Source organism: Ursus americanus, chromosome 14 (genome assembly GCF_024610735.1).
Source record: "Ursus americanus isolate L20-20 chromosome 14, mUrsAme1.1.p, whole genome shotgun sequence".
Taxonomy (NCBI): Eukaryota; Metazoa; Chordata; class Mammalia; order Carnivora; family Ursidae; genus Ursus; species Ursus americanus.
Window position 1 is genome coordinate 4,175,647 of NC_142140.1, and position 142,723 is coordinate 4,318,369.

Below are 142,723 nucleotides of genomic sequence, written 5' to 3' on the forward strand. Positions count from 1 at the left end.
GACTCCCACAATGGGTGTAGAGATTACTAAAATAAAGAAACAAACTAAAAAAATTTTTTAAAAACAATTCTAATATATTTAGTCCTAAATTTGTAGCTGTTGGATCATTACATATAGTGCCTCCTAAATCAGTGTAAGGTAAGCATAACAATTCTCATTTACATGAAAAATAGGTATCAAGATAAATGGGAAATATAAAGTATCCTATATGATTTTTATGTACTTGGAGAAAAGCTGAAAAATCACATTAGAGTATTTGAAGAATCAAAAGAGGAGTGGCTCTTTTTGTTTATGCAAATGTTATTCAAATATTCTTCTCCTGCCCTAGACAGTGTAATAGATCACTAAGTGTTTTAATGAATACAGACCCTTTATCAGATTACTTGGAATGCACATACCTGAAAATAGAGGACAATTTTTACATGAGACAGTCACACGGTTCTACAGCAGAGGGCAGTAAGATATCCGACAATGTCACTTGAGAGAAAACATCATGGGAATAAATCATGGTGGACCAGTGTTGTGCTACCGAAATTAGTTGACAGGAAGTGAACCCAAATCTTCAAGGGTAAACACTCTATGAATACAAAAACCTTAGCTAATATAATCTTGAACAACTCTTAACATTTTTTTCCAAAAACTTTATAGCATGAAAACTAGAAAGGAAGACAAAAGATTCAACCATTTCAAAGAGGGCTTTAAGTGAGAAAATTAAAACAGTCAGAAAAATAAATGTTTACATACCTAGTTAGACTAAATATGGATCACTGAGACTGTAGTTATTTTAAAAAGTACCATAAACCATCAAGTAGCTATAGGTGGTACGGACTAACTCAGACTATGACAAGAACCACCTCATAGGTCTGCTCTTGCTTCCCCTGATCAGAAATATGAAAATCTTGCATTATCTCAGATAAGGATATGGTTAAACTATTCTGTACTTACCAACATGTATCAAAATGAATAGATTTGGGGTGCCTGGGCGGCTCAGTCGGTTAAGCATCTGCCTTCAGTTCAGGTCATGATCTCCAGGTCCTAGGATCGAGCCCCACATCAGGCTTCCTGCTCAGGTGCGAGTCTGCTTCTTTCTTTCTCTCTCTCTCTCTCTCCCTCTGCCCCTCCCCACCTCTTGCTCTCTCTCTCTCTCTCTAATAAGTAAATAAAATCTTTATTAAAAAATGAATAGGTTTGACAGTAAGAGCATACCTCCATATAATTTAATTAACTAAGCATATCATGTATGCCATGAATATTCATTTGGAAGCCAGTGAATTCATTTATCTTAAGAGAAATTATCTGTCACTCAATAATTAAACAATTATTTTCCTTCCCAAAATTATTTTAAGAACATGGTTATTTGTTTCTCGGTCCTAATTAGCACAAAAGGACTGATGGTGAGTGACGTAGCCATCGGCCACAAGAATCCGTACGTGAAGATGAACCGGGTCATTGTACCACACCATTCTTGAGAAGGAGACAATGCAATCCAAAAAGTACATGACCACAAAGAAACCCATGAGCAACAGAATGGTTTTGGTGGCACCTTTTCCCAGGGATGCTTTTGAAGAAAGGTTGGTGCTATAAAGATGCTGAGTCTGCCTTAGCATCTTATGTCTATACAAGAGAATTACCATGTACCCACATGCGAGGGCCATGAGCCCTATAAAGACGACATCCTGGAAGGTGAACAGTGTGAAAAATATTTGCCTGAGGAGGTAATCTTGGGGCCAAAGAGAACAGGATTCAGTTACAAACAGAAGATGGGCAGAGGTCACATTAGGAGTAGAAACAGTGGATATTATGAAGCAACTACTAACAAACATATTGTAGACCCATAGGGGAAAAAAAAAAGAACACTGGCTCTGATGTGAGGATTTATGTTTGAACTTTGCCGAACAGGGGCTTCTGGGGCTGAGGATGATGGCCTGGAGGACACTTCGCAGGCAGGTGGCACAAATGGAGAGGTCCCTCATCAACTTACGCAAGTAGATAAATGATTTACAATTGAAGTCATTCCAAAACCTTGGAGACCCCAAAATGTCTGTAGCCACAAAACCCACTGTTATCAGCATCACTGTATGAATTAAGGCCAACTGAATGATAGGTCAGTGGGCTTTGGCTTGTTTTTAAGAAGTAATGTGAGGATGTGGATGAGAAGAAGGACATTATTGGCTGAGATCCTAATGCCAGCTTCCAAGAAAAAGACATTTTTTATGGCAATAACATCATGAAATTTGTTGTTTTCACCCATATTTATGGGGAAAAGAAGTATATGGTAAATAACTGAAGAGAAAAACAAGAAAAATGATCTTTCTCACAAATCATTACCTTCATCAATCTCAAGCAACACTACTGCTGTCATCACAATAAGTGGGTTAATCCTGATGATTCCTTTTTCCCTGTCAATACTCAAGTTCACCATCATACCATCCTGGAAGCCATCCCCACCCTCTCCCACCATGGAAAGTCCCACCACTTCCCAGTCATGCCTGGATTATGTATGTCATCACTGGGTTTCCACAGTGCAAGAGTTTTCCTCTACATTAAAAGTTGCAATAAATATACCTTGGATAATTGAATTTAAATTACAAAAAGAACAAACCTTAGAATAACATGCAAGTAAGAAACAAAACAAAAAAATAATAAAAGTTGTCATAAAACTGAATGGGAAGAAATCAGAGAGGAAGACAAACCATGAGAGACTCTTGACTTCGGGAAATAAACTGAGGTTTGTGAAAGGAAGGTGGGTAGGGGGATGGGGTAATTGGGGGATGGGCATTAAGGAGGGCATGTGATATGGTGAGCACTGGGTATTATACATAACTAATGAATCACTGAACATTACATCAAAACCTAATGACGTACTATATGTTGGCTAATTGAATTTGAATTAAAAAAATTAAAGTTGCCATATTTTGTGGAAAGCATTTCTTTATTTTTACCTTATTTTTCAGTTTTTCTAGGAGCAGGGACAATATCTTGTGTCTGCATCATCTTGATCAAGTACTGAATACATAATAAGAGCTCTACAATTTTGGGTGAATTTGAAGGATGATTGCAGAAAAGTGGAAATATGACCCTCCCAAAGAGTATCAACCGGATAGCCTACCACATAGTTGTTATCTCAGTGCTATCTCTATTCTGCCGTTTTTTTATTGCCAAACGATTATTCTTAATACATAACAGACCAAATGCTGATAAGTGTGGGTTCTGATGTCAGACTGCTTCCATGTCCATCCTTGATCTGCAAGTTACTAAAAGTGTATCTTGAGCAGTCAACACTTCTGAGCCCCATTTACCTCCTCTGTAAAAATGGAAAATCCTGTTACCTTCACCTTAGAGATGTTATGAATATAAAAAAGATTTAAATACCAAGCATGGGAGCATTTCTGGCACATAATAATCCCCATAAAAATATTAACTATTATTTTTATGATTGTGTAGTTCTTTGTACATATGACATGAGATTATTAACTCAGTTCTCTTAAGGATTTCTTAAAATTGTCCCTGCCAAAAGGAGAGAGGAGACGTAACTACCAAAATAGTAAATTCATTTAACAACCTCTGTTCACAGGTTCTGATGACATTTTAAGTCTTTTCACTGAGTCCCCAAAGATAATTATATAGCTTACAGATTTCAATTCTCGTGCAAGAAAAAAAAAAAACTAGTTTGAGCAGAGTCAAATTCCTGATCATTAGCTGGAATGCATTCAAAATTTCTTTTCTCTCCATTCTTGGCCATGTGGTACCATGTGGTAAATATAACCACAATTTAACTAGATTTTGAGTCATTTCTTTTTAAGGTTTTAATTAGAAAATAGGTATCCATCCCCACCCTGAAAGACAGTTCTCCTAGATGTCCAAGATTTCATGCCTCCTTCAAGTGAGCAATAATATTTCTCTAAAGTCATGGGGCTCATGAGTAAAATTTTACTAGAAAATTTTGTGAGAAACTACACATGGACTATTTCCCTGTGGAATGCAGCTATGTGCCTTAATTCAAGCCTTATAAATAGGAGGTACATAACATTGTGAAATGGGTCCAGATACTTTCTTGCATATTTGTCATCTGAAAACCAAGAATGTAAGGCTAACTTTTCACAGCTACTTAGAGCATTGTGGTTGGTTCTACAAGGTAAATGATTAAGGGGAATCAGAAATGTTAAGAAGCCATGAACATGGGATAACACTTATGAACTGAGGCCCAGGTAGATACTTGATTTGAAACATTTGGAAAATTTGGATTTTCTAAAATGAAAATCGCATAGTAGCATTAGAAATAGTTAACCTAGGGGTGCCTGGGTGGCTCAGTTGGCTAAGCGCGTGACTCTTGATTTCGGCTCAGCTCGTGATCTTAACTGATTGGGTCACCCAGGCGCCCCTGAGCTAAATAAATGCTGGGTCCTCTCTTAGCCATGCCTCATGATGCCAACCATCTAAATTGCACACCCTGGATGACAGCATAAAAACTCTGCCATCTGCAAGATGATCTAAGAGACCTTCCTCACATAAGGCACTGAGGCATGGTTGATAGTGGGATGGTACCTAACTTGCCTAATCTAACAAGCAAAAAATCTCATTTTATACCCTGGAGAAAACAAGCTGCACTTAGGGAGACTAGAGGTTCTGAGTATAATGAGATAGATCACAGAGATTATTAACTCCGTTCTCTTAAGGATTTGTGGAGATGCCACATTGTGAAAGAGGAGAGAAAGACTTCATGAGCAAGTTAGGAAAAACAAAACATAATGGAATAAGAAATGTCAAATGGAAATGGGAGCATTCATTTTGAAAATTCACTACCAGGAGCTCTTCTAGTTAATAGTGAAGGCTGGGGTACCCCAGGCAACTAGTAACACACAATTAAGATTCCCTTTTATACTCTGACCAAGGAAATATTTGCTTTAGACATTGTGTCATCCTGCAATTACCTGTATCATGGATAATCATGTCATACATATATCATTAAATGGACCATGAACTAGTGAAGGTTGCTAAAGTCAATGCACTGGAGCCAATGGTTGGAAGAGAAGTGGAGAGTGTTATGGAAGGAGGAAACCCCTTCCCAGAGCCCAGTGCAAGTTTGGGCATCTATGGCCTTGTAGGTGGGACAGATTACAGGGTGAAGGGAAGGGAAGAAGGGTGATCTGTTTTCTCATCTGCAACAAGAACATGATAATGCATACCTCTTAGGTTGAGGTGAAGTGTAAATGATAAGATTTATATCCAGCACTTGGCAGTGTGCCTTAGATACAAAAAGAGCATACTTTGATTTGTCCTTATCATATGGATCAACTTCACCATCATTGTCATCACCATCATCATTTTCCATAAATTAAAGTAAAAAAGAAACAAAAAGAATCTGGACGGTGATATTGATCACGCACCATGGGCATGGGTTTGGGCTGTGGATATTTGGGCAACACGCTCAACCAATTCTAGCTGAAAAACCAATGAGAACCGTGGAGAAACAACTCACAGTAAGGAAAGGTAAAATCATAGCCAGCTGGATGCCAGTGCTGTGACACTGTTCACTGTTTCACTAAGATATTTGTGAAATGGGCAAGCTCCAGGAGAATGAAGAAGGAAAACATGAAGAACACCAGGGCAATGGATGGTAGCTATTCTTCAGCACCTAGTGAGAATTATCCATTGTTTGAAAATTGAATGTATAAGACCACTCACAGTACTCACTGGCACACAGCAAATTTATAGTGCCAGGACTTTTAAATCTATTTTGAGAAAAATCAGAAGAAAAAGTGTTTTTCCAAAGTATTGAAACCAGAGACCCTTGAGTGCTTCATCACACTCGACTGTCAGTCCTGGCAAGTCCTGTATGTGAATTCGTTGTCTAGTCAACCCAATAATGAAACAAGAGCCAAGACTGGCTTTCTTGCTTTATAAATAGCTTTTACTTTATTTTTTAATACCATTCTTTTTTTCTTAGTAAGGAGAGAGTATAATTGATTCATATTTATCTGTTCACCATAAGTGCATAAGATATAGGCTGGGAAAAATATTCTAAAACCTGCACACAGATATCAGAGCCAGAGGTGGTTCACCTGGTCCTAAATTCTGCCCCCAACTAAATGGGTTCTGGCACATCCATTGTCAGTGAAAAGGGAAAGGCTATCTTACAATGAATAATATACAAAAAAATAATAGAAATACTCTTTTTCCTTGCCAGTTTCCATGAGATTATATTCTTATGTCCTAGGTGCCAGGCAGAAAAATCACTCGCTTTGTTTTATTTTTAGTGCAACTACAGATCATTGTCACTGTCCTCTTTAAAAATTTCTTATTAGAAGCTTAAGTGCTGACATCATTAATGTGAAATTTTTGAAATTAAAGCTCCGACAAGAAAGGTCTTCATGAGAAAATACTTTTAGATATTTTTGGAATGTAGGATTAAACTCCTTTTTAAGATGATTTTATGGGGAAAAAACCCTCATTTCTTTGTAAACCGAAGTTGTTTGTATTAATTTATTTTTTAATTACACAAAGTACTAAAAAGTACTTTAAAATTAATAGTTCTAATTATTTTTTGAAGATGAAACAAGCAATACTGAGTAATTTCTTTTTTTAATTTAAATTCAATTAGCCAACTGATAGTGTATCATTAGTTTCAGGTGTAGTATTCAATAAATTATAAGTTGTGTATAACACCCAGTGCTCATCACATCACGTGCCCTCCTTAATGCCCATCACTGAGTATATTTCATTAGAACTTGGGAGTTAAAACTTATTCTTAGACTATGGAATCTGGGAAACAAACTGAGGGTTTCAGAGGGGAAGGGGTGGGGGATTGAGATAGGCCGGTGATGGGTATTAAAGAGGGCATGTATTGCGTGGAGCACTGGGTGTTACACGCAAACAATGAATCATGGAACACTACATCAAAAACTAATGATGTACTGTATGCTGACTGACATAAAATAATAAAAAATTAAAAAAAACACTTATTATCCAATCTGATGAATATGAGTGTGAATACAAATTATAAAGTTTTAGTCTAAATAACTAGACAATATAACATGTACTTAAGAATGAAATTCATTTTATTCAGAGAAATGAATAGGAACCTAAAATTAATTATTTCACATAAAAAAATCAACTAATTTATTTTATTTTATTTATTTATTTATCAGAGAGAGAGAGCACAAGTGCAGGGGGGCAGCAGGCAGAAAGAGAGGGAGAACCAGGCTCCCCAATGTGGGACTTGATCCCAGGACCCTAGATCATGACCTGAGCCAAAGGTGGACGCTTAACTGACTGAGCCACCCAGGGGTCCCAAAAATCAACTAATTTTTAAGAAAATTTCCCATTGCACGGTAGAGAAAACAAGCCTCTGAGCTGTGGGAGATGGTTAGAGTTGGATGGCTCATCGGAAGCTACCAAAAACTTCACTATTAGACCCAATTTGCCTGCTTCTACCACCTATCTAGAACTCTGCCCACACACTGATTCTAAGTCTGGGGAACAAAGAGGAACTTACCCGGATGGATGTGTAGGGCGATCTGTGCTCGCCAGAAGAACCTGCACAGTTCAAAGGTAAGGATGTCATTAGCTCATCTCTCCGCAGGCCTGTAATTTTAGTGTCTGTAGAAAGGTGACAGGGACAGGCTGGGGAGGACATAGCCACTGGGTCCCCAATGGGAGCATTTTACCTGTCTCTTAAGTTTACTTGATTCTCTCCTGGAAAATAACAATCTGGGAAGAGCTGAGCTGAAAACTTTCTGAGTTCCCTTGCTACATCTGCATGAGGATATCAGAAGGGTCACAATCATGGTAGAAGTTACTAAGTTCTCTATTTCGATCCTAAAATCAAATGAGTACAATCCTATTTCAGACTTTGTAACGCCACCATACTGGAGTGAGAGATTCCTGGAGCATGATGTGAGCTCAGTGTGGCTCTGTCTTCTCTCTATAGTGTGTGATGGGCACCCTCATCCCTAGGTCGATTCTCAGATGGAGCACGTGGTTTCCAAGTATTATTAGTCATGTATTCCATGATTCACAAGCTCACATGTTCAAGCTCTCTTTCAGTTAAATAAGATTTAAAATATTCCTTACTGACATAGGTGAAGGCAGAAAAATCCATTTGAAACCAATTTCTTTTCATTTTCCAGGAGTCCTTAGAGTGGCCCTGAATCTGATATAAATATGCACCCCAAGCATACTGATGCCCCCAGGTCCTTTCTGAGATAGGATGCAGATGTGTGCAAAGAGCTGGGAACCTTCTGCATTCCTTGCCTGAGGTACTGGGAAATCCAATCCTTGAGCCCTCCAGGGCAGCAAATGAGAAATAGATCATAATGGACCAGTGTGGTGCTGACCAAAAGACACTGTCAATATTCAGAACATTTCCATCACCACAGTGATCCCTCATGTTGCCATTTTATAGCCAAATTCACTTACCTTCCTCCCTCTGCACACTCCTTAACCTTGGGAATCACTAATCTGTTCTCCATTTCTCAAATTTTGTCATTTCAAAAGTATTACATAAAGGGACTCATATAGTATGTCACCTTTTTAGATTGGCTTTCTTCACTCAGCATAATTTTCCAGAGATGCATTCAGGCCATCTGTGTGTCAATAGATCATTCTTTTTCATTGCTGAGCAGTATTCCAAAGCATGAATGTACCACAGTTTGTTTCACTCTCCATCTTTTAAATCATGTCTTGTTTGCTTCCGGCTTGGGCCTATTGCAAATAAATGTGCTATAAACACTTGGGTATAGGTTTTTCTGTGAAGCTATTTTCATTTCACTGTGATGAATGACCATGAGTGCAATTTCTGGGTCTATGGTAGTTTGTTATTGTATGTTTAATTTTTTTATAAAACTGCCAAACTGGGGCACCTGGGTGGCTCAGTCAATTAAGCATCTGCCTTCAGCTCAGGTTGTGATCTCGGGGTCCTGGGATCGAGCCCCATGTAGGGCTCTCGTCCCAGTGGGGAACCTGCTTCTCCCTTTCCCTCTACCCCTCCACCCCCACCCCACTTGTGCGCTCTCTCTCTCTCTCTCTCATCTCTCTCTCTCTCTCAAATAAATAACTAAAACCTAAAAAAAGCCCTGCCAAACTGTTTTTCAAGAGTGGCTATAACATTTTATACTCCACCAGTAATGTATGAGTGATTCAGTTTTTCTGCATCCTCATGAGCTTCTGGTATTTCTAGTATTATTTAGTTTAAACACTGTGAAATATGTGTAATAAATCTCATTGTGCTTTTAATTACCATTTTCCAAATAGCCAGTGATGATGGCCATCTTTTCATGTGCTTATTTGCCATCTGTATCCTCTGCAGTGAAATGTCTTTTCATGTCTTTTGTCCATTTTCAATTTGAGTTTTTAATTTTTTTTTCTGTTTTTAGAGTTTGTTTATATATTCTAAATATCAGTCCTTTGTTGGATTAGTAGTTTGAAAATATCTTCCCACTCTTTAGCTTGTCTTTTAATCCTCTTATCTTTCACAGAGCAAAAGGGTTTTTTTTTCTTTTTTTTTTCTTTTTTTAACTTTGGAAAAATATAAATTTTTTTTTGTTTTTTTTTTCTCATTTCATGGCTTGCTTTATTTATTTATTTATTTATTTATTTATTTATTTATTTTTATTATAATATTTTTTATTATATTATGTTAGTCACCATACAGTACATCCCTGGTTTTTGATGTAAAGTTCGATGATTCATTAGTTGCGTATAACACCCAGTGCACCATGCAATACATGCCCTCCTTACTACTCATCACCAGCCTATCCCATTCCCCCACCCCCTCCCCTCTGAAGCCCTCAGTTTGTTACTCAGAGTCCATAGTCTCTCATGCTTCATTCCCCCTTCTGATTACCCCCCCTTTCTTTATCCCTTTCTTCTCCTACCGATCTTCCTAGTTCTTATGTTCCATAGATGAGAGAAATCATATGATAATTGTCTTTCTCTGCTTGACTTATTTCACTTAGCATTATCTCCTCCAGTGCTGTCCATGTTGCAGCAAATTGAGAAATCATTGAGAAATCATTCTTTTTGATAGCTGAGTAATATTCCATTGTACATATGGACCACATCTTCTTAATCCAGTCATCTGTTGAAGGGCATCTCGGCTCCTTCCACGATTTGGCTATTGTGGACAATGCTGCTATGAACATTGGGGTGCATAGGGCCCTTCTCTTCACTACATCTGTATCTTTGGGGTAAATACCCAGTAGTGCAATGGCTGGGTCATAGGGTAGCTCAATTTTTAACTTTTTTTTTTTTTAAGATTATTTATTTATTTATTTATTTGACAGAGAGAGACAGCCAGTGAGAGAGGAAACACAAGCGTGTCGGGGGGGGGGAGAGGAAGAAGCAGGCTTCCAGCGGAGGAGCCTGATGTGGGGCTCGATCCCAGATCGCCGGGATCACGCCCTGAGCCGAAGGCAGACGCTTAACGACTGAGCCACCCAGGCGCCCCATCAATTTTTAACTTTTTAAGGGACCTCCACACTGTTTTCCAGAGTGGCTGTACCAACTTGCATTCCCACCAACAATGTAGGAGGGATCCCCTTTCTCCACATCCTCTCCAACAATTGTTGTTTCTTGCCTTGTCAATTTTTGCCATTCTCACTGGCATGAGGTGGTATCCTAGTGTGGTTTTGATTTGAATTTCCCTGATGGCTAATGATTTTTTTTTTAAAGATTTTTTTTTTATTTATTTATGTGACAGAGAGACAGCCAGCGAGAGAGGGAACACAGCAGGGGGAGTGGGAGAGGAAGAAGCAGGCTCATAGCGGAAGAGCCTGATGTGGGACTCGATCCCGGATCACCAGGATCACCAGGATCACGCCCTGAGCCGAAGGCAGACGCTTTAACGACTGCGCTACCCAGGCGCCCCTGATGGCTAATGATTTTGAACATTTTTTCATGTGTCTGTTAGCCATTTGTATGTCTTCATTGGAAAAGTGTCTGTTCATATCTTCTGCCATTTTATGATTTGTTTGTTTCTTGTGTATTGAGTTTGAGAAGTTCTTTGTAGATCTTGGATACCAGTCTTCTATCTGTAGTGTCATTTGCAAATATATTCTCCCATTCCATGGGCTGCCTCTTAGTTTTTTTGACTGTTTCCTTGGCTGTGCAGAAGCTTTTTATCTTGATGAAGTCCCACAGGTTCATTTTATCTTTTGTTTCTCTTGCCTTTGGAGATGTGTCATGAAAAAGGTTGCTGTGGCCGATGTTGTAGAGGTTGCTGCCTATGTTCTCCTCTAGGATTTTGATGGATTCCTGTCTCACATCGAGGTCTTCATCCATTTGGAGTTTATCTTTGTGTATGGTGTGAGAGAGTGGTCAAGTTTCATTCTTTTGCATGTAGCTGTCTAATTTTCCCAGCACCATTTATTGAAGAGACTATCTTTTTTCCACTGAATGTTTTTTCCTGCTTTATCAAAGATTAGCTGCCCAAAGAGCCGAGGGTCCATTTCTGGGTTCTCTATTCTGTTCCATTGGTCTATGTGTCTGTTTTTGGAAAAATACAAATTAAAAATTTCCATTTTAACCATTTTTAAGTGTACAATTCAGTGGCATTATATTCATAATATTGTGCAATTATCACCACTATTTATTTCCAAAATTTTTCCTTACCCCAACAGAAATTCTGTACCCAATAAGCAATCACTCCCCACCCCCTCTCTTCACAGGCCCTAGTAACCTCTAGCATACTGGCTGTATCAGTTTTATTTGTTCCAAATATTCCATATAAGTGGATTCATACAGTACCTCTCCTTTTGTGTCTGGCTAATTTAACTTAGCGTAATATTTTCAAGTTCATCCATGTATCAGAACTTTATTCCTTTTTATGGTTCAATAGTATTCCATTGTGCAGTTTATACATACAACAGAATATTATGTATGCATTCATCTGTTCATGGATTCTTGGGTTGTTTTCGCCTGTTGGCTATCATAAAAAATGATGCAATGACAATTCATATACATGTATCTGTTTGAGTTTGTTTTCAATTCTTTATATTTTGGGGTCTGTATCTAGGAGCAGAACTTCTGGGTCATATGGTAGTTCTATGTTTATTTTTTTGAGGAATCACCAAACGATTTCCTTCAGCAGTTGCACCAATTTACATTCCCACCAGCAATAAGAAGTTCCAGTTTCCTGTTTCCTCACCAACACTTGTTCCTTTTTTTTTTTATAGCCATCCTCGTAGGTTTACAGTGTGTCTTATTGTGGTTTTGATTTGCATTTCTCTTAATGACTAAAGAGATTGTGATGGTAAATCTTATGTGTCAACTTGACTAGGTACAGTGACCAGATATTTGTTCAAACATTATTCTGGATGTTTCTGTGAGTGGGGTTTTGGATGGGATTTACATTGAAATCAGTGGACTTTTAAAAATTTATTTAAACTAAATTAGCCAACATATAGTACATCTTTAGTTTTTGATGTAGTGTAGTAGTTGTGTAACACCCAGTGCTCCTCACATCACGTGCCCTCCTTAATACCCATCACCCAGTTACCCCATCCTCCTATCCACCTCCCTTTCCACAAACCTCAGTTTGTTTCCCAGAGTCAAGAGTCTCTCATGGTTTGTCTCCTTCTCTGATTTCTTCCCATTCAGTTTTCCTTCCCTTCCCCTATGGTCCTCTGTGCTATTCCTTATATTCCACATGTGAGTGAAACTATATGATAATTGTCTTCCTCTGACTTATTTCACTCAGCATAATCCCCTCCAGTTCTACCCATGTCGATGCAAATGGTAGGTATTCATCCTTTCTGATGGCTGAGTAATATTCCATTGTATATATGAATCACATCTTCTTTATCCATTCATCTATTGAAGGACATCTTGGCTCCTTCCACAGTTTGGGTATTGTGGACATTGCTGCTATGAACATTGGGGTGCACATGGCTCTTCTTTTCACTACATCCATATCTTTGGGGTAAATACCCAGTAGTGCAATTGCTGGGTCATAAGGTAGATCTATTTTCAACGTTTTGAGGAACCTCCATACTGTTTTCCAGAGTAGCTGTACCAACTTGCATTCCCACTAACAGAGATAAGTTCTTAATAGATTTTGGATACTAACTTACCTTTATCAGATATGTCTGCAAATATCTTCTCCCATTTCATAGGCTGCCTTTTAGTTTTGTTGATTGCTTCCTTTGCTGTACAAAAGCTTTTTATCTTGATGAAGTCCCAATAGTTCTTTTTTGCTTTTGTTTCTCTTGCCTCTGGTGACATGTCTAATAAGAGCTTGCTATGGCTGAGGTCAAAGAGGTTTCTACCTATATTCTCCTCTAGGATTCTGATGGTTTCTTTTCTCACATTTTGGTCTTTAATCCATTTTGAATTTATTTTTGTGTACAGTGTAACAAAGTGGTCCAGTTTCATTCATCTGCATGTGGCTGTCCAGTTTTCCCAACACCTTTTGTTGAAGACACTGTCTTTTTTCTATTGGTTATTCTTCCCTGCTTTGTTGAAGATTAGTTGACCATATAGCTCTGGGTCCATTTCTGAGTTCTCTATTCTGTTCCCTTCATCTGTGTGTCTGTTTTTGTTATAGTACCATACTGTGTTGATGACTACAGCCTTATAATATAGCCTGAAATCCAGAGTTGAATCCAGAATTGTGATGCCTCCAGTTTTGTTTTTCTTTTTTAGAATTGGTTTGGCTATTTGGGGCCTTTTATGGTTCCATACAAATTTTAGGATTGTTTGTTCTAGTTTTGTGAAAAATGCTGGTGGTATTTTGATAGGGATTGCATTAAATGTGTAGATTGCTTTGGGCAGTATAGACATTTTAACAATATTTGTTCTTCCAATCCATGAGCTTTTCCATTTCTTTGTTTCATCTTCAATTTCTTTCGTAAGTGTTCTATAGTTTTTAGAGTACAGATCTTTTACCTCTTTAATTAGATTTATTCCTACATATCTTATTGTTTTTGATGCAATTGCAAATGGGATCATTCCTTGATTTCTTTTTCTGCTGCTTCATTATTGGTGTATAGAAATGCAACAGATTTCTGCACATTGATTTTATATCCTGTAACTTTGCTGAATTCCTGTATCAGTTCTAGCAATTTTTGCTGGAGTCTTTGGGTTTTCTACATGGTGTATCATGTCATCTGCAAATAGTGAAAATTTGACTTCTTCCTTACCAATTTAGATGCCTTTCATTTCTTTTTGTTGTCTGATTGCTGAGGCTAAAACTTCCAGTACTATGTTAAATAGTAATGGTGAGAGTAGACATCCTTGTCTTGTTCCTGACTGTAGGGAAAAGGCTCTCAGTTTTTCTCCATTGAGGATACTAGCTGTGAGTCTTTTGTAAATGGCCTTTTTGGTGTTGAAGTATGTTCCATCTATCCCTACTTTGTTGAGGGTTTTTATCAAGAAAGGATGCTGTATTTTGTCAAATGGTTTTCCTGTGTCTATTGACAGGATCGTATGGTTCCTATCCCTTCTTTTATTAATGTAGGGTATCATGTTGATTGATTTGCAAATGTTGAACCACCCCTGCAGCCCCAGAATAAATCCCACTTGATCATGGTGAATAATTCTTTTAATGTACTGTTGAATTCAATTTGCTAGTATTTTATTGAGAATTTTTGCATCCATGTTCATCAGGGATATTGGCCCATAATTCTCCTTTTTAGTGGGGTCTTTGTCTGGTTTTGGAGTAATGCTAGCTTAGTAGAATGAGTTTGGAAGTTTTCTTTCGATTTCTATTTTTTTGGAACAGTTTGAGAAGAATAGGTATTAGCTCTTCTTTAAATGTCTGGTAGAATTCCCCTGGGAAGCCATCTGGCCCTGGACTTCTGTTTGTTGGGAGATTATTGATTACTAAATCAATTTCTTTGCTGGTTATGGGTCTCTTCAAATTTTCTCTTTCTTCCTGTTTCAGCTTTGGTAGTTTGTAAGTTTCTAGGAATTTATCCATTTCTTCCAGGTTGCCCAGTTTGTTGGCATATAATTTTTCATAGTATTCTCTTATAATTGTTTCTATTTCTGTGGTGTTGGTTGTGATTGCTCCTCTTTCATTCATGATTTTACCTATTTGGATCCTTTCTCTTTTCTTTTTGCTAAGTCTGGGCTAGAGGCTTATCAATTTTATTAATTCTTGCAAAGAACAAGCTCTTAGTTTCATTAATTTGTTCTATTGGTTTTTTTCTTTCTATATCATTTATTTGTGCTCTAATCTTTATTATTTCCCTTCTTTTGCTTTAGGCTTTATTTGCTGTTCCTTTTCCAGCTCCTTTAGGTGCAAGGTTAGGTTGCATATTTGAGACTTTTCTTGCTTCTTTAAGTAGGGCTGTATTGCTATATACTCCCCTTTTAGGACTGTCTTTGCTGCATCCCAAAGGTTTTGGACTGTCCTGCTTTCATTTTCATTTGCTTCCATGTATTTTTAAATTTCTTCTTTGATTTCCTGGTTAACCATTAATTCTTTAGTAGGATGCTCTTTAACCTCCCTGTATCTGAGGTCTTTCCAAATTTTTTCTTGTGGTTGACTTCAAGTTTCATAGCATCGTGGTCTGAAAATATGCATGGTATGATCTCGATCTTTTTGTACTTGTTGAGGGCCGATTTGTGACTAGTATGTGATCTATTCTGGAAGATGTCCCATATGCACTCAAAAAGAATGTGTATTCTGTTGCTTTAGGATGAAATGTTCTGCATATATCTATTAAGTCCATCCAGTGTGTCATTCAGAGCCAATGTTTCCTTGTTGATTTTCTGCTTAGATTATCTGTCTATTGCTGTAAGTAAGGTGTTAAAGTCCTCTACCTTTATTGTATTATTATCAATGAGTTTCTTCACGTTAATTATTAATTGATTTATATATTTGGGTGCTCCCAAGTTGGGGGCATAAACATTTGCAATTGTTTGATCTTCTTGATGGATAGACCCTTTAATTATGACATAATACCCTTCTTCATCTCTTGTTACAGTCTTTGTTTTAAAATCTAGGTTGTCTGATGTAAGTATGGCTACTCCAGCTTTCTTTTGATGTCCATTAGCACGATAGATGGTTCTCCACCCCCTCACTTTCAATCTGCAGGTGCCTTTAGGTCTAAAATGATCCTCTTGTGGGCAGCATATAGATGGATCTTGGGTTTTTTAATCCATTCTTATACCCTATGTCTTTTGATTGGAACATTTATTCCCTTTACATTTGGGGTAATTATTGAAAGATTTGAATTTAGTGCCATTGTGTTACCTATCAAGTAGGTGTTTTATGGTGATGTTCTCTGGTCCTTTCTAGTCTTGGCTGCTTTTGACTTTTTTTTTTTTCTCCTCAAAGAGATCCCCTTAAAATTTCTTGCAGGGCTGGTTTAATGGTCACAAACTCCTTTAGTTTTTGTTTGGGAAATTCTTTTATCTCTCCTATTCTGAATGACAGGGTTACTGCATAAAGTATTCTTGGCTGCATATTTTTCCCATTCAGCACGTTGAATATATCCTGCCACTTTCTTCTGGCCTGCCAAGTTTCTGTGGACAGATCTGCTAAGTTTCTGTGGACAGGTCTGCTGTGAACCTGATCTGTCTTCCTTTTTAGGTTAATGACTTTTTTTTCCCTTGCGGCTTTCAGGATTCTTTCCTTATCTGTGTATTTTGTGAATTTGACCTGTTATGTGTTGGTGATGGTTGGCTTTTGTTGAATTTAATGGGAGTTCTCTGTGCTTCTTGGATTTTGATTTCTGTGTCCTTCCCCAGATTAGGGAAGTTTTCAGCTAAAATTTGTTCAAATAAACCTTCTGCTCCTTTTACCCTCTCTTGATCTTCTGGGACTCCTATGATATGAATGTTATTACATTTTAAGAAGTCGCTAAGTTTCCTAAGTCTACCTTCTTGATCCATTATCTTTCTTTTCCTCTTCTTTTCAGCTTCATTATTTTCTATAATTTTATCTCTAAATTACTGATTCACTCCTCTACTCCATCCATCTCATGTTTATGGCCTCCATTTGTGTTTGCACAAAGTATTTTAAATTTTGGCCAGACTAGATTTTAGTTCTTTTATCTTTTCAGTAAGGGATACTCTAGTGTTTTCTATGCTTTTTTCAAGCCCAGATAGTATCCTTATAGTCATTGTTTTAAATTCTAGTTCAGACATCTTACTTATATCTGTATTTATTAAATCCCTGGCTGTGAGTTCTACTTGCTGTTCTTTCTTTTGGGGTGAATTTCTCTGCCTTGTCATTTTGTCCCGAAAAGAAAGGAATAAAGAAAAAACAAAAAAGTCCAAAAAATTAGATCATAGGTGTGTTTTTGTCTGTTTGTTAAAAGAATCAAGATGTCAAAAGAAAAAAGGAATAAAAACCAGGAAAGAAATAAAATAAAATGAAAATAAATAGAAAAATAAAGGAATACATATGATAAATATAAATAAAAATTTTAAAAATTAATAATAAAAGTAAAAGAAGGAATTGAAAAAATAAATGAAATAATAATAATAATAAAGAAAGAATAAAAGTAAAAAGAAGCTAGATCCTGTTTCCCCCAGATCTGGAGCTTTGCAGCACTCTATGATCAGAAGACTTGGTGCAGGCAAATTGTTTGTGTCAGTTTTCTGTGGGAGGGGCCTGCTGCACTGATTCTCAGCTGACTTGTTTCAGGGGAAAGGTACCTCCAGGGCGCAGATGGAGCAGGGCTAGATGTAAGTGGCTCTGGCCTGGCCTCCACGAGGTGGTGAGGTGGCTCAGTTTTGCTCCCCGAAGGCTTTCAGTGCTGATGGACGTGGCAAATTTGGCTGTGCTCCTCTCTCTAGCCCCCCACTCTTCAGTGAGCCCTCACAGAAGAGCAATCAGTCACCCTTCTTGTGACTTCAGTTTCCATCTGCACCCTGTGTTCACCCTGCTTTTATATCTCAGCTTTTATATCCAAGCTTTTATATCTCAGGTGCATGACTGAGTTTCAAAACTCCAAATTTTAGGAACTCCCATGGCGCAGATCCCTGCTGTTCCATAGGAGGAGATACATGCTTTTGCCATTTGCTGGCGGGTCCCAGGAAAGCAGTCCCACAACCACACAGCAGTTTGCAGTTTATGGCAAAACAGAGCAGAAAGCTGGTACCAAGACCCACAGTTCTCAGCTGGCTTCCCCACTCCTATGCCCGAGAATAATGCAGCACTTAGGCACCACTGGTTCTGCTCGCAACCCAGGAGATCCTCAGACCACCATGTCACTCCTGGGATTCCACCCCGCTTCACTACCTGTGCACCTTTAAACCAGGCACGTCCCCCACAGTAGCAGACTTCTAAAAGTTCAGATTTTGCACTCTGCTGCTTATAATACTTTGTAGTAACCTCCATAAGCAGGCTCCCTTCCTGCCACCTTATCCACAGCTATATCTCCTCCAAGAAAACTCTCCGTACTTCCTACCTTCCTAAAGGCGGTCACTTTTCTACTTGTATACTTGCATTTTCTGTTCTCTCAGACCTCTGATTGATTTCTTGGGTATTTAGAATGATTTGATAATTATCTAGCTGTGTTTGAGGGACAAGACAAGCTTAGGGTCCCCCTATTCCTCTGCCATCTTAACCACCAGTGTCCTGATGATGGATTTTAAATACTTGGTTTTCCTAGAAATTGACCCCTTCATTCACTTGTTATGAGAATGTGTATGTAACCTATTCCCTTCCACTATCTGCTGAGATACAAAAGAATTGCAGGTTGTATAACGAAAACCCCACTTTATTCTTTGCTACAAAAACATCTCAAGATCCAACGTTTAGGGTTCTAGTTAAATTTAGCACTGTATTTGTGACAGAACTCCTCCTGTTTTCCCATCTCCTGAGTCTACAGTACCATTTTCTGCCCTTCTACTTCACAGAACACATATCAATGCCTTGGGGTAGTAAATTCCAGTAGCAAGGAAGACTACTTGCTCCACCTCTCATTAGAGTTAGCTTCATTTGTGACTCTCTGTCTCTTCTTAATATAACCCAAAGGTGTCTCTTTCTCTCTTCTTAATATAAAGATATAAGAGCTTGACAGTCAAAGAAAAGCATCACACTTCCTAAAGACATAAGCATTCCTCTTCTCCTAGTCACATGGCATTTGTATATTCACAGAGGGTATATTTGGCCTCCCTTAACTGTGCCAAGTTGTTTCTCTGTATTTCTCTCAGTGGTTTTGGCATTGATTTCATGAGCATTATGTCAAGGGCATGGATTCTTATTACCCTGGGTTCCATTAGAAATGTATATTGATAAAATTATGGGGCGCCTGAGTGGCTCAGTTGGTTAAGCATCTGCCTTTGGCTCAGGTCATGATCTTGGGGTTCTGGGATTGAGCCCTGCGTCAGGCTCCCTGCTCAGAGGGGTGTCTGCTCCTCCATCTCCCCCTTCTCATTCCCCCTCTGCTTCTGCTCTCTCTCTCTGTCAAATAAACAAATAAATAAATAAAATCTTTTTTAAAAAGAAATGTATATTGATAAAATTAGATGGCTATACTAGATCTTTAGAATCACTTATTCCACCATTCTTACTGTTCACATGGAAATTCTGAGGGGAAATATATGTATGTTACATACATACATATGTATGTTACATATACATATATCCAGGCGCCCCTGGACCACAACTTCTTAATCCAGTCATCTGTTGAAGGGCATCTCGGTTTAAACAGAGGCCATCTGGATCTGGAGTACAAACTACTAAATTCTTCATAATTTTGCACTTCTATAAATAAACAGTGAGAATGGTCCTGTTGGGATTTGCTTACTTGGAAGATTCTTATTTCTCCTTGTCCACAATTTACATCAACAGGCTTTAGTGAATAATTGTTATGTAAGCATCAGTGTTCCAGATGCTGTGAATCCAAAGGTAAATAAGACAGAATCTCTGCCTTTGAGGAATTTGCAGGAGAGATAGAAAAGTAAAAAGAAGGGGCGCCTGGGTAGCGCAGTCGTTAAAGCGTCTGCCTTCGGCTCAGGGCGTGATCCTGGCGATCCGGGATCGAGTCCCACATCAGGCTCTTCCGCTATGAGCCTGCTTCTTCCTCTCCCACTCCCCCTGCTGTGTTCCCTCTCTCGCTGGCTGTCTCTCTGTCACATAAATAAATAAAATCTTTAAAAAAAAAAAAAAAGTAAAGTAAAAAGAAAAACTCCCATTATATAATGTGTGCTGTAAAGGAGACTGTAAGTACTATAGGCCCACAGAGAAGGGTGTGATGTTAGTGCCACCGTGAGGTGAAGGGGAGATACACAAAAATGATTTCCTTGGAGGCATGAGTCAGTTGAAACTCAAATGAAACTCAAATGCTGAATAAGGGCAAGTCATATTTATGTAGAATTATTATGGTTAAAATGATGATTCTAGAGATCAGAAAGGATGATGTGATGATTCATAGGATAATGAAAACACTACTGTTGTCAGAATCTCTTATTTTTCTTTCCAGAAATAACATTGTTTGCTTTAACATTCACATGAAAATGAACAAATGTTCCAGTTATGTTGTCATTAGAAAATGCCTTTTATCTTTATGCCGGTATAGGGATCTCAGAAAACACCTCACTTCTTTCCCCCTACATTTCAGTTTTCCTTGTGGGATCTAAGCCCAAGCTCACTGACCTGACCATTACCCACTTAGCTATAATCCTTATAATGATACTCTTCACCATGGGGTGCTTGTCTAGAGACATCTGGGGACATGGGATATCCAAAGCAGCTTCAAATGTGGAGTGATTGTCTTCCTTAACAAGGTACTGAGGGAACTCTCTATTTGTAACCACCTGCCTCTTGAGTGTGCTTCAGGCCATCACCATCAGCCCCAGCAGCTCCCGGTTGGCTCAATTCAAACTTAAATCTCCAAATCCTATCCTGTGTTTATTTCTCTTCTTATGGGTCCTGAACATATCCACCTGTAGCAACTTGTTCCTCTGTACTATGGCCACACCCAATGAGACCCAGGCTAGTCTTTTGTTCCTCACTGAGCACTATTCCTTTTTGCCCCTGAACTAAACAGGGGCCTGTTTTTCACACTGATGGCTTTCAGAGATGTCTTTTTCATAAGTCTTATGCTCCTGTCAAGTGGATACATGATAATTCTCTTGAGCAGATATAGACAGCAGTCATAGCATCTTCATGACAAGAGTCTCTCTCCAAGAAGCCCCCCAGAAAAAAGGGCTACTCAGACAATAGTGCTGTTGATGAATTGTTTTGTGATCCTATATTGTGTGGACTTCATCATTTCATTTTCCACGGGCAAGACATGGACAAATGACCCAATTTTGCTATGTATCTACATGCTCACGGCCAATGGCCATGGCACAGTCAGTCCTTCGGTGCTGATCAGTGGTGAGAAACAAATAACAAAAATTATGCAAACCATGTAGGGGAGGAAAGGTCAGTGTTTAACAAAACAGCAATAGAAATATTTTAAGAGAAATATGTTTCCACTCTCATTAGAGCAATCTTATGTTTCACAGAATTTTCTCTCTGAAAAAAATGATTAAATATGGTATTACAAATTTTCTGTTGTAACATGGTAATCTTAATATATATGTGGCTAAAAAGTACATTACAGATAATTTGGGCAGTCTTTTTTTTAGAATTATGCTGTCTTTATGAAAATTCTTTTTAGGAAAGATTGTTTCTTTATCTTTTTCTTTTTAGGAAAATTCCCTCCACTCTTGGTGGTTTTAATTTCTTGTATTAAAGTATTCTGTATTTTCACTAAAATGTATCTACATGTGGATATCCTTTCTATATTGAGATTGTTATGTGTCTTATTAAGCCTCAATCCATGTAAGTGATTATCCTTCCTGGGAAGTTCTAAGTCTTTATCACTTCAAATACTTGTTCTCCTTTTCCCCAGTATTTGTGAAGTTCCAAATTCAGTGTGTCTTAAACCTTATTATTTTATTTTCTATATTCCTTAATCTTTTTCATATTTTCTATCATATTTTCCATATGTTCTGTGAACTACATCCTGAATAATCTCTTCAGTCTAATACTCTAGTTCACTAATTCTCTCTTCAGCTGTGTTTAATCTGCTATTTCACACATCCATTAATAGTGTATTATATTTATTTTATTTTTTTCCCTAAGAGTTAGTTTCATTTGTTTTTTTAATATACTGATACTGTTTTATAATTATGTATTTTCTTCATATTTTATTAATTTCTGTATGTATGCCTTTTAAAAAATGTTTTACTCCACTTAATAAACACTATCTGATATCCATGGAAATATAATTCCACTTTAGTTTTTGAGGGCAGTTCTTAGCATTTAAAAATTTTAAATTATAGTTTCATATTTGGCAAATTTTAAATCATAGAGAAACTAAACATCCTAGATGAGATGTATTTATCCAGCAGGGATTTGCATTTTCTTCCTCTTATTATATGGCACAAGTCTGGGGAATTTTCTTTTGTTTCGATTTTCCTGGACTCCACACACATGGGGATAAATCTGAACTCCAAGCCAACATGAAAGCAAGATTTTGTTCCCCAAAAGAAGCCAACAAAGTGGCAGAGTAATTTCATTGTTAAATTCCCTTACCAGATTTTCCTAACTCACATTTTTGTTAACAACATCAATCCTTATGAACACAGACTTTATGTAGGAGTCCTGTTCCTCCTTTCTGCCTTGTGTGGATTCATGACATTGTCTCTTGTCTGTGTATAGCTGTTAAGATCCCCATTTCTAGGTTCAATACATAACTTAAGAGGAACCCCAGTTTCTCAGTTTCAGATCCCTCTTCATATCAGTCCCCTGAGGATTTTCCACACTTTTGTAAACTATGCATTTTTTTAAAAGGTTGCTTTATACATGGCTTATAACATATTAGTACTGGAAAGTTCTTCTGTGTTTCTAGTCTGTTGTGTTACCAGAAGAACCACTACATGTAAATGAAAGAAAAACCTTTTAGACTAACTATATTATACTTTGTTAGGCCATAGTGTTTCATGAGAAATACCAATTTTGTGATGTCCTTACAAATGCTTCAGAAAAATTCCAAAGGATCTCTGTTTCCATTTTTACCTTTTAATTTGAGAAATGGTATGTTAAAGAATAATAATTATTATGTTAAATAGAAATAACCCTATTAAAACCACCACACGGCTTATTAAAAAATGGGAGTCTATTCATATATTTGAAGCCCTTGTGCATCTTTTCTAAATGCATTGAACCAAAAATCAAACAAAAAATAAAAAACTTCTCCCAAATGAATTGCTATCTTGATTATTGCAATTATTTTCCTTGCTTTTCATTTTAAAGTTGTTGCCATATATGTATATGAATATATCATTAAGGTATGTAGTTCCCGGAGTGCTTGGGTGGCTCAGTCAGTTAAGCATCTTTCTTTGGCTCAGGTCATGATCCCTGCCGTTCCCCCTGCTTGTACTCTCTCTCTCTCTGTCAAATAAATAAATAAAATCTTTTTTAAAAAGATACATAGTTCCTTTCATAGATTATATATGTAGATAATTCTTGATGAAGTCCCAATAGTTTATTTTTGCTTTTGTTTCCCTTGCTTCTGGAGATGTATCTAGTAAGAAGTTGCTGCAACCGAGGTCAAAGAGGTTGCTGCCTGTGTTCTCTTCTAGGATTTTGATGTTTTCCTGCCTCAAATTTAGGTCTTTCATCCATTTTGAGTTTATTTTTCTGTATGGTATAAGAAAGTGGTCCAGTTTTATTCTTTTGTATATTTCTTCCCAGTTTTCCCAACACCATTTGTTGAAGAGACTGTCTTTTTTCCACTGGATATTCTTTCTGACTTTGCCAAAGATTAGTTGACTATATAGTTGTGGGTCCATTTCTGGGTTTTCTATTCTGTTCCACTGATCTATACATCTGTTTTTGCCAGTACCATACTGTCTTGATCATTAGAGCTTTGAATGTAGCTTGAAGTCCAGAATTGCAATGCTCCAGCTTTGCTCTTCTTTTTCAAGATTGCTGTAGATAATTCTATATTCATTCCTGGTGACTTGGTTCCTATGCTAAGCCTTCTGTTTTGAGAATATCCTTGATGCATGAAGCTGTAGTTCATCAGCATTTCCATGGAATGGCATCGCATGAATATAAGAAAATGTCTTTATCCAATCTTCTGACTATGTGCATGGAACAAGACTCCTCTGAATATTACTCTAGATGTTTCCTGGTCACATGTGTAACATTTTCTCTAGGATGCATACCATTGAGAGAATTTGCTTATTCCTAAATTATGCCTGTGTTTATTTATATTAGTTTATCCTAAATTGTTTTCCAAATGGTTCTATAATTTAACTCCTACACTTGGCAGTGTGTAAGGGTTTTCATTCTAGCCAACACTATGGTCAAAGTTTTAAAATTTCTCCAATCTGGTGAGTTTGAAATTATATCTTATTTTTGATTTTGTATTTCCTTGATTAATAATGAGGATAAAAATATTCTCAAATGCCCATTAAATATTCTTGTTTCTTTCTCTCTGAATAGTCTGTTCATATGTTTTGCCCATTTTCCCACTGGGTTATTTGTAGTTTTATTATTAGGGGTCCATTTGATATTCTGTATATTAATCATTTGCCAATTATTGTGTTTTTTACCCTGTTCATCGTATATTTTTCCAACTTTTAAGCTTTTTATTTTATAAAATATGGGATATAAACTGAAACGGGTTAGTATAATATCAGTTATGTTTGTCCTCATTACCCTGCTTCAAAAATATCAATTCATGGCCAATTTAATTTCATTTATAGCCACCACTCTCCCATCTTATGCTGAAACAAACATCATTAATAAATTATCAGTAAAAAGTCAATGTTTCTATTAAATATAGGAATTTTCCCTTTTAAACATAATCACAGCACCATTGTCACACCCAAAAATTTAACGTTGATTAGATATATCATCAAATATCAAATGGTCATATTTTCTGTATTGTGTTATATATTTCCAGTTTGTTTGAATCTGGTCCAAGTAAAGTACCTATATTGTGATTGATTGATATGCCTTTTAAAACGGTGTCCATACATCCCAAGAGAATAGTCTGAGACAGTTTTGGTTTTTATCATTTAGTTTGTTTCCTAGCACTATCCAAAGTGACAAAAAAGTTATTTTTGTATTATGAATTCAGAGGCTTAAACATATTTAATGTGTTTCAAAATATTACATTTATTATCCTTACTGATGATCAAACTATCCCGTGTTTGGTATATAGAAGTCTATTCTTTTGGCTTCTGGATCCTTTGATCCTCATAGTATTTGATAGCATAGCATCCACATTTCTTTGTATAAGGAGTTCCAAGTTCATCTGCCTTTTCTGCTCCAGACTTGAAGTCAGCCATTTCACCAAGAGGTTCTGGGCCCATTTAGTAAAAATGCTTTGTACAGGCGACAAACTGGGTGCTAGAGAAATTCATTGCTCTTGGGTTTGTAATTTTTTCTGGGCATTCTTTATAAAAAACTAAAAAATATTTTATTAAAAAATACATATGAGTTTACACTGATAATTCAAGTTCAAATTAGAACTAAGGGTTTTCAGGGGCGCCTGGGTGGCTCAGTCATTCTGGGATCAAGCCCCGCATCAGGCTCCCTGCTCCGCTGGGAGCCTGCTTCTTCCTCTCCCACTCCCCCTGCTTGTGTTCCCTCTCTCGCTGGCTGTCTCTCTGTCAAATAAATAAATAAAATCTTTAAAAAAAAAAAAAGAACTAAGGGTTTTCACTATGTTTTATCAATTTTATATATTTGTTTCTTTCTGATATTATACCATCCTTTCTGCTTTTGTTTCTATTTCAGATTTTGTATAATAAAATGTTTAAAAGTTGGAAAAAGATCATAAATGGTAAACAACAACAAGAAGTTGCAAACCAGGTGAAGGTATCTGTAGGACATATAATGGACCAAGAATTAATACTTCTCTCAATTTCCAAAATTCCTAATTCTCAAAGGCATGAACATCATTTCTCATTTGCATTATCTCACATGACAATCTTATCCATTTACAGTATGACCTTGGACTAATTAATTACTTCACGAAATCAGAAAGGCAAGGAAGAGATTTTCTACCTTTCTGGTTTCACTATGAGATTTCTAGAGGGGCTCTTACCTGTAGTCAGCCTATTCATGTGTGAGAAGCCCTGAGCCATGTCACCTTACTTTGGATTATTTCCCTGGGCTTCATGACTTGATCTTATATTTTGCAGAACCTGATAACTCATCTGTTTCCCTGCATTTCTTCCTTACGTCCGTACTCATTCTAAATATATGCCGTCAACTTCAAATTAATTTGTAATACATATACAAAAAAACTTCACATATTTAATGTATACAGTGTGATGGGTCTGAACATATGCACACACCTGTGGAACCAGGATTAATTTGTGAGCAAAACACATGCAGTCACTGCCTGCATAAAGCTTACGGCCTAATAGGGGAGACAGACATTAATAAAATACTCCCACAAATAAATGTAAAAGATAAATATGGTGAATGCCATGAAGTACAGATGTAATATTTGAAGGACAGAATATGTCAAAGGTATCATAGGGATTTGGAGCGATGCCCTCTGAGGACTAGAGAGCGGGTAGAAGCGCAGAATGCACATCCCAGAAAGCACGCAGCTCATGCAGACACAGGATCTACAGGTAGATGATTTGCAGAGAGAACCATAGCCATTTTTTAGGAATTAAAAGTAAGTCAGAGAGTACAGTAGATCTCTGCAGGTGAAAAGTACCTCAATTACTCACTGCAAAACCAGCCTTCCCCCTCGCTCACTCCACGTAATTCCGCAGAGTGGGCTCCACCAATGAATTCACGAGGAAGACCTCTAAAAAGGTCAAAGCCGGAAAGTTTATCTCGTCTACACTGACTGATGCATAGATAACCACGGGAACCATCATGAGCCTATCAGGGAAATGAACTTTGTGTTAGGTTCCAAAAATGACATTATTCTTTCTACCAGATGTGCATAGGAGTTGATCCTGCTGCCCGTGTCTGAAGCCAGATTCTAAAGCCAATACAGAGGCACCAAGACCTCCAAACCCACCAAGCCCGAGGCTGCAAAAACAGGAAACAAAAATTCTTCAAGTGGATTACTACGTGTAATGATAAAACGACCTACCTCTTGCCTCAGGTTTCCAGATCTGCGCCCTCTGGCTTTGAGGTAAGCAGCTCCATTTACTGAACATACAACACTGTGTGCAGCAGCGTCCCAAACCCACAAGGGTTTGCATGTTCACAAATGGTTGTGCAGGGAGATCTGTGGGCAGGGACGTCAAATCCATACTCAGATTAGGTCTACCCCAGCGAGTCAGGTATCACCTTCCTTCCCCACCCCCTGCCATGATAGAAGAGGTCCAATACAGTCAACACGTCACCATGGAATATTTCCATCTCGAGGACTCAGCATCAGCCTCTACGGTTGGAAGGTTGGGTGCACAGCAGAGGTGGTAGCCAGATAGCCTTGGTGAGCGGAATGTCCCGGGGTTCACTCCGCGCAGAGCCGTCTCTGCCGCCGCGGCCATTTTGTGCGTGGTCACAGTGAATACGGAGGAAGCCGGGCAAGAAGCTGAATGGTATCCATGGGATCATGATGATGGAGAATCCCCTCTGCCGTGGCTGCCTCTGGTGGGCATTTGTGTGCTGATGACCATCTTCATATCCTACCTACCCTGTGGGATTGATGCTCATACCACCCCCCACCTCCACTGCTGAGACCTGCCGGTCACCAATTTTCCAAGACTGTTTTTTCCAAGGCCTTGATCAGCAAAGGCAAACTCTTAGGCACTGCTGACAAATCACTGTAGATCTATGCCTCAGGCCATTTTTTCTTCCCTACAGGGTGTCCAACCAGATGCACCCCGAGTTCTGTCTACTAGGAATGTTTCTTTATACCACTCAAATCTCAGAGACCATCTCTGTGTGAAATTGTAGAATTACAACTGACCACTGCCAGCTGGTGCTGACAAATCATGGAAATCTCTCTGTAAATCAGGCCCTGGCATGTTCCCTGTACTCTTGGCTGGTCGTAGGGAACCCCCCCCCCCCATGAGACTGTAGGTGTGAACTGAGGGAGGGAAGGTAAAGCAGAGGAGAGAGAACCAAGATCGTCTGAGTTCCCAGTCCATGAACTTTACTTGTGTTTTCAGAACGGCTTTGGCCCAAACTTGCATATGCCGAAATCAACTTATATTTATTTGACATGCGTTTTTGTGGTTCAGTGGGTCACATTATACCCAATTCAGAAGAAGTTCAGTTCACTTGTTGTCCCATGACCAGGTGTCTAGTCTCTTGCAGTGTTCACAGAAAGTGGGAGCAACTTTTAAAACAGAGAGTAGTGGACACAGAAAAGGAGAAAGGCACAACCTTACTCCTTATGGTCAGCATTGATTCCACTGTAGGTTTTCCCAGCAGAACCCTCCAGCCATCGGTCTGCCACAAGCACCTCTGATACAGTTAGTTTTGCTGGGGCTTTAGGACCAAGAACCAGAGCAACTCGTTCCTGTTGCAGAGACCTTTCTTGTTCTGAGTCCCATTCCAAACTGGGAGCCTTATGGATTAGATTACCTCGTAAATGGATCAGCACTGCATGTCCCAAAGTAAAATATGTTGCCTCCAAAATCCTGAGACACTCACCATTATGTCTCTTTCTTTGTTGTGGATAGTACAATATGCAGCAACTTTTCTTTCACTTTCCTGTGAATATCCCCATGTGCTCCAGAATTTTGGACTCAGGAACTCCAACTATTTGACAATGCTACTGAACTTTAATTTCTCTCCCACCTTCCGGCACACTTCATTGTCTTATTAGGACAGTTATCTAGAGTGCTTCCTAATGCCCAATCAGCAGATCCCATCAGCATGGCATCATGAACCAGCATGATGATCCAGTGCATATGAAGACGAACAAGCCCCCCCCCCCAGACTTTATTATAATACAGAGGAGGGGGATGGGTATAGCACTAGGACGAGAGAGTCAAGGTAATTTTGTCCTTGCCTCATAAATGCAGACTTTTCTTATTTTATTATCGGTGGGAATGGGAAATAAAGCACATGGCTGGATCCATCCCCCATGTGCCCCACACCACAGCTGCGTCCGCTCCACTGGCCGTCACCTGTGCTCGAGCCCCACCTAGGTGCCTAGAATCACAGTTACAAATCATCACCACGCGATTATATTTACAGTAACCTTTGGTCATTCTCCATCACCTGGGGTCAAGCCGTCGAGTAGTCCCTGATCGGCAGCATGGTGGCTCACAGGGCCACAGGGATCACTTACGTAGCTGCGAGGCTGGCTCGTGACACTTCCACAGTCAACCAGAAAGGATGCAACAAGCCCAAATGGGAGGTACGTGTTGTCAGGGCCCCACGCACTTGGTTCCGTAGGACGGCATGGAAACGGAGGGGCCACGTGTCAAATAGCACAGGTGGTGGTTTGCTCTGCCACCCGAGAGCCAGCTCTAAAGTCCAGCCAAGTCATTTTCAGGTTCACATGGAAGCAGGAGAGCTGTTTCTGACTAGAGTTTTTCTTCTTGTTGAAAAAATGTCCTTTAGAATTTTTAAATTTTCAACAAGGCTCTATGTAAGTACTAAGATTTCATATATTTGCAAATATTCTTGTGCCTTTTTTCCCCCCAATAGTTTTAATTGTATGTAGATTCTATTGGGAGCTACCAATTACTATGACCCCTCTGCATTTTGGGGACATTTACTCACTTTATTTTATTACTCATCTATTTTGCTGATGAGAGATCCACTGTCATTTTTACTGTTACTGATTTTTTGAGAAGTTGTCTCTTTCCCTTGTAGATATTTAAGATTTTTTTTCTTTATTCTTGATTTATCAGTAGCTTCTCTACTTGTATGCAGCCTCTACCTGAGGCCAAAAAAAAAAAAAAAAATCTGTGCTGCATTCTGGTAAAGAAGCTCCCCAAATCCTATAATTTGTGGGATTTTGCAAAGGTCCCATTATGTGGGCACAATGGATTAAACCACTGGCCACTGGTGATGAGACTAGTTTAAACTTGATCTCAACTTTTGAAGAATTTTTCCTTTCAATGACCTTTTTATATTTCTAAGTGTTCCATTTTTTCGTATCTACTTGTATTTATTTCTGCTTGTTTTTTAAAGTTTTTGTTTAAATTCCTGTTAATGTACAGTGTAATATTAGTTTCAGATATAAAATGTAGCGATTCAGCAATTCTGTATATTACTTAGTGCTGATCAGAAGTGTCCTCTTAATCCCCGTCACCTGTTTCACCCATCCCCGCTCCCCTCTGGTGACTCTCAGTTTGTTCTCCGTAGTTAGGAGTCTGTTTCTTGGTTTGCTTCTCTCTCTATCGCTCTCTCTCTCTCTCTCTCTCTCTCTCTCTCTCTCGTTTATGGCAGCACTATCTACAACAGCCAAATGAAGGAAACAGCCCAGGTGTCCATTGACTGATGAATGGATAAAGATGTGGTACGTGTATTTACAATGGAATATTATGCTGCTTGTTTTTTGTTTTTTTTCTTTCCTGGGATAAAATATTTTTTTTTTAAAGATTTTATTTATTTATTTGACAGAGATAGAGACAGCCAGCGAGAGAGGGAACACAAGCAAGGGGAGTGGGAGAGGAAGAAGCAGGCTCATAACGGAGGAGCCTGATGTGGGGCTCGATCCCGTAACGCCGGAATCACGCCCTGAGCCGAAGGCAGACGCTTAACCGCTGTGCCACCCAGGCGCCCCTGGGATAAAATATTTTTTTAAAAAGTTTTATTGATGTATAACTGATACACTGTGAATGTATCTAAAGGATGCAGTTGGATGAGTTTTGACATATGTTTGCACCCACGACACCATCACCACAATTAAAACAATATATCATCACCTGCAAAAGTTTCCTGAATTCCCTCTTCCCTCCTGGTCCAACCCTATCCCCAGGCAGCCACCGATCTGTTTTCTTTCTTCTTTAAAGATTTTATTTATTTATTTGAAAGAGATGGAGATAGATGGCCGGGGGGGGGGGGGGGGGAGGAGGAAGAGGAGGAGGAGAGGGAGAGAGACAACAGACTCTCCATGCTGAGTGTGGAGCCCAACATGGGCTCAATCCCATGACTCTGAGATCATGATCTGAGCCAAAATCAACTGACTGAGCCACCCAGGTACCCCTGATCTGTTTTCTATCATTTATGTTTGCACTTTGTAGAATTTTTATAGAAATGGAAGCACACAGAATGTACTTTTTATCTGGCTTCCTTAATTGATTCATCCATGTTGTATCAACATTTCACTTTTTATTGCTGAGTATTCCATTGTATGAATATACCATAATTTGTTTAACCATTCATCTGTTAATGGACTTTTTAGTAGTTTCCAGCTTTTTGTTATTGCAAACAAAGCTACTGTGAACACTCATGCACAAGTTTTTGTGTGGACATATGCTTTTATTTCTCTTGGATAAATAGGTAGGTGTGAAATGCCTGGGTCATATGGTGGGTGTATATTTAAACTTTCTAAAAACTGCTAAACGTTTTCCCCCAAAATGGTTGTTCCATTTTGTACTTCTAGCATTTGTTCTTGATTCCTTTCTCCCCGTATTTGGGATTTCAATTTTTAAAAAATTGAGGTGAAATTCCCATAACATACAATTGTCTTAAAGTGTACAACGTGGTGTTTAGTGCATTCACAATGTTGTGCGACCACCACCTCTCCAGTTTCAAAACTTTTTCATCACCCCCAAATATCTCATACCCATTAAGTAATCACTTCCAGTTCCTCCCTACTCCCTGGCAACCAGTAATCTGCTTTCTGTTGCTTTGGATTTGGCTATTCTAGAAATTTCATATAAATGGGACTCACATCATATGTGACCCTTTGTGTCTGGCTTCTCTCACTTGGCATGTTGTTGAAGTTTATCCAACTTGTAGTATGTATCAGTACAGAATTCCTTCTGATGATTGAATATATTCCATGTATGTACATGTCACAGTTTGTTTATCCATTTATCCACTGATGGATATTTAGGTAGTTTCCACCTTTTGTTTACAGTAAAGAGCGCTGCTATGAACATTAATGAACAAGTGACTCAATAACCGTTTTCAAGTTGGGGGGAATATACCTCAGGAAATTGTGGGATAATATGCTCCTTCTGTGTTTAACTTCTTGAAGAAACTCCAAGGTTGCTATGTTTCCATATGCTTACCAACACTTATTTTCCTGTTTGTTTGTCTTAATAATAGCCATCCTAATGGGTGTGAGGTGCTTATCTCATTGTGGTTTTGATTTGCATTTCCCTAATGACCAATCATGTTGAGCACCTTTTCATGTTGGCCATTTGCATATCTTTAGAGAAATATCTATAGGGCCATTATTTTAGACAGCAGTAATCTGGCTATGAGCCTCCACTGGCTTGAGGCTTAAACATTCTTGCTTAGCATATGCTTTTTAACTTTCTATTATGGAAAATTTCAAACAGATATGAAATTAGAGTGATTCAATTAATAGTTATACCCCTTGTAGTATAAGCCCTGACAATGTTGGGTTTTCTTTCCTGCCTGGTTGAAGCTTTGATTGCCTAGGCATCCACTTCAAAGATGGCAATCTCGAATAAACACATTGCCAGCCACACCGTAAGCAGCCAGGCTGTACTCGCCCCTGCCCCAAGCTCCTTAGTTGTAGGGATCCTAGTTGGTTCCTATTAACTGACCACTTAGGCCACTTGCTTTTTCTCTTCCAGCACTTTAAATTCCCACTCTTACGATTTAAATACACCAATAAAATTTGAGCCCATGAAACCCTAGGCCCCACCCTCAACCCCAATAAAATCATAAACCCAGGCCTGCTCATTCACTCTCTCCCTTTCTTCTCCTCCCCAACTTCCCCCCAACCTCACCGTGTGGCACATGTAATTTCAGGTCCTGTAATAAACTTTCTTCTTCAGTTTCTTGATGGTGACTGCTGCAGGGGATCTTGTAAACATATAATTATATAAGAAGCATAAGGGCTGGTCCAGTCACAGTACTGATTGATAAGCTGCACACGGCACCAAACAGCTCTACTCTGTTTTCTTAATGCCTGATTTTGATGAACGATGTGCTCTTTTTCTCTCCTCTTTGGTGAATTAGAGGGAAAGTCTGTCTACTTACATCACACTAACAAGTGATTTCTACAAATGCTATTCTGGGCCTACAGCAGCAGATCTTGAAAGTTATGTGTGAAATTATCTGATGCATGTGATTTTTCTTTGGATCTTACAGGTGAATGAGAAGGCTTTTATGTTTATATAAGGGCTACTTTCTAATAGTTTGGGCTACTAAAATGTTATTATTTTAATAACATTTACGGGTCACCAAATTGTTAAGTTAAAATCTGTACGGTCATAGAACTTGATGAGAACAAAAATGAGAGCGGAACAATGTTCTGCTAAGAAGCCTGGCTGATACGCTGCACCAGCCTGCACTGCAAAATAACAAAACACAGACAGAAAACACTGTGTGTAGGTAGCTGGTGCAAATCACTGTCATTCTGAGTCGTGGCTTCCATCTTGCTCTCACTTGCTCTCACGGAAGCCGCCTCCATGTTATGAGCTGCCCTGAGCACAGGCCTATATTGACCGGGAACTGAGGGAGGACTCTGGCAAATAGGCCATGAGGAACTGAGGGCCTCAGCCCAACCACCCACAAGGGACTTTTGGCCAAAACCACCTGAGTCATTTTGGAAGGCCTGTCAAGCTTTGAGATGATCACAACCCTGGCTGACACCTCGATCACAGCCTCATGAGACCCTGAGCCACGGACCAAGGTAAGCTGTGCCCAGACCTCTGACCGGCACAAGCGGTGAGATAATAAATGTTTGGTTCAAGCTGCTAAGTTTGAAGGTAATTTTTTACATGGCAATAGATAACTAATACACCGGGACAAATGAGGTATTACTACATCCTGGCCTGAAATTTGTCCTGCAGTTGCCTTGGGCTAGTTACTCAACCTGTGAGGGATTGCAGTTCCTTATCTTCAAGATGGGAAGAGCCTTCCCCGCTTCACAAATTAACTGTGGTGGTATCTGTACGAAGGATCTGCTCATTGACAAAAACAACTGGCTTGCTAGGAATTCAACAGAAAATTTTAACAGACTCAAACTGGTTTACCAGTACCTTCAAGGAGGAATTGCAGGGAAATTTTCATATTTCTATGTCCTTATATCAAAAGTATTTATAATTAGTAAAATATTTATAATTAGTAAAATTATATGTATATAATTATATATAAATATGTAATATATAAATTATATATATATTAAAATTATATATATTAATTAATTAAGATAAAAATATATATTTATAATTAGTAAAAACAAGGACATATTCGACATCAGGTAAAAATCAAGTTTTCCTTTAATCGATTCTTTAATTCACACTGTTTCTTCTCTTGGCCGCTACTTTGGTAACAATTAGGTCCCCACCTCTCAAAAACACTGCATCTGAACAGGCTGACACAGAGCCAGTGTGAACACAGGCCCCAAACCAGGGCTTTTGGAATAACAAGAACAGCAAAACCAGCCTTTCTCTTCACTCAGAAAGGGATTTTGAATCAGAGGGTCTAAAGCTCCAGTTTCCAAACACAGAAAACCTGGAGCTCAACGTAAAAATGGAAACCAAAATGCATCAGAAATGAAACATAGTACCTCCTCATATACTCAAGGTCAAGATGGTTCTTGAGAAATAAGTATCTGATCGGCTGGCCTCTTGTGTTAGGAATGGCCCCATCCAGCATTTTTAAAGGAAGCTGTTTTTGTTTCTATTTCATTTCCCAAAGGGGTATAAAAATCTACTAAAAGGGATATAATCAATCAGAATAAATCAGCTCACTCACAAGACACTCCCAGATAATGATTTTTGGTTGCTGAGCACAGTCAGCACATTATTTCAAAGTGGCAAAATTCAGGGTAATCTGAGAAGAGAATTCAAAAGTGACAGCTACATTTGCTGATAGGTTTCTGTGAGACACACATTTTTTCCAGTGTATATGTCAAAGGACCAAGATCCCTGATCATCAAAATAAGTTATTTTGTACATTATAGTGCACAGAACACCAGAGGGAAAGACACTTTCTCAGAGAATGACCAAAAGGCATTTTGCAAAAGGTTCATATCACTCTGAAGCAGAAGGACTGGAGCCCAGTGCCTTGTGGCCTTCATTAGCTTGACCCCTCCTCTTCTTTGGTTGCAGCGGCCTCAGTGGCAGCTGTCTCTTCTAAACGTTCTGCTGGCTTCTTCTCTTCCTCTTCCTCCTCGTCCTCTTGGGGATAGAGGTCGGGATATTTCTGCATGCATTCCTGCATGGCCCGGAACTGGTCTACACAGTCTGACCCCTTGACATCCTCTGTGCTATAGTGGAAGCAGGAAAAGGCTGACTTGAACTGTTCCCCACAGGGGCCACTGGCCATTCCCCCAAGGCACGGGCAGTTCCAGTTAATGTCTCCATTTGGCAGGATCAATCCTATAACAGGAAAATGGGCAAGCAAAATGTGAGACAGGCTCTTGAAGGTTTCTGAAAAAGCAAAACCAAGTCCAGTCCTCAAAAGATACTTGGGAGGTACAGAACAGTAGGCTCTGCTGCCTGGTAGGCCCTTGGCTGCGGACCTACCCCTCGATTTGGATTGGGTTCAAATGCCTGTGCAAGTAAATGCAGCCCCCCTTGCCTTGGCTGGAAAGAAGCCGCCAATGGCAACTTTCTCCATGCACTACCCTGACCTATAGTCTCAGCCGCCTTCCAGTGCGATGGCCGTGGCTGTGCTACAAGAGCTAACGCGGGAAACCGTTTAATCCAAAGAAGGAACCATCATTGGGTTGGTTAACAAGAAGCTTTTTCAAAGCCCCAACACTTTAAGAAGCTGAGGTATTGATCGCCTTTCTCTCTCTGCTCTGCTTCTGTTCAAATGATCAGGACCAGACCATCCCCTGCCTCCAAAAAAGGCACCTTGCCCCCTTAAGCCCCTCTGGCTCTGCAACTGCTCTCAGAAGCTCAGCTCAGTGTGAGGACTGGTAAAGAGGGGGCTGAGCCTTCTGCACTGGCGGGAAGATATCTAAGACATGTTGTATAAGGAAAAAGCCAGTGGCGTACAAGATGGTGCGGTTCTAGCCTTGTAACAGTGAAAAACCTAGAAGGACGTTACCCATGCTAACCCAACTGCTAAACAGCACCTGTGTTTCAGGGAGGGGTGCAACTACAGACTGACGGTTCAGCTGCAATATTCTACAGGCCCCTTACTTTTGAATTTTACACTTTTGAACCTTATTCACATCTAAATAGTATTTCCTGGTTTTCTAAAATGCTTTCAAGATGTTGGCTTCATTTCCAGCTTTGTAATAGACAGGGAAATAGGATTCATCCAGAAGTTTCTTACATGAGTCTTCTACAAGACCGAGAGCACTCTGCAAGACTCTAGAATGCCCAGTGAAAGTACAGTTTTCCACTCTAACCAAGTACCCAGGCGTGGCACTCTCAGCGTCCAAAGTCCTAGGCCTAGGCTGAACCCCCCCTCTTCACTCTTGCTCAGGAAACTCCAATGATCGACAGATCTGCCGCTGCAATTCCTTACTTGTAAAATGGGCTAACAGTATAGACGTCAGTTCACACCCAGCAGGCAGTTCACCACTAGACCATCAACAGCTGCAGGGTACGCTCTTGAGTACCAGACTATCTGTGGGCAAACACATAGTCCTTTTGGCAAGCTTCTTCAGTACGTACTACAAATCCCAGTTTGCACAGATTTCTGTGATTCAGTGGGGTCTAAGTCAGGACTACAGCCAGGGTCCAAAGGATTCCTGGAGCCCAAGCTGTCTCCTCACCTCTCCCTCTCACCACCTCTCCCCCCGCAGGCCAGCATGGTGCTGGAAACGTACAGGTACACCTCAGATATACTGCAGGTTGGGTTCCAGACACCACAGTAACGCCAGTATCACGTAAAGCATGTCAAATTACTTTCCTGGTTTCCCGGTTCCTAGGAAGCTATGTTTGCACCACAGTGCATTCAGTGCACGATAGCATTACGTGTAAAAAACAACGTACATACATTCATTGAAAATACTTTACTGCTGCAGAACGCTAACCATCATCTGAGCTTTCAGCGAGTTGTAAATTTTTGCTGGTGGAGGTTCTTGCCTCGATGTGGATGGCTGCTGACTGATCAGGGTTGTGGTTGCGGCAATTGCTTAGAATAAGACAACGATGAAATTTGCTGCATTGACGGACTCTTCCTTTCGCGAACAATTTCTCTTTAGCATGTAATACTGTTTGATAGTATTTTACCCCGAGCAGAACTTCTTTCAAATTGAAATCAGTCCTCTCAAACCTTGCCGCTGCTTTATGTCATATTCTAAGTCTTTTGTTGTCGTTTCAACAATCTTCACAGCATCTCCACCGGGTGTAGATTCCACCTCAAGGAACCACTTTCTTTGCTCATCAATCAGAAGCAACTTCTCGCCCAATAAAGTTTCTTTTTTTTTAAACTGAAGTATAATTAACATACAGTGCTGTATTAGTTTCAGGTGTACAACGTATAATTCTACACCGTTCTCAGTGCTCATCAAGGTAAGTGTACTCTTTTTTTTTTTAATCTTATTTATTTATTTGAGAGACAGCACAAGCCAGGGAAAGGGAGAAGCAGGCTCCCCCCGAGCAGGGAGCCCGACATGGGGCTCGAGCCCAGGACCCTGGGATCATGACCTGAGCTGAAAGCAGACGCTTAACCGACTGAGCCACCCAGGCGCCCCAAGATAAGTGTATTCTTAATCCCCTTCAGGTGTTTCACTCCGCCCCCAGCAACCATCAGTTAAAGCTTGATCAGGAGATCACAGCAGTTCGGTCACGTCTTCAGGCTCCACTTCTAATCCTAGTTCTCTTGCTATTTCCACCACATCTGCAGTTACTTCTGCCCCTGAAGTCTTGAACCCTCAAGGTCATCCACAAGGCTTGGAATCTGCTTCTTCCAAGTTCCTGTTCATGGTGATATTTTGATCTCTTCCCATGAATCACACATGCTCTTAATGGCATCTAGAATGGTGAACGCTTTCCGGAAGGTTTTCACTTTACTTTGCCCAGATCCACCAGAGGAATCGCTATCTGTGACAGCTGCAGCCTTAGGAAATGTATTTCTTAAACGAAGGCTTGAAATCAAAGTGACTCCTTGATCCATGGAATGCAGATTGGATGTTGTGTTGGCAGGCATGAAAACAACAGTAATCTCATCGTGTATCTCCATCAGAGCTCTTGGGTGACCAGGTGCATTGTCAATGAGCAGTCCTATTTTAAAAGAATCTTCTGAGCAGCGGGTCTCAACAGTGGACTTAAAATATTCAGTAAACTACACTGTAAGCAGCTGTGCTGTCCCCTCAGGCTCTGCTCTTCCAGGCACAGAGCACAGGCACAGGAGATCCAGCACATTCTTCAGGGCCCTGGCATTTTCATCTAGTAAATGATGGCTTCCCCTTTAAGTCACCAGCTGCGTTAGGTCCTAACGAGACAGTCAGTCTGTCCTTTGAAACATTGAAGCCAGACACTGACTTCTCTGTAGCTCTGAAAGTCCTGGATGGCATCTTCTTCCCCTAGAAGGCAGTTACATCTGCACTGAAAATCCCTTGTTTCGTGCCGCCACCTTCACGAATGATCTCAGCGAGATCTCCTGGGTGACCCGCTGCGGCTCCTGTATCAACGCTCGCTGCCTCACTTTGCGCTTTCATGTCACGGAGGCGACTTCTTGCCTTCACCCTCACGAACCACCTGTGCCAGCGTCACACTTCTCTTCTGCAGCTTGCTCACCTCTCTCCGCCTTCACAGAAGTGAAGAGAGTCGGGACCTTGCTCTCCTTTAGGCTCTGGCTAAGGGAATGTTGTGGCTGGTTCGATCTTCTCTCCAGACCACTACAGCCTTCTCCGTATCAGCATTCAGGTCGTTACACTTTCTTACCACGTGTGTTCACTGCAGTAGCTCTTTTCCTTTCCTTTGCATGCACAACTTGGCTAACTGTTCGGTGCAAGAGGCCTAGCTTTCGGCCCATCTTGGCCCCTGAAAGGCCTTCCTCACTAAGCTCAGTGGCTTCTAACTTTTGATGTGACATGAGAGGCAGCACAACCTCCCCTTTCACTTGAACACTTAGAGGCCACTGTCGGGCTATCAACTGGCCCAATCTCAGTATTGTCGTGTCAGGGAATGGGGAGACCCGAGGTGAGGGAGAGAGACAAGGACGAGCCGGTCTGTGGAGCAGTCAGAACACACCCAACATTTACTGACTGAATTCCCCATCTCACATGGCTAACGGTACCCAAGACAGTTGCAATAGTAACACCAAAGATCACCAGTCACTGATCACCGTAACAAATTCAATAATACAAAAGGAGGAAACACTGCAAGAATTACCAAAATGTGACACAGAGACATGAAGAGAACAAATGCTATTGAAAAAACGGCACCAGCAGGCTTGTTTCAAGCAGGGTCGCCACAAACCTTAAATTTGTAAAAAGCGCAGTATCTGCAAAGCACGATAGAACGAGGCCTGTATACAAATGCTGCCCTCGGAAGGCTCGAGACCAGGCAGCCTGCACAGCCCATTTCCAAATGAAATCTTCATACAAACATTTTAAAATAACAGCCCAGGTTTACGGGAGTCTGTGCTCCCTTGTCGGGGAAGGCAGGCTACACTGCTCCCCCCAGAGGCGCTTACACATACAGACATCGACATGCTAAAACTAAGCCCAGATGCAGCAGGTCTGGAACACACAACCAAAAGCCTGCGGTTCTAGTCCCTGCCACTAACTTCCTTGGCCAGTCCCCATCTCCTCCTGGGCTCTCAGTTTCCCCCCGGACCAGGTGATTTTTAAAAAGGCCCTCCTCCAGTCTTATTGAGAAAATTCCTTCTGTTACCCTTCTCATGGCTCTCTTAGCCGCTCCAAGTGCTACCTCAGCCACAGAGCTGGGGGCCTGGATGCAGGCGGCCGGCGTGAATCAGTGGCCTACCTAGTCTGCTGCGTGATTCTGCCACTGAGAGCTCAGAACCCAGGTCCCAGGGCTCTCTGTTGTATATGCTTCTCGGTAGAATCGTTCACTAGAAGGGGCTGCAAAGGCAAATACGTCTACAGTCCAAGCAGACCTATTATAGATGACAGAAGCAGGTAGGACAGAAAACAAGGGGGACGATAAGGCCTGGCAGGAACCGGAGGGGAACGCACGGGCTCAGCACAGACACAGTCGATTTTTAAAGCGCCATGAGGCAAACAGAACATGGCCCGATTTGTTCTGTAGGCCCCACAAAATGTGCTTAACTAATACGGACCTCGAGAGGCAGAGCGCTGGAATTGACAGGCGACTTACTTTTCTTTGCCAGAGTGCTGATTCAAGATTGCTCCCACAGCTGCCTTCTCGTAGAACACCTGTGCCTCCCACCATTCCCAGCGGGGCGCTCGACACACACGCTCGGCTCGACTTTACTCTCCCCCCAGGAGCAGTAAGATGTCCTCCCTGAGAACACGCGCTTCAGTGAGCACCTGCAAAATTCTAACCGGGGGCCGACGCTCCACGGGCTGCGGCTGCAAGCTCTTTCGACCACTTTACCAGTCAGCACTGGAAGGGTTGCTAATTATCATCACAGATGTCAGAAATGGCTTTAGATTGGTCAACTGAGTACTGTTTACGATACGGACTGTTTATAAATCCTGCACGCACGCTGGTCAGCCTTACACGCCCGGGGAAGTTCCAGTGAGCCCAGCAGCCTAAAGCCTTTGGAATGGCATCCTAGGCCCCAAAGACCGCTGACCATTGATAAGTGGTATGCAACAGTTCTGACTAGGTGAGCTGGATCCTGCTGCTGGAAACGGTCCCTCCGTCTCGAGTGAGCTTTTTGTGCGGGGTCCTCGCCAGAACACTGACGAAGAGACCTCACAGAACAAGGTGTAGGACTCTCCCGTGCCTGCTTGCTAATGGTCTGTAGATGTGGCAGAATTCCGTCTGGTAGCCTGACCGACCAGGAGGATCCCTGTCCCCTTAACCTGCCTGCCATGCTGGATCCATGACCACCCCCCAACCTCGGCCTAAAACTTCATCATCGGGAAGCATCCAACCAGCTTCAGTCCATGTAAAACCTCAGAAGAAAAAGAGGCAGAAGACTTCAGTTCAGGAGAAACTTAGGTTCTGGCCTAAAAGCCAGGGGGGTGCAACAGCAGGAGGGCTGGAAAGCACTTAGCCAGCCCCTCACACCTTTGAGAAAGCTAAGCTCACTGTCCTTGGAGACAGTGCGTGGCTGGGAAGGACACCTGAGAACCCCACCCTGGCCAGGACGAAATGGGAAAACAACGTGGACATTCTCCCCAGGAGGGTCTGTGGATCCCTGGGAGGCCCGCGGCACTTACCGTGCTCCTCGTACGGATCGTTGGGGTCATCAGCCACCAGCTCTGCATTGCTTGGAGTTTCATGGTCCTCTTTGGTCACAAATATGATTCGATCCTTCCCTAGTTTGGAGAATAGAGGATGAAACATTTCACTCAAGAGCAGCCAAACAGCCCCAATCCCAAAGCAGTCACACAAACCAAGTTTTAAGACTGTCCTATGCAAAACCCCAAAGCGAGGTGACCATCAAACTGCCCTTCCTGGGCTGCATCACGGAGTCTGCGTGACGGTCGAGCAGCCACTTTGACTGAGTGCTTGCAACTGGAACAAAAACTCCACCAAGGTCAAGGGTAAGGAAGAAGATGCCTTACCCTCCAGGTAGGAGACAAGAGGTCTGATCCCATGAAATGCAGCTGTTTAGTCCCCAGATTTGCTGGTAACACAATGGTGCAACAACTTCTTTCTTCTTAATTCTTCTGCCCCCAAGAAAGGGGCAGTCCTGTCTCAGAACTCCCATGGCGCTCGGACTGTCCCCATTATGTCCCGTCAACCTATGAAGGCCTCATCAATCTGCCGCCGTCTCCCCTCCTCCCCAGGCCCGGCAAGGTGCTGCAAGCTGTCAGCCTTCAGACAACTCTAGTGGAATAACAAAGACTCACTAGGGCCTCAGAGTGCCTGCCGCTGGGTACCCCGCCCCCCTCCACTAGGGCTAGAGTGCATGTGGGCAGGGAAGGGGCGCAAGGGACAGGAAAAAGGCAGACAGGAAAAGACTTGCTTCTAGCCCTGTAAGGGTTTACCCATAGCATTAAGAATGCAGACAGGTCTGAGGAGACTGAGAACTTTGACAAGAGGAGACAGCAGTGATGTGGGTGCCCGGCCAGCAGCCCACCACAGCCCACTTGGCTGATGGAGCCACTGAAGTGTGTCTGAGAAGATGCCCTGTGCGAAAATATCCCGGTCACCTGCCTCTTAAAGGCTGGGGACATGGGTCGTCTGAGAGTGCCCACAATCAAGATTTCCTCTGGCCTCCTGGCCTCTAATCGTGGCCAGAAAGAAGGGGTCGTGATGGTGGGGAACACTGTGGCAGTTCCCCACGGCCCCTGAGTCCTGGGGCGACTTCCCAAAGTGTGGAATGACGGGGGAGGACACAAAGTGCCGACGTTATCAACTTCTGTGCCAATCTGCAGTTTGTTATTCTTTAGAACAATCACCCAACCTAAACATCATAGGCTGAGCAGCAGGGTCAGGACGGAGGCTCTGCAAGGACCAGCAGCATCAGGAAGCCAGCTCTTGAGGTGAATGTCGGTCAGGCCAGAGCCCCCGGCCCTATGTGCCTGGCTGCCAGAGGGTCCTGAGCCTCCAGACTGGTGGGGGCCAAATGCACACTGTATGGGAAGCTTCTCACGGGAGGCTGCGTAGCCACGGGAACGGGAATCAGGGTTGACAACCGGGGTGGGTGAGACCTGCGGCTTTTTATAAAACAGCAAACCAAGCCCAGAATGGTTACTCAAAGTCCACCGGCTGGAAATGGCGAGGCAGGCACCTCTGCTATCCGACACCCTCCCGGCTCTCTCCCTTACACCTTCCCGCTGCCCACACTAGCTCACCTTCCCAGCACCTGTGGCCCGCAGCTAACCACACAGCAGGTGTCTGTCTGATATTCCCGTTGTGGCTGCGAGCACTTTGTCTTCGGCACGCCCCACGCTGCATGTCATCAGTTTCCCCTGCAGTCCCTGGAGGGCAGACTGAGGCCGGCCCCTCTCTGGGTCCTGTGTGTCAGCTAGCTCCTGCCATCCCATCACCACCCTGAGAGGAGCAGGAGGAGCCCCGTTCTACAGCGGTGGGCCTAGGGCTCCGGGAAGCGATGTACCTGAGCTCTCAGCGGGCTGGGATTTGACCCCAGCTCTGTGTCTCCAAAGGCCATGCTGTGGGGATCCTTTACCCAGACCCCCACTGCCCCACCCCCAAGACACACAAGCATAAAAACAGCAGCTAACACTGGGTACTTAGCATGACTCAGACACGGTCCTGAGAGCTTTGTGTGCCTGGGGCAGGAATGTTTTGTACAATAAGCCCCAAGAAGCTGAGAACCAAGAGAATGTTTGCTGAGTGAATGAACAGGCGCTTTCTTCGAAGCTACTGGGTACCAACCTGGAGAAGGGCAAGGACAAGCTCAACAACCCTACTGACTCCCCGTTCTCACCCAGGAGATGTGGGACAATGGGACCTCATCTGGAAGGGGATGGGAAGTGCCTGGCATTTAAGAAGACTCCTCCAGGTCCCATCCAAACTGGCCCTAGGACAGGGCCTTCATCAGTGGCCTGGGGGCAGAGGCTGGGCCTGTGGAAGTGTGGCTCTCTGGGAGCTGCTGGCATTTTCTCTGATTATTTCAGTTGGTTTCCCTTTATATTTAGGGAAGTTCAGTCACAGGCTTGTTAAGAGAAACCAAGGAAAAGGGTTTGGGCCCACACTGAGCTGGAGTATTTAGGGAAGAGGCTTAAAGTACAGGGGCTAAAAGCAGAGCAACAGCTCCAGAGAAGACAGTTCAGGGGACAGAGGGAAGGCACCCTTCTCATGCGTCCACAGGGTGTCCCACATGGGGTAACAAACAGTAAGGACAGCCGACCCTTGCACACTCAGGGACCGGACCTCCAGCCCACCCATGGTCCTGCCGTCCCGTGACCACCTCCTTCGTGCTTGTCAAACTAGCTCTCCTTCCATGCGCTGAACTGCAGTCCTGTCCCTGACCATGAGCCCAGGTTGGGTTCCTCAATTCCTCTATCCGGCCAAGGCCACACAGCTGGTAAGTGTAAGAGAAGAAGCTAGGGCCCATCTGCCTGCTGTTGGCACCAAAGCACCATGCAGCCCCTCTGGGTCCTTGACTGAGGTTTGGTGCCCTCATCGGCACCCACGTTCTATCATTACATGAACAAAAACAGCTTCATCTGGACCATCCTTCGGATTCCAAGAGCCTTAAGAGCAAAGTCCTGGATCTCGCTGCTCCTTGCCTCTTCCACCAGTCTTTTACTCAGTGGATGTTTACTTACACATTTTAAATCGAAGTGAAGTTTATCGGTACCTTTAGTTGATTACGGTGGCTTCACCTAAGTCTTAGAGGCTTCACGGACAGAAATGAAGTGCGGGGGGAATAGTCCCGCTGAGCTGTCTCGCAAAGAAAGTAAGGACTCCGAGCCTCCCTGAGTGGCACTTTTCCTACCCTGGATGGGTGTCTTGGTCCGTTTAGGCAGCTATAACAGAAGACCACCACCAAGGGAGTTCATAAACAACAGAAAGTTATTGCTCAGTGCTAGAGGCTTCAAGTGTAAGATCAAGGCCCCAGCACCATCACCTTCTGGTGAGGGCCCCTTCCTGGGTCACAGCAGCTGCCTTCTCGTTACGTCCTCACAGGGTGAAAGGGGCTAGAGATCCCTCCGGAGGCTCTTTTATAAGGGCATTCATCCCATACGTGAAAGCTCCACCCTCATTCCCTAAGCACCTTCCAAAGGCCCCATCTGCTAATACTATCACCCTTACAGGTTCAGATTTCAACCTATGAAATTGGGGGGGCACATTCACACCATAAAACTGGGGAAGAAGATCCCCTGGGTGATCTGACTGTGGTTTCTAAGCAGGGATGTGTATCTTTGCATCCCGAATCCAGGTATCCAGATGGAGGTCCTTTTGTTGCATGGACAAATAACAGTAAGGGCTAGAAACTATCTGTAGAAAGAACAGAAGCACAGCTCTGAGGCTGAGATAGAAGCCCAGCTGCGGGAGGTCTGGTTCAGTGGCATCGATATTACAGAGTTTAAGGCCTGGGATTCAAATCTGAGCAGAAGCACGTAACAGCTATGATCTCAGGCAACTTCTTGTGGCCTCAGGAAACAGATCCCCCAGCAGCTCAGCCTCTCTTCCTCCCGTGGTCAGGCCAAGAATCACGAGACTTTGCTTAAACGAAAGAGGTGAAATGAGTTTTTGCTCTCACCTGAAATCCCGCTTGAAAGACAGTAATTTTTTAAGTGGCATTAAATGACAAGGACAAAAGGTCCAAGAAAAGAAACAATGACAAGCTAGAGAGGTCAGTCAAGTTTGGGAAGTGGGCAAGCTGAGATCAAAATGCTTTCTGACTTAACAGAAAGCTGAACCCAAAGTCACAACGAGGGGAAGTCAGCTAGAAGAAAATCCATCCTCACCCCAGGACCCTGGTAAAGGTCAGGAATCAGGGGCCCTAGGGTTCTGAAAGCAGGACTTAAGGGTGAAGCTGAGAACAGAAAGCCTGATTGAATAGGTGGATACCGAGACACCCCAATTCAGTATTTTTACTCTCTGTACAGCGATCCTTGACTGCTTTCTCTCAACCTCCATCATCAAATCTGGTTGGCTCTACCTTCAAATACAGCCAGAAAGATCTGCATCTCTCAGCGCCAAGACCCCATCTCCCACCGCTCACTCCTTCCATTCCCACACCTCGTTGCCTTTACTAGACACACTGGGGACACACCTACCTCTAGGCCTGGGCCCAGGCTGTCCTCACTTCTGGGACACCCTCCAGATACGCCCACAGCCACCCTCTCCCTGCCTTCATACGTCCTGCTCAGATGCCGCCTTCTCCGACCACTCCCCATCTTCCTTGGCCCGCCTTTTCTCTGAAGCACTTTTCTTCACCTAACATGGGATTATATATGTGCTTACCCCCGTTTCCCCCACTGAAATATCAGCTCTTCTGGGGCAAGGATTTGTCTGTTCCACTCATTGCAGTATCCCCAGAGCCTAGAACAGTGTCCAGAACATGGTGGGTAATCAATATTTGTTGAACAAATGAAAGGAGAAACCAAACTGAAGACCTCAGCAGAGAGCAGGCAGACAGAATGGTTCTTACCATTAAGTAGATTACAACAAAACAAAACAAAACAACCTTGGATGGGTGGTCTCATTTCCCCCAGAAAGGGGAATAGGAACACGCACGAGATCCTTACATGTCAAAATCTTCAGCTGATCCACCCCAGATGGAGCGCCCATCTCTTCCCCAACGCCATGAAGCAGATGATGTCACCTGTGCTCACGAGCACCTGCTCAGGGGCTGGTACACCACAGGTGCTCAATAAATGTTTGTTGAGGAACTGAAGAAGGCAGACAGCAACAGAAAAGACGATACTAAAGAAGGGATCGATGTGGCACTGATACAGAAAAGTGTGGATGGTCTAAGGCCAGGGAGAGAGGCTGAGTCCACGCTGTGGAACACCCTGGATGCCAAAACTTTTCACCTGAAAGCTGGGTGGTGAGGGGGCCCCTGAAGTAAATTTGCTCGGCAAGGGACTCACTCAGAACTGAGAATGATGGGAAGAGCTGGTGGACAGATGTACCAGGCAAAGGAACAACCAAGACGCCCGTGGAGCTCAGCAGTGAAGGGGTAGCTAGAAATCGGGCTGAAGCCAGATCACACAGGGGCTTGCGATTCTCATCCCCAAACTAAGAGAGAGATCTCTGACCCAGGAAAAGATAAAGATCCATGTTTTGGGTGGCAGACAGAAACCGCCTTTCCTTCCCAAAGAACCTGTGACTCCTAGATCCTCACGGGCAAGGAGAGGGCTTATTCATCTGGCACAGCCTCATTATACCTAAAAAGCTCGAATTATTTGCTAAATGAAGTAAATTAGAAACCCAGAGAAAGAAAATTAAAAACAAGAGACCTACTAACAAAGTGGTGAGGGCAGAGGACTTTTGTTCATGGCACAATTATTCATCAATAAAAAATAGTACTCACTCAGGAGAGACATCAGTGAGTATTACAACCTTATGACCCAGGAAAGGAGTGGTTCTAGAAGCAGAATGAGGTACTGGGGAAAAGCCTTGCCATTTTAGATTGAGCTGCTCTCCTAAGTGGATGTATGACCTTGGGTAGGTCATCCCCTTCTCTGGTCTTCAGATTCTCTGAATTAAACTGAGGAAACCAGACTGACTATTCACCAAAGGATTTCTGGGTGAGTTCCAACTCTCTTTGTAGCTTTACACTCTCATGTGTCCACCATAATTGCCAAGAGAAGTTGCCTGTGAGTATCTGCTGAATGAATGAAGACCAACTTTTCATTTTACAAGATTGGAAACTGGGGCCTGGAAGGGTCAGGTGGCAGCTCAGAGACAAAAAGCCAGTTAGTGAGTGTGTGGGGAGGCCCTGGGACTCCAGCCAAGAGACTCCTGAGTTCTTCAGGAGAGGTAAGAACAGAATGAAGCAAAGAGGAGATAGGTGGAGGAGGTGGGCACTTTGTGGGAAAGGTGGGGGCGGGGGGGTTCCCAGCAGAGAGCTCCCCGGAATCCAGCGGGCACCAGACTGAATGATGCAGTCTCTGTGATCAGACTGCTGAAGCTCGAACCCCAGCTCCAGGACATCCTGGGTCAAGTGCCTGAGGCCAAGTCACCTCTGTGTCTTAGGGTCCACTCTAGTAAAAGGCAGATAATAGAGCCTCACTTATGATTATAAACATCGCTGCGAGATCAATGAGAAAAGCCATATAAAGACTCTTGAACAGTGCCTGGCACGTAGTAGGGGCCCAATAAATGTCCACGTGGGTGGCACTTTCACCTCTCCAGCACAGCCCCTAACCCGAGGGGCAACTTTTCGGGGCAGTTAAAAGGCGCGTACAAATGGAAACGCGTGGTGTAGGGTAAGAGCGATAGTAAAAACAATAAATTACCAATTACGAGCCAGAGGAAGCGTGCTCAGCACTTCCCGTGCCCCCTTGGCCTAGTTTATGAAATCTCCCACGTGCGGGTTGTTCTGAGGTACGGGTTCGAGTCTCCCAGTGACCTTGGACCAGCCTCGTTCCTCCCGGTCTCGGTTTTCTCATCTGCAAAACGGAGGTGGCGACCCCACCGCCCAGCCCTCCCAAGGCTCCCGAATAGGGTACCCCGGGCCGTCCCTCGAGCCGCCCGCGCCTGCAGTGGGGTCGCGGGGCGCCGGGGCCTGCGTGGCTGCGGGGGTGGCAAAACCGCTTGTCCCCTGCAGGCCCTCGTAGGCCGGTCTCCATGGTAGCCCGCCCTCCCTACCTTCCTGCCGGCAGTAGGCCATGGCTGCAGCTCCGGCACTCAGACCTCGCGGCGATAGCGGTGGTGGCGGCACAGGCGGCGGCGGGCTCACGCTGTGACCTCTTCTCAAGCAGGGCGGGCGGCTCCGAGGCCCACGCGGACCCGCCCCCTCCAGGCCTGCCCGCCGCGCGCCTGCCTCTGCGCCCTCCCAGCCCCAGCCTGGCTCCAGTCAGCCGGGAACTACATTTCCCAGAAAGCCGCGCGCTGCTCTGTGACTCCTCGAGGCAGGAGGAACTACATATCCCGGAATGACTTGCAGTGCGCAGGCGCATCAGTGAGGTACAGGGCGTGTTGCAACTTAGTGGCTAAAGCGCCTGATCCCGGACTACATTTTCCAGGAGGCCGTGCGGCGCGCATGGGCAGAAAAGCTGTGGCTCACGGGGCGGCAACTTTTGCACGTCCTCCCTGATCCTAGGGTTCACGCAGATTTTCGCAGCTCTACGGTGGGCGAGAGACCTCTGGGCTCTGCGCTCAGGCCGTCAACCCCTTCCGTAGCTGAGCAGAGCTAGGGTGAGCGCCCAGCCGGGTCCCACCATGGCCGCGAACGTAAGTGTCTCCTGGTTTGCCGGACCCCACCCATACGTCCCTTTCTCCCCGAAGGGGCCGCCTGGGTCCATCCTGCCTGCCTGGCCCTCGTCGGTGCGGCCAGCCCCATCTACCTCTGCAGGCCCTTGTTCCGGCTTTCCGGCAGCTAACCCGTCCGAACTTCACCTCTCTTGGTCTGTCCGGACCTCCTCGTCCGGCCGCACGTTTGCGGGGAGGGAGACTCAGGAGCTGTTCCCGGCATTGGGATCTCTTTGTGCTAGGAGCCTTCCCGCAGCCCCTCCTTTCATCCTCAGTTCCCGCCTGGGCCCTTGGGCTTCTCATTGACGGGCTCTGAGAGCTGGACGCGACCTCCGAGGGGTCCGCGGGAAGGGCGGGGAAGCCGATGCCGCTCAGGTGGAGCTGTCCATCAACTGACAGACTGGATTGTGCGGGCGGGCTGGGAGCTCCCCACCCTAAGGAAGCGTGTAAACCGAGGCTGTGATGCTGCAAAGGGGTGCGGGCGAGATTGGGAGCGGAGGAGTTAGAATGACTGTGAGAGGGAGTATTTGCCTACTGCCCGGCGCATTGTCTTCCTAGGTGTGTTTGTTTAGAGAGGCCGTGGCTGAAGTTGGTTCCCTTCAAAAGCCTGCTGGCCGTTTCTCCCTGCAGCCAGCCTGTCTCGGGAACCTTTCGATTTAAGCCCAACATTCATTCAACAAACCGAGCAGCACCTCCCACCAGGGTGCTGGGTGTGGGAGAGTCTGGTGACTCACCACTCCCCTCTGTGAAAGTGCTTCTGGAGCCAGCCCTGGTGCCCTGCCAGCCCCAGGACACTCCCTCCCTCCTGCTTTGCTGGAGTGTCCTAGCCACTCTCCCCTGGCCTGTTACACCCTTCTTCCAGCCTCTCCTCTGTCCCCAAGAGCCCTCTCTGCCCCCCCCCCACACCCCTGGAGAGGAGGGTTTATATCACTGACAGGCCTAGTGTGCTCCGCCTCAATTGGAGTTGTCTGGGAGACCTAGAAACTGTGAATGCTGCATCGAAAAGTCTCAGAGGCGGTTCAGACCCAGGGTCGGCTAGGGGAGAGGACAGTCAGGAGACCAGCCTACCCTCAGAGGTAGACTCGTGTCTGCCCCATACCATATTTTACAGATGGAGAAATTCCCCAGTAGGCGAAGGCACTCACAGCCAGCTTGGCCAGCTACTTCATGGGAAGATGCTGAAGACAGCAGGCTTTGGAGTCAGGCAGACCTAGGGGCAAACCCAGTTTCCTCCTCTCAGAAGCTGTGTGGCCTTAATCACTCTGGGTTTGTGTTTTGTCATGGAATCTGTTAGTGTGAAGTTGAAGGGAGTCAGCCTGTGCTTAGCACAGGGCCTGGTGCATAGACGGTGCTGGATACCTGAAAAAAAAAATCGATGTTCGCAGTCTGACCCAGATGGCCCCGGTGGGCAGAGACTGTCTTGGGGTATATTGGCACCTGACGTTTGCCAAGGAATGTGTATGCCTGTGGGTGTCTTCTGCAGCCCAATCTTTGCTGAGTCATCCAGGAGCTGTGTGCACGTTTACAGGGGCCACAGGGCCCGGTGAGGAAGAAGGATCTGAAGATAGTGGGGTGGAGCAGGGAGGTGGCCGAATTTCTTAACTGGTGTGACAACAAAACTGCCCTGCGACCTGGGTACCGTGAACCATCTCCATTTTATAAATGAGTCAACTGGATCAGAGAGGTGGAGCAACTAATGCAGGGTTACACAGCAAGTAATTTTCAGGGCCTATGTGTCAACCCGTATTCCATCACTCATTGCTCTTTGCTCCTGAGCCTAGAAAAGCTGATAATATTCCCACCCTTAGCACCTGTACCTTATGTCCTGTGTCCTAGATACTGAGCTGTCTGATGATTAAGTCCTTTGGTTCTCACCACAACCCTATACACTGGATTTTTATCTCCATTTTACTGATGGAGGAAATGGAGGGCGTAAAGGGGTTAACTGCTCACCCAAGGTCCCATAGCCTGAATTGAAGCCCACTCCTTCTGGCTCTGGAATTTGGCCCTTGACGATGATAGTCAGCAGCAGACACACACTTCAAACCATGCTTCTGTTATTGGCTGGATGAAACCAGACCCTCTGACGCTGGAGCTTGAGGCCTCCCATGAACCTGCTGGATGTGTCTAGCTGCCCTCATCTCCCTCCACCCCGTGCCTCCCTAGACCCAGCCAGAGCAGATAGGCAGCTCTGCTCCCAGAACCACTTCCTACTCGCTCCCCATTGCTCAGACAGGTCCCCCTGCTAGGAATGCCCGTACTCCAGAGTCTGCCTCAGATCCCAATCAAATGCCGCCTCCTCTGGGGAGCCTGCTGTGACGCCCCCCCCACCCCTGCTGGAAGGGGTCCCTCGTTTGGCACCGGATCTGCTCCTCACCAAGCACTCAGCATGGCCTAGTTCTGTTTGTGCCTGCGGCTCAATAGCCTACAGCCTATCATCCCCTTCCCTCACCTCTGCAAGACCCAGCATGGCCCTTGGGAGGCCGAGCCACCGTTTGTTGAATTAATAATATATGTCTAATAACCTCTTTGTAAAACAGTTTGGCAGTTTCTAAAAAACACACATCAGCCCTGTGATCCAGCAGTTTCACTCCTACGTGGATATGCATTACCCAATACCCAAGGTAAATGAAAGCACAGGTCTTCATAAAGACTTGTACAGGAATGTTCGTAGAAGCATTGTTTATAAGAGCTAAAAACTGGAAGCAACCAAAATACCCATCCACTGGTGACAGAGTCAACAAACGTGTACTCCTAGATGGAGTGCTGCTCGGCCATGTAAAGGAATGGGCTGCCACCACACACCACAGTGTAGGTGACCCTCCTCAGAATCTGGACGGAAAAGACTTTGTGCCGTATGATGGCCCCGTTGGTATCGGGTTCCGTAATCTATAATGATACAAGTTCAAATAGTTGTTACCACTGGGGGGTGGGGAGCTGGGAGTATTGGCAGGAAAGAGGCACAAGGTAATGTTCTGTGATGATAGAAACGTTCCGTATCTTGATTTGGACGTCAGTCAAATGGGGTAAGCATTTGTCAAAGCCCATCAAACTGTATGCTTTGCATTTTTACTGTGTGTAATTGAAACTCAATGAAGACAGTATGTGCAAATAGCAAAAATTCAATTTACTTCTTAAAAAACTGATTTTCATTTTGATTTTTTAAAATATTTTTTTCCTCAGTATTCCAGTACAACTAACAGGAGAGAACATGTCAAAACGACAACCAACCCCCAGCCAGGCTTCTTGGAACGGCTTAGCGAGACCTCGGGTGGGATGTTTGTGGGTCTCATGACCTTCCTGCTCTCCTTCTACTTAATTTTCACCAACGAGGTAAAATGTCTGGCATCCCTTTGTGCAGAGTGAGGGTCCCTGCGGTATTAGCAAAGGCTATAAATCCAGAGGCCGGATGTGGTAACAGGGCCTAGATTTTACAATAGGTGGGGTGAGGGCGAGGGTGATGGTGCTGAATGAGTCAGAATTCTTTGCCTTGTGACCTATCTCATAACTGACCTAAGTAGGAAGACGAATGGATTGGTTCACATGCCTGAAATCCTGCGGTAGCAACAGCTTCAGGCATGGCTAGATCCAGGTGTTCATGTTGGGTCACTAGGAATCTCCATTTTTCCATCTGCTGCCTCTTTTTCTCTCTTATGGATTTTTCTTTGACAAGCTCTTCCTTTGTGGTAGTTAAGGTGGCCCAGCAACTCCAGGGTCACATCCAAACAGCTTAGCAGCCGCATCTCTTCCAAAACCAATTTAGCAACAGTTGCAGAGAGATGTCTCAGTGTCCCAGCTTGTCTTAGTCCTCTCTCTGAATTAATCCCCGTGGACAGTGGACCCATGTTCCGATTGGCTAGGCCTGGGTCACATGTTTTGGGCAGCAGTACGGACGGGCCCATATAAACTACAAGGACTGAGGGGGTGAAGGGAGAAGGCAGAGGAAGATGGGGGAAGGGGCACACAGCAGACAAAAGCACCAGCTGTTCCCAGCATGAGGTAGTGCTGAGAATTAGGGGAGTGGGGTGTGCAGCAGGAAGAGGGCTGCCTGGCAAAGCAGGAGTCTTTGGCTCTAGTTCCACCTGTGCCACTTGCAAGGCCTCGGTTTTCCACCTGTAAGATGGGGAGATGAGTCTCCATGCTTCCCGAGGCTCCATCCTGCCGTGATACACCGCAGGAAGCACAACCGTGGTGAACCACACCTGAGTTGAAATCCTCCCTTTTGCTCACAGGGCCGCGCATTGAAGACAGCAACCTCCCTGGCCGAGGGGCTGTCACTTGTAGTGTCCCCTGAGAGCATCCACAGCGTGGCCCCGGAGAACGAGGGGAGGCTGGTGCACATCATTGGGGCCCTGCGGACGTCCAAGGTAGGTTTGGGGAGGGTCGCTGACCCCACCAGACGCTCAGGCACGTCGCTGGATGTTGTCTGGTTGAGGATTTTGAGCACAGGGGCTCTGGGGATGGATGCATGGGTGTGACTCCCAGCTGCCCCACTCAGCAGCTGTGTGGACCGATCACTCTCGAGTCTCAGCGTCTTCATCTGTAAAAGGCAGAGAACACCTGTAACAACCTGGGGGGCCAGCTTTGAAGAGTCATTAGATAGCTAAGCTCTTGGCTCAGTGCTTGGCACACGGCCGGAGGCTCGCAAGGAGGAGCTTTGACAGTTATGCTCAGCACGCGTGGCTCGTGCGGGGCTGGAAAGTACTCTGGTTATCGGACCTCTTCTGTTTGAACCTTAAATATGCTGTTGTCGGGCCGTGCCGCCCAAGCCGGGACCGTCAGACTCCCGGTCCCCAGGCAGTGGGTGTGAAGGACTTAGGACAGGCAGCTTCCCCCAACTCTCCCGCCCGAAGCAGCCCTGTAGTCTCCATCCTGTCCCTGTCCTCTGTACCTGTCTCTCGTCCAGCCCTGCTTCCTCCGGCCTCATGTGAGTCTTGTCCTGTAGTCCCTTTTTTTGACTTGTGTGATTCTTTTCGAAGCTCTTGTCTGATCCAAACTACGGGGTCCACCTTCCGGCTGTGAAGCTGCGGCGGCACGTGGAGATGTACCAGTGGGTGGAAACCGAGGAGTCCAGGTGAGGCGCCGGGGACCGAAGCCTCGAGCAGGGGTAACGGAGATACAGATGTTAGGATGTGATGCACGTGGCGTTTGATTTTGACACTTCTGAAATTTAAAGTATTAAATCTTCCTGTTCAAGAAATGTCAGATAATCCCGAAATTCCTTATCAGTGATCATTTGTTCGAAGGTGGCAGAAATCTAACGAGAGTGGCTCCAAGGAGGAGGGAGGATGAATTAGCCCCCTTGTGCAGGACGTCATGCGGGGATGCCCAGGCCCGAGACATGCCTGGATTCAGGCCGCAGACAGTGCTTTCCTATGTGTGGCCTCTCCCAGGCCAGAGCAGAGGTGGCCCCAGCTTGTGTCCTGTCCATTCTAGCACAAGTCTGAGGGCAGGTGTCCTTAGGCAGGTGGGGGTCACTAAGCGGCATGGATTGCGAGTGAGGGGTGGGGAGGTGGCTAGGGGAGCCAGGGCAGCTGGAGGGGGGCCTCCGTGGGGCCGTCCTGGAGCACAGGGTACAGCCACGTCTCTGAGCCCCGAGAGCAGGGCTGCAGCCCTTGGTGTGGGCCGAGTGGAGGCACATTTCAGCTCAGGATGAGAAAGCTCTTTCCTCCAGTGTGGGCCTTTGAGGGGTGGAGTTGGGGATTTTGACCTGGTCGCCCCAAGGTACTTCCAGCTGCAGATGCTTAGAGATGGGAAAGCCTCCGGGGTGGTAGGCTGACTGTGGGGCTGCCTGTGCTTTCCCCACAGGGAGTACACCGAAGATGGGCAGGTGAAGACAGAGACAAGGTACTCCTACAGTGAGTACGGGGCCCGCCCCATCCCGCACACTTGTGGTCTCTGCCCTTAGCGGAGGCTGACGGCAGCGGGGGAAGGCGTGGAACGAGGCATCGGGAACCCTGGGTGCCAGTCCTCGGAGTCCTGCTCTTCCATCCATCCAGCGAGGCTCCAGGAGCCATCCCTTCGGCCCTGGAGTGGCCACGGGCTTGGATAAAAGGACACTGAGCCAGTGGGCCTCAGACACGTGGCCACTCTTACCATAGTTTCTGAGTTGTTCCCTCTCCCTGTGACAGACACCGAATGGAGGTCAGAAATTGTCAACAGCAGAAATTTCGACCGAGAGATTGGCCACAAGAACCCCAGGTGAGAGCCGGGTGCCCAGGCCTGAGCGCGGTCTTGCCTGCCACTTGCAGGTCCCAGCCTCAGCTTCCTCATCTGAGCGGTGGGATTGAGTTCCTTCTGCCTCATGAGCTGATGAAAGTCTGGGACATAGTTCTGAGGCCAGCTGCTGTGCTGGGCACCAGGAACACGGAGGCAAGACCTGACTTCCTGAGGCTCCCCTCAAACAAGTCAGAATGTGAGGCCTGGACTTAGCGCCTGGAGGGACTTGCACGTCCAGCGCTGGGGAAGCGTTTTGTTAATAGCCGTGGGGGTGGGAAGACAATCAGAAAGGGCTTTCAGAAGGCAGTGGCATTTGATGTGGGCCTTTGTAGGATTTTGGCCAAGGGCAGTTAGCTCAGAGATACGGGGGTGGTGAAATGGGCTTAGTGCTGGAACGTGGCTAGAGCTGTGGGCGGGACTGTGCCAGGAGGGGCTTTGGGTGTGCACAGGGGGCTCGGGAGCTCCCTGGGACTGGGAAGGCTCAGAGAGGGTGTGAAGTCCACAGAAGGTCCATCTGACAACCGGTGGCTGGGGTGGGACAGGCCGGTAGGGCTCTAGGCAAGGAGGTATGAAGCTCTGGGGGATACGAGACACCTCCACTCAGGTGAGGGGGACAGGAGCATCCCAGGGGGGAGGTCTGGTGAAGACAAGATGTCCACAGTGCCTGGGCTGGTCTGGACTCGCAGGAGACCCCTGGGCGGGACCCCTGCCCGGCATAACCCAAAGAGAGCAGAGAGCTCCTGGCCGGCGCCCTGCCCCGCCAATAGCTCCTTCTCTCTCCCAAAGCGCGATGGCAGTGGAGTCGTTCACGGCAACAGCCCCCTTCGTCCAGATTGGCCGATTCTTCCTCTCGGCAGGTGAGTCTCTGCCCCTTCGGATGAGCCAGCGGCACCCAGAGGCCCCGTGCTTCTACTTGGCCACCTCCCAGGAGCTGGGGTCCCTGCTGCGCTGGGTGTGGGATCAGCCTGCACGGTCCTGGCGTCGTACGTTGGGCCGGGGGCCAGAGGGAAGACAGGTCCCCAGGAGGTGGGGGACTTGTGTAGGACAGCCCCACCCCAGCCAGGCTGCTCTGAAACATGGTCTCTTTCAGAGAATAACTACCAGGCCCTGCTGGTGCCTGATCTGACCAGACAGAGCTGAGAGCCCCCGCCTTAAGCAGCCCCAGAGCCAGTGGTAGAGACAAGGCTGCCCCCCAAAGGGTCCCCCTCTGAGCCCCACCCAGCACCTAGCAGTTCATTGCAGGTGTCCCTCCCCACCCAAGTGACTCCAAAGAGAGGCTTTCCAGGGACAAGGTGGTGCCACTGGCCACAGTAAGTCCTGGGGTGGGAGAGCAAACACACAGGCCCCAGGTAGCCAGGGTGAGGGAGGAGGGGTGGAGGCCCAGCGCTCCACCAGGATGCTCCAGGGCCTGGCTTGTCTGCCACCTGCCCTGTCGCTCAGCTGGTGGCTGCTGTGCCAGGCAGCTGCGGCCTCAAGGAACCGCATGCAGCTGGGGAGCCAGGTGCAGACCAGTGACTGCATCCGAGGCAGAAAGGGTGCAGGGCTCAGGCTGTTCCCAGAGCTCAGTGGCTCCCGCTGGTCCAGACGGCAGGCAGGGAGGCTTCCTGGAGGAGGCGGAGACGGAAGGGGGCTGGCGGTATGGAAGGAGGGTTTGGAAAGGGCGCTCCTGGTGGGAAGGAAGTCGGCCGAGGGGTGTGCAGATCGGGGGCGGGGCTGGAGGGTTTGTTCGCACACCACTCTTGGAACCACTGCACGCTTCTCAGGCCTCATCGACAAAGTTGACAACTTCAAACCACTGAGCCTGTCCAAGCTGGAGGACCCGCACGTGGACATCGTTCGCCGGGGAGACTACTTCTACCACAGCGAAAACCCCAAGTATCCGGAGGTGCGCAGGGGCTTGGGCCGTTCACGTAGCAGAGATCAGGGCCCTGGGAGTGCTGCCCCTTGGACAACACACAGGAGGCACCTTCCTGCTTGGGATACCGATTTGGTTCAATTGAATCCGCTTGGCGGAATGAGATTGGAGGGGAGAAGCCTCGAGGTGATGGGACCACCTGGGCAACAGTGTGGAGGCCGGAAGAGCATGTGAGCTTTGGGGTTCGAGGGTGGCTGCTCCCGGCCTCACTCAGCCCACTTCTCTTCCACCCCCAGGTTGGAGACCTGCGTGTGTCCTTTTCCTACGCTGGGCTGAGCGGCGATGACCCTGACCTGGGCCCAGCTCACGTGGTAACTGGCTTCCCCAGGGCACAGCCAGGCAGGGCCTCCTAGCCTTCCCCTGTGTGCAGTGCCCGAGCGCTCGGGACCCTTCCCCTAGGCCATGCGGGCGTGCGCTCCCCTCCGCAAGGGGGCGGGCGTGCTTCTGAGCGGCTTCAGAGCCCTGTGTGCTCCGCACTGTCCGTGGCATCCGTGGCCCCCACGTTACGGGGCCTGTCCCCTGCTGCTTTCCAGGGCGGGACCTCCTAATGATGCCTGTGAGAGTTCTGCCAATCGCATGCAGCCTTTCTTCCCCCGGCCCCTAGTTTTTGCTCTGTAACTCCTGGTCTCAGGTGCCTGACCCTGTCACCTGCAGTCCCAGCCCTGGCCCCCCGCCCCACCCTGATGCAGGCTGCTGCCGGGTCCACCCCCGCACTTGGAACGGAACCCCCCCGCCGAGCTCCGGGCTGGCAGGGTCTCCTCCCTCACTCTCCCAGCGGGCACACAGTGCGAGGGCTGCTGGGCCGGGCCGGCCGATGCCCTCAGCTCTGACGCTAAGGTCTCTGACCAGGTCACTGTGATCGCCCGGCAGCGGGGTGACCAGCTGCTCCCCTACTCCACCAAGTCTGGGGACACCTTGCTTCTCCTGCACCACGGGGACTTCTCAGCAGAGGTGAGTTGCTGCTGCCTATCTGTGTGGGGGAGGGCAGCCGGCTCCCTCCCTCCCTCTCCCTGCCCGGGGTTAGTCAGTCAGTGCCCGCACGAGAGGGCACAGTCGCGCGATGAGGCGGGGAGAAGAGACGGAAGGAGTAAGAGTCTCCCCGCGTGAGCAGCAGACTGTGCGGCACGAAGAACAGGAGAGGGGGCACAGCAGAGCCCTCCGCTCGGGCTTCCCGTCTCCTGCGGGGGGCAGGGCGGGGGACTTGTCCGAAGACCCAGTGAGTGAGGACCCCCTCGTGCTGAGTGTTGTGGACGGGGGGCCGGTGCCCTGAAACGCAGACAGGGGGACGGGAGATTGACTCTGACAGTGGTCAGGGGAGGCCTCTCTGAGTGACAGTTCTGCATCACAGGTGAAGAGAAAGGGGTCGAAGCCAGCAGCGTGGGGGGGTCAGGCAGTCACTGAGGCAGGAAGGGGAGCACTAGGAGTGCCCGTGCGGATGCCGCCCAGACAGGAGGCGGGCTGGGGAGGCGGGGCTGCCCAGCGGGCAGGGGCACCCCCCGAAGGGTGTGGGGCTTCTTTCAGAGCATCAGGGGACTGGGGGGGGACTTAGAGCTGCAGAATTCTGGGACGGGAGTGAGGGCCCCGTCCGCATCTGTAAACTGGGAAGGGTCATGCGTCACCTGACTCCCATCCTTGGGCCGATTATGCGTATAGTTCGGTTGCATGCCCTGAAACTTAGCCTCTCTTCTCTAGGCAGAAACCGTTCTCTTTCATGGAAAAATCGTTTTGTATTGTTGATGAACGCCGTGTGTCGCAGGTGGGAAGTTCTGTCCTTGCCTGGAGCAGGACTGCAGGACTTCTCAATCCCTAAAGGCTTGGAAAGGGAAAGGTAGTGGGCAGGAGGCCGGGCGTAGCTCTGGCCCTTTGACCCTGTTCCTAGGCCCTCAGCTGCCTTCCTTCTCACTTCAGCCCCTAGCCCCAGGGGGTGACGGGCCTCGCCTTCTGCTTGATCCAGGCCCGGGGTGTGGCGGGCTGCTGCTCAGGGGTCCAGTTACCAGCTTCAGGGCGGGGCTGCCACCTCCCACTTGGGCGGGCATGAGTCACCCTTTCCATCAGTAGCTCTCAGGGAGTTTCTAAAATTAGGAGGCTTTGCCCAGGCCTCTTCTCTCTCCTGCAGCTCTGGTCCCACCCCACCCACAGCCTCCTGCAGGTGGAGGCCTGGGTCTCTGAGCTGTCCCCCAGAGAGAAGTGGCCTCCAGATCTCCTAGGAGGGAGGGCTCAGCCTGGGCTGACCACCCTGGGCCTCCAGCACAGGGTCTGGGGTCTCTGCCAAGCAGGGAGAGAAGATCCTGAGCCAAAGAGGTGAGAGCCCTGAGGAGGAACCCAGACTCTGCGAGGCAGGATGCCCAGATTCCAGTCCCAGAGGCAGGAGGGGTTCTGTGTGGACAAGTGTGCACACTGGAGACAGCCCCAGCTCAAGGCCCGCTCTGCCTTCCACGGGCTACAGGACCTTGAGCCAGTTGTTTATCCTCTTGGAGGATAAGAGAATTATGATCCCTGTTTTATGTGGTTGTTGTAAAGATTACGCATCCATTTATTCCGAACCTCAGTTTCCTTATCTGTAAACTGGAGATAAGTGTGTCTACCTTGTGAAGTTAGTTTGAGGACTGAGTAAAGCATTACTGGAAAGCACTGAGGACGGCCACTAATAGGTGGTAGGCAGTAAGTGTTAGCTGTTGTTACTGTTACTGTCCTAGATAGTGACGGTGGGGGGCGGGGGCTCTCTAAGGAAGCGGCATTCAGACCAACACCAGAAGAATGTGTAGGAGCCCGCCAGGCAGGACTGTGGGCAAGCCTGCTTCAGGCGGAGCTAGCACATGTGCAAAGGCCCGGGGGCAGGAGGAGGACACTCGGCCTGGTCCCCGGACAGGCGGCAGGGCCTTGGCAGGTGGCGGTGGGGAGAAGGTAACGGAAGCAGGGAGGCCAGTGGGGAGGAGGCTCCGGCAGTCGTCCTGGCGGGAGAGGGTGCTGGTGGTGAGCGATCTGGGAAACGTGGACACAGCACTGACAGGACTTGCTGATGGGCCGGATGCGAGGTGGTCCCTGTGGGGAGGAACGAGCCAAGTGTGACACCCCGGTTTTGGCTTGCGCAGGCAGGAGGTGGCTGCAGCATTCGCTCAGGCGGACGTGACAGAGAGGAACAGGTGGGGGAGGCTGCAGGGTCAGTGTCAGACGACACGTGGGCTGTGGAAGGCCCAGGGCTGCGGCTGGAAACCGGGGGCACTGGTGGCGAGGCGCCGGGGAAGTGGATGGCGCTGGCCGGGAGGGCGCGAGACCGAAGCCGCCACCGAAGTGCAGAGGGCGGAGGGCAGCCCAGCCGGGGGAGAAGCGGGGGAGCGCGGAGAGCGAGGCGCCCCGGAGTCACGTGAAGAGCGTCCGCGGTGCAGCAGCGCACACGCCGCCGCCAGGGGTGGTGGTCACTGAGCCTGGAAAGGAAGCACTGTCGTGAGGAGGGCCGCTTCGTTCCAGCTGAGGCGGCGGCCCGGGGACTTCTTCCCTTCCACACACAGCTCCTGCCCCGTCCTGTGCTGCGCCCTCGCCTCCCCGGTCTGCTCGGAAACGGCCAGCGGCTCCTGGGTTGGCGTGGAGTGCACCCCTTGGCACCGGCCCTGCCAACTGGGGAGCTGGGGGCCCCTCAGAGACATGAGGCGTGACACCCCCTCCCCACCTTGTCCTGCAGGAGGTGTTCCGTAGAGAACGGAAGAGCAACTCCATGAAGACGTGGGGCCTGCGGGCCGCTGGCTGGATGGCCATGTTTATGGGCCTCAACCTCATGACCCGGATCCTCTACACCCTGGGTAGGTGTGCGGAGACGGGTCGGGGGGATCTTGTTTATCCTCGTGCAGCCCGGGCGCCTGCTCTGTGCTTCTCATGCCACCGTGGCCCTTTCCGGCCTGTTCAGTGCTCCTCAGGGCGGAGACGGCACGGGGCCCACGTCTGCGTCCCACTCCACAGCGTTGGGATGAACGGGCCGAAGAAGGCAGACTCGAGGGACAGATGCTTTCGGGGGTGGGGGTGGGGATCGCTAACGCCTGGGAGGCTGGTCTAGGCCCCATGGTCGGAGGGTCTGGCCCATCTGTCCCCAGCTCACCTGCTCCTTCCTTTAGCCCTTCACAAGTGAATGGGCACAGCGAGGTGAACGGGCACGGCGAGGTGACCGGCCCCCGTTTGCAGCGTGCCAGACCTGAAATCGGTTCCGTCAGAGCTCTGGACACTTGGGCCTTTCCCTTTCCTGTCTCAGCTTCAGTTACCTCACACCTCATGGGCAGTTTGTGAATGTTTGGCAAATAGGAAATACCCCCAAACCGTAATGGTTCCCTCCCCCACCCCAAGACCTGGGCTCAACTGGGGGCAGCCAACAAGTCGGGAGTGCCACGCAGAGCACTGGGCCGCTCGCTTGGCCAGAGTCGGCACCTGTGAGCCCAGCAGCTGCCAGATGACCCAGCCTGGCACAGGACTGAGGCCTCGGGTGATTGAGTAAGTGCTGGCCCCACTGTTGATCTGGGAGGATGGCGTGTCTCGGGGACTTGCCCACAAGCCTTTACCCCAGTGTGCCCGTGCCCAATCTGATGATTCCATCCAGCCTGCACTGGGCCCCATAGAAACCTCTCCCCCATTTACCCTTTCCAGCTGGGAAGAGGTCTGGCCACAGTACCTCCCAGGCTAGGCGGGAAGAGGACACTTCCCCTCCAAGGCTTTCTCGGGACAGCTGGGTTGTGCTCAGAACAGCCAGCCGGATCTCGCGCACCACCTGGGAGAGATGAGAATCTGATCACAGTCCTCCATCTTTCCTTTGCACTGAGCCCCTCCTGGCTGTGGGACCCTGGGCCAGCCATCTCCGCACTCGGAGCCTCGTCCCCTCATCGTCAGATGAGGAGGTGGGAGTCCGGCTCAGAGGGCCCTCCGATTCTCCGTTCATCTGGAATGCTGACGCTCCAGACCCAGGACAGATGTCAGAGCGCAGAGGGGTCGGAAGTGCAGGCGGAGTGACTGGGGGAGCTACAAGGCGGCAGCACTCATTCACTGTGTTTGGGCAATAAGTACTTATTGAGTGCCTGCTGTGTGCAGGACACCGCTCTAGACCCCGGAGACCTGCAGTGAGCAGGACAGACAAGGTCCCTGTCCTCTCAAGGCTCAGAACCATGGCCAAGAGCTCGGGCTCTGGGCTCAGACAGTCTTGGGTTTAAATCTTGGCTCTGGCACTTTCTAGCTGCAGGACATTGGGCAAGTTGAACTGCCTGGGCCTCGGTGACCTTGTGGGTAAAGTGAGGGTAAGAATAGTACCAGCCTTGCCGGCTGGGCATGAAGGTTTGAGGAGATGGTCCACATAGTGCCCGACGCATGGTCGATGCACAAAAACACAAACTCTGCTTATTAGGAGGGCCAAGGTGGGCTATATGTGGGGACAGACCAAGAAGAGCCAAGAGGTGGCCTGCAGGGTCCTGTAGTCATGGCAGGGCAGCAGGCCTTGCTCTGCAAACCCAGGGGCAGCAGACCACTGGGGCCTCCTGGAACTGAGGAAAGAGTCCGCGCACGGACTGACGTCAGCTATGGAATGCCAGCCTGGAGGGGGTAGACAGGCCAAGGACAGCGTGAGTGCAGACGGATTAGCTGGATCCTAGACTTTACCATACTGGGCCAGTGGCCAGTGACCAGTGAGATCCTTGAGGTGGGGGCCGGCTTAGCGAATTTATTTCCCTCTGCCCTGCACAGAGCTGGGCACAGAGATCCTTGGTAATGACTTGAATGAACAGATGCCTCCAGGAATGGCCGAGGAGCCCACACAGGCACCCACAGAAGGTTCTGCCCAGTCTGTGAGCGTGCAGCAAATGGAACGTGCCACCATATGGGCAGATGTCTTCTATTGGCCGCAGACTGACGGCAGCATCCATGGTTTTAGAGGCGACTGGGCACTTCCACCTGCCTGCTCCCCTGGAGCGGTGCACGGTACGCACGCCTTCTGTGGACCCGCCAGCTCTCGTGGGAGGCCGTTTGCCTTCCGCCCCGAGCCCTCTCCTGTCCAGACCAGGCAACGTGGGCCCATCCTGGTCTACGGACGGGAATGATCTGCTCACCTCACGTGACGCAGAGCGTGGTGGCCCCGGGAGCCTCACCAGCTTTCTCTTCCTCACAGTGGACTGGTTCCCCGTCTTCCGAGACCTGGTCAACATCGGCCTGAAAGCCTTTGCGTTCTGCGTGGCCACCTCGCTGACCCTGCTGACCGTGGCCGCCGGCTGGCTCTTCTACCGGCCCCTGTGGGCCCTCTTCATCGGCTCGCTGGCCCTGGTGCCCATCATCATTGCTCGGACACGGGTGCCAGCCAAGAAGCTCGAGTGACTCAGGCCTGGCGCCCGCCCCACACCTGTGTGATCCTCAGGCTCCAGCCCCCCCCGCCCCTCTTGACCCCGAGTCAGTCTTGGACTCCGCGCCTGCTCCACTGGCCGAGGGGCCAGACTTGGCAGTGTGCGTGCCTGTCGGGTCTGGCGCTCACCGCTTCACGTCCTGCCCGCCCTTTCCCTTGCCCGTGGGCGGCCCCGTGAGCAGAAGGCAGCTCCTGCTGGCGGTGGCCGGCGTTCTCCCTGCTTCCTTCCCTTCTCTCGGGACCGCGTGTGGCCGCGTCAACGTGTCTCACTTAGCTGAAGTCTGCCGACAGGGAGGTGGTGACACGCCGCACAGACCCCCGGCTCCGTGAGCCCACGGGGCCAGCTCGGCTCTCTGCGCAGTGCCGAGCGCCAGGACCGACCCGGCGTGCGCCCCCCACGCACGGGGCCACACCCCAGCCTGGGCATAGGACCCGCCTCGGTACTTAAAACACAGGAACACCACTGAGGTCATGGTGAGGGACACTGGACATTCGTTGGGCTTGACGTGAATTTTATGGTTTGGCCAGAAACTTCGTGTGTAGGATTCCCAGAGGCCCCGTCGGCAGTGTTGGCCTTTGTCACACTTCGCGGTATTCTCCCACCTGAGGAGGGACTTGTTTCCAATCCGCTTTAAAGAAACAAAGCGCTGCTTGAATGATGAGTTCAGACTGTTACAGAAAACTCCTTTTCATCTGTCCCTTGCGTTCATGGAAGGTATTCAACAGGGCTGTGACTTACGGGTTTAAAAGAAGTTACGTCTGGCAGTGCTCAGCTTGGAGGTGCTTTTGAAGCCAGAGTTAGCCAAGGGGCTCCGCTCGGGGGGAAGACGGGAATTGGTACGAGGCGGAGAAAGGCATCTCCTTTCATCCTCTGGCAGCAGAAACTACCGACTCCCTTGAAGATGAATTCGGAGTTTTTAGCCAACCCTGAAAGGAAAGCTTTCTGACCCTGAGTGGGCTCCCCCACAAGTGCCCCCCGTTAACCTGAAGCAGGAACCTCCCGGAGGCCTGAGGCTTGTGTCGCTCTCAGGCCTCATTCCTTTCATGGAGGAGGGGGGGGGGGCTTCACGTTGGCCACTGGGCCCGGGCGCCTGCCTGAGTGACTCCTGTCACGTCCCCGTCCGCAGCTTCCCTCCCACGTACAGTCTACCTGCACTGCACCCCGTTCCCTCTCACCCCTGCTGAAAGACCAAGTATGCCGTCACCTTGATGGTCAGAAGATCCTTCGTGCACCGTGTATCTTTTTAGGACTTGGACTTGTTCTGCTTGGCTGGGAGTGGCTGTTCCCGCAGGTTAGTTGCGGTTGAGTGATGGGAAGTCCTGAAGCAGCAGCCTCGCCATGTCTCGCTAGCCTGCGAGGCCTGCGGTGCAGCCGAAGATTCTTCACGCCGACAGCAGCCAGCCCGGAGAGGCCTTACCTGGGCTTCGGAACCGAAATAGTATTCACGACTGCAGTTGTCACGGCATCTCTCGACTCTTAAAGGATGCTTCCGGAGAACCGTACAACTGGGTGGTGGCTACATACAAAATCTGTGGGATTTGGTTTGTGTAACTTTTTCTAGTACAGATTTTAAATTACTACAAATTTCAGTATGTTTTTAAAGAGCAGAAGAATGTTAAATATTTGAAGTCTTTGGGAAATCATGAAATTTGTATTATCTTTGTATTTTTGGATAAAAATTGAAAATAAATTTTTTGATAGCTTTTATAGGATCTTGCCGTTACTTTTTTGAAATTTCTATCTTAAACAGTTCGGCCATGGAACTGATTAAGAACCGTATGAATTTTTAGAATTCAGTTCTAAGTAGCTTTTAGTGGTTAAAATAGGTTTCAATTTTTCTTAAAAGGGCAATTTGATATTTTTAGCACTTAGAAGCCTTACCTACCGAAGCCCACCTTGTTTTGGACTGATTTAAAGGACTCAAACCTCCCCCAGCTTCAGAATGCATCAGAAGAGGTGGCTGCAGCCACAAGGGGACACCATGCGACAGCACCCCGTCTCCCCGGGCTTTAGGTTGGCAGAGACCCCAAGTCCAGCCCCAAGCCTGCCACGGCCTGGCTGTGCGACAGTGGCGAGTCTGCGATCTCGGGGTCTCAGCTTCCTCATCTAGAAAAGGGTGGTGATGCTTTCCTCCCTTCGGCGCGGCGAGGCCTCGATGAGCTCAAGCCCACGCAATGCCTGCCGTGTGGCACGGGAGCTCTTCCCTTTTGCCTCCTGTTCGGAAGCAGTGGGCAGCCGCTGACTGTCCACCCTGGAGCTGACAACGTGTGTACTTTCTGTGACAAGATCTGAAGCAGGTGATTTCCCGAACCTCTTCGCAGACCTGAGTTCAGTTCCAGGACGCCTGCAAGGAGCGGACATCTGCCCCAGTGACAAGTTGCTTACTGCCAGGCGAGAGCGGGCTCTGGCGCGGAAGCCGAGGCCCTGCGGTTTCCGTGGCAACCCCGTCTGTTTCTCAACACCAGCCCTCGGCCCAGCCCTGGCGGCGGATGAGTCACGCCCCAAGTGTTTTGTTTCCCTTGGATAGAACTGGCTCGTATTTTTAATGGCTCCCGTCCGAGGTTAAGTAACAGCTCTCCCCACTTAAATGCAGCAAGATTTCCACGCGTGGAATGAGGAGTTCTCGGTCTACCTGAGAACAAAACCTGTCTTAGTCTCAACGTGGGCGCGCATCACTGTCATGCGGGCGTGTTCTGAGCTGACCATAAATCTGGAAGAAAACGCACGGCTGAGTCTTTTTAGATAAATGTTTTATTTTTTCCTCAAAATGTTATAAAAGTTATTTCTCCTGAATATCTACAGTGTGTAGAGCTTTTATAAACTCATCCATAACGAATAAAATCTAGTTGAACACCGATCCACTTTGACTAACATTTCTTTATAACTCAGTGTTTTTCCTTTTCTTTCCTGATTTTAGCTTTGTTCGAGTCTTCTGTCACCCTGAAATACTACTTCGAAAAGTAGATCCCACCACCACCACAGTGTGAGCTGCCCACACTTCCCACCTGCTCTCCCCCACACCACGGGGCGGTGTTAGCACACCTGGCTGAGGGGACACGGCGTGGCCTGCAGAGAAAGGGTCCCACGTCTGCAGGAGAGGCAAAAGCACGAGGGTCTGAGAGATGGAAGAACTCACCTGGAAGAAGGGACTGGTACATTTCTAAACTGCCCAGTGGTTTCTGTAAAAAAAACCAACTCCTTTCCAAAGAGGGGCTGAGCGATGTCTAGGTGGCAGGGGAGTCTCCTGGGAAGTGTTCTGTAGCTCAAAGCATAGAAAGCCCTACCCCGCATCTCTGTGACAAGGCCTGGGCCCAGAGCAGACCCACGGCACCACTTCACCTTGACCCGTGTCCCCTGGCCCTCATCCGCAGCGCATGCTACGTCTAGGCCTTCTCAGACACCACCGCCACGAGGGCAGGCGCCTTCCCCGGGGCAGGTGCAGGGCCCGCACGGCACAGGGTTCGACAGGTGGCCATCGCCATCACAGCCGCTCAAAGGGGAACAGGTGGGAGGCCGCTGCCTTCTTCTCCCTTTTGGTCTTCTTAGGGCACTTTGGCTTCTGCTCTTCTTCAGCCTCTCGGTTTTGGGGCCAGGAGGCAGCCAGGATCCTCGATGCTTCTGCCTGAGAGCTGGTCCCCTCCTCTTCATCGGAAGAGAGTCCACCTCCGGCAGGTGCTGGGGGAGCTCCTGCCTCACTCTGGAGAGGGAGCGACAATGGAGGAACAATGGCAGGGAGCACCGCCAGGGGGCAGTAAAGCCCCCAGCAGCAGCCTGCCCTGAGCCAGTGACCCTGGGAGGACAAGGGCACCACGTGGGGCTGGGCGAGAGCCTTCCTCGCACTGGGGACTCCTCCTAGCAGGTACTGGAGAACTCGCTCGGGGCTCAGCGCTGGGAAACGCCAAGATGTTTATGCAGGAGACTGCCCTCAAGGAGCGTTCAACCCGATCCAGGAGAGCACCGGAGATCGCCGGACTGGGGCTCTGCACGTACTGACCTCACTTCTGCACAAGGCGCGCTAATGTCTTTAACCACACAGGACCGGCTCTGTGCGAATGCACTCCGACCATGGGGCCGGATGGGCTGGGGAGCTGGGCATGGAGGGTTTGGACGTAGAAGGTGAGAGCGTGGGGGTGGACGGAGTCAACATAAAGCCTGGTGAGAGGTCACTGAAGGGATTTGAGGGAGGGGCATGTCAGAAATATTCTGCCAATTTTAAAGGCAAATTGGCAGCACGGGGGTTGGAGATGGGGAGAAAACAGGTGTGGTTGTAGCTGTTCCCAGAGCCCATTTCTGTGTCTGACCCAATACTGATCTCACCGCATAACCGCGTGGAGGGGCCTCTCTGCCCCTCTGGGAGCCCCTTGAGGGCCGCATGTCAACGTTGCACCTGCGCCCATAGGCTGGCCCAGCCTGGGGCAGATGCCATGAAACGTGATTTCGGTGAGCAAGCCTAGGCCTGGAGGCCGGCCACAGGCACAGGGAGCGCTGCCAGGCTACGGGGGGCACGTCAAACACAGACACGCAGGGAGCCTGTCCCTCCCTGGGTTTAGCACGAGGTCAGACCCCCAGCAGGCACCTGCTATGGCAGACAGGAGCAGGAAAGGGGATGTCGGGGCGGGCTGGGGGCCTGAAGAGCTAGCTGCAGCGGACTCCAGGGACACCGTTCCCAACAAGGTAAGGACACAGGTGCCTTAGAGACACAGGCCTGTGGTGTCAAAACACAAGGCCTCTATGGGCAGAATCCGGGCCCATAGTTCTGAGTCCCCCTCTCCCACCTGGGCTTGTCTTCTTTCCAAAAAAGCCACACCGACCTTGTCCCCATAGCGAAGCTTCAGCCTCTCCCTGATGAGCAGACCCCTGACCAGCAGCTTCCAGTTCCCCAGGGCCCGCTTCTCTCTTTTCTGCAGGCAAAAGGCAGCGGAGAACACAACGTGTTAAGTACCGCCACTCTCGGCAAAGCGTCAGATGGAGCCTACGAACCTACAGAGATCCAAAGTAAGGCCTTTCTGGTCAACAGAGCTTCCCGACCATGCCGAGGCTGTTTTAAAAGGAGTGTGTTTATAGAGCGACGCACGTGAAAGGCAGCAAACAGGAGCGTCTCTGTCACCGTGAGCGTCGAGCCTCTTCGAGGCGGCCTGGAGCACAGGCGTTCCCTTCAGCAGAGGCAGGTGTGGACGGCAGGGGCGGCAGCCCCTAGGGCCGGATCCAGGTGCACGGTGGACAGGGATGGTGGATGGTGAGGGGCAGACAGGACCCGGTTTATCCGGGGCTGGCTCCCTAGGGTGCCCTCCACAAAGTCCGGCAGCTGGAAAGCGCTTTGGGGCCCGTGGCCTCTCCTGTTACCCACAGTGCAAGTGAGGCACCTCCCCCACCTGGGGGCTCGCGTTCCCCTGCCATTCTGCCTTCGCACCGCAGGCCCCCACCCAGCCCGCCCTGCCCAGACGGCTCACCTCCTTCTCCCGCTTCTCAATGAGCGCCTGCTCGTTCTCCCAGGCAGCCAGGAGCACGTCTTTGTATTCCTCGCAGACAATGTACCCGTCGGTTCTGTAAGCATGCGACACGGGTGGCCTTCCGTGAGCCTGCCGCCTGCTCTGGCCTCTCCTGCCCCATGCGGAGGCCAGCAGGTGGCTCCTAAGCCCTCGGGGCCCCGTGGGACCTCCGTCCGCAGTCCCGGCCGCAGCTGCTGACAGACACCGGCCGTGCGGGAGGCACGCCTGGGGACTCTGGCGCCGCGTCTTCCCCAGCACCCCCTGGGGAGAGAGAGGCCACCTAACCAGGAAGCATGCTGACCTTGCTTGGTCCCCCGCCCCCACCCCCAGGAGACGGTTTTCCTCTTGCATCACGAGCGTGCTGTTCCATGGCTTCCGCGGCCTCTGGACGGAGGCGAGTCAGCCAGAGCGAAAGCGTGAAGCAAAAGGTAACGTGTTAAGGCTGACTTGGCAAATCCAGAGTCAAACCCAGAAAACGGCCTCCACCCCCACATCGACTTCCTGCCCCTTCTCCAGGAAGCCCAGCCCTCCTGCCGGCTGCCGCGGAAGGCCCCTCACGCACATGGGATGGGAGTAGCCTTTATGGAAATCGAAGCCGGTGATGGCCTGGACGCAGTCGATGTCCAGCTTGCGGGCCACGCGGTGCAGGTTGGGCAGGTTGAGCTGGACACAGCCGACGGGCATCATGCTGGGCAGGAAGAGGTACACGTTCCCGAACTCATTCCGGGGCACCTGCGGGGGGGGGCAGAGCGGCTCCAGCCAGCGGCAGCGTGAAGCAGGCCGGCCCTGACCGCACGGAGCGCGGCCCTCACCTTGCCGTCCACAGCCACGGGCGGCTGGTACTCCTCCGTCTGCCACTCGCCGAACAGGCCCAGGTCGTTGTGATCCTGCAGCTGGGGCTCGGCAAGGCGGGCTTTCCGGGCCCGGTTGGAGTAGCCTTTCACCATCTGTGCCGGAGGGACAGCCAGTTTACGGGAGGACTACCGCTTCCGCAGCCCTTACCGTATCTGGGCACCCGTGGCCTCATTAACCTCCACAGCGAACCCGAGATGGGCGTGCTTGTTACCCCTTTACGGCGCCCAGTACCACCGCGACCCCGAGGACCGCCACCGCTAGCCAACACCTAGAGTGCTCCCTGCCCGGGCGCTGCGCCCAGCAGGGCGGTCCCACCACTGTCTCCACTGCACCGATGAACGACCTGGGAGCTGCAAACCATTTGCCTACAGCCACAGTCCCGGGGGCCAGAGCCATGCTTTACCAGCCATGCCACGCTCTCTACTTTGACGGCGGACAGGGTAACTGGGAGTCAGAGATGAAGTCACTGAAGGCCCATGGCCAGGTGAGTGACAGGGCCAGGATTTAAATCCGGGAACTAGCTGTGTCACACCCTGGAAGGCACTGACAGCTTGGGACCCCTCCCACACTCCCGGACCGTGTCTAGTGGCCAGAAGTTTCACTGGGGAGGACAAGCGAGAAGGCTGTAAGGAGAAGTGGGACGCACGCACCGGCCGCTTCTAGTGCAGGGCTTGGCACGTTTTTCTGGAAAGGGTCACGTGCAGCCTGTTTTACAATCCTTAAAAAAATGTCACATCTTGCGTGCTCTGAGAGATCCAGCTTGCAAATTCCCCATTAGAGTAAGATATATTTGAATGCTTTTCTCTTCCTCCAGTCTTTCTCAAGCCAGAAAAGTCAGCCCTGGATTCCTCTCCCGGGCGCGCACTCAGCAGCCCTGAGAGCCGGGGCCTCTGCCCCCCTTACCTTGTAGGGCACTTCTCCCAGCCTCACCACTCTCGCCTGTTTCAGCCACGTGTCGCGCGAGTGCAGGGTATGCACGCAATCCCTGCGGGAGCCAACAGGGGGAGACACAGGACGAACTCCGTTCACAGAGGGCCTGAAGGAGCGCTGTGTGCACAGATGCTCGCCTCACACCGCCTGCCAGAAGGAAGGGCCTTCCAGAAGGAAGGGCTGGGTCCTCCATTCTCTCCTCAGGCCCGGCTCCCGAGGGAACCAGGGGACCCGCGTTAGGCATATGGCTAACCTGGACTTCCTAGCTCCTGGGGGATGTGTCCACTTACAAATCCTGACCTAGATGGAGTTACGGTGCCTGTCTTAGGCTTCATGCCAACGCTTCACCCCTCCTCCCACAGCGGACGGCCCTTCGCAGCCCGCAGGGGACGAGGGGAAAGGCAGAGCAGTGCAGCGCGTTCCCCACCACTGAGCCAGAGCCTGGCTGCCCAAGGCCTGGTCTGCTGCTAAACACAGGTGGGGGGAGGGACGAGTGTCCAAAGAAGGGGCAGTGAACCCCAAAGACGACTACACGGGAACTATAAGCTAATGAGTGACCACGGAATGAAGATTCACGCACATGGAACAGTCGTAATTCCCGGCAGCCTGTGATCACAGACCGCCTCTGGCTTCGCTCTCCTTCCAGAGCTAAGAGCTGTACCCTGGCCTTGCAAGGCCACCTTCCAATGAGTTCCAACTGCCTTCCTCGCTGAGCCTTGCTTGACGGGGCTCGCTCCTCTCTTGCTCAGTCTGCAGCCCCGCACTCTGGCCGGAGAACCGGCTCCAAGGAGCGAGGGCACTAAGCTCCCTTCCGGTGCGGAAACCAGGCCCTCCAGCTCCCGCCCCGTCTGAGGCTGATGTTCGGCCCAGTCCTGTGCACGTACGGCATGTGCCTCCTCCGTGCCACAGCCTAGCGGGGTGACCCTGCACAAGCCACCTTCCCTTCCCGAGCCTCGGCGGTGTCCTCTCGGTCAGGGATAATGAGCTCTGCCCTCTCTGCCTGCCAGGCTGCAGGAGGACTGGACACTTTCCGAGCACTGGAGCAGAACCTGTCTGTCCACAGCATCCCTGTCAGGGATGGGACCTCCACCCGCGCTCCCCCCGGCAGGCTGCACACCTCCGACCGCCCCGAGGAGCAATTATGTCACAGTCCTGTCCTCACACAGAAGGTGGGGGTGGGGAGCAGGTGGGCACTGTCGGGACATTCCAAGGAGAAGAGCGGGGAAGTGGACACAGCCCTGCTAGGATAAATGTCAGCTTCTAAGCACTTCACACCCATCGGGACAGCTATTATCCAAAAACCCGAAAGTAAGTGTTGGCGAGCGTGTGGGGAAACCGGATTCCTCGCACGCCGCTGGGAGGACTGTAAAACAGTGCAGCCGTTGTGGAAGACGGTAGGCTGGTTCTTCAAGAAGTGAAACACGGAATTACCATATGATGCAGTTCCACTTCTGGGCACACACCCAAAAGGAAGGAAAGCAGAGTCTCAAAGAGGCATCTGCACGCCCACGTTCACAGCAGCGTTATTTACAGCAGCCGAAAGGGGAAGCAACGCAAGTGTCCGTCCCTGGAGGCCAGTCACAAGAGGACAAACGCTGCATGACCCCACTGACATACGGTCCCCCAGGGAGTCAAGTGCAGCGAGACGGAGCAGCAGGCGCTGCCGGGGGCAACGGGGAGCTACTGTTTCCCGGGCACGGAGCTGCAGTTCCGGGAGATGATGAAGTTCTGCAGACGGCTGGTGGGGACGGCTGTACGACCCAGTCGCTGTCCTGAACACCACGGACCCGTCCGCTTACACACGGTTACGTGGTCAACTGTGTATTTCACCACCAGAAAACTTGTCCACCTCTGATGCTTTCTGAGGACGGACATGGTGCTCCTGGCGCACCGCGCCTGCACTTTCTTCCCCCGACCCGCTCTCCCCCAGGCACTTGACAAGCCTGTGCCTAGACCTCTACCTACCAGGGCGGCCGGGCCCCGGGGGCCTCTGACTGCCGGGAGCTGGGGCCCTGACCAGGCGTGACGCCTCCTGACCTGGAACAGAAAGCTCAGCCACAGACGCGGAGCAGAGGGGGAGGCGGAGTCCCTGCGGGGCCGCACGCGGGAAGGAGCCCCACTCAGAGCCCTCCGCCACCTACTCGTGTCATTTCCCTGTTGCCTTGCTGTCTCTTTCTTCTCCCATTTGTTAAGAACATCCTCTATTTTTTGTCTTTCATTCCAGTATTTTTAAAAGCCACTTCTTTTAGTTATCATTTGTTTTTTAGATGCACATTTTAATTCATTTAATTAACATATCATGTATTATTGGTTTCAGAGGTGGAGGTCAGTGATTCATCAGTCTTACATAACACCCAGTGCTCATTACATCACGTGCCTCCTTAATGTCCGTCAGCCAGCCACCCCGCCCCCCACGCCCCCAGCAGCCCTCAGTCTGTTGCCTATGATTAAGAGTCTTATGGTTTGTCTCCCTCATTTTGTCTTATTTTTTCCTCTTCCCCTATGATCCTGTTTTGTTTCTTAAATTCCACATTATCAGTGAGAGCATATGATAACTGTCTTTGATTGACTTACTTCGCTGAGGATAATACCCTCCAGTTCCCTCCACCTCATGGCAAATGGCAAGATTTCGTTTTTTGATGGCTGAGTAGTATTCCACTGTTAATTTCTTTCTTTTGCTATTTTTTCTTGGACAGTTTTGCTTCTATTTTTATTTCTCTCTCACCTTAAATTGACATTAAAATTTTTCGTTTTAGGGGCTCCTGGATGGTGCCGTTGGTTAAGTGTCCGACTCTTTTGATTTCGGCTCAGGCCATGATCTCAGGGTTGCGAGACGGAGCCCCACATGGGGCTCTGCGCTCAGCAGGGAGTCTGCTTGAAACCCTTTTCCTCTACCTCTGCCCCCACCCTGCTCACATGCGCTCTCTCAATAAATAAATAAATCATCTTAAAAATTTTTCTTTTCATTTTGTATATATTTTACATTCTTTTTCTAACTCTTACTCCCTTCCCCTCTTCTTTGGCAATTTTTTTAGTGTGGACAAAATATACATAAAATGTATCATCTTGACTATTTCTAGGTCTGTGGCAGGTCCGTGGCGTTCAGTACATTCACACTATTGAGTAACCGTTCCCACCATGCACCTTTGGAACTTCTCCATCTTCCCAAACAGAAGCTCTGTCCCCATTAAAACATCTGCACCCTTTAATGATCAAATCTTGCATTCCCTCCTTTTGTATGCTTGTGACTTAGATATCATGGGTGTATTTTCTATTGTCCCACATAAACCCTGCTGTACTTTTAAATTTTTCCCCCATAACTTTTTTGTACCTGCTGGTCTTTTAACCCTTGCCGCTTTCATCTTCAAGCTAGAATCCTTCTGCATGTGCCCGCGCCTGCGCACACACCATAAAGCGATCCCCTTTGACAAAGGGCTGACGTAAGCAGCTCCTCCCCCGAAAGCTGCTGGTCCCAGGCCAGCGGGAAGCCCACAGGGCCCCCGGACTGCCTCACGCACCTGGAATAGACGGCTTCTCCACGACAATAGCCGAGAATCGCGGCTGTCTCGGGGTAGATGGCCTCGTACTTCAAGAGGTGCCTCTTGAGCGCGTACAGAGGGTGGTTCTTATACGTGCCAATGACAGTAGGCAAAGGCTGGCCCAGGTGCTTTGCCTGGAACTGCAAAGGCCAGAGAGACAACGCTGAGCAGGCTGGGAAGAGGAGGAGAGGTCTGAGGCGGGTGATCCCTGCACCACCTTGTTCAGGAGACCGTGGAGCAGAGGTTTCACAAGCGTCTGTAGTCGGGTACTAGGCAGGTTTTAGATAAATCAAAAACTACAGAAGCGTGAATCCTGTGGCCTGCGGCAACTCCGAACAAAGTGACCTAACCTATTCGTTCTCGGTGCGCAGACGGCCCTCGTCCTCAGGGAAGACACCGGTTCTCTCCGGGAAGGAGGCCCTACCTACTCTGCAATGCGGGTCTACTTGACCCTGCTCTCCCGGGAACCTCAAACGGGCCGTCCGCGCCGCCTGACTCAGTCCCCTGTGATGAACACTCGTTCTCTCGGCACTTCTGTAAGGATTCCGATTTCTCAGCGGACAATTCCACTGCGGGAATTCACCTGTTCACCAAGGTCTCCCGAGCTTTCCCTGGCGTCTCTTCCACAGCCCCAGCAGACGCGCGCGGACCGGCCACGCGGAGTGCGGGAGCCGGGCTCGGTCGGCGTCCACCGCACACGCTTTCATTAGTCAGTCGTGACACCATCGACACGATTCCCGCTCACCCTGTCGCATCTAGGTCAAATGCACCAGGAACACCCCCTCTCAACGCAGAGGGAGCCGCACCGCTCCGGGGACGCTAAACAAACCCATGCTTCTCCCGTCCCGACAGAGTGGGACCCCCGCGTCGGCAGATCCGGGCAAGCGCCGAGGTCCCCCGACACGACCTTCACGCACAAGGAGCTCGGGTCGGCGGGCGGTGCTAGCACACCGAGTAGCGGTCTGTCTCCCAGGCACCCTCCCAGGTCCCTTTCTTCCCAGGAATGTTCTAGATCCAAGAAGTGTCTGTGTGTGGGCTTCTGTGAGTGCACTCGGGGCTTGTGCGGGGCAGGGAGACAAGCGGCCACTGCATTCATGAGTTTTGTCTTCGTTCACTCAGTGCAATTTATATGGCCGCATAAACTATTTTAAAGCTCCAAATTTATAGCGAGGCAATAATTAAAAGTATGCTGTATAACGGCTTTGAAGCCAGACAGACGTGGGTTCAAATACCAAGGCAGCTGATCTCAGACCCTCCCTTCCTAACTGGTAACCCTAAGGCGACAGCCACCCCGGGTCTGCAGTATTGTGATAATTCCAGGAGATCACACACAGAGATACCCCCGCACGGGGCCGGGCATATACAAGGGGCGACAAGATGGGCCTTGGAGCCCGCGGCAGCCGCGGCCTTACCTCTGAGTCTTCCTTCTTCTCCCTCTCCACCAACGGGCTCTGGTACGGTCTCAAGGTTTCAGCCCACCACTTGGCATCGACCCGGCACTTGCGGGTCACAGTCATCCAGGCGGGGTCGTACCTCTGGGTGACATCCCGGACCCAGCCATCACCGTCGATGCCCACCACGTAGGTCATGGGCTTGGTGGCGTACTTGTAACAGGTCAGAGCCTGGCCCACCACACCATGCACACAGTCCACACACACCCACTTTTCCTCCTGTTCACAGAACACCTCTAGCCACTGGTCTACACCAGCTGCCTTCCCTCTTTCTGCCCCCTCGCCATCACTGGAGATTTTCTTGCCTCGCTTACTCTTATTGCTTGAAGAGCTCGTGGATGCTGCTGGAAAGCTGGGGTGCTTAGAATGCCTTCCACGTTGGGTCCTGGAGTCATTCTTGGACCCTGCCTTTGTCCTCTGGGGGGCTGGGGCCCTCCTCTGCCTGGAAAGGCCAGGCTCAGAATCCTCATCAGATGAATGATGGGCTTCCCCACTGGAAAGCTCGAAGTCAGAGCCGCTGCTGACCTTGTCACTCCCACTCTCTTCTTTGTAAGACACCTTGGAGGCCACCTGCCGCTCCCGGCCATGCCGACGTCTCCAGGTGTCCTCCTGCTGCCCTCCTGCCTTGTGCTCTTCCTCCCCACTGCAGGAGGGCTCTCTCCGCTTCTTCCCGACCGCGGCTGCCTTGCTCCTCTTCCCTTTGGCACTTGGACCTCCAGGGCCCTTAGAAGACGTGTCCTCCTGCCTGGTTCCTTTGCTGGTCTCGGGTTTGGTTTGGCTTTCTGGAACTGGGCTGCGAGTTTCCAAGGAGCCTCCAGGACTCTCTGCTGATGTCTCCTTGGGAGCTTTCTTTCCCTTAAACAGAACAGGAAATACTGTTTTTTCTTTTTGTGCTCAGGATGATAGAGATCCTACAATCTGCCAGGGCTAAGTCACTACACGGAACCAACACACCCAGGATGTCCCCAGCTCAGACAGGGTCGGGCCTGGCCGGCAATGCTTTAGGAATGTTAAGAATGTGTTCACTAAAATCTGGGGCATCTTAGCTAAGCCACAATGTAAGTCTTTGCGCTCTAGAGCCCAGGGGGGTGGGGAGGGAGTACAGGAAACAGATAATCCAGTTCTGCTTCTCGTTTGTTCTGTGGTTTCAGTCAACTATCTATACATTTATTTACATTTCTCAAATATGTATTACGTATGTGTAAACCTCTGAGTCTCGGTTTCCTGGGCAATAACACCCACCTCGCACATAACGCAACCTGCGAACAGATACTGACGGACTTGGTGAATGTGCCGCATTAAGATTATGGACTGAAATCCACGTCCGGACCACTAGGTTTCAGACGGTGCCGGCAGCGAGGCTGGTGCCGGGCCTCCTGCTCAGATGACGGCAGAACGCAGAGTCCCTCTCCCGCTACCACTCCGCACGGCCGGGGAGGAGGACAGGGCCATTGCGCTGTGTCATGAGGCAGAAACTAACCCATCAGGGAGCCAGGACCTCTCTCGGGCCCCTCTGTGCACACCAGGCTCGGGCTGCTGAAGGCCCACCGGTGTCCGGTCTTCCCAACACAGGGGAGGCCCACGCTCCATGAAAGCCAACCCATAAAAACAGCCTGATGACCAATTTTTTTGTTGTAAGTCTGATCATGCCTCCCTCCCCATGGAGCCAACTACCCTTGGGGAGAACCCCACCTTCGCTGTGGGTAACTTCAGAGGAAGCGGCTGCAGAGACAGCACCAGTCGGGTCGGGAGCTGCAGGGCCCGGAGGATCAGTAAAAATATCTGCGGGGAAAAAGAATGACGCGTTCATCCTAAGAATCCGAGATTTAACTAATTCCATGGCGTCTGTTGTGGTAGTTTTTTTGTAACAGTGAAAATTAGAAACAACCGAATACAGGAGCCTGGAACGCGGCACACTATTAAAAATGATGCCAAAGAGATTTGTCTCTGTAGAAAAATGGGAAGACGTTCACGACACAGTAGAGGAAAAAAGAAGTTTGGTTTTTAATATGTAATGTTAATTTTTGTTTAAAAAAAAAAAGCATATAAACTTGTATGTGTATTTAGAAAAGAGCCTGTTTTGGGTGTTTACAGGCGATTTTTTTCCAGCTTACCTATCTCCCGTACTCAACGTGTGTGTGCTTACGATTAAAATCAAACAATGAAATGAAAGATCACTTCGAGAAGAAGTAGAAAACACCGCTGTCACCAGATCTCCAAAGTCTATTCCATCTACCGTTCCCCCCACGAGTCTTTCCACCGGAGGCTGCAGTTCTGAAATTTCTGTTCACCTGTAGGGAGGGGAGCCTCCCCAGGGGAATGAACCCCCGAAACGGCGGCCGTGAGAGCGCCTGAGCAAGCCCGTCCCGCAGCGTCTCGTGAGTTACCGTAAGGCCCGACGGAGCGAGCCACACACAGGAGCCCACGGTTTCTGGGAAACGCTGCGTTACAACGAAAACAATAATGACTTCTGCCGACTTCTTTGGGAGTTAAAAGCAGCTGGTGGGTGGGGGGGTGAGAAAACATCAAAGAAACCCAAATCGAGGGACACTAAAAATTCCTAAGCAGTCCTCCGAAAAGTGTCAAGATAGGGAGGACGAGGGAAGACCAAGGCTGGAGCAGACGAAGGAGTCACGATGGCTGAAGGCAGTTAGAAGTAACCCACATGCCGACGGCCAACCGCTTGTGGACGAGGGTGCCGAGGCCATGCAATCCCCACTGAGAGACTTGTCTCTCCAACCAGTGGTGAAGATAACACAACAAACAGCTGGAAGAAGAGTCTCGTGGACAAAGGGCCTGGGACAACTGGACACCTACATGCAGAAAGGAGCGTCGAACACTGACCTCACAACACACATAAACATGAACTTAAAACAGATGAAAGAGCAGAAACTGTAAAACTCTTAGAGGAAAACATAAGGGGGAACAATTTCATGACCTTCGACGTGGCAATGGATTCTTAGCTATGATACCAGAAGTGTAAGGAATAAAAGACAAACAGAAAAAGCAGACTTCATCAAAATTAAAACTTCTGTGCCTCAACAGACTTTCTCCAGGAAAGGAAAAGACAACCTACAGACAGGAGAAAAATACTTGCCTATTTCCGAGAGGGAATTAGTATCTAGAATATAGAAAGAACCCTCACAACTGAACAACAAAAAGACAAAGAACCCAATTAAAAAACGAGCATAGGATTTGAACAGACCTTTCTCTAGGGAAGACATTCTAATGGCCAACATGCACATGAAGCTAAGTGAAGCTAAGCATCCCGAGTCACCAGGGAAATGCAAACCCAATCCACACGGAGCTACCACGGCACGCCTATTAGGACGGCTCGAATAAAAAAGAAAAAAGGAAAATACAAGTGTTGGAGAAGACCTGGAGAAACTGGAGTCCTTGTACACTGCTGGTGGGAATGTAAAATGGCGTGGCCGCCGTGGAAAAGTCTGACAATTCTTCAAAAAGCTAAACAGAAAACGACCCAGCAACTCCACCCCTGGGAATATACCCAAAAGAATGGAAAACAAGTACTCAAGTACGTACACGTTTATGGTAATAGTCTTTACGAGAGCAAGAGGTGGAAACAACCTAAATGTCCATCAACTAACGAATACACAAAGCGGTCTCTCCAGACAACAGGATGATATTCAGCCAGAAAAAGAAACAAAGTGCTGACACGCTACAACATGGACAGACCTTGAAAACGCTAGGCTAGGTTGAAAGCAGCCAGACACAAAAGGTCAAATGATCCTTCCTCCACGTAAAACATCCAGATTATGTAAATCTGTAGGGACAGAACGCAGACTGTGGCTGCCAGGTGCTTGAGGGAGACAGAGGAGGGAGCAGAATGGGGAGTAACTACTTCATGGGCACACGGTAGACTTTTAGAAGGGATAAAACATTTTGGAAACACAGGAACAGAGTTTGGGAGGATAATACTCAAATATTAATGCTTTTCCCTGGGTGGTGGTATGAGGGCACTATCACTGGCTGAGTCAGGTATCTTAAAGAGTTTTTCAAGACGAATCAGAAGAGAGGTAAAGATGTCAGTCATTTGGGCTTTTAAGATCCAAGAAGTCTGGTCTTTCCTTAAACAAACAGAAAAGCTGGGGCTCAGATCTAAGTATAGGTAATGAACAGGAATCTTCCAGGGGATAAAGCCATGTTTCTACTTCTATTTTCGGTAGACCGAACTCTCCTCACTGCACCGCTGGCGGCCAACGTCACTTCTCAAACTGGAATGTAGGGAAACGCTTTCTAACAGATTTTAGCAGACAAGGTTGGAAAAAACATTTCCTTGGGACTTCTGAACATAATTTTTGAATAGTTAATGGAAACAATTCTAGGGCACCTGACCAAAAATTAAGTACTTACTACTCCAGGACACCAAACGACAGGGTGCAGGCTTTCCACCCACATACTGGTCCCCAACCTGACTCCAGTGCTTACCAGCGGAAAGACCCTGAGAAAGTTCTTTGGCCTCTCTGAGCTTCAGAACCCACTTTTTATTTTACGAGGACTGAATAAGGAAGGACACGTGTAACACCGGAATGGTATCTGGCACGTGACTGCCATGGCCATTAGCTCCCCATACTAAAAATCAGTGCTGCCACGAGGAATCACTTACGTGGACCAACTCTTCATCATCCCGCGCCGAGTAAATAGCGAACCTCCTTTCCAATGTAGTCTGCAGACCATCGCCCTCGTTGGTTGACAGGTCTGCATTGACTGTAAATGTACCAGTGAACCTGGAGAGACAGACACCAGGCGTTCCCCATGTCACAGGTCAGGGTGAAGAGAACGCTTGCTATCCTTTTACAGCCAAGGAAATCAGACAGGAGGGTCTTGGAAGAGAATCGTGAGCCTTGCCTGCCTCTGCTCTCATCTTCCCGGTCTGTGTGACTGAGCCTGGCTCGCCCCTGAAGACCCCGGCAGACTTCACACCCCCGGGAGCCTTCCTACACCCCCCGCTGCTCCGTGCCCCTACAGGGCCCAGCAGACCTCCTCCGAGCACCCCTCACGTGACCCTGATTACCGGGTCTTGCTCTTCCAGGGCAGAGATCGTGCCTGACGTGTCTCTAACTTCAAGGCTGTGCCCACGGCCCGGCATATAAAATCCCCTCGGGGAAGGTCTGTGGAACTGCCCTGCCCCCAGCCTCTGAGAGACACAAGTCCTACACGAGGGTCTGCAGGACGGGCAGGAGGGCCATACCATTTCACCAGGTTTGACAGGTAGCCGGCGTCCACGTCGTGCGGTGGCACTCTGGTAAAGCGAGCCGGGATGATGGACAGGCCGACAGCAAGCAGATCGGGCTGGCTGCAGGTGTGACTGCGATAGAAACCGTTTGCCAGCAGGCACAACAGGTGAACCTGGGAAGAAGGGGAAGGTGGGAGGCTGAGAACTGGCGGGGTTTCTGCTGTCAAACTGAGAGACATTTTGTGGGCAGGAATTATCTGTTGTTATTTCTACACACGAGGAAGAAAAAATCCCATTAGCTATTTCCCAAGACTATGTCTTTCACCCTGTCTTCTCCCTGGATACTTATTCCCTCAAAGAGTTAACCAAATCTCAAAACTGCAGAATATAAACTTTTTTTTTTTTTTAAGATTTTATTTATTTGACAGAGAGACAGCCAGCGAGAGAGGGAACACAGCAGGGGGAGTGGGAGAGGGAGAAACAGGCTCCCACGGAGGAGCCTGATGCGGGGCTCGATCCCAGACGCCGGGATCACGCCCTGAGCCGAAGGCAGACGCTTAACGACTGAGCCACCCAGGCGCCCCTAAACTTCTTTTTTTTAAGAGGTCTTTCTTTTAGATATTTCCTGCGGGATTTATGGATGATGCCCAGCAATGTCTGGGACCTGCTCCAGAAAGATCAGGAGGCAGAGCTGAGTGGGGGGAGAGAAGGGAGAGACCCGCCATTAGCTGTCCAAGCTGGGGAACGGCGCGGGTTCACCACACGGCCCTCTGCCCTTCCCTGGGGGCTGGACCCAGCCTCCTCCGCTGCAGACCCAAGGCCGGCCGGCCCCCCACCTGAGCTCCAACCGCCCCCCAACCTCCGGAGATGACCACGTAGCCCCTCGCCACCTCCTCCACAACCTTATCCCCTCTTCCCTTCAAAACCGGCTGCCTTCCTCCCCACCTCTGACCTCCCCATTTCAGTCAATGGCTCCGCTCTTCTCCCCTTCCTTAAGCTTCCCATCTTGGAGCCATATCACTCCTTCATTTCATCTCTTCCAAGAAGTACAAGCAGCACAGCTATCTCCCGTGCTCCTCAGGCCTCGGGGAGGCGGGTGTCTCCTCACTGCCCCTGCTCTGTGCTCATCTCTCTCCAGAGTTCCGCGGCTGCTGCAGACACACCGTCTCTTCCAGCCCTGCCAGCTCTCCCCGCTGCGGCTGCCCGCGGCCGATCAGAGCGGACCCCAAGCGCCCGTCCCTCTCTCCATGGGCCACCAACGCACACACCCTCTGAACGTGGTGCGGGCAGCCTCCCCCGCCTCCGTCCTCCCCCCACCACTCCCCGCTGGCCTTTCTCTTACATAAAGCCGCCTTCCTCAGCCACTCGACCCACACCGATCCCTTTCCTCGTTCTGAGTCTTGAATTTCCTGTTTTGAAGTCTGTCTTGTTCCATCGGTGAGATCAGACTCTCCTTAATGGCAGGAAATAAGCTTTATACAAGTCTCTATCCCCACAACGCCAAGAACCTCGCTAGGTCCGTAATACGGCTCAATCGCTGCCCCCTGAAGTCAAAGGCACCGTCTCTTCAGCGGTGGTGGGAACCGAGGTTATGAAGCAGGTGGAAGAAGGGAAGGAGGGAGAGTGCCTGTGCGTCTGGCCCTGCCACGTGCCGGGCCTCCGCTCTGGACTTCGCGTGTCCTATGTGCTCCATCCCCACAACCCCCTCCGAGGCAGGGACTATCACCCCCCCACCCCCCGCCAAGGATGAGGAAACCAAGGCTCAGGGAGACAAAGAAACTCGCCAAGGTCACGCGGTGCGTAGAAGAGCCCAACAAAGCCAGGCCTGACTGAGAACTGAAGTTGCGTGCACCACGCCGCCCTGCCCTGACGGAGAGGACACTGTCCCTTCGCCCCCGGCCCTTACCTTGTGCGTGTCCTCACGGACTTCTTTACTGAAACGTTTCATCATCCTCCGAAGATAGGTCTCAAACTCCACTTTTATCCTTTCACTGCCGTGCATGTTAAAAAATCCGAGAATGAAGTGGGAGACTGACCCCTGACCCCAGCCCCCAGTCACGTGTCACGGCTCGTGAACCGCGCTCCTGGTTCTCCTGCATGAGGCTGTGCTACTCGGGCAAAGCTGCAAGCTGGCTGTCTTCCACAGGCTTTTCCGCCCCTTCTCACCTGCACACCTTGGCTCGGGGCAGTCTCCACCCGTCACGCCTCACGGACATGCTGTGAAGCGCACATCCTCCCAGGAGTCCTCCCTGCCTGCCCGACCCCCCGACTGCGGATTCCCTCCTAATCCGTACCAGTACTTCCGTGCTAACTGGTGCACACTCACTTCTCTGGTGCTGTGCAGCTGTTAAATCTTTCGTGCCTGTGTCCCATGCGTCTATCCTCCTCCTTCGTGCCTAATAATGTGCCCATCACAGAGTGGGGCTCATTTGCCAGTTAACCACCAGGCATGGTGCTCACATCCCGCAATGGCCCCGGGGATCCTGGGATGGAATGGGGGCTCCCTGCCTCGAATGGCTCAGTGTGATGTGGTGCGAAAGCATGAGTGCCGAGTTGGCCGGACAGGGATTTAGATCTTGGCTCATCCGCTTCCTGGCTGAGTGGCTCCTGAAATGTTAATTTCTCTGAGCCTCCACATCCTCATTCACACACTATCTTCAAGTTTAAGACAATGGACACTCTGAAAAGTCCTCGGCACACAACAGATGCTCAACACTAAGAGTTTCCTCTTCCCATGTCCTGCCCCCGCTAGAGGACAAACCAAGATTCTCGTTCAAGTCCTCAAGGGGAACCCAGGGCTCTCACCTAAGGCTCCTGGCCACACTGGTACTCGGCCCCAGTCTCCTATGTGTTTCTCAAAAGCTTTTGTTAAGTAGCAGCTCTTCCTCACTTTGTGTGACAGGAATCTAGAGACAAGTGCCTAATCTTACCTTCTTTCCCTTGCTTTTGCCTGCTGGGGTGTTTCAATCTCTATCTCCACTGGTTTCACAGGCAAGACGGATTTAGAGAAGGCTGCATCTTCTCCCACGTCACCTGGCACAGGCTCACCAAGTTCTAGCAACAATAATTTTTTAAAATCAGTAGTAACAGGGGCACCTAGGTGGCAGAGTCGAGGAAGTGGCCAAATCTTGGTTTGAGCTCAGGTCCTGATCTCAGGGTTGTGGGATCAAGCCCCGCCATCAGGCTCCATGCTCAGCGTGGAGTGTGCTTGAGCTTCTCTCTCGCTCTCCCTCTGCCCCTCCCGACTGCACCCTCTCTCTCTCCCTCTCTCAAAATAAATACATAAAACCTTTCTTAAAAAATCACTAACAACGATAGCTAGCATACTGAACAAAAAGGAGGTTCTGCAGGGAGTGAAGAACAGATGCAAGGAAGGAGACCGCTACTCCTACAATGCTGAGTATCTCAAAAATGCCACAGACTGCACTATTTTACATTTATTTCTCATTTAACTTGAACAACCCAGAGAAACAGCCCTTAGAGGAGGAAACTAAGGCCCAGAGACACTGAGCTGAATTAGATCCAGACTCTGGTATCAAGGAGCTGATGCTCACGTGTGTTTTGGTAGAGACTTAGTCTTCCCCAAGAGAAAAAAAACAAAAAACAAAGAAGAACAATTTCCTATTCTGTATTACTACCATCGCACATATCACAATTTGCTTCACACAGGCCATGATTTAGGGGTCTTCCACCCCCAATCGCAATCTTATAATGATAAGGAATGCATGTTTATCCTCTCCATTGCTTGTGAACGCTAGCTGAAATAAACTGATTCGCTGACCTGGATCTCACTGTGAACTTCGTTAGCAGAGGACCCTTTAAAGAGGCTCTGGGCCCAGAAGCAGTGACACCCCATTGGTGATGAACGCACCTAATGCCAAGATCTGGTTTCTACACACCAGTCACTAATGAAATGAGCCAGGGCCTCTGGGAGAAACAAAGGTTGATTATAGGTCTGGAGCAAGAAGAGGACAGGATGGGCCTGGAACATCTTCTTGTGCCAGAAAACAGAACATTTCAGAGAAAGAGCCCATGTCAAAAGGACACAGGAAGGTAGCTGGCTTAAAGGAGCTCTCACTAGCCAAATCCAGGACAATCTGAAGATCGGAAAGTAGAATGATGGTAACACATAACATATTTGAGTTTTAAAAATATCTCTAAGTCCATAGTGATACTCAGAATAAATACAATTCCTAGAGAGCTCTTCTTTACAGATCAAAGCCACTGATGAACGCACATGAAGTGAGATTCAGGAAGTTCCACTCTGCGGCGCTCAATACTTGTATCTCTGATTCAGTTAAAATCAATGCATACTAGAAACTTCTAAGTAAAAGTTACTGGAGAATAAGATACACAGAATCGGAGTAGCACCTGAGATGGTTAATTACAGGGGGAAAAAGTACCTTCACATTGTCGCAATCTGGCAGAAGCACCCCGCATGGTCACACCTAGCATCACTGGTGGGGCACACTGACATTAGGAGCCTCTTAATGGAGGCAGTATCGGGTACGAAGCTATGACATATTCTTGACCCCCCAAAAAAAGGTTTAACCTAAATTCGATCAAGCCCTAACTTACAGTTTATTAGAAACCAGGGGATATGGAAACACGTTTACCACCCCCCTGAGATGCCTGTTTATCAGACAACACTAGAATGTGAGACATCCCACAAATGAAGTGGCCAGGACTCTTCAAAAACAGCAGTGCCACAAAAAGCAAAAGAAGGTGCTGGGTGAGGCGCGCTGTTCTAGACTAAGGAGGCAGACGAAGGAGGTAAACCTCACGTCTTGATTAGATCCTGCATTAGAAACAAACAACAGCTGTGAAGGATATTTCTGTAACAATTAGGGGCTTTTCGCTTTCTGACGTGTGAAAATATTTTATCATGCAGGAGAATGTCTCAGTCTTAGGAAATGCAGGAAGTATTTACAAGTGAAACGCCAGGATGTCTGTGACTTACATTCAATGGTTCCACGGTGCATATGTACCGAGAGAAAGACACATTCACTAGGGCAAGTGTTACATTACTGAATCTAAGTGAAGAGTCCGTGTACTACATTTTCAAGTTTTTTGGTATGTTTTCAAAAATCACTTTCAAAATCGAAAGCTGGGATAAAGTTAGGCTAGACAGAAGGAGTCAGGGATGGTAACATTAGCTGCCATTTATCGTGAGCATATGATGCTTTAGGCCCATTACATCTGCAAACCTTTCCTCCTCCCCTACGATCCCGCAGCCTCGCCTGCGCACAGCTCACGGTGAGCACTCAGTGCTTGCCGAACGCTATCGGTGACAGAACTCCGCTCTGACAGGTCGGTGCACTTCTCACGCAGCTGTACAAGCGCCAAGGCGGGGCTCTGAACCCAGATCTCACTACTCTCAAAGCCCGTGCGCCTTCTGCGAAATGCTGCTGCGTCTCTATTCCACGATCCACTCCGCTGGCAGCCGCGAGAGGAAGAGAATATACGACCTTCTTTGGTGACCTAGTTATGAATTTCTCCTTCCATCAAAAGCAAGTCCCTGCTGCAACCTTGTTTGGTCTTAGTTAGTTTCACAAGGAAACAACAGGACTGCAACTAAGTGACATGAGTCCAAGCAGACTCAAACGGAAAAGCAGATCACACAGCTCGGGTTTACCTTCGACCTCTTCCCAATCATCTTCGCTTTCTTCCTCATCGTCTCCTTCACAGCTGCCTTTGTCCACAGGAGCCTCTCTCCGTGGGGGCTGTGCCTTCTTGCGGCCCTTTGCGAAGTCCCTGTGTGAAGATCACAGGAGGGCAGGTGAAGAAGGCCCACACATCCTAGTGCTACATTTAAGCTACATGGAATCCTAAGGACTCTTCTACTGTTTACTGAGAACCTGTTGCAATTGTTTAAAGATAATGGGTGAGCTCTGAGCCTCATTCCCTCCCTCACTGTGGGTCTCGAGGGCTCCTCGAGACGGGCTGTAATCACCAGTCTCATACTATTATGTGCTGTCAAACAGAAAGAATGCAATGAACCTACAGCCGAGAGCTGTGTGAGGGAAAACACAGCTATGCCCGGAAGCGGTACAGGAAAAGTTAGAAGAAACCTAACAATGTGAGTTCCAGAAGTAAAAGCTGTGGTATGTATTACATATGCGTAGGCGGACACCACACTGAGGACGAGGGCATTCACATGCGCCGATCACACCATGAACCAGCTCGGATGACTGTTTCTCCCCACCTCTACGATGTAAGGAGACAGAAGCTGGTAGAATTCTAACCTCGAGGTATGTGGGGATGTGTCCACACACAGGTATGTCGCAAATCACAACAAAAGCATGGATAGCTAGCCAGTTAAGTAGGTAACTACGCAGATAAGCAGCTAGCTGAATATTGGCCGAAGACGCAATGGTTGCTAACATGTAACCCATTTTTGCAATTTCATATGTAAAATGAGTTCAGAGCACAGTGACTTTTAGCTTTCTAACGTTTGATGTGTGGTATCAAGTGAGAACATTATCTAAGATTTGAGCTCAGGCATTTAAAATAACCAATCCTAGTCTTCAGCTGTAAAAATACATGCATTCCCTTTGCAGGCGACCACTTTCAGCACCACAGAAACAAAACTTTCTCCTTAGAATAAATGTAGTGGAAATGTCCATGTGCTATGGATTTATAGCAGTCGACTCTCAACAGAGACGGCAAGGGGGGCCCAGAGCTCTAACTGGCAGCATCCTGGTAAATGCGTACATGGTTTTCTCTGGAGAAAGAATTCAACTAGTGGGGAGAGGCGACCGGGAAGCAGGAACCTCAGAGGCAGGCTTTCTCAGGAAAAGTCTAAGGGAAAAGGAGAGATGACCTGAGTGGAAAATTCCCATGCTTCCTCATGACCTCATTCCCCACGCTGACCCTCTCCTGGGCTGCCTTCCTCTGCTAGGACTAAGGCTGCTGGGAAAGCCAGCACTAAGACGGAAGACTGCTTTCTGAAGGAACTACTACCTCTCTGTTCTTCCTCTTCCTTCCCTCCCCACAGCTTTTCCGGGAGGTGGACCATCAAGTCATCACTGGACCTGTAGTCACTGTTCACTGCCTATTACTATGCATGCTCGTTCAACCGCAAAAATCCTGGCTCGGTTTCTGCCAAAGAAAAGGCCCTGCCCTAGATGCCACAGGGCCTACAAACACGAACCAGGCGTGGTTCCAGGCCTCGGAGAGCTTGCAGGGAAGTAAGCAGGGGCACGTGGCCTGGGCACAAGTAAGTGCGAGAAATCAGTGAAGACTGTCGAGTGGATGGATTCTGACCCCCATCTTCAAGGTGGAAGAAAGCATTCCAGGCGGAAGGAAGGACAAGCACGATTCAGAGGGAGCAAAGTCTGAGCACGTGGCGAGTGAGTGACAAGAAGTCCAGCTGGGCGCGAGTGGCGTGAACCTGAGAGCAGTACAAGAGAAAGCTGGAATGGCAGGCCAGTATTTTAGGTATGTAGTCATCGCTGCGCAGTGGGAAGAGCACTGGACCAGGAGTCAGAAGGCCTAAGTCTCATCTGGTTTTTGCTACCATCTAGCTGGATAGCCACAAATAAATCCTCTTCTGCCAGCTATCATTGTCATCTGAAAAGTCTGGGAGGCAAACTATATACAGCTGACCCTTGAATAATGTGGGGTTGGGGCACCGACCGCTCGCAGTCAAAAATCCGCCCCAAACTTTCAATGCCCCAAAACTACTAACTACTACCAGGCTACTGCTGACTAGAAGCCTTACCAATAGCATACAGCTGAATAACCCATATTTCGTATGTTATATGTATTATATACTGTGTGCTTACAATAAAGTAAGCTAGAGAAAAGGACATGTTATTTTAAAAAATCACATTACAGTGCTTACCGTATTTATAAAAAAAAACTCCACATAGAAGTGGACCCAGGCAGTTCAAACCTGGTTGGTCAAGGGCCTACTGTAATTGCTAAGAAGAATCTTACTAGTGGTCTGAGCTCCAGTTGGAGGAGTTTAAAGATCCCAACGTTGGCACAGATCCCAGTGACGAGCAACAAGAGACTCCCACTTCCCAGAGGGCACAACCAAGACCTGGCTGGAAGCTTTGCAGCCATCTCACCTGAACTCCTCCCCATCGCTGAGGGCTTCATCCTTCACCACCTTGGGGTTTTCAGACTTAACAGTCACCTGGGCCGCTTTCTTTTTGGCTGGAACTTGGGCGGGGCCCCCAGGATCACCGCGGCCTCTCTTCCTCTTGCATTGTGAGACTTTGGAGGGAAGGCTCCTCTTTAGAGGTTTCTCGTCTTCCAAGACATCTAGACGACCACACAGAACACAGGTGAGGGACACAGGAAAGGCGGAGGTGGTGTGCTTTCACGGGCAGGGGATGGAAAGCCCCCTTCTGTCACCTCCTTCCAGACCCCACTTCCATGGCCTGGTCACCGTCCCAGATTTGTTCCACAACCAGCCTCCCGCCTCCTCCTGCCTCCAGCCCAGTTTACACCCTACGATCCCAGTGAAAACTGACTTCCTTTATCAGGGTTTTATTCTACTCTCTTGTGGGGTTACATGGAATGCCACATGACTCCAATAAAATCTAGCTTCCAAATCTCAAATTTCAGCCAATAGCCAGGAAGGAAAACTACATCGATCTGCTAAGTAATACCTTGCTTATTTATTACCTGCCAAGACCAGTTACTTTAGGAGTAACTCACTATTAAGTGAAACGTTTTGAGTTCATAAACATGCCACCAAACCCTGCTCAAAACCTACTTCATGCAACCTTTCCAATCTAAACCAAAAAGTATATTCATATACCAATCATCTCAGCAAGCTTAGGGTTGGAATAAGACAATAATAATTCAAAAATACATTTCCTTAAAATAATTACTGTTGTTCTTGTTAAAGAGAAATTTTAAAAATGCACAGGCTGCTGGCTTTAGTTAAATTAGGGTATCTAAAGGTATGGTCTGTTTCTTTCAATTTTCAATAAAGAATAAGTAACACAGCAGGGGACAGTATCTTCTATTTTGCAAATATATTCATAAAAATAACCCTGAATCTGAAATAAAGCATCTTCCTTTGCTTTGCATGACTCTGCTTCAGTTAATTTTGGAAAACAAAAATACTTTAGCCTTTTTTGAGGTTCCAAAAGGAGCAGCAATGTTAACCTAGTATCAGACTGCTTCCTTTCAGTTATGGTTTGTCCTACTGACTCCACAGATACATACTCACATTCCCCAAGAATATACTCTCGCATGGGGGAAAAGACCTCTCTTTTGATCCAAATAAAATCATAGTTTTAATAAATTTCTAATAGTAGAGGGGCATGTGTTCCAACACTAGATAAAATCACTGATTGGGTTCAGTTTCTTTAGAATGTTCTATAAAAGGAATTTATGCATTCTCATGTTTTCAACGTTTTAACGGAAACACAAACAATTTCAAAATTCTTTAGAATCTGGAGACACTTCTTGTTCCAAGGCCAGAAGCTGCTTAAAGGTTTATGACTTGACAGTTTGAGTAGGACGTCCTTGATATCAGGATTTCTGGATCTTCTCAAGCGCTTTAGCCCTCTATGAACAGATGTGAAACAAAGATGCGAAACACTTCACTTTTACTTATCTAAAAACACAGGTGGGAGGATACTTCAAAAGCACTGTTTCTTCCTCACCAAACTCATTTGGTTGGTTAAAAAGCCCAACTGTGTGAATTTTTGTGCTTTGAAGAGAGAGTTAGAGGAGTTAAAAGGGGGACAAGAACGGAAACAAAGAACCGCAAATCAAAAAAACTCCCAGCTTCTTTTCGTATAGTCATTCCCCCTTCTGTGTGGTTTCAGTTACCTGGGACTAACCAGCGCGAAAGCTCATGACCCTCCTTACGACAATCTCAAGGTCAACAATAGCCCAAGGCTGCGTCACAAAGCCTAAGTCATTCACCTCATTACTAGGCATTTTATCATCTCACATCACCATAAGAATTAGAGGGCTGAGTACAGTACAATAAGATATTTTGAGAGAAAGAGAACACATTCCCGTAACTTCTACTACAGTATATTGTTTAAACTGCTCTATTATTAGTTATTGTTAACCTCCTACTGTGCCTAATTTGTCAATTAAACATTTTTAAAACATATTTTATTTATTTATTTGACAGAGAGCACAGGCAAAGGGAGCGGCAGGCAGAGGGAGAGGGAGAAGCAGGCTCCCTGCTGAGCAGAGAGCCCAATGTGGGGCTCGGGCTCGATCCCAGGACCAGGATCATGACCTGAGCCGAAGGCAGAGGCTTTAACCAACTGAGCCACCCAGGCGCCCCTGTCAATTAAACTTTATCATAGGGACGTAAATAAAGAAAAAAAAATAGCATTTATAGGGTTTAGCACAATCGTGCTTCAGGCATTCCCGGGGAGGGAGGGGTCTTGGAACACATATCCCTGAGGGTAAGGGGGGGACTACTGTAATACCCCCAATTTTGAAAATCTGAATGGCCAACCATGACATAATCATTACGTACATACACTGGAAAATAATTCAGTGATCTTTGAAGACAAATGTAAATGACATATGGTAAGATGTTAAGCATGCAAAATTGTTTTTACTGTATGGTTTCCACTACTTAGAAGAACAGAGTAGTGGAAGGCAATATACCATTATTTCTGGATAGTAGAAATACAGGTTACTTTTTAAAAATTCTTTACATTTTTTGGGGTCCCAGAGAATCCAGAGGCTATCTTCTAGGACTCTCCAAGATCTAGAGCTCCTAACCAGTCTCCCTGAGCTCAACGTGGCCATTTCAGAAAGGCAGGAACTGTCACTTTGGTCTGCTTGGCCTTCTATTGAGATTTTAAAATACCTGCAAACTGCCAGTGGCATCTCACAGCACTTAGAATAAAATACAAACTCCTTAACTTGGTCTCCAGACTAAGGGTCCTGCCCACCTTTCCCACCTCAATTCCTACTTGCCTCTGACTGTATCCAGCCAACCTGCCAAGCTCATTTCATTTCCTCCTAAGTCTTTAAACTTATTGATTCCTCTGCCTAGAACTCTTCTCTGAGAACCTCCTTTGGGACATTCAATAATTGGTTCAAAATATCACCCCCTCAAAAAGGCCTTCCTTGACCACCGATTCTGACTTAGCGGCTTCTTCCCCACCCCCGAGTCCATTTTATTACCTCTTTTACTCTTTTCGTAACTCTCATCACCATATGAATTTATTTAACTTTTTATTGTCTGCCCTACCAACCCCTCCCCAGAGACTGTAAGCATCATGAGAGCAGGGACCTTGCCTGTCCTGTTCACCACTAGAATTTCAGTGCCTAGAATAGTCCCTGGAAAGAGCAGGTACTCAGGAAATATTTGTTGAAGGAATTAATGATTCACATCAATGAAAGCATTAACACAGGGAAGAAACATGAAGAAATTAGAGATGCCCTAATGGAAACAAGGAAATAATGTGGAAGACTGTTTCCTCTGACCCTCGATGTTGAATGCAGCCAACGTCACCTTCTTTGGCAGGCACTGAGGTGCTGTTAGAAACCACGCTGAAGGTCATCAACTGTAGCCCAAACCACAACCAGATTTTTCCTCCACCCAACCACAGCAGAGACTGTGACTCTTCCGGGAAGCTGCCTTGGGAACTTGCTGGTAGCTCCTCCGGCTGAGTTTCAGTGAAGCTTGGGTGCACCCTTGCCTACACCTAAGCTCCAATGATAGAAGCCAGCCCATCTGATTACCTGACAGGGACCACGGCAGGAGCGTCTATCTCACTGCAAACTCAAAACCACCCTTAAAGACGGTATTATGTTGCAGAGATGAGGGTCAGAGAGGCTAAACTATCTGTCCAAAATAATTCATGCAAGTGCATATGAACTACTAAGTGTTGGCGCTGCACCAACCTGGCGTCCAGATACAGTGCTCAGCTGGAAGGAATGGTACCCGGGCAGGTGGTATTTCCATCAGATTAAAACTTTTTAATTTTTGAATTGCCACATATTCAGAATACATTCCCTCTGACTGGAATAAAAACCCTTTCCCAACCATTTGTTGAAAAGTTACTCATTCTTAAAAGTGACAGATCAAACATAACAGAGCATTTCACAATCTCTCCAGCCAAACTTGATTATTCCTTCAGATGCCACAAAGCCTGCTACCTTCTTCCTAGATACCACACTCGTCTTGAGTACTTTTTGTAAATGCCAACACTACAGCACTCTGAGCATCTCCAAGTAATCTCTATGCCCCATGTCAACTAGCTTCTGCACAGCACATACTAGGTACCCCAAAAATGTTACCTGAATGAGTAAATGAATAAAATGGAACTCATAGCATTAACCGTGGTAAATCACATTCTAAGTTTAGAAATGACTTCCATTTGCCTGTTTACTAATGGATGATGAACTTATGTAAAGAATCACAGGATTATTAAATCTAGTGTCATAGGAGCCCTTGCTGGTTACCTTATCTACCCAGATTATTTTAGGAACCCCAGAAGTCCCTTCTACAGCATGCACTATGCAATTATTTAAGATACTTATTGCGCACTTAATAAATGCAGGGAAGGAGAGAACTATGTAGGACACGGCCAAAAATAAAACACATTTTCATAAACTTAAATTGTGGTAAGACAGGTGATCAAAAAAGCAGCAAATAAATTAACAAGATCAATACATTATGTGACAGAGGCTGTGAGGGCCTGTGGTAAGGAGAACCTGGGGAAGATCACCTTAGATAAGGCACTCCAAACGGTGTGAACTCTGAATAGAAGAAACCTGCCACCCTAGAGTCATGGAGGAAGAACATCAAAGGCAATGGCTCAAGGTGAGAAACAACACGGCATGTTTGAGGAACACAGAGGAAGCCAAGAAGGAAAGTATCTGGCAAAGAAAAGAGTCACAGGAGACAACAAGAGAAGTAGCAGCAGCCAAATCATGTAAGGTCTTGCAAGCCATGGTAAGGAATCTGGATTTTAGGCCAAGAGCAATGGAAAGCCACAGGTTTGAAGTAGCGACATGGCATGTTCCACTTTTTTTTTTTTTTTTAATCACTTGGGCTGCTGGGTGAGAAAACCACTGCAGGGGGATAAAGGGACGTAGGGAGACCAGTCAAGAGGCATCTGTAATCGTTCAACTGAAAAGTGACGGTGGCTTTAGGCAGGGATTGTGACCATGGAAATAAAGTGAAGTGAAAAGATTTGAGATACAGACGAATTAGATGTGTACGTGTAAGGAAAAGGAGGGCCTTCCTTTAACAAGTGGGTGAAAGGATCATTTATTGAATGCGAAAAGGTGGGGGAAAGGACAGATTTAAAGGGGGAAATCAAGAGTTTTGCTTTGCCCTTGACAAATATAAGAAACCTATCTGGTATACAGGTGGAGAAGTCAGGTTGGATCCGAATCTGGAACTCTGGGGTGAGATTTACTGAAGATATTATTCTGGGAGCCCGCACACTACAGCACTCTGGCCAATCCGTTTTCTGGGGCCACAAAATAACTGCAATGCCTCTTTCTCTATTCAGCCCCTTCCATCTGCAGGAGGTTGGACTTTATCCTGTGGGTAACGGGAGCAGGAAACAGACTACGCGGGAGAGCCAATCGGCAGGGAGGGCTGCAGGGGAACCGCCCAGGGCGCATCACTCCTCGAGAGGACTAATGCGCACGCAGCAACTTCGGTAAGGACCAGAGCAGCGACACAACCGCCTGCCTCCCCGTGCAGCCGAAACGTCGTCTCCTCTGGACAGATGGGCACGGGGCAGCCTCCGCCCCCCACCTCCAGGAGTCCCGCCTCCCCGCTCCCCGCACTTGCCTCCTGCCCTCCTCCAGCATCTCCCCCTAAGCCCGGCTAGGTCTCGCTCTCACCCGCCTCCTTCTCCTCACGCCCGGCCACGCTCTCGCCCTTGGCCTTCCGGCCGCACGGTTCACCTCCCTGCGGCTCCCTGCGGGCCGCGCGTTTCCGAACCATTTTGCCCAGGCAAGACTCCCCTCGAGAGTGACGCACCACACCGCGGGAAGCTTAGCGCGGGCTCCGCCCCCAGCGGGGCGAGGCACGGCCACGGCCCTTCCTTACAGCCCTAATCTCCGCCCATGAAGCTCCGCCCCAGCCTCAAATGACCAATACAAACCGTACGAAGTAAGACGGCGCATAGCAGATCTCTTTCTCCTTCCGGCGCATTTCATTCTCGAATTTCCGGAGACAATAGCGAGAGGCTCGCGTACTATCGCGAGAGGCGGGAAAGGGCGCAGGGTTTGAAACATGGCGGACGACGTGGACCAGGTGAGTGAGTTCTGAGAGGCTCGTTCCAGAGCCGTTTCTGCACTACCAGTCCTGGCCCGGCTCGGCTTTGCGTACCGGGGCTGCTTTCTCCAAGCTCACCGGAAGGTGGCCTGTCATGGCGCCTGTTTATGGGTTATCACGGCTTTAAGCTGTCTCTTGGTAACCGCGCCCCCTCCGAATTTTGTCTTAGGCCTTGAGATGTTTTCCTCTTCGAAGCCCGCCTGAAAGCTAGTTATTCTTTATGCTGGTTACTTCTTTTCTTTTGAATCTCATCTTCGTCTGCAGGATGGGAATGATTATCTCTGCCTGCTTCACGGATTCTGATAGCGTGATAATAAAGCTTACTAGTTATTATTACTGAGCGCAGTTGTTACTCATTCAACAGATACGTAGTAAACATCAGTTTTATATGGTTAGACACCGTTCTGAGCACCAAGGACCCTGGCATTGACGAACGTGATCCTGTGCCCGCTTAACCTACTGAGCGACCCAGGCGCCAAGAATATGAGTTCTTTAAGAGCAGGAGTTCTGGTCACCATCCTGACCATCCTGTTTAGAACAGCGCTGGAAACACTGAACAAATAATTTATTGAGCAAATTAATTGGTTAATCAGGGAGGCTTCTTTGAAAAGGCAGCATTTAAAGCTACAGGATGAAAAGGATGGATAGTGGGCATTCTAGAGTAAGGCTAAAGGAGCACGAGGGCTCTGTTGTCTGTATCTTACCAGTATTACTATATATTTGTTAATATGCCTCTCCCCACTAGAATGAACTCCTTGAGGGCAGGGACTGACCTCTCTATCTTGATCTAGTAGTTGGTTAGCTGGTCCTTAACAAACACCTGTTTAACTGGGGATGGGGGCCAGTTCAGATCAGTTTGGGTTTTTATCCCCACCCCCACCCCAGGTCTAGCTTTTTAGGGCTGTAGAGCCTGTAACATTCAGGCGCATACCTCCACTAGCCTAATGTACTCACTAAAGAAACTCTCCTTGAATAATCTTAAAAACTCCTGGCTTCAACCATCCCTTGCATTTGGATGACTCAAAGTTATCTTAGCCCTGATCTGTCACAGTTCTTTAATTGATAATAACAAGAACCATTTCTAAGTACTCTCAGATTGCCAGGTACTATTTTAAATACATTAAATATGTTGATTTAATACATTAGCTCATCTAATACTAAAAAGAATCATGAAGGGAAGATAATGGCTTCCTCATTTTACAAACAGGGAAGCTGAAAATTAGAGATGGCATGATTTTTAATCTGAATTCATAAGCATCACAGGGTGCCTGGGTGGCTCAGTCGGTTAAGCATCTGACTCTTGATTTCGGCTCAGGGTAGTGAGATCAAGCTGTATATGGGGCTCTGCACTGGGCATGGAGCCCGCTTAAGATTCTGTCTCTCCCTCTGCCCCTCTGTATGTGACAGCACGTGCTGTCTCATAAACTACTTAACTAATAATATAGGTTTGAATTCATACGTATCAGATTCAGGAGTTGAACCCGTACTGCCTGACTTCAAACCTGGTGCCTTCAACCAGTATTCTATATTGTCTGCTAAGTATATTCATCTTGCCAGCCAGGTGGTACCCTAAACTCAACTTTACCCAAACTGAACCCATCATCTTCCTTCAAACTTTCATCTTTCCTTAGCATTCTGATTAGTGTGTGGTAATCATTAAGTGAATGTTTTTCAAATCACTAAATGATATTTGAGATAAGGTTAAAGTCCCAGAGAATGACTTCCTGTAACTGAAATCAGGTCAGGCAGTTTGGATTTTGAGGGAACAAAGTACAGTCATCATTATTTTGCTGTATAACTCCTTCCTGTGTGTGTGTATGTTTCAGCCTTCATTTATATAGTACTTGCTATGATCCAGGCTCTGTTCTAAGCCTTCATATATGTCATTTAAGCCTCACAACAACAGCATTAGTTAGCCACTATTATTACTCACATTTTACAGATTAGGAGACTGAGGCATAGAGGGCTTAAGTAACTTGCCCACAGTCACACAGTATAGCAATGATTTGAACACTGCACTCTCTAGTACTATATTACTAAGCCTGTTTCTTTTATCAGCAACAAACTACCAACACCGTAGAAGAGCCCCTGGATCTCATCAGGCTCAGCCTGGATGAGCGAATTTATGTGAAAATGAGAAATGACAGAGAGCTTCGAGGCAGATTACATGTAAGTAAATTTATTAAATTACCTTGAAATCAGATTATTTCCTTGTCGTCCCTTCCTAACCCTACCCCTTTGAAATATAAACACTCTTCAATGTAGAAGAGTATTTTGAATGTAGGTAAGAGAAAGGTAGGTCACCCATGTTTGTACAAGCCAAATACAACTGCATTTTATTCATATTTTTAACATGTTTTCTCCTAACAGAAATGATGTGTTTATTAAAGAACATTTTCATTTCTTTCATTTTTTTCCCTTCTGTTTATTTATAAATAGTATTTACTCTCCATTATTTCAGTGTTCTTTCAGTTACTGATATGTACATAAATTTTTGTTTTCTTGTGAGAAAAATTAAATAGCCCAGAAGTACATAGAGTAAAAGGTGAAATCCCATTGTTTCTTTTGCTAACGACTTAAAAATTGGGTCTATGGTCTTTCAGATCTTTTCTGTATATTTATACATATATACGTATACATGTGATCCCATGCATATATTTGCACTGTATATACCACCTCTAAATAAAAATGGATCTTACTATGCATATTTTTTTTAAGATTTTATTTATTTATTGGATAGAGCGAGAGAGGGAACACAAGCAAGGGAAGTGTGAGAGGGAGAAGCAGGCTTCCTGGCGAGCAGGAAGCCCAGTGCGGGGCTGGATCCCAGGACCCTGGGATCATGACCTGAGCCGAAGGCAGATGCTTAACGGCTGAGCCACCCAGGCGCCCCATACATATTTTTGAGCACCTTTCTTTTTCACTTAATCTTTCTTGGAAATTATTGATCATGAGTGTGTAGAGATCTCTTTTATTCTTCGTAATGACTGCTTAGAATTCTGTATATGGTAATGGTGGTTTTTAAGATTGTTTTCTATTTCTTGCTATTATAAATAATGCTGCAGTATTATATACATATTTCTTTGTGTATATCTGCAAATATTTCTATAGGATTGGTCCTTTGAAGTGGTCCTATTAATTCATAAAGAGAGTATACTGAACGTTTTGCCTTTTCTTGACAACTTGTTGCTCTCTTGAGTATATTGTTTTTATTACTGGCATTCTACCTTAAGTGATTTAAAATAGCTAATACTTATTGTGCATTATTTAACATGCCAAGTGCTTTTATTATAAATGTTTTGTATGAGGGCGCCTGAGTGGTTCAGTCGGTCCTGGGGTTGAGCCCCACCTCAGGCTCCACACTCAGCACAGAGTCTGCTTGTTCCTCTCCTGCTCCCTCCCTCTCTCTCTCTCTCTCTCAAATAAATAAATAAACTATTTTTTAAAAAATAAATGTTTTGTATGTAATACCTTACTTAACCTTTATAACAATCCTGTGAGGATAGATACTCGTTAGTCCTGTTTTGGATTTGAAGACTCTCAGGCTCAGAAAGGTGAAGTTACCTGCTTAAGGTGACACAGCCAGTAAAAGGAGGGCCAGAATATGAACCTAGGCAGTCTGACTGCAGCCTTACTCTTAAGTACTCTGATTCTACCTCCTGTAAACCCCAAAGGTAAAGAACCTCCTGTACTTGGAAAGGAAGTAGGGCCGTAGGGAGACAGTAGTCTTAATACACAGCTAGCTTTATGAGAAGAGGAACCCCAGGAAATGGAATAATGGCAACTTTGTCAAGAAAAATAGAATTGCCCTTTATCACGTGGGCCAGTGGCATGTGGACAGTCACCCAGGGCAGATGTGTTGTCTAAGCTCTTGGAGGCTTCCGTTCCCTTCTAGACTTGATTGCCTCTATTACTAAATGGCCCCCAGCCTTTTGTGTGTGTGTTTTCTGGCCCTCACGTATAGATTTTTGCTTCTGTTAGTGAGTTTTGCTACCAGTTCCCCACGTGGCTGATTGGCTACCTTTATTTTGATGTGAGCTGGTAAACCATTTAACACTGTTAGAAGTTAGCCTAAGTGAGTTCTGAACAAGGCCCCTGGAGTTTCACCTTTTAGTAAAATATATGAACTTTGGAATTTGGATTGAGGACATCCCTGAATATCAGAATTGCACCATTTATTGATTGAGCGCACAGGTGCCAAACACAGCTTATTTTGGCAAGGTTTTAAGTGCGCAGGGAGTTGCTCTACTTACTTTACATGGGGGTGGTTAGTGGAGGACAGGGAGGGTTGAAGGGCAGTGTCTTGTGTCTCTGGGAGACTGCAGTGCCATCATCTTAGCAGTTAAAGAATTTTATTTCCTTTACTGCCTCTTCCTTGTCATGCTGTTACAGAGGGAATTGAAAGAAGTCTACTGAAAAGTGATGAATTTGCTTTTTTTCATAATTAAATCTTATCAGTGATGTGACTGCCTTGGATGACCAATAGAGTGGACACTTTAAAAAAAAATAATTTCAAGTTATTTTGAATAAACTCGTTTTGGGCCATATAAACAGCTTTACATTTTTATCAGGTCAATTAAATTATCACTGGAAATAATTTGTGAAGAAACAGTGTATTACTAGTGTATTTGTGGTATAAGTATTGTGCGTGAGGCTTGTTCATTGTTTCTTAATTTGATTATTAAATTTCTTGGTCCCTTACCTTTCCACTTCAGGCTTATGATCAGCATTTAAATATGATATTGGGTGATGTGGAAGAAACTGTGACTACTATAGAAATTGATGAGGAAACATACGAAGAGATATATAAAGTAAGTCATGCAGTTCTGTTCCTCACTTTTAAAATGTCAATTATTCTTAGTATCCAACAGCTTCACACTTACTTACAGGAAGCCTTTCATGATTTGATACCTAATTGGACTCCGTAAAGTATAACAGCCAGAAGCAAAAGCTTTGGGGTCAGACAGACCTGGTTTCCAGTACTGGTGTGGCCACATCCTATCTGGGGTACGTTGGGCCAGGGAATTAACTTGGCAGATTTAATTTCCTCATTCTTAAGCAGGAATGCTACCGCTTACCTCATAGGGTTGCCAGGATTCATGGATACATGAGAGTGTAAGATGCCTATGTGTACTAATATAAGCGTGATGCTGGGCAATGTTCTTATGTTCGATATGGATCTGAGCTATCAATAATAAAGACTAAAACTGAGAAATTCTCAAAATACTCCTTAAAAGTAATAGTAAGCCTATTACATGTTAACGTAAGTAACATTCATATTAACAATAACTAGTAAAACGAAATGGTGAGAAGCATCTTTGTTTTACCTTTTTACAAGTTTCTTTAATGCCTGGCTTAACTGATGACATCTAGATTCTCACATCTTTCTCTGCATTTAATCTTTTATGATACGTTATAGTTGAAGACAATACAGCCTCACAGAGAGGTAGTTAGAAAAGGGAAGAGTATTTGTTGTGGGTATTTGCCTCTGATGCTACTTTAAAACTCAGCAAGTGGTAGTTTCTTAGTTGCGGGACGCCTGGGTGGCTCGGTTAAGCGAAAGGCAGGTCATGATCCCACGGTCCTGGGATCAAGTCCCACGTCAGGCTCCTTGCTCAGTGGGGAGCCTGCTTCTCCTCCTTCCTGCCACTCCCTCTGCTTGTGCTCGCTCTCTCTGACAAATAAACAAATAAAATCTTCAAAAAAAAAAAAAAGTGAGTCTCAGTATGGCATCTGAGACTATTATTAGTGAACTTTTCATACTCTTATTGTGTGCAAATTCATTGGTTTACCTTTGTCCTTTCAGTGCATCTTTGACAGTGCAGGATTCTGTAACATCAGGCACTGGTCATTTGGAAAATATTAGTTTGTGGCGTTATGCAGATCTTCGGAATGTTGGCACATTTCATTGTTCAATATAAAAAAAGAAGATCACACTTAAGTCTTCTAAGTGTTGGGAAGCCAGTCTCTGACCCTCCTGGAGCATAGTGGTTTAACATGTACACTCGGATGGTAGGACTGGATTGAAATCTCGACTCCCTTGCGTACCAGCTATTTAATTGTATCACACTACACAGCCTGTCTGTGACAAGTGTCCTTGTCTATAAAATGGGGTCAGTAGTAGGACCCACTTTATATAGCTATTGAGGATTCATTGAGAGGTTACATGAAAAGCCTTTAGATCAGCGACAAGCACATAGTGAGTGTTCAACTGTTAGTGTTTGTTGGTTTTGTGGTTCTGTTTTATCCTGACTTTCCGTCTGTCTTCAACCACTGCTGACTCCTTTGCAAAGTTTCTTTCTTTCTCCCTGTGAACAAGGGCTTTTAAATTTCGATCTACATTTTTTCCCTCAGCCATGTCATTCGGTCATTATCATATGTGATAAGCCATGAGTCCGTACCAGTAATCAGTACAGCACCAAAGCTTGAGCTCTTCACAGATCTAGGCTCAAATTTTTGCTGCCGCCGATTAGTTTCATGACCTTGGGCAAGTTATAGAAACTTCCTAAGCCTCGAGGGCTTCCGTTAGATGACACCGCTGCCCACCTCCCAGGATTATAACAAGATGCAGGTATGTGTAAAGCTTTGGCATGTGGTGACTGGTGGCCATTATGATTATGGGTAAATCTGTGTCTCCAGTTTCATTCCTTTTCTGAGCTTCACTCTTTCATATCCAGTTTTCTCATTGAAAATATTTTCACTTTGGATGTTATCTTGAAGTCAGTGCATCTAAAGCTAAATTGCTGGTGTTCTTCACCTTCAAAACAAGGTCATTGTCGATTCCCTATTTCCGTTCATGACTTTCTATTATTTAGACTGTAAGTTGCAGAATTTTCTTGGACTTCTCTCAGTCACACTGATCAGTAACTAATTCAGTTGATTTTTCCTTCACGCTGATTTAAATGTGTCATATTCTTTCCTGTTGCCATGACTGTGGCTCAGGCACTTCCCTCTATGTCCACCTCCATTTCATCCCATGCCCAACTGACTGCCAAAGTAATAGTCCTCAAATAATGCTTTCATTTGTTACAGTCGTGCTTAGAGACATGTAAAGCTTTCTGTGGTCTGTAGAGCAAAGCACAAGTTCAGGCTATGTTAAGACCCTCCACAGTGTGATTGAAACTTTCTAGTCTCCTCTCTGATGATTCCTCTGGCCATGTTGGTACACTCGCTGCTCTTTCAGAGTGTGCCCTCTGTAGTCCTGCTTCTATGTCTTTTCCCATAATGTGTCCCCTAACTGGAATATCACCCTTGTCTCTTTTCCTGCAAAGCCTGTTTCAAGAACTTCCCCAGTCCTAACTCCTCAGTGACACTTTCTCTGACCATCTGGACCTTCTTTCTTCCTTTGGTCATTTCCTCCTTTGGTTGGATCTTCTAACCTTTGGCACTCTCAGCTGACACCGATCTTATTGATTCTTCATTTCTATATCCCTTTTCATCTTGTGAGCTGTTTGATAGCAGAGCCCAGGACATTATTCATTCTGTTCCCCATAGTGCCATGTTAGCTACGAGTGATGAGTATATGTGCAGGTTGTTAGAGGAATATGGGGGAGGGGAAGAAGTAGAGATAACAAAGTATAGCTCTTCCTTAACTTCCAGGAGGGCTCCAGCCTGACAAATCCACTATAAGTTGAAAATACATTTAGTACACCTACCAAACATCATACCTTAGCCTAGCCTACCTTAAACATCTCAGAACACTTACATTAGCCTACAGTTGCCCAAAAGCATCTACCACAAAGCCTATTTTATACTAAAGTGTTGTGTAATCCATGTAGTTTATTGAATAAGGTACTGAAAGTGAAAAACAGAATGGTTGTACGTGTATTGGTTGTTGACCCTCTTGATCACATGGCTAACTGGGAGCTGTGGCTGCTGCCACGCCCAGCATCACAGGAGGGTGTTGTACTGCATATTACTAAGCCCAGGGAAAGATCATAATTTTGAATTTTGAAGTACAGTTACTTATGAATGCTTCTTGCTTTCACACCACAGTAAAGTCAAAAAGTAGTAAGTCCAAGAATAAAAAAAGAGATAAAAGTAGAGAGAAAATATCCAGGAACAGAATAGAGAAGGGGGGAAAGGCAACTAATACATGTTGAATAACTGCTGTGGGCCAAAGATTTACAGGTTTTATTACATTTAATCCAGTAACAGTGAGGCCAGCGGTGTTATTCCCACTTTCTAGCCGAGGAAACCCAAGTTCAGCTAGGAGAAGATATGGTAAGGATTTCCAACGCCATCCTAACCGCCTTTAAAGCCTGGTGAGTTCATTTCTATGTGTTAGGGCCTGGGGCTCAAAGTAGTTGGTGATGGAGTTGCTGGACAGTGAAATCTGGAAGTTTGCAGGAGAGCACTAGTTCTTCTGGAGAACTCAGCAGTAGCTGAGCTAACATGGGTAGACTGCCTGTTCTATCAGTCTCTAGGATCTGGCAGACCATGCTCGGTCCCTGCTCCTGTGGGCTTTAAAATCTAATTTAGAAAGTGCCCACTATACAGAAAAACCGCGGGTGCCTTGAATGTGAGCAATTAGGCAAAATAGCTTCAGAGAGAGAACACTAGATATGGAAAACTATTCTATCATAACATGAACTTACTTTAATAGTAAACAAGTGGAAACAGGAGGGGTTAGAGAACTAACCTTTGCTGAGTGCCTGCTGATGTCAAGTGCTATGCTATCCATTTTGTATACATCATATGTAATTCTAACAGCTCAGTAAAACAGGCCTAGGTTAAAGCTAATTGGCATTACTATCGCCAAAAAAGTGTATAGTATGCAGTGTTTCCCAAACTTATTTGGGAAGTACCACAGTACTTTTTGTCTTAAGAAGACATACTGCTACATAACAAATTACCCCAAAACTTAAAAGCTTAAAGGCACATACATTTATTACCTCACTATTTCTGTAGGTCAGGTATCCAGACTCAGCTTAGCTGGGTCTTCTGCTTCAGGGTATTTGATGAGACAACACAGGACTGGAGTCTCATCTGAAGGCTCAGCCATGGAAGAATCTGCTTCCAATCTCACTTACATGGTTGTTGGCAGGAATCATTTCCTTGAGGGATGTTGGACTGAAAGCCTCAGTTCTCGCCACATGGGTCTCCACTACTTGGCAGCTTGCTTCATCAGACCTAGCAAGAGAGTTAGCTAGCAAGATGGAAGTCACTTGCTAGGTAATCTAATCATGATAGTGATATCCCATTACCTTTGCAGTATTCTGTTGGTTAGAAGCAAGGCACAGGTTTCACCCACACTCAGAGGGAAGGGAGTTTCACAAGGGTGTGAACACCAGCAGGTGTGGGGGTCATTAAATGTAATCGTAGAAGCTACTTGCCTTGGAAAATGCTGCCATGTTCATTTCTGTTCACTGAATCTCCGGAAAACTATCATCGAATTAATGGAGAATCATTACAGATGAAGTGGATTCCATAGGAAGGGAAGCAACTTTTTAGTTCAGAAATACGACCACTGAGTAAGGAATTTGAGTAAAATATATAAATTACCTTGATCAGCACAGACTCACTAAACTTGCCGTCCTCAAACTCGGTGCACCTTTGCAACTCGAACGAGACTGGAAGGAAGTACTGCTTCCTAACAGACACCAGTCACATGACACTTGTTTCTTGGAGAGTGATTCTCAGACTCTGTGCCTTAAAGCGGGAGCGTTGGCATCACCCTTGACCGTGTTCGAAATGCAAACTCCTGGGCCACCCCCTGACCTAGTAAATGAGACTCCGTGCTTGGAGCCTGGGAAACCATCTTAGGAGCTGTTGAAGAGGTGACTCTGTACGCACGTTGTCATCTGAGAGCCACTGCCCTGAGAGTGTCGTAGGGAAGAGTTAGATCACTTTTTCAGAGACCATGACAGATAAGTGTACTTGAGTTTAGTATACTAAACTTTATAAGCATTTCTTGAATTTTAGTGTGAGGGGTTCCTTTATGTTAGTTCCAGTACCCAAGAAGCTCATAAAATATAGTTTTTACATTTTGAAAAAAGTTATGAAAACACAGCCGTCATGAGCACGCTATAAAGGCGCGCACTGAAGACACGAGTTGTGTCTCTCCACGGTGTCGGCTTTATTCAGTCATGAAGCAAGGTTATCGTAATTATAAAGCAGGTCCAGAATTCCAAACTCAGTGACATTTCACCCCATGATTGACTTGGCTTCTTACACGGCGCACAAAGCAGACGAGACAAGCCACACGACAAACAAGGTAACATGGAGGGCAGGAAGTTGATGAACTAAAGGCCAAGTCCGTCTGTGGACGCGCAGTGGAGATAAGGCCTCGGTCCGGTCCAGGTCAGCTCTTGGCACTTACTGCTTCTGATGTTTAGTGAAGAGTCTCAGTTCTGTGCGGCGATCAGTCGGGCAGAGAGCCTTCGGTGGCAGCTGCCTTTTTGAAGTGGTCAGAGAGAGAGGTCCTTGTCTGAGGCGTCTGACAGTTGGCTGCAAAAATCTTCCCATTTTATTTTTTTTTTAAGATTTATTATTTTATTTGAGAGAGAGAGACAGAGATAGTGGGAGCATGAGAAGGGAGAAGCAGGCTCCCTGCCAAGCAGGGAGCCCGATGTGGGACTTGATCCCAGGACCCTGGGACCATGACCTGAGCCGAAGGCAGACGCTTAACTGACTGAGCCACCCAAGGCACCCCAAATCTTCCCATTTTAAAGGGATTTAATCGGTCTTGGGCCCCTGCAGACCTCCTCCGCTTCTGCTTGCTGTCAGTTCTGGGTGTCGTCAGCTGGTACTGGTCTCGGCAATCTTAGCTGCTCCCGTCATTGCTTGACACAGGCCCCTGTGTGACATGAGTAACTCTATCTTGCTCTCTACAACAGCTATTACTAATATTTTCTGCCTGGCAGAGAGGCAGTTCTCTCTGTCAGATCTACATGTGGTCACTTGTGGAATAGATTCCTAGAACCTAAAAGGGTGAATTTATTACCATTGCCCCTCCCACATCCTCCAGCAGAGCAGGGACAGGATAATCACCAAAAAAGAAAAAAATATATATATATTCCCTTTGGAATGGAAACAGAGCAGCATCTCCTGGGGAGGTGTGAAATGTTCCTGTCCTGGTAGTAGTAGAAGTCTTTTGTCTTTTAGGTCAAGTGTGTCCCATGTGATATTTGGGACATACTTACACCAAGAAAATTCTTTTCTGTTCATCTAGAATTCAGATTTAATTGAGCAATCTATATTTTCATTTGCTAAATCTGGCAGCCCTAAATGGGGGCTACAGAGTTTTCACAGCCAAGTTCTTGCTTATGGCGGAAGACTGAAATAGTCAAAGGCTTTTTTAGCCAGGGTTGGTTTCTTTGAATGCAATTTCTTAAAAGCTTAGGACTTCACCTGTGTCTGATCTGTTCACTTCCAAACAATTCTATGGGCCAGTAACTTCAGTCAAAGTTCTTGCCTATACATGGCCTGGCGGTGCCTTTGTTTCTTTAGTTTCTTCCCTCTGTTCTGTTCCTCTGCCTCTAATTAATGTTGACCCTTAGGCCATTTGCTAAAGTAAATTTGGGTGGGAAAGCAGCACCCTTAATCTGATCCTTGCCTTAGGGCTGAGTTTGTTTAACTGAGAAGGCTCACTGGGCTTGGTCCTCAAAACTTTTGTTCCTGCGTATTGTCTGCAGTTTGGAATCTAAAAACAGTTGGCTTTTTGAACCCTGGGAATCCTGTTTCTTGTAATCTTTGCTTGAAAACCAGCTCGCTCTTACCTGAGCTCACCTCTTACACTGCCTTGCTGAGTGCATCAGCAACTAACATTTGGCTTTTTCCCACCTCTTCCCCTAGAACCTATGGGTTTAGGAGGCCCTTAGACTACTTTCCACGTCGTTGCAGGTAACAGTTGTACCCTGTGACTTGCCAAGGCATAAGAGGATTTCAGATATTCCATATCTGTTTCCTTACTGCCTAAGGCTCGACCTGTAGACTAGTGCCCCAAGGTATTTGTCCCACATATGTGAGTGCAGTGGCACTGGAAGCAACAGCTAATGGCTCAGCACAGCAGAATTTTATTTCTTGTCCACATAACAGTCCTGAGTGGAGTTTGAGTTCAGCACGATACCTTTCTTCCTGGTACTCAGTCAGAGACCCAGGCTTCCTCTGTCTTTCGGCTCTGCCATCTCCAGAGTTCGTTATCTGAGTCCTGTCTAGTTGCGTGGGGAAGACCACGAAAGGGCATTAATAGAAGGTTAATGGGTCAGTCACTTCTGTTTACTTCTCATTGGTTAAAACCCAGCCCCATGGCTGCACCCGGTTGCAGGGGAACATGAGTAATGTGGTCTAGCTATGTGCCAGGAAGAGGAGGAGAATGGATTTTGGTGGATAGCTCTAATCTTTGCCCACATCGTTGACATCCAGGGCAAACAAGTAAATGGTTAATATGGTGGTTTTTGTGTTACAAAGGTAAGTAGTCAGGTTTTTAAATCAGTTTGTGTTATGATGAATGTTTTGTTTTCAAATTGCTCTCTCAAAAAATAAATAATACTACTATGTATTTGTATAAACGTGTTCTGTTTTTGTTTTCCTCTTCCAGTCAACAAAACGGAATATTCCGATGCTCTTTGTCCGGGGAGATGGTGTTGTACTAGTTGCCCCTCCATTAAGAGTTGGCTGAAACACAGAATTAATCGTGTATGGAATATAGGAGCTTTTGTATGTTGCCTCTTTAAATGTAGAAGACGTTCAAAGAGAACCCTGCGTAAATTTTGATATTAAGAAATGACTAAGGATTCTTCCACTCCTGAAATGAGTTGATCTGCAGATAACTCAAAAATTCTTAAGCTAAAGGGCATCTTAATTTTTTTCCAACCCTTTCAATAAATGTGATCACCAAGATGCAGAACTCTTTTTTTCCGGAATTGATTTGTTCTGTTGTTTTCTCAGACAATTTCTGACTTTTTTCCTTTAAATTCAGTGTTTCCTTTTCTGATATATTTTTTAATGCATCTCCTGTCTTGTGAATTCTTTAAGCACACATCTTACATTGACTTTAGTTGTACACGTTGATCTGTGCATCTGCTAGGTTTGAGGCACTGTGGAGGACTAAAAACTACATTTTTGCCCATATGTGTCCTTCCTTCGAGTCTTCTGGGGAGGCAGTTCTTTAAACCAACAATTGGAGGACAGGGAGGTTAGTGCTAATAGAATAATGCTTATTGGATGCCATAAGAGCACAGAGAAGAGCGCCCAAATAAGAACAGGTAGAGTGGGTGGGTGGGTGTGGAGTGGTCTCGTGCCATTGTAAATGTTAAGGTGGCCGTGAGCTACAAAGCATGATTTCTGTTATTTCTGCTTGGTCTGATGTATCTCTAAGGTCAGGCTCTGGTGATTATATACCTGTGTGGTTTGGCTTGGTCAAATCTACCAATGCCGCCCATATTTTATGAGTCAAAGAACATTTTCCCACTCTTGGATCACAGGCCATTAATGATGACCGGTCTGTAACAACATATCTGAGTGGCACAATAAAACAGTGGCTAAAAAGCAGAGCTCTTTTTATTTCTAGCTTCAGTCAGTCGGCACTTAATGCTTGAAAGGGAAAGAGGGAAGTGTGTGTATGTGTTGCAGTCTCTAAAACTTTATTTATACGGGACTTAGAACCTGACATCCTCTACTAAGTAGGCTGTACCATTTTGAAATGTAGCAATCCGATATGTGGATGGCTGGCCTGTAAATACGCTGAATGTGTGTTTGTTAGTCCATTATCCAGCACGATATGCTAACACATGCACAATGTTTTAAGCCATGTGCAGGAAAGATGCTTTTGGTAAACATTGTGTAAAAAGGCTTCCTTTTCATGATTTATTGTACTTGTCCCTGCAAGTTAAGGGAAAAGGGGAAGACAAGTGTGGGCAAGCTGACAGAGGTTTTATCTTACCTGAGTAGAGAAGGGAGAACCTTCCTTCGCTTCTGCTTACCGCCACACTTTGTCCTTAGGCTTCAGTAGTCCGGGAGGTAACCTGTTTACATCAGCCTGTTCAATATGGGAAAAATGGGACCTGTGCTTCTGGTGGCAGCAAGTGGCCGCTCCTTTGGATCACCCTTTCCTAGTAGAACTCTTGCCTGGATGATGATGATCCGGGATGATTACCGTAATGTATTGCACAAAGTGCATCAGGCAAAAGCCGTTCGTGTGTGTGTCCCTACTTAATCTTTACCACAACTCTCCTGCAGAATGTTACAAGACACTGAAGCTTAAAGAGCTCGAGTTGCTTGCCTGTGGTCCCACAGCTAGCACGGAGCAGTAGGGTGTGAATCTGCTGGGCTCCTATCTGGGGGGTTTGGGGGGTGGGGGTGGGCATGCTGTGGAGACCCTGGCTCTAGGTAGTAGACTGCTCCTAATGCCCACCACAGCCATGACATGACTGGCCATCTGGTCCTCTTGCTTTACCGCATCCTCCAGTTCTTTCTAGGGTTGTGTTTCTTTTTAGTGGCTTCTGATATCCATGATTAAACCCTAGATACTTCTGCTCTATTCTTGGTCATCTTTCTCCTTTTTCTCCTAGAAGTGATAGATTATACTAGAACTTTTGGCAGTGAGGGCTGTTGTTCACACACCAAGGTTTCTAGAAACCATGGGCCTTAAAATCTGGCAACACTACCGCCATGTGCCACTAAGACTCAGCTGCAACGTATAAACATCCACCCACCTCTTGGCTGCTAAGATACAGGGCGGGGGCAATAAAAGCTCAACTGCAGGATAATCGCTTGCATATTACCAGACAGAGGAGAAGGAGGCAGTGTGGGTTTGGGGAGCCCTTTTGTGGTTCAGGCTACCTACCTGGAAGGTTGGTGCTGGGACTCATCCTGCAACGGGGGTGCCTCAAGCAGCATCCTGACACAGCCTTCATCAAGGCTTCCTCTCCGGGGCTGCACGGTGCTGCCCTCTGAGGACTTATGCAATATGAGGGCACCCCGGAGCCGTGCCTTGGACTCCCAGGCTGCAGAACACTGAGCTCCAGCCAGCTGGACAGCCTGTGGTCATTGGAGCTGGTGACGAGGTGTCTGCAACATGGGGTCACATAGCTCAAGAGGAGCCTTCTGACCATCTCTCCTTTGGAAGCCTCTCAAGCAGATGCCATACCTAGATCCCTGTCTTGGTGGCTTCCTGAAGGGAGAGTGTTCTGAATTGTCGTTGCTTCCCATAAAGGAAGATGGACAAAGTGGAGGACCGCGCATTTATCTTTGAGATGAAATGTGCCCAAAGTGAAACCCAGGTAACTTGAGTATCTCAAGTTAGACTAAAATCATTCGCTACAAGTGGACAGTTTTCACACATTTCAAATAGTGATTTTTTTTAAAGATCTGCATAAACTCAAGTATCTTTCTGTACACCAAGAGAGAAACTGGTTTCATACACCCTTTTATTACAAAAATACCTATTGCCCACAATGCTTTTAGCCTATAGTCAGGAGAGGAACGTTCCACTGGGAGCAATTGCCAGCTGTGGAGCAATGCTCACCTGTGTTGGACCGGGAAAGGAACTGAAAATTCCAGGAGTCATCCTGGCGGAATCAAGAGGCTCGGTTGGTGTTTCTGTCACTCAGTTCCAGTGAACTATGTGGGCAAGCTCTACCCTGTAGCGAATCAGGCTTAAAATCTACCTGCCAGTAGCAGTGGTCTCACGCTCAGTTGGTTCATGTGCTGGTCCACCGCCAGTCATCATGGTCATGAGAACGTAGGGCTCTGGCGAGGCCTGAGCCACACACCCATCCTGGCACTAGACAAGATTATCCCCAGCTGAGCCGTATAGTCTGTGCATGGAGGGGGTAGGTCTCTAAAGGGAATCAGAGGAAAAGGTGGATGGGAGCTGGAGACAAAAAATGCCTGTTAGTTAAAGATGACTTGTAGTCTCCTGATTTATAGGCAAAAAACTCCTTTGAATTACTTAATAATTGGTAAAATTTCTTGGAACACACCTTAGAGTGGAGACCCTGATTTGAAGCCATTGCTCAGTGTGGGTGGAGTGTAGACTTGTTCCATGACTAGGCCTAATGGTAGTTGGAGTCTCCTCTGGGAGTTAGGTGTGGAACCTGCTACGCAGGAGGGTATTAGGCTGAGAGGAGGTACTGGGGTCCTTGGAGCTCTGAGGCAGGTGGGTTACTTACAGAATGTGAGTGAAGAACACTGAGCCCCACCAGACAGGTTGCTGCTTAAGACCAGGGACCTGTGTACTCACAACCCCTGGCATGGGCTGGCCAAGAGTGTGTCCTCAGTATATGCTAGATGAGTCATTGAGTCACAGGAAAACCAGTGACAACACTATGGATGGAAGGGGCAAGTGGTACTTTTTTGCCTCCAGCTTTATGGAGGTATTAGTGAAAAAGTTAGAAGATTCGTAAGTGCATTGTGGGGATTTGATAGATGTATACGTTGTGAAAAGACTCTTGCCACCTAGTTAAGTGACACATCCATCACCTCATAGTTTTTTTCGTTTTGTTTATTTGGTTGGGTTTTGTTTTTGTTTGTTTTGGTGAGAACATTTAAGTTCTCTCTGAGCAAGTTGCAAGTATATAGTACAGGGTTATCAACTCTAGTTACCATGTTTTACGTTAGATCCTCAGACCTTACCTTATAGCTGAAAGTTTGTACCCTTTAACCAACCTCTCCCTATTTCCCCCACCCCCAGTCCCTGACAACCATTTTTTTCTGTTCTCTAAGGGTTTGACTTCTTTCTTTCAGGTTCCACATATAAGTGGTGCCATGTCGTATTTGTCTTTGGCTTATTTCACTTAGCGTAACTCCCTCAGGGTCCACCCATGTTGCAAATGACGGGATTTCCTTCTTATGGCTGAATAATACACATACACACGCACACACACACACACGTATATACATAGACACCACAACTTCTTTATCCATTCATGGCAAATAATACTTCCAAGGTAAACTTGGCACACTGTTTTCCAGATACTTGTGATGTCCTCCATATAACTGGACAATTCTTCCCACGTTTTTGCCCTAGCCATCTTGTTTCCATTACCATTAACCTGAGAATAGCAGTATGTGCCAACTGTAGATACCTAACTAGTTATCAATTTACATGGAAAACTAACACCAAGAAATGAGGAAGCCAAGGCCAAGTGTTTTAAATTCCTTTTAGATCCATTGCTCACTTTTAATACCCAGAGCGTGTAGATTCTTATTTTCTTGGCCGCTTCTAGAAGCTTGCTGGATGTGGAAGCAACATGCCCCACTGCAGTTCCTGATATTGATTACTCCAGAGGAATTCTTTTCTTGGCTTCCATCCCACCTACAAGGCTGTGGGGCTCTGGGCTCTGGGTGTTGACAGGACCTCCACAGAGTTGCCCTTGGTGAGTTGGAAAACTGACCGTAGAGTCCGGAAGTATGATAGAGTCATAAACCTGGCTTTAAATCCCAGCTGTGCCATGTACCAGCTGGGCAAATTACATATGCCAGAAGGTCAGCTGTAAGATGTGGAAAGCATTTACATAAACAGCCTAGGATATTGCCTGGAATGTCCCTGACACATCACAGACACCAGTTGCAGAAACCACAGAAGTGGAGACTACTGGAGGCCAGTTCCATTTTCTAAGGTCACTCAATTCATCTTATTCCAACTATCCCCACTCTTTTTCTCCCTAGATAGTTTGGAGGAGGATCATGAATGTGAAATAATTTAATTCAACCAATTAAAAATTGTGATCAAAGTCTACTAAGTGCCAGACTCTGTCAATAGAGGACTGAACAAAACAAAATGAGTACACAGTGCTAAGTGCTATGAAGGACGTGGAGGGTAAGGTAACAGAGCATGAGAGTACCAGGAGAGAAGGCAGAACATCAGAGGGGCTCTGAGAAAGGTCCAACCAGGTAACATTTGAGCAGACATCTACAGAGCTGGAGGGAGCCAGTCCTGTTGGGAATTGGCAAAACAGCGTTGGTCCACGCAGCTGGAATGCATTCATAGGCTCTGAGGCAAGAACAATTTCACCTGGTCAAGGGTCAGCAAGGAGGCCAGTGGGCGGGAGGAGAGTGAGCCGAGGAGATGAGGTCAGAGAGGGACCAGATCCCAGCGACCTCTATGGTCCAGGTATAATTTAGCACCTTCGTTGTACACATGGGGTGGAAGAGGCCAAGGACTCCGGAAAGAGACCTGCCCACGGCCACAAGCAAGTCCAAGCTCATCTAGTAGTAAGACCTCAACTGGGGCTATTGTGTGACTCACTCTAGCAGGCACTGCTCACGCTGTAGTCCCTGGAGTTCTGCAAGGCGTAATTGGTGCAGCGGTACGGTCCCCTAACTTCTGCTCCTGTGCTGTGTCACTTCCCTTTTCTTTTTCTTTTTTTCTTACCCAAAATGGGTTTATTGGGATGGTTTCCCACTCATCTTGATTCAGAGGGCTGCCTCTGTCTGAAGCAGCCACCTTCTGCAAGCCTTGCCTTTCCTCCTGCGGGCTGGCAGAGAAGAATGGAGCAACTGCTGTTTGTGCCTGGCTACAGATGGGGGTGAGTTCATAGCATGCTGGGCACTCCACGTCCATGAAGGCTAGGAACCGCGGCTGACGCTTGTGTGTTTCTTCTTCTCTTCTGGAGAGGGATGAAGATCTTTGCAAGAGGCATGTTCTTACAGGAGGTCATCACTGCCAGCAAGGTTACTCTCCTTTTCAAAGGAAGGGGTCTTCCTTCTGAGTGCCAGCTGCCAGTTAGACCCTGAACGAGCTAGTAGCCCATGTTCACAAAAGGCGAAATGACTGTGTTCTCTTCCCCTCAGTGGAAAGGACACAGAGTTGGAAACCAAACAGGACTCGGCTCTCTCATCTCCTGTTTTGTGAATTTTGGCAAGCCTCTCAGCCTTTCAGGCCTCAATTCCTCACCTGAAGGGAAATGCAGGGGAGAGTTTTACTCCTGAGAGGTTTGTGCTGTTCGAGCTTCCTCTAGCTGAGCGAGAGCACCTAAACTTACTTGTCTTGTTTGTCGACACCAGGTGGCGCTGTGCTCTGTGCTTTTCAACTTGCAACTCTTCTTGGTTTGCAATGTGTATTAATATTGGCCAGCAAAGTCTGTGTCATTTATTTTCTTAAGTCTAAACAGTTTGTGGAATTCCAACCCAACAGTATCTGTTGCTGCCAGGAGCAAAGAAGGAAAGAAAACAACATGCTGTTTAGGCCCCAGGGAGCAAGTTGTAAGGTAAAATGCCTTTCTGATTGTGCCCACATCCTGTCGAGCTAAAATGAGATTGTCGACAAGGCCACATTCCAGACAAGATGGCTTGTGTCATCACTCTGTCCTTTGCGTGTAGTTGACTGGTGGTTGGGGATCTGAGGCCGGATGCTGCCACTCCACAGAGCAGATTCTCTTACCTGCTCGAAGCCTCAGTGTCTTCATCTGTACAGCGTCCTTTCAGGTCGAACACTGTGTGATGGGGCAAGGCCTGGGATAATTCTGTTACTGATGAAAAGAGCCCAAGCAGAGTTCTTGATAAGCCCTTGGTAATAGTATCTGAAAGCCGCCCGCTGTGTGTACTAGGTAAAGAATACAGATTTGGAGTCAAGAAACTTTGTGTTCTTACTCCAGCACCACTACTTCCTACTTGAATAACAGACTCAGCCCCTCTGATCCTCTTTCCTCCTCCATGACATGAGGATCGTGGCAGTGCCCACCTCATGAAGAGGGGTGGAGGCTTAACTGACGTCCAAGCTCAGGGCATGGCATGCAGCAGGGGTTCAGTACATCGTTGTTTCCTTTCATTAAACCAGCAGCTCCAAATAACGTGCTTCCTTTCTCCTCCTGCCTTTCAGGCCTCTGTGGTTGGTCCACAGTGCAAAAAGACCACTCGTAAATACTTATCTGTCTTTAGAACAGGGATCAAAGTCGTTTTTATGAGTCCAAAGTTTCTACCTTGCTGAGTCCACCACATTTAAAAACTAATCTCATTGCTCTCTTCTCACATTGTTTTTCCTTTAAGGCTTTTTTAGGCCGAAGATTGCTAGAAACCGGGTCAGATAAAAGCTGATCACGATAAGTGTTTGGAAATCAGGTGAGAAGGACCAGGGGACTTCCCTTTTGCAGAGTCTTGACCCTCCCTGTCCTTGGTTCTCAATACTGTTTTGCACAGTTCAACTTTAGGATATAAGAGAAATGAGTGGAACCAGCTCAGTGAACAAGGTCACCCAACAACACCACGAGATGATGACATCACTGTCAGCTCCTGCCCAGGAAAAACCCAGGGCTCAAATGACGGAGGGAAAGGGCAGGTCATCTTCATGGCAGGTTGACAGAGCTAGTTGCAGGCCACCGCCTGGGAGTGTTGCTAAAAATTGCCCAGGGGCCACACCTGCCTCTGCTCAGTTTGCCCTGGGCAGTCTTGCTGCCCTCACATGCTCAGGACAACAGAGTATCACCAACAGGTTTTTTTCCATTTCCTAGAAGAAAGGTTACCAACTGCCAGAATGAAAATAGAATGTGAATCGTGTCACAGGAATCCTGTCCAATCCAAGCACACTCATATTGTGCAATGGCCTTCAGGGGATAGAGCAGATAAGCAAAATCTCAAAGTTATTATCACTTTGTTGGACTTGACATCTCAGAAGGCCCCTCGCCATCCTCTCTCTCCAAGCTAGTTATGTTTCTGCAATGCTACGTGTCAAGTGGATCATGTTTTTAGTGCCCTAGAGGGACACTAGTACTTAGGTCAACCTGACGCAAAAACCCTCACGTCAAGAATCTTTGTGTTCAAGTGAGAAGTTTTTCCCAACTTTGTCCATTTCCCAGGTTGTGGTTTTATACATTTTCTTTTCTCTTTTTTTCATTCTTGGATTAAATTCTTCTTTATTATTCTTAATGGTATGATATAGTTTTCCATATGGTAGTGATATACTCATGGTAAGTTTCCTGAAGAACAAATAAAAGTTTAACAAGTTGAAGAATTCAGTGCTTTGCAAATTTGTCTTTCACATACATGATGAATATTACTTTTTTTTAAAAATTGTGGTAAAAAACACATAAAATTTACCATCTTAACCATTTTTAGGCAGTAGTGTTAGGTATATTCACATTGTTGTGCAATATACGTTAGTTTTCTTAAAGCAAAGCACTCCTAGGTGTCTTTATCAATAATTAGAGACATCCCCTATCCGCCAGGTCCTCCAGTCATATAATACTTTATTACTGTACCTGAACTTACCTTTAAAGGATTTCAAAACCTTGGACAGTAATTCTAAACAAAATCCATGGGCAATACTTAAAATAGGTGCGTGGGGGGCATTTAGAGAAGGCTATGAAGCCATTTCATACTTTATTTGTCACAATCCAAACTGATTCGGGTAGAAGGGCCTGGCAAGAGAGCTGACCTCAAGACTGTTGGATGGGGGTCATGATTAAGGCATTCAGGTCATGTCAACCTTGCTTAAAGCCTCCAGTGGCTCCACATCTCACCACAGAAACCTCTGCACGCACGACCCATCTCATCCCCTCCTGATCTCATTCCTGCCTACCTCTCCGACCTACCTTCTTCTGCTCGGCCATATTGGCCTCCTTGATGGCCCTCGAAAATGTCAAGCTCATTCCTTCTTAAAAGCCTTGTATTTACCTCTACCTCTTCTAGAACAGTCTTCTCAACTTTTGCTAAGCAATAGAACCACTTATGGAGGTCATAACATTCTCAATGCCCAGGCCACATCCTATACCAATTAAATCATAATCTCTGGGGCTTTACCGGTCAGTATTTAAAAACAAAACAAAACAACCCAGGAATTCCTATGTGTCGCTATGTTTGAGAACCAGTGTCTAGATTAGTGGTTCTCGAAGTGTCCCAGATCAGCAACAGCTGCATCAATACATGCCTTCGTTTGAGAACCGTTGCCCTACATCCTCGGTGCTCAAGATGTGGCTGATGGACCAGTTGTGTCAGCATCACCCGGAAGCTTGTTAGAAAAGCAGAGTCTCTGATACCATCCCAGCTCATAACCCGACCAACTGAATCAGAATCTGCACTTTTAACGTTATCCCCAGTAACTCCTAGGCACATTAAAGTTTGAGAAGCTTTCTACCTCTGTCCCCTGAGAGAGCCTGGGAGCAATGACACACTGGTAGCAGGAGCCCACCTGACACCCAGATTCTAAATCTCAGATTCTAAATACCTTTTAACATCGAAGGGAACTGGGCTCATTGGAGAAAAGGCTGATTCCAGGCCTAGTGCCAGGAAGGTGTAAGATGAGCCTGAAATATCTTGTGCCAGAAAGCAAGGAAATTCTTGAAGGATGATGAAACATGTCAGAAAGACACAGGGGTCAGTTGAAAAGGGCTCTCACTGGCCAAATCTGAGAAGAATCTAATAGTAGTGAATTATAACCTATTGAATAAAATAAAAATGGACGAGTTTGTAGTGTTACAAGAAACAGATGATCATATAGATAAGTAAGACCGAAGGAACAACTCTTCCTTGCAGTAGAACGTTAACAATAGGTAGAGCAGGAAAGATGGAGTAAGAAAATCATTCGTGAATGCTGAAACTAATGGGGGAAAGTTTGAGGAACAGAATGTTTATGTTCTAAAAGGACCTCCCCACAAATGACTTGGTTACAGAGGGGAAAATAGTAACTTGATCTGGAGAAAGCTGGCAGAGACCACCTTCACCCAAGAGTCAAAGTTGACATCACCCGTATGGGGATGGACCAACACCACAGGCCTCCTGCTACAGGGCACTGCGGAGCGCATGGCATTACTTCTGCCAAAAAAGGCATTAACTCAGTCTACTCCTCAAGAAGCATCAAGAAACCCAAGGGGAACATTCCATAAAATAACTGGCCTGGAATCTTAAGAAATGTCAAGGTCAAGAAAGACAGCAGCTAAGGAATTGTTCCAGATTAAAGGAGACTAAAGAAGCATGAGAATTACATGCAGTATGTGATCCTGGTCCCGGAAAAATGTATGTAATTTCAAAAGGTTATTGTTGGAGCAAACAATGAAATTTAAATACGGATGGTGGTTATGTAAGAGAGTGTTCTGATTTTAGGAAATACATCCTGAAGAATAGGGTAACAGGGCCGTGTGTTTGCATTATGAACTCTCAAACAGTTCTGAAAAAGTATGTGTGTATGTGTAAAAGTATGTGTATATATTATATATTCATACAGAGGAAGAGAGGCGAGAGAGTGGGGCAAACGTAAACAATTGGTGAATCTAGAAGACGAGAGTTCCTTGCACTGTTCTGGAGCTTTTCTGTAAGTTTGAAATTATATTGAAATAAAAATCATGTCCCCCCTTCCCCTCGAAAAAAGACCTGTGGGAGCACACACCAAAATAAACCAAGGAAGAAGCACTGTTCCAGAACACTTGCTTCCAAATTTAGTTTGACTCTGTCCTTCCGGTCATTCAGGTCTCTGTTCCTCCGTTACCTCGTCAGAGAGGCCCCGGCTGGTCACCTCCTCTAACACAGCCCCCTACCACCACTGTCAGACCCTGTCTATCACATTACCTGCTTTCTTATGCTCACAGCACTTTGTTAGCATGTAAAATTATCCTTGTTTATATATTTGTCCACTGCTTTCTTATCTCCCCCCACTAGAATGTAAACTGCGTAAGTATAGAGATTTTTTTTTTCTGTCTTAATACATCCCCAGTACAGTGCCTAACATGTAAGAGACACCTTGGGGGTTTATGTTAAATGAATGAACAAGCAAACAGATCTATATATCCGAGTCTCCGTTTTCTCATCTGCAGGACAAGGGGCCTCTATAATTCAAAACCCAGACACTTTCCCAGCCCTGGCACCGACAGTCTGGCACTGTAAGAGCTACTGTTTAATGAGTATCTAAAATGTCCTATGCTCTTATTTTTTAAGATTTCTTTTTTTAGAAGTAATCTCTGTACCCAAAGTGGGGCTTGAACTCATAACCCCGAGATCACGAGTCACATATTCTACTGACTGAGCCAGCCAGGCGCTCCGAAAATGCCCTATGCTTTTATTGACAAGCGCCCCTTTAACCTCCACAATGATCCTGCAGCGCTGGCGATGGTACCCTTGTTCTACTGAGTCATCTGGCAGATGCAGACTGAGTGCCAGTTGTCTACGAGGCACAAAGAAAATAACACAACAATCACCTGCCTTACTGTCCTGTGGCATGCTGCATTAGCAAGAGCTGACTGATAACCACAGCTCAGAGAGGTTGCCCAAGTTGCTGTTGTCACACGGCCAGCACAGGAACAGCTGGGAAGGGGACCGGCCTCTCGGTCCAAAGCCCAAGCTCTCCGACTGTGGCTGAGGAGCCGCCGCCAGGAGAGGGAAGCTGCTGTGAGTCAGGCCACACTTCAGGTGGCTCCCTCAGAGCCCTCACACCACCCGTGTCCCGTGACCGCGACACTAATTCTCACTGTGCCCCTTTCATCGGCACAGAAACAGAGCGTGCTGTATCTTAGCCATTTCTGATTCCGTTTTTGATTATTCCATGGCCTCTTGGTCCCATTTACTTCAGATAAGCAAGAGCCTGTTCTGCTTCACTGGGCAAAGGTCAAGATAAATTCAGTCTGAGAAATCATCTAAGTTGGAGATGGGATCAAATAACCTTGCCAGAAAAATAACCAAAAGAGCAAAAACTAAGAAACAAAATAAAAACCCACTTCAAAAAATGTTTAATGAAGAGACTGAGCATGAAGAATTAAAACAATGTAAAGGGAGTGGAAAAACTTCCTGAAGGGTGTTTAATTTTTCTTCAGCTCATTGATCCTTTCCCTCCTTGAAAGCTTTCTTTGCCAATTAATCACTCAACTCATTACCAGGCCCTGTTTCCCTGTTTATAATTCGGGGCCTCAAGAATCCCTGTGTAAGGACCACAGTAAGTTTCCCTGGTTAGCAAGACAAACATTTATCTTAGAGGATCAATTACTACGCTGGGAGGTCTCCGATTCCTGGGATTTAGTGCATGGTTTTGCCCTTGATTTGTTGGGTGACCTTTGCTTCTCCGCCTTGGTTTTTGAAGCTACAGAAGAAAAACAATGTTACCCCCTGAGTCGTGTCCTGAAATTGCTCTGGGTTCCCTGTTGGAAAGTAGAAGAGGGTATTTGGTCAAGGATATGATTTATCTATGCCCATAAATGCTCTCCTTCTTCTGGAAGTTAGCTAATTATGTTTAGAATTGAAAATGCAATCCCTGTGGGTATCTAAAGTAGATTCCTTATGGGAATGTCTAGCGGGTGGGTGAATAAAAGAGACACATTAACAGAGTTTTGTTATTCCAAAGGAAAATGTCATATCTCCATTTTTTGTGGTCACAAGTTCAGAGTTGGGGAGAGGGGTGGACAAGAAAACAGTATTGTTCTTTGGAACTACGACTCACAGATTGCTTACCCACGAGAAGCTTTTTTGTTGCAGTTGAGTGACCTTTTTTCAAGTGAGCCAGGCAGTTAACTGACCACTGGGTGGATGATGAAATGACCCACCTTTGCATTTAGTGAGTTCCCCATCGTTAGAGGTAAGTAAGAATAGGCTGGATGTACTCTCAGCAGGGGGTGGGGTAGAGAAAGGTCAAGCACCAGGAGAGAGCTTCAACTAAGTAACATTCATTCTCATCCAACCCTGAGTCTCAGGGATTCTGGTCCCTTTCAGTGTCCGCAGGCTCTTCTGAATAGACGGAGCTGTGCAGCAGCACATGGGGGCGAAGGTGGTAACAGGTGAGATCATGGGTGAATTTGAGACTCAAATCACTCAAAGGATGGCTTTATATCCGCCACAAAGCATGAACTAGAATTAGGATCCCAGGAGAGGAGGCTAAGTAGGGTATTGTGTATTTGAGGACACACCTTTCAACAGGGAATGCTGCATGGACCATGAACTCCAGCCTAAAAGGAATTTGGTGTTGCCACTGAACTCCCTCTGGAGCTCCCTCTGGAGCTTTCAGCCGTAGAAGCCCCATCACTGATTGGAGGAGGACCCCCAGTGTCGAAGATCTAGAGAGGGTGAGCACAGTGGTGGAAATTGGGAGAGTATCGGCTTTTAAGCAGCGCTTATTTTTAGAATGAATAACAACCACAATAACAATAAGAGCTGCCGATTATTGATCATCTGCTATGTGCAGGCATGATGCATGGCTTGCCTCACCTGCACAATTCTTCAAGCCAGGTGCTATCTGCCTATTTGACAGATGGGGAAACTGAGGCATGTAGTGAGAGGAAGTGCCTTGCGTTGCCAATGGCAGTGCCAGTATTCAAACTCAAGCCTGTCTGACTCAAGATTCATGTTCTTTGCATTGTGTACCCCAGCCTTCATTTAAAGGTAGGAATTTAATTTAAAAATATGCATATAGGTAGGAATTATTAACTCCATTTTTGCTGATAGAAAAACAACTCAGAAAGTGGAGGTAATATCAGACAAACTGAAATTCGACTGGCTCCAGATCTCTGCCAGATGGCCTGTGAGAAGAATAGTTGTACCTTGTAGAATGCCAAAACTGGGGGACTGCCCCTAAGGTTGGCTGATGGCATGCCTTCAGTCTGTGTAGGAGAACCTGACCCGGCGGTAGAAGTGAGCAGCTCAGGAGCACGAGGCAAGGCAACGGCAGGCAGGACAAAGAGCCCCCATCTCCGGGCTCCCGGGATGTGCTGAGTGAATTGCTTTCAGGTAGATCTGTGCTGACCACCCTCTGGATGTCTGGGCCTGGTAGGGGTGCCCTGCCCTGAGGCTGGGATGGAGGCATGTCTGTTACCTCAGAGGTTATCCCAAGAGGCTAGGGTAGTAGGGGCTGAATGTCTAATAGGAAGCTGACTGCCTGTGTGAGGATGTGAATTAGCAGGCAGGGCCCTGGGATCAAGGTCACCAGCCCAGCAGTTGTGCACACTGGTGAATCTGGGAAAGCTGGGGCGAATCAGGTGAGGGGCAGACAACAAAAGCAGGACTTTATTTGGGAAGTAAGGCATTCTTCTCAGACGCCCCTGCTCATCCTGCATCTTCTTGTAAGGGTCTGCCTGTAGTGTGAAGCCTCCCTGAATCTATCTGAACTCGCTTCTCCCCTTCTGGCTGCAAGAGCCATAATGCTGACTGCTGTTTCTAGAAGCCACTTAAGTGCCAGGCCCTAGGCTTGACACTCTACCTGCAAAATCTGACATTTATTTTCCAGCAATCCTGGAATCGTGTGCAATCCTGTGATCGTGTTGTAACGAGCTAAGGCTCAGAGAGGTTAAGTGACTTGCCCAAGCTCGCACAGCTGATAAGTAACAGAATCAGGATGGCAGCTCTATTAGGATAGGGACTTTTAAATCATTGTTTGCTGCTATATTCCCAACGCTTAGCACATAATGGTCACCCAATATTGATGCAATGTCTGACTCCAATGCCACATACCTCGCTTCCTCCTGAAAACCCACATGATGGGAAAATGCAGATCTGAGGGAAAATAGGCTTAGAGGACTTCAGTCAAGAATAAATCCATAGGGGCGCCTGGGTGGCACAGCGGTTAAGCGTCTGCCTTCGGCTCAGGGTGTGATCCCGGCGTTCTGGGATCGAGCCCCACATCAGGCTCCTCCGCTATGAGCCTGCTTCTTCCTCTCCCACTCCGCCTGCTTGTGTTCCCTCTCTCGCTGGCTGTCTCTATCTCTGTCGAATAAATAAATAAAATCTTTAAAAAAAAAAAAAGAATAAATCCATAAAGTCCTTTTCTATAGGTACTTTTCATTCTCACCAAAATATGAAAATAAAGAAAGCTCCCTGAAGAGAATGTCAATTGCATTGTGCGCAATTTTACAGTTAGTAATAGGGGCTGATATGGAATTAATCTCTTCCCCAGGCAGGTTCAGCGGGTTGCTTGTTAGTTCATTGGCCTGTTTGCTTTCCTGTAGACAACATGCACACCACCAGGCATTTGTTCAAATGCCATTTGATCTCTAAAAGTTCAAAGCCATTATGATTTCACAACTCAGAGTCTCTAAGTCACTGTCTTCCAGCCATGAATTTATGACTTTATATTCAACACAGACTCTGGTGGTACAGGATGGGTAATCTATGCATCCTGAAATTTCCATAAAGGAAACTCAGAGCAGGGTCAGTTTTCGATATAGCTCCCTCTGTTGCCCAGCACGGTCCAAGTTCATGAGTGTTCTGTTTATTGGATCGTTATCATCCATTCTGCTCATGAACTCTCATTTTCCGCAACTGGAATTCTACAAATTACAACAGAACTGCATCTAAACTTTACTGACTGTCATTGTTTTTTTTTTTTGTTTGTTTGTTTGTTTGTTTGTTTTGCTTTCATGATTCAGGATGTAGTTTAGCATCTCACAGGGCCCTAAGTCAAAATAATGAATTTTGAATTAAAACTTCTCAAACCTGAAAGGGATCCTGCAGATCCCCTCATCTAACTTTCCCCAAATTCTGTTTCACAAAACAACTCCCCCAGAAGACAGTGCACCCAGAAGGAGTTCCTGTGTCAAGTAAATTTGGGAACTCTGGCCTCTACCTCCCTGTATGGGAGGAGTTGTAAGGCACAAGAGCAGACCGAGGTTTCCAAGAAGTCCTGTGGTAAATATACTTTTGTTTAGCTTTGTCCTACCCAGTGTTCCCAAAATTACTGGACCCAGGTGGGGTGAGGGGTGTTTTCTCCTTTTTTCAAACTTCTGAAAAATGCCTGCTGGAAAACATTTTGGGAAATATCACTCTAGTCAAACACCCCCCTAGCACACCTACCAATTTTGTAGATGCAGAAAGTGAGGTCCGAAGAGGGGAGGAAAGTGACCTGCAGTTATACATAGTTAATGGCAGAGTTAGGCCTGGAGCCCTTACATTTCTTCACTCCTAGTCTCAGAATTCTTATCAGCCAGAGCGCCCAAGTTAGACTGGCAAATGGCTGGAACAGAGATAGCCAGGTAATCAAGTATGCATTGACCTAGCTTCTACTGTGCAAATAACCTGGTTCTGAGGCTTATTGTATTGAACAAGATAATGATGGAATAAGACAGCTTTGAGGCCGTCCTAAGCGACTCTCTCCATTTGCAAGTACAAGGCCCTAATACAGCTCCTTCACCTCCCATCCGTCTGTAGATTACTTTTCAGAAAGCAGATTTGGAGTAGTTGGAAGATGGGGCAGGGCCAGTGATCAGGGATAAGAAAGCCATCACGTCATCAGCCCTGTTGGAGTGACTGATTGTTACTGTTCATAATAGTAATCATAGCCACTTACCGATGGGGGCAGTCCACTTCAGTGGTGACAGTGAGCTTTGGAGCCACACACACTGGGTTCGAATCCATCGTGGATTAACTGTGTGATCTTGGACAAGAAACTTAATCTCTCAGGGTCCCTGTTTCTCACTGTGAGAAGGAAATAATAATAGACCTACATTTTCCTGGCACTGCACTCAGAGGATTAGATGCCATGATTTCTTCGCAGAGAGTATGGGGTAACAAACACAATAGTTCCTGTCTTCGATAAAGAGGTTTTCCAAAAGACTCACAGAGGCTCGCCTGGAGACTATCTCTCATAAACCCCGGAGGAGTTTGAGCAGACAGCCCAGGAAGCACCTATAGGTTGCCATGCAGCAGTCATAGTGGGGAGGGGGGTAAATGAATTAGGGCAAAGATAAGTGAAGAGATCCTTAATCTACACAGAAGATTAAGGGCATGTTTTTTTTTAACAATAATTGAGGGAAAGAGAGTTATAGAAGACAAATAGATTGTATTAAACAGGATTCGTTTCATTGGCAATTGGCAAAAAACAATTCCAACTGGCTTAGGGGAAAAAAATGAGCCGGGGGAGCTGATTGTAGATCTGACCACATCCAGGAGCTCAAGCAAGAGCACCAGGAATCTGCCCTGCTCCATCCCTGGCTCTGCTTTACTTGCTGTTGACTCTGTTCTTAGCCAGGTGCTCCCTTCATGGTGGCAAAGTGGCCACAGCAGCACCAAGTGGATGTTCTACAGTTTAGCCATCCTGCCTCTTGCCCAAAATTTCTTTTTTTTTTTTTTAAAGATTTTATTTATTTATTTGACAGAGATAGAGACAGCCAGCGAGAGAGGGAACACAAGCAGGGGGAGTGGGAGAGGAAGAGCAGGCTCCCAGCAGAGGAGCCTGATGTGGGGCTCGATCCCATAACGCCGGAATCACGCCCTGAGCCGAAGGCAGGCGCTTAACCGCTGTGCCACCCAGGCGCCCCTCTTGCCCAAAATTTCAACCCAACTCCCTGGGTTTATGATGGGCCTGGCCCAGGTCACGTGCCCCTTTCAATTACCGGGCCTGACTGGCCAGGCCTGAGTCACTTGCTTCCTCTGGGAAATGGAGCAGATGTGGGGCTGAGACCATGGCCACATGCCTTTAGTTCCTCCTATCTCTTTCAGTTTCCTGATCCTTGTCTCCATCTTCAGTTGGCCCACACCTTTCCAGGCTTCGCAACCACACCTCATCCTGGCCCCAGGGAAGAAATGGCCACATCATCTAGAGGGGTCTTCTAAACTGACTTGGGCCTCTCTGTTGGCTCACAAGTAGATTCGGGAGACACCAGTTCAGATAGAGGGAGGCAGTGTGATGTGTGATGCTAGGATGGCAGAGGAGTTTTTATCTTCTATGCCAATTACAAGAGTGGCTGTCTAAGAGGATGCAGAGTCTAGACTCAGAGGGAAAGAAAGCCATGATTGATTAATAATGTCTGCCAGGAGCACTAAAGTAGGTAATTGTGGCAGACATGCCATGTGTTTGCCAAGCTTCATTAAAGAAACAGCACGAATCACAGAGTGCAACAGCCCTGTTCATGGTCACCTTCACCTCTTAGTCCTGTGATCACGATTCAGTGACTTAGCCTTACAGGCAATAATTCACCATTTGCACAGTGAGGATGTTTATCTTGAAGAGCTTCTACAAGAACCAATAGAGATAGTGTACGTAGGTGCTGATCATGTTGTACCACAAATGGAGACTTGGGTTTTTAACAGACGTAGAAAGTCATCCCATTTTTCCAGGGGCCTCCTTCTCAAAAGTGCTAGAATTGCCATCTTGGTTAGGAAGATTTTCATGGGTTTGAACCTCTTTTTTGAAAGATACACTCTTGGTTCCTTATCCTTATCTCAACAAGCCTTGATAGTTCATTGCATCTAGGAGCAACTTCCAGCAGCCAGCGTCTACTCATTGCCTTTCCTGCCAATAGCACCTCAGCCAACACCACCATATGAGAACTTACAAGGGGTCTGACTTATTCTAAGATCCCACATTACCTTGTCTTATACCAAGGAACCCACTTAACGGGAAAGGATGTATGACAGTGGGCACAGGATCACAAGGACCCGTTGATCTTCCCATGGAATGTATCCTGGAAGCTACTGTTGGCCTGCTAGAAGATTGGAAGGGCATCTTAAAAGCAATGTTAAGATGCTAGCCTGGGAGTGATATCCTGTAAGATAGGGGGTGCTGTATTTTTTATTGAGGTAAAAGTCACAAAACAAAATTCACCATGTTAGCCTTTTTAAAGTTATAGTTCAGTGGCTTTTAGTACATTCATAATACTGTGTAGCCATCACCACGATCTAATTCCAGAACATTCTCGTAACCCCCCCAAAAAGACCTCGTATGCATTCAGCAGTCAGTCCTCATTTCTCTCTCTCACCCCAGCCCCTAACAACTAATTTGCTATCTGTCTCTGTGGATTCGCCTATTGTGGACATTGTATATAAATGAAAAAATATAAGATGTGGGTTTTTGTGTGTCTGGCTTCTTTCACTTAGCATAATGTTTTCAATGTCCATCCATGTTGAATTCAGGTCAGTATTTCACTACTTTTTATGGCCCAATAGTATTCTATTGTCTGGATATACATTTTGTTTATCCATCTACCCACTGATGAATATTGGGTTGTTTCTGCCTTTTGGTTATTCTGAGTAGTGCTTCCAAGAAACCTTTGTAGAAGTTTTTGTTTGAACACCTGTTTTCAGTTATTTTGGGTATATACCTAAGAGTAGAATTGCCAGATCACATGGTAATTTTATGTTTAACTTTCAGAGGAACAGCCAGACTCTTTCCCAGCAGCTGCACTATTTTACATTCCCACCAGCAATGTATATTAAGAGTTCCAATTTCCTGATTTCTTTGCCAATATGTGTTATTTTTCATTTTTTAAAATTATAGCCATCCTAGTGGGTGTGAAGTGGTATCTCATTGTGGTTTGGATTAGTATTTCTCTCATGACTAGTGACAATGAGCATCTTTTCATATGCTTATTGGCCATTGCTATATCTTCTTTGGAGAAATGCCTATTCAAGTCTTTCACCCATTTTTTTAATTGAGTCGTGTTGTTGTTGTTGTTGAGTTATAGGACTTCTTTATATATTCTAGATATTAATGTCTTATGAGATATGTGGTTTGCAAATATTTTGTCCCATTCTGTAGGTTACCTTTTCAACTTTCTTGATTATACTCTTTGATACACAAAAGTTTTCATTTTGATGAAGTTCAGTTTATCTGTTTTTCTTTTGTGGCTCATGCTTTGGTGCCATGTCTAAGAATTTATTGCCAAATCCAAAGTCATGAAGATTAACCCCTGTGGTTCCTTCTAAGAATTTTATGGTTTTAGCTCTTATGTTTAGGTCTTGGATCCATTTTGAGTTAGTTTTTAAATATTATGTGAGGTAAGTATCTAACTTCATTCTTTGCATGTGGATATCTAGTTGTTCCATTGCCACTTGTTGAAAAGACTATTCTTTCTTGGATTAGGGTCTTGGAACCCATGTTGAAAATCAGTTGACCATGGATTTATGGATTTATTTCTAGATTCTCACTTCTATTTTGCACTGATTGTTAGGTCTACCCTTATGCTGGTAGAATACTGTTTTGATTACTGTAGCATTTTAGTAAGTTTTAGAGAACTGTGAATTCTCCAACTTTGTACCTTTCTCAAGATTGTTTTGGTTATTCAGAGTCCCTTGTAATTACATATGCATTTTAGGATCACCTCATCAATTTCTACAAATCAGGTGGTTGGAATTTGGGCAGAGTTTTCACTGAATCTGTTGGTCACTTTGGGGAGTATTGCCATGTTTGGCTGCCTTTTTTTCTTGACTAATTGCCCTGGGTAGAACTTCCAATACAATATTGAATAGAAGTACTGAATAGACGGGGCGCCTGGGTGGCGCAGTCGTTAAGCGTCTGCCTTCAGCTCAGGGCATGATCCCGGCATTCCATGATCGAGCCCCAGATCAGGCTCCTCCACTAGGAGCCTGCTTCTTCCTCTCCCACTCCCCCTGCTTGTGTTCCCTCTCTCGCTGGCCGTCTCTCTAGGTCTAATAAATAAATAAATGAATCTTTAAAAAACAAAATGAAGTACTGAATAGACATCCTTGTGTTGTGATTTTAGAGAGAAAGCATTCAGTCTTTCCCCATGAAATATGATGCTAACTGCGGGTTTTTCATAAATGACCTTAATTTTTCCTTTATTATGTTGAGGAATTTCCCTTCTCTTCTTAGTTTCTAGAGCATTTTTTATCAGGAAAGTGTGCTGGGTTTTATAAAATTCTTTCTCTGCATCAACTGAGATGATCACAGGTTTTTTTCTATCATTCTATTAATATGGTTGGTATATTATATTGACTAATTTTTGTATGTGGAGCTACTCTCCCTTTCCTGGGATAAATTCACTTGGTTATGGTATATAATCCTCTGTATATGCTGCTAAAATCAGTTTATTAGTATTTTGTTGAGGATTTTTTGCATCTGTATTCATAGGGATATTGGTCTTTAGTTTTCTGTTCTTTGATGTCTTGTTTGGCTTTGCTATCAGAGTAATGCTGGCTTCATAGAATGAGTTAAGAAGTGTTTCCTCTTTGATTGTTTGGAAGAGTTGAGTGAGAAGGATTGATGTTAATTCTTGAAACATTTGGTAGAATTCACCAATGAAGCTATCTGGTCCTGAGCTTTGCTTTGTTGGAAATTTTTAATTACAGATTTAATCTTTTTGTTTGTTATGGGTCTGTTGAGAGTTTCTATTTCTTCTTGAGTTACTTTTGGTAATTTGTGTTTCTAGAAGTTTGTCCATTTCATTTAGATGATCTACTTTGTTGGCATGCAGATGTTCATTGTTTTCTCTTATCCGTTTTCATTTCTGTAAAGTTGTTTGTAATGTCCCTACTTTCATTCCTGCTTTTGGCAATATGGCTCCACAGTCCAGACTCTTTTCTTTTTTTTATGTTATTTTAGTCACCATACAGTACATCATTAATTTACGGTCCAGACTCTTAACCACCATGTTGTTTGTTGTTTCCATTTGCTTTTGGTAATTTGAGTCCCTCTCTCTCTCTCTCTCTCTCTCTCGGTCCCCCCCCCCCTTCCTTAGTCTTGCCAAAGGTTTGTCCATTTTTTTAAAATTTTTTCAAGGAACCAACTTTTGATTTCATTGATTCTATTTTTCTATTCTCGATTTCATTTATCTCTGCTCTTCATTATTTTCTTCCTTCTACTTGTTTTGGTTTAGTTTCTTTTCTTTTTCTAGATGGTTCATAGTGTTGTTCAAGCCTTCTATCTCTTTTTTATCTTTTCTCAAATCATTCTGTTCATTATGGAAAGTGAAGTGTTGAAATCTCCAATTATTGTAGAACAGTCTACTTCTCCCTTTAATTCTGTCCATTTTTATTTCCTATATTTTGGAGTTCTGTTGTTAGGTGCATATATGCTTATAACTATTATATCTTCTTAATATATTAACTCTTTTATCGTTATATAATGTCCTTCTTTGTCTCTAGTTACAATTTATGTCTTAAAGTCTATTTTGTCTGATATCAGTATAGCCACTCCAACTCTCTTTTGGTTACTGTTTACATGGAATATCTTTTTCATCCTTTCCCTTTCAACCTATTAACTTCTTTGTGTCTAAAGTGGGTCTATTGTAGATGGCATATAATTAGACCATTTTTAAAAATCCATTCCGGCAAAGTCTGTCTTTTAATTATAGAGTTTAAACCACTTACATTTATTATAACTACTGATGAAGATGGCCTTACTTCTGCCATTTTGCTATTTTTTTATGTGTCAATATTTTTTATTCCTCAATTCCTCTACTCTGTTACTGCCTTTTGTATTAGATATTTTCTAGTGTGCCATTTTGATTCCTCTCCCGTTTATCTTACTAGATGTATTTTTTAGTTGTCTTAGTGGTTGCCTGGGAATAACAATTAACATCCTATTTCATAACAATCTATTTCAAGTTAATACCAATTTGAATAACATACTAAACATTGCTCCTACATAGTTCTGTCCCTTCCCACTTATGTTGTTATTCTCTCAAATTACATCTTTATACATTATGTTCGCATCGATATATTTATAATCATTGTTTTATGTAGTTCTTTAAATTATATAGGAAAAAAAGAGGAGTTACAAACCACAAATACCTTAATACTGACTTTTATATTTATCCATGTAATTACCCCAAAGTGTTCTTTATTTCTGCACGTTGATGCAAGTTGCTATTTGGTGTTTTCTCATTTCAGCCTGAAGGGTCTCCTTTAGCATTTCTTGTTGAGTATGTCTTCTAGCAATAAACTCCATTTTTGTTTATCTGAGAAAGTCTTAATTTCTCTTTCACTTTTGAAGGCTAGATTTCCTGGATATAAGAATTCTTGGTTGACCACTTTATTCTTTGAATTCTTCGAGTATGTCATATCACTATTTTCTGGCCTACATGATTTCTGAGGAGAAATTAGCAGTTAATCTTACTGAGGATGCCTTGTATGTGATAAGTCATCTCTCTCTTGCTACTTTTAGGATCCTACCTTTGGCTTTCAGTGGTTTGATTATGTGTTTCAGTGAGGATCTTGAGGTTTATTGAGATTCTTGGATATGTATATTCATATTTTTTATTGAATTTTCAAAGTTTTTGGCCATCATTCAGGTATTCTTTCCACTCTTTTCTCTCTGCTCTCCCATTGTACATAAGTTGGTATATTTGATGCTGTATCACAGGTCTCTTAGGCTTTGTTCATTTTTTATTATTATTTTTTCTCTGCTCCTCAGACTGGGAAATCGCATTGACCTATTTTCAAGTTTGTTGATTCTTTCTTCTGCCTGCTCAACTATTCTGTTTATTCTCTTTCATGAATTTTTCATTTTAATTATTGTACTTTTCAGCTTTAGAATTTCTCTTTAGTTCCTCTTATAATTTCTATCTTCATATTTGTATTCTCTATTTGTTGGTTTTTTAAATGTTTTCTATTTGCTGACCCATCATTCTCACGGTTTCCTTTAGCTCTTTGAGCATATCTTAAATAGTTGATTTATAGATTTTTCTTTTTTTATAAAGTACAATGTCTTGGCTTCCTCAGAGCACATTTCTGTTCATTTCTTTTTTTCCTGTGTATGAGCCATACTTTCTTGTTTCTTTGCATGACCCACATTTTTTTTGTTGTTGTTAAAAACTGGACATTTTGAATGTGGCAGCTCTGGAAATCATATTCTCCTCCTTCTCTAGGGTTTATCATTGCTGCTCGTTGCGGTTGTTATTTGTGTGCTTGGTTCTCCTTTCTGAATTGATTTTGTAAAGTCTGTATTCTTTGTTGTATACAGCCACTGAATCTCTATTCTGTAAGTTTGTTCTAAGCCAGTGATTTGACAAAGATTTCAGTGACTCTACATGACAAAGTATAGATTTCTATTTTTTTGCCTGGAATAATACAAAATCTCCTAGTATGTAAATAGACTCTATGTCTGTGTTGGGTCATACCTTCAATGCTCAGACAAGCATTTCACTATTGTGTCTTAGTCTTCACTTTCTATAATGGAGAGCCTCAAGGTCAGCCACAGGTGAGAGCTTAGGGATTTCTCAGATCTTTCCTAAGCATGTTTCCAGCCCTGGGCATGCAGATGGCCTTCTAGACTCCCAGCTATATGTGAGAGCTTTTCAAAACCCTTATTCCCCAAAGTGTCTCAATCTCCAGTTTTTTCCTCCAGGCCTTTTAGATTTGTTTATAGTTTGTCCCAACTATTATCTCTTGCCTCAAGTGGCAGCAAGTTATATATTCGCCTTTAAATATTTTTGACAAATGTCCCCTGGGTAGTCATCTCAGTCCTGAGAGTTTAATGGTAGTTGAAATAAAGACAAGTCCTTTGGATTAGTCTCTCAGGTAGCAACAAGACATACAAAACAACCAGGGTTCTTTGAGTATTAGATCCATTCTCTTCCTTATGTACTCAGCACCTATACCAGGAATGTGGGCTGTTGTCTTCCAGGCCGCTGCTGAGTCAGGGCATTCAAATTACCCTAAAGCTCTACTATCAAGATTCTGGTGGGGTTTTTTTCCCCTCAATTAAGCATTCTCCTGGTTGCTGTAAACTTTTCATTGGTTTCTCAAGTTCCAATAAAGTTGATTCTCACGACATTTGCCAGTTTATTTGCTCCTTTTATGTAGGAATGAGATTTTATAGTTTCCTACTCTGCCATTTTCACTCTGGGGTCCTATCTTTTAAGATTCAATGTGTACTTCGAAGAGTGCCTGAGTGGCTCAGTCAGTTAAGCATGTGACTCTTGGTTTTGGCTCAGGTCATGATCTCAGAGTCATGGGATCAAGCCCTGCATTGGGCTCCCTGCTCAGGGGGAAGTCTGCTTCTCCTCTCTCTCTCCTTCCACCCCTCCCCCCTGGCTCATACACACACGCTCTTTCTCTTTCTCTTTCTCTCTTTCTCAAATAAATAAATAAATCTTAAAAAAAAAAAAGATTCAATGTGTACTTCAAAATAGCAGTCATTATATGGTGCTGGGGCCCCATCAGGTAGAGTATATGGGAACCAAGGAGTGGAAGTAGAAGGGTCCTTGTCACCATCATGTCCAATGACTCACTTCAGGAATCCCTGTAACTTTCAGCTCTGCTAGACTAGTAGTCTTGTTCCTGGCCATGGCTGGGTGGTAAATGGGGAAGAGGTACTTCTCCCAAGGACACCTAAAGCTATGCCTGCCCCATGTCATTTTAGGCTTCTCATGCCAACAGAGCAGGAAGCAAAGAAAGGAGTTCCTACACTGGGAGGGATATCAGATCCTGATTGTCATGAAGAGATGGGGCTGCTCATAGACAATAGGATCAGGGAAGAATATGTCCAGAACTCAGGAGATTCATTAGGGCTCCTCTTGGTGTTTGTCTGCCCAGAGACTATCAGTATGGGCAATTGTAGCAATTATAGTTTGACCAGTGCATAGTGACCAGGGGCTCAGACCTCCCGGGGATGTGGGTCTAGTTACTTCACCAGACTAGCAACCTCAATATGCAAGAGCGCTGTTCAAGGGTGAGGGTTGTCTGGAATAAGTAGTGATATAAGGAGATGATGAATACAATCATGATCTTGGAGACAATTGCAGCAGTGGGGCATGTAGCTTTCCCACAAACCCTTTTGTGTTCTTTGTAGAAAGTATAACTGGCAACCAGCTAGAAGCATTGGTATCAACAAGGAGTGGAACTTAATGTAGGGCATCATGGCCCCACCTCTTCAGGTCTTACCATTTTAGCGCAAGCTGCCCTGACTTCCATCTGCCAGCACCTGCATCTCTACCTGGGGGCTTTCTCTGGCTGCTGGAGCCTGCTCTAACCATAAGCATGGCAGTCCCCCAAAAGCAGCCCTCAGCTGCTCCCCCTCCCTGGATAGGATATCACTAAAGATATCAGGATATCACTGTACTCTGTGCTGGTTCCCAGTGAAATTAAGCTCTAGTTGCCTACAGTGGTGACTTGTGTGATATAACCTACTTCATTGGCTCCGCCCCCTCTCTCTCAGTTCTTACTCCCTTACAAGTGTTTCCCAGCATGAAATAAACTACTTGCACTCAAATCCTTGGCTCAAGATTTGCTTCTTAGGGAACTCAGGATAAGAAACACCATGTCTGGGGCGCCTGGGTGGCACAGCGGTTAAGCGTCTGCCTTCGGCTCAGGGCGTGATCCCGGCGTTATGGGATCGAGCCCCACATCAGGCTCCTCCACTATGAGCCTGCTTCTTCCTCTCCCACTCCCCCTGCTTGTGTTCCCTCTCTCGCTGGCTGTCTCTATCTCTGTCAAATAAATAAATAAAATCTTCAAAAAAAAAAAAAACACCATGTCTATCCTCCTTCCCTCAAGAAAGCTTAGTCTCTTCCTTCTGACTGTTTTCCCTCCCTTTCAAGCCTAAAAAGGGTGGGCACTTAGATGGACATAATGTTTTGCTCATTGAGTGGCTGCCCATTGCATTCGGAATGAAAAAACAAAACCAAAAGCCTCTTTAACACAGTCTACAGGACCCCGCACAATCTGACCTTCGCCTCCTTCCACTCCCCCTTAGGCCCCTGTCCCTGTCACTCACTGGACCCAGCCCCACCTGGCTTTCCTCTAGATTTATAATATGCTGTGCCTTGTCCCACCACACAGCCTTTGCACATGTTCTTTTACCAGCAATGATCTTTCCATCATTTACCATTTGGTGAATCATTACTCATCCTTCAGATTTTAGCTTTAAAGCCAATTTCCCAAAAAATGCCTTCTCCAAACCCCTAATATAAACCATTTCCCTCCATTATTCTCTTTCAAAGGGCATTTTGCTTTTCCATTTTCTGCTTATATTAAGTTGTCTTAGTATATTTATTGGTGTATTTATGTGATTAATATCTTTTTTCTTTTTTTTTTAGAGTGAGAACAGGGGATAGAGGCAGAGGGAGAGAAAGAGAATCTTAAGCAGGCTCTACGCCCAGCACAGAGCCTGATGCAGGTCTCAATCTCATGACCTGAGCAGAAATCAAGAGTACTTAACTGACTGAGCCACCCAGGCACCCCTGATTAATATCTTTCTTTTAACCAAAGTGCACAGAACTGTTGAGATAGGCCCTGAAAATCTCCAAAGCAGATGGGTGGCAGTGATGAGGCTCTGAGTATTCAGAAGGAGGGAGGGGGCCTTGCGAGGAGCACACAAAGCTGTGAGGCCTGGCCTTTACTCCTGGTGATGGGGACATTGAGGTGGGGGTGGGTCAGCATTTCCAAGAACTTTGAGAGGTATCTTCTGTATTGACCCTATAACCCCCTCTAGCTAGTGCCTCATTTCTCTCTCCTCTTGACAGAAAAAGTCTGCAAAAAAATTGTCTTCACCTCCTGTCTCAAATTGCTCTCCTCCCAGTCTCAAAATCAGGCTTTTATACCCATTACTTCATTGAAACTGCCCATCAAGGCCAGCAATTACTTCCAAGTTGCTAAATCCCGTGGTCAGTGGTCACTCCTCATTCTTTCTTGATTGATCAGCAGCAATGGACAATGCTGTTGACTCCCTGCTTCCTGAAGCACTCCTTCGCCTTCCAGATGACCACACTCACTCCCTTGGTGATCTCATTCTGCCTCAAGTAGGTCTTAAATGCTTCTTGGCAGTTGACAACTCCCAAATCACTATCACTATCTTGGGCCTCCTCCCTGGGCTCTACACTCCATGTTCAGCTGCCTGCTTGCCATCTCCATTTAGATAGTTGTAGATTTTGTCAACTTTATCATGTCCAAACCAAACTTTCAACTCTCCCTTCACCCTAGCCCACTCCTCCTGCATTTTCTCCACTTTAGCAAAGGAAGCCCCACCTGTCCACTAGCTCAGGCCAAAACACTTGGGGTCTCCCTTGATTCCTCCCTACATCCAGTCCATCAGCACTATAAGAGTTTCTCCTGCTCTTGCCTTCCTGTAGTCCTTTCTCAACCCTGCAGCCTGAGTGACCTTTAAAAAGGTGAGTCCGGTCATGTTAGTTCTTGGCTCACAAAACTCCAGCTACTCCCATCTACTCAGAATACAGTGGAAGTCCTACCAACAGTGCACATGGTTCTGATTATCTGGTCCCATCCCTCTCCCCTTGCCTCCTATCCCTCTTCCCCTCTCTCCCTTGACTCCAGCCCCACCGGTTTCCTCTGATGGTCCTTAAATATACCAAGCTCACTCCTGCCTCAGGGTTTTTGTGCTGTTTCTTTCCTGCCTGCAGCACTCCCCGCAGATACTTCAAGGCTTGCTCCTTTATTTCTTCAGATTTCTGCCCAAATGCCAGCTTTTCTACTACACTTTCCTTGACAAACCCACATCCTCAGAACTTCCTATGCCTTTAATCTGCTTCATTTTCTCAAAACACTTCTCACCATCTCATATTCTTTATATTCAAAATTCTATTTTCTCTATATTCATTAAGTTCTACATTCCACATTCTGGTTTGTTTATTATCCATCCTCCCCTCCCCAGACTAGAATGTGAGTTGCATGAAAATGGAAGCTAGATGTCTGGTTCACCTCCATAGCCCTCTGGAGCAGGACCCACTAAAAGGAATGAATGAGGCTGCACCCAATAAATATTAATAGGGTAAATCAATGAGTAAGTGGATTTGTGGTCATTCTCGTGTGGACCTCGGGAATATATTAAGGAACTCATCTAGTAAAAAAAGGTTTTTTAAATCATTTGTTTGACACCATGCTGAGCAGGGAGCTTGATGTGGGACTCAATCCCAGGACCCTGAGATCATGACCTGAGCCGAAGGCAGACGCTTAACCTACTGAGCCACCCAGGTGCCCCTAGAGTTCAACTTTAAACTGAACTTACAATAGCCTTCACAATGTCAGACATAGTACCTTTGGCTGAATGAACTTCAGTGAATTGGATTTTAAAAAACCAACATCATTGGAACCAAGTGCTTTTCTATTTGAATCATGTAACGCCATTGATAGAAAACTATGATCATTTGGGGCACCTGGGTGGGTCAGTAGGTTGAGCATCCCCCTCTTGGTTTCTGCTCAGGTAGTGATCTTAGGGTTGTGGGGTTGAACCCTGCACTGAGTGTGGAGTCTGCTGGAGATTCTCTCCCTCTCCTTCTGCCCCTACACCCATCCCACACCCCTGCTCATGCTCTCTCTCTCTCCAAATAAATATTTTTTTAAAACTATGATCATTTAATAGTTCACAGCGTGCTTTTTTTTTTAAGATTTTATTTTTTTTTAAGTAACCTCTGCACCTAATGTGGGGCTCAAACTCACAACCCTGAGATCAAGAGTCACATGCCCGTGAGGTGTCCCACAATGTTCTTCTTGTAATGGAACTAATAGCTATCATTATCATTTTCTTTTTCATGTGTACACAAAAAAACCTAAAACTGAAAATGAGTGAAATTATTTTTCAAAATACAGACATTTGATATAGATAAAAAGTCATGTTTCAACTGGGATTCTACAGAAATGGATCATCTCTGACTTCTTGTTCACCCCTTTGTATGTTTTAAAGGAAGAAAAGCAAAACATTCACATCCTCAAAGATTTGCTCCTCTTTAAAGCCTGGTCTTGTTTGTAGAGAGCAAAGGGGGCCCTCGTTTTTCTTATAGACCTGAGTCTCTGACACCCTCTCCCTGTAGGACCTTGGGTAAGTCCTGTCTTCTTGCTGGGTCTCATTTTCTCCCTCTGCAGAGCCTCCAAGGTCTTCCAGTTCTGGTGTTCTATGGTTTATTTCCGCCTGGGAAGATGGCCATGGCACTGATATTTGACCTCACTGGGAAAATATGTCAGATAAGGAGGCCCCGCTATCTCTGCAACCTTCATCTTCACCTCCATTCCCTCACATGAAACCCAACGCCAGAGTTTTGGGACAACCTCCCTCATTGATAAAGTGTCCCGTAACTTCTCAATGAGTCCACACACTGTAACTGCAATGATAATGGGCTATATCTGGCTCGCCCGGAATCATGCCCATGTTCCACAGAGTGCTATGGCTATCGGTTATCTGCTGAGCATGAATGACCAGAGGCAGAAAAAGCACAAGAAGCCTGTGCTGTCGAGAAGTGGAAGTGATTAATTCATGTCGCATGCTCCAGTGCTGGTCTTAGCAAGTGATAGGCAGAATGTATGTTGACAGCTGCCTTGGAGTTCACACCACACCGTCAGCACTCTGCAGGAAACAGATGACTTCAGGGCGGCTCTAAAGCTTGTTGACAGCTCGAGCTTTCTGATAAGGCTGTCAGAAAATGAAAAGAACAGTCCTAGGAAGTTGAGAGCTTCCTGGCCATGGATGGGATGTAGAAGAGGCTGCAGATGCACCGAGCGGAGAGACAAGAGACGGTGTTGTTCTCCATGACGTCATCATAACCTAGCACAGCACCTCTCCTCCCTGCTTAGAGGTTTGGGGCCAAGGCTTATCCACCAGGCATCAGGGCCGCGGGAGGTAGTGAAACAAAGGGGAGGTAGGAGAGCAAGCTAGGCTAACCCTTAGAAGGAGAGCCAGGACCCAGTGTCAAGAAGGGACCAAATCCAGATATGATCAGAAAGAGGAAGGAATTCAGGGCAGAGAGAGAAGAATTCACAATAGGGGAGATGAGATACAGTGACAACAAGTCAAGATCAAATAAGATTGGAGGACAGAGATACTAACTGATCACTTTTATAAGCCTAACCGGATGTGCTGCCTGGTGTGTTGGCCTGGCTTTAAAAATGCCCAGTAGTGGAGTGCTTCTTGTGTCTTGCTGTTAACACTGCACTGCAGAGCAGCAGTGAGCAGCGGCTCGGAAAGGCCCGTTCGGAAAAATGGAGATGCTTAAGGGTCATCCCCCCTACCACCCCCACCTCACACCTACATGAAAATACCTCTTGTTAACTCCCATAAAAAAAATATTCTTCTAACTTCAATTACATACCTTATACAACATCAGCTGGAGAATCAGAACTACTTTTAGCCACTTCAGTGTTACTCTGTAGGCCCATTTGAGGAGAAGCCATAAAGTGGCAGCTCTCCAATCTTTCATCTCAATATAGCCCAAGCAATAAGCTATATCAGGCCCATGTGGGCCGTCCACGTGATTGTATCTTTCCTGTAGAATTTCAGCTAGTTGAACTGCAACAGTGGAGAAGTGTGTAAACAGTATGGTTGTGTCAGGAGCCCACAACTCGGATCCTACCCACTCAGCTCGCATATTCTCTTGACAGCTTCGCCCCCCGTCTTGTTTGCTTTCATTTGAATGTAGTTTTCAGTCAGGCCAGAAAGAGCGCTAAAAGCTCTATGTTCCATAGTCTTCCCCCACCCCGCCCAATAGCTCAAGGCCCGTTGGGCTTTGGCACTAGTCTGAAAAGATCGTGTTCTTTCTTTCTGCTCAGAGCGTGTCACAGGAGAGAGCCTGACCTGGGTGGGGTGATTTGAGGAAACTGGATGACTTCCCAGCCTCTCATGAGTCAGGTGTTCATGGCCTCATTCTTTTGTTCAAAGTAAATTCCTGGAACATAACCCGTTTTCTGATATCAATGCAAAAACACCTTCAGCGCCAAGTGGTGTCCTTTGGGGTCACGTCAGTGGACCCTCTGGGCAGCCTCCTCTTCACAAGGGGAGAGGTGGGCAAGCAGAGGCAGTCAGGAGGCCATTTTTGCAGGGCCTCCGGGGCAATGGTGAGGAGTTTGAATTTTGAGCAATGGCAAGTTATTAGTGAGTTTAAAGCGGTGACAGGCCATGATCTGATACTCATTTTTAAAAGATGCTTCTGTCAGCAGAGTGGCTAAGGAACTGGAGGGAACAAGCGGATGAGGGAAACTGGTGAGGAGGCGATTCATTCATTCTCCAAGTCTGTGCTGCACTCCAGCTCTGTGGGCAGAAGGCCCTGGGGATGAGGCTCCCTATCCTCCTGGAGCACAAGGGGCAGAAGGAAAACAAACCAAATTTAGCAATCAAAGGACAGGGATCAGTTCCAACTGGGATAGATGCTCTGCAGAAAGTAAAACACGTGCTATGATAAGGAGTGACTAAGGCAGGAGGCGATGGTCATGTTAGGGGGTTGAAGGGATGGCCCTTCTGAGGAAGTGACATTCTTGCTGAGACCTAAATAATGGGAATGAGTGAGTCATGTGACAATGTGGAGTGGGGATGGGGGTGGGCTGTTCGAGGCAGAGGAAACAGCCAATGCGAAGGCCCACATGCAACTAGGGGCTGGTGAGTGAGGACGGGGTCCTACACAAGGATGGAGAGGTCAGCAGGGGCCAGCCCAGGTAGCTCCTTGACACCTGCGGTTAAGAGCTTGGGCTTTATGGGGCACCAGGGCGGCTCAGTAGGTTAAGTGTTTGACTTTTGATCTCAGATCAGGCCTTGATTTCAGGGTTGTAAGTTCAAGCCCCACTTTGGGCTCCACGCTGGGCACATAGCCTACCTAAGAATAAAAGAAATACAGGAGTTTGGGCTTTGTTCTGTGGGGATGAGAAGCCATTACAGGCTTTCAAACAGAGGCACCAGTGAACAACAAGCTAGAGCCCACAGGCCAAATCCAGTCTGCTGCCTGTTTTTTTGTAAATAAAGTTTTATTGGAACCCAGCCTTACACATTCTTTTCCATATTGTCCATGACTGCTTTCATGCTACAAAGGCAGAGCTGAAGTTGGGACAGAGACCACCTGGCCCACAAAGCCTGAAATGCTTATTCTCCAGCCACAACAGAGTAGTGTGCTGACCCCTGATCTAACGGATGTTTCCAGGTTATTCTGGCTGCCCTGTGAGGTTGGGCCATGGAGTAAGGCTACAAAGTCCTGCAGAACACAGAGGAAGGTGAGGCCTTAATTTTTTTTAAAGATTTTTCAAAATTCATTTAAATTAAGTAATGAGAGAGAGAGAAAGAGAGAGTGGGGAGGGGAGGGGCAGAGGGACAAGGAGAGAGAGACAATCTCAAGCAGACTCCCTACTGAATGCAGAGCCCGAGGCAGGGCTCAATCCCAGGACCCTGAGATCACTGAGCTGAAGTCAGCTGCTTAACTGACTGAGCCACTCGGCACCCCAGGTGAGACCTTTCCTTAGCATCAGTCCTTGTTGGCTGATGTTCCCTCCAACACCAGAGAGAGGGAGGATACGGCTTGGCTGGTGGGCTCATCTCTCTGAGTGCACACTGCTCTAAAGATGGAGATGATGTCTGTGCAGGGAATGCTGCCTGACGTACTGTGGCCAGCCGAGCAGACTCTGCTTCGCCTGGTGAACTTGGCAAGAGGAGTTAATCGCTGCTCGTGGGGCCTCCACCCAAACCATAACTGCCTGTCTTTTGTCTGCGGCACCTCGTCACCAATTGGGGCTTAGAGACAGTGCAGGCCAAGCAGCTGTTTCCCATTACCTGCTTGTCCCATTTCAGCAGCCTGTTGTGACTGCCAAGCATGCCCACACCACTCCCAACAGAGAGCAAGAGACACTGTGAGAAAGGGATCTCATTTCCAAATTTTAGGGCAGATTGGTTTTTGTTTTGCTTCTTGAGAAAAACATCAAATAAGTGAAATAGTTGTGCATTGTGTTAAAAAAAAAAAAAACTAACCCCAAACATCTGGGTTCTTTGTACCATGGGAGCTTATTTTCATTCCTTTGGTTGTAACTGATAAATATTCACAAAATAATTGAGTTAGTGCATTTTTCAGGAGGAAAACCATCCATATGACATAAAGAAATGGTGAAGATGAGGGCAGGGACGAGAGAAGATTCTGGGTGACAGAACAGCTGTCCCTAAATAGCTCACTGTAGGTGGGAGGGCAGAATGAACTTCAGATTTATTTCCACAACCATTTACTGAGCACCTACTCTTCGCCAGCGGCCACCAAGTGCTGGGGAATCTGAGTTGAATTAAACAAGGTCCCCTGGGGCGCTTGGGTGGCTCAGTCGGTTAAACGTCTGCCTTCGGCTCACGTCATGATCCCAGGGTTCTGGGATCAAGCCCCACGTCAAGCTCCCTGCTCAGTGGAGAGCCTGCTTCTCTCTCTGCCTACTGCTCCCCCTGCTTGTGCTCTCTCTCTCTCACTCTATCTCAAATAAATAAATAAAATCTTTAAGAAAAAAAAAAAACAAACGAGGTCCCTGCTAGCTGGGGCATCACAGTCTGGTAACAAATAAAATAGCGGCAATGTGACAAGATAACAAAAACAAAGCACTTGTAATAGCTCTGTCAGTCCGACAACATCCCTCTCACATGGGTATCATCATTCCAACTTTAAATTGAGATTTGAAGAATAAATGCTGAAATTAGGATTTGAAACCACGAGAGCCTTTTGCTGCCCCTCAGATTAGTAGAACTAGACCAATCAGTCTAAGTTCCAGCAAGGTAGGTTTCAGCTTAGGAAAAAAAGGGTCTACTTTGGAAGGTGATGAGCTGTGAGTGAAGGGCAGTGTGTAAGTAAAAACACATGGAGGCATGGCTGGATCCAGAGCGTCAAAGGATATTGTCAGAAATTAGTCTCTCTCCATGTCTTGGCACCACTTTCCCCTAGTTTGGCTTCCACATCAAGTAGGTCCTTCCCCATGGGGTGGCCAGGGTGCCCCCAGCAGCTCTAGGCTAAACTTCTGTGTGCTTAGTAGCCTCAACAGAAAGAGGGCAATTTTCCCCAATAGTTCCAGCAAAAGTCCTAGGATTAACTCTGGCCTGGCTGAGTCACATGCCCATCTCTGAGCCAATCCCTGCAGCCATGAATGTAGGACTCTTACTGAGTAAACTCACCCAACCACATGGACTGAGAGCAGTCCTCATCCCCATTTTCTGAGGTCCCCCAGTACAGCTCCTCTCGATGATATGAAGGCACTGGCTCTTTGGGATCTTCGGATGGGAGGGCATGGTAGTTCAGTGGGCATGGCTGGTCACTCACTGTGACCTTGGGTTAAATACCATCCTCGGGGCGCCTGGGTGGCACAGCGGTTAAGCATCTGCCTTCAGCTCAGGGCGTGATCCCGGCATTATGGGATCGAGCCCCACA

At 46.4% G+C, this 142,723-nt stretch overlaps 4 protein-coding genes and 1 pseudogene across 4 annotated transcripts; 2 read left to right on the top strand and 3 right to left on the bottom strand.

The window, feature by feature from the left end:
* Nucleotides 1–34,252: 34,252 nt before the first annotated feature.
* On the bottom strand, nucleotides 34,253–48,534 carry CHCHD4 (coiled-coil-helix-coiled-coil-helix domain containing 4). The gene is made up of 3 exons (XM_045812473.2): nucleotides 48,304–48,534; nucleotides 41,283–41,381; nucleotides 34,253–35,379 (listed from the first exon to the last, which is right to left on the bottom strand). Exons 1-3 carry the CDS (start codon nucleotides 48,323–48,325, stop codon nucleotides 35,078–35,080), a joined length of 423 nt encoding a protein of 140 aa, XP_045668429.1. The 5' UTR covers nucleotides 48,326–48,534; the 3' UTR covers nucleotides 34,253–35,077.
* Nucleotides 48,535–48,696: 162 nt separating this feature from the next.
* TMEM43 (transmembrane protein 43) lies at nucleotides 48,697–65,109 on the top strand. Its single transcript, XM_045812471.2, has 12 exons — nucleotides 48,697–48,888; nucleotides 52,090–52,239; nucleotides 53,139–53,273; nucleotides 53,886–53,980; nucleotides 54,715–54,764; nucleotides 55,038–55,107; nucleotides 55,912–55,982; nucleotides 56,889–57,010; nucleotides 57,277–57,351; nucleotides 57,890–57,991; nucleotides 60,720–60,837; nucleotides 63,174–65,109. The coding sequence occupies exons 1-12, from the start codon at nucleotides 48,877–48,879 to the stop codon at nucleotides 63,374–63,376; spliced, it is 1,203 nt and encodes a 400-aa protein (XP_045668427.1). The 5' UTR covers nucleotides 48,697–48,876; the 3' UTR covers nucleotides 63,377–65,109.
* Nucleotides 65,110–66,135: 1,026 nt separating this feature from the next.
* Nucleotides 66,136–94,904, bottom strand: XPC (XPC complex subunit, DNA damage recognition and repair factor). The gene is made up of 16 exons (XM_045812469.2): nucleotides 94,673–94,904; nucleotides 88,939–89,134; nucleotides 86,499–86,617; nucleotides 83,794–83,917; nucleotides 82,770–82,854; nucleotides 80,879–81,036; nucleotides 80,294–80,414; nucleotides 77,359–77,448; nucleotides 75,628–76,521; nucleotides 74,195–74,355; nucleotides 70,650–70,731; nucleotides 69,704–69,838; nucleotides 69,454–69,623; nucleotides 68,853–68,946; nucleotides 68,214–68,303; nucleotides 66,136–67,099 (listed from the first exon to the last, which is right to left on the bottom strand). The coding sequence occupies exons 1-16, from the start codon at nucleotides 94,773–94,775 to the stop codon at nucleotides 66,884–66,886; spliced, it is 2,838 nt and encodes a 945-aa protein (XP_045668425.2). The 5' UTR covers nucleotides 94,776–94,904; the 3' UTR covers nucleotides 66,136–66,883.
* A 36-nt stretch (nucleotides 94,905–94,940) lies between these two features.
* LSM3 (LSM3 homolog, U6 small nuclear RNA and mRNA degradation associated) lies at nucleotides 94,941–107,958 on the top strand. Its single transcript, XM_045812474.2, has 4 exons — nucleotides 94,941–95,087; nucleotides 97,167–97,277; nucleotides 99,824–99,919; nucleotides 107,650–107,958. The coding sequence occupies exons 1-4, from the start codon at nucleotides 95,067–95,069 to the stop codon at nucleotides 107,728–107,730; spliced, it is 309 nt and encodes a 102-aa protein (XP_045668430.1). The 5' UTR covers nucleotides 94,941–95,066; the 3' UTR covers nucleotides 107,731–107,958.
* A 5,326-nt stretch (nucleotides 107,959–113,284) lies between these two features.
* Nucleotides 113,285–114,131, bottom strand: LOC123802051 (small ribosomal subunit protein eS27-like pseudogene; annotated as a pseudogene).
* Between the last annotated feature and the right edge of the window lie 28,592 nt (nucleotides 114,132–142,723).

Bases quoted from the DNA above. Each gene is read 5' to 3' on its own strand.
- CHCHD4 (XM_045812473.2), bottom strand. From the start codon at position 48,325: ATGGCCTACTGCCGGCAGGAAG. The intron at 41,382-48,303 runs GTAGGGAGGGCG...TCTCCAAACTAG, and splicing joins GGCCTACTGCCGGCAGGAAG to GGAAGGATCGAATCATATTT. The intron at 35,380-41,282 runs GTAAGTGCCGCG...TTCCTGTTATAG, and splicing joins CGATCCGTACGAGGAGCACG to GATTGATCCTGCCAAATGGA.
- TMEM43 (XM_045812471.2), top strand. The intron at 53,274-53,885 runs GTAGGTTTGGGG...TTCTTTTCGAAG, and splicing joins GGGCCCTGCGGACGTCCAAG to CTCTTGTCTGATCCAAACTA. The intron at 60,838-63,173 runs GTAGGTGTGCGG...TCTTCCTCACAG, and splicing joins CCGGATCCTCTACACCCTGG to TGGACTGGTTCCCCGTCTTC.
- XPC (XM_045812469.2), bottom strand. From the start codon at position 94,775: ATGGTTCGGAAACGCGCGGCCCGCAGGGAGCCGCAGGGAGGTGAACCG. The intron at 69,839-70,649 runs GTAAGGGGGGCA...CCTCCGGCACAG, and splicing joins TGGGAGAAGTGCCCTACAAG to ATGGTGAAAGGCTACTCCAA. The intron at 68,947-69,453 runs GTGCGTGAGGGG...GCATGCTTACAG, and splicing joins AAAGGCTACTCCCATCCCAT to AACCGACGGGTACATTGTCT.
- LSM3 (XM_045812474.2), top strand. From the start codon at position 95,067: ATGGCGGACGACGTGGACCAG. The intron at 97,278-99,823 runs GTAAGTAAATTT...TTTCCACTTCAG, and splicing joins AGCTTCGAGGCAGATTACAT to GCTTATGATCAGCATTTAAA. The intron at 99,920-107,649 runs GTAAGTCATGCA...TTCCTCTTCCAG, and splicing joins CATACGAAGAGATATATAAA to TCAACAAAACGGAATATTCC.